The following is a 144,179-nucleotide window of genomic DNA, read 5'->3' on the forward strand; positions in this document are numbered from 1 at the left end:
TCGGTGCCAACAAAAAATTTTTATTACCCTACAACATATATCACGCTGCCCCGAAGAAAGTCGTGACATTTACGCCAACAGCTCCGCAAGAACTGCTTGACCTGCTATAGCTGCGTGGACTCCATCATCAGGTGTAACTATTTCGGTGAAGCTGAGCCACATGACAAGCCACGGAGCTGACTGTACTTCGTGCACATTTCACTTGCATATTAAGTCACCCAGTCAGCTAGCTCCTGGGTCATCTCTACATATTCACGTTATGCCCTGTTATCTGTAAAATAAGCACGGTCAAATAAACAGCTTAGTAATGACGACTGTTTTTAGACCGAAGCTCTTGGTAAGCATCATAGCGTATACGTATAGGTCTGCAGTGGTTGCCCTCTCCCTGCGGAGTACGAGGCACTGTACATGCAGACTGCGCTGGTGGTTCAGCATACACAGTACTCTACAGAGGAACTTCCGATACAACCGTCAAGGAGTGACTGATTAACTCTTCTGCCTTTGTTTTGCATGACATGCTCAGCATGCTATCTTGACCGGCTCAGAGCAGCTACACGCATCTATACGCACTGACGATTCAATGTGCGAGTTTCGCGCACCGTGTGGCCTTGACAGGCGCTATCGATTATGATCACACCGCATTTGGCTAATCGTCGCAAATAGAAACTCCTTTCTATTTAAAACTAAGTGATGAGACTGTCACCACGCCTTGCGTTTAGCGCACGGCAAGACTGCTCTTTTAATCTGCGCATCCAAAGAAAAGCCCTAATGTTTGCACTGAATATTCATCGAGGATTGCCATGTCTTGAGTTACGACTTGTACTTGGTCCATGCACTAACGCTGCGCATGCGTCTGGCGCAAGGGATCCCTTTTGACGTCCCTTCGATGCTCCGTATGTTGCTTGCGGTAGTGTGTTCTGTGTGCGTTGTGTATATGTGATGTGCGCTGAGTGTGCCACTTTATAGTTCCCATCACTTCCATCTCGCGTAGCACGCTAGGCAAGTCGACAGGCATTTTTTTCCAGAATTTATCGGAGAGGTCTCTCTCTCTCTCTCTCTCTCTCTCTCCTCTTTCTCTGGTCGCAGCGCAACAGGTGGAACAAGAGTCACACAGCAAGAAGCCGCGTACGAGCACCCACCACGAAAAGGCGATTTCTGAAGCACTGCTCGACACGTAGATAGTGAGCCGCCAGACCAGAAGACTGAAGTGTACTTGCGTGACAAGCTAGAGACATGTAAGGCCACCTGTAGAATATAGGACAAGCCCCACCGCAGGTGGACGCAAAGTAAAGGTTATGTTAGGCGGCCCCACTGTGCTTAGCAATGCGACTGCAGTACAAGATTGGCCTTATGGACTGTCACTGTTTTGGGGCCACGCCACACGGTGCTTGCTGTAAGGAATCCCTCTCAGTAACATGCACTTTCCTCAAGCCGCATCTGAATACTCTGCCAAGAAATACAATTACAAGCGCAAAAAGAAACGAGAAGAATAGGGGTTAACCGAGGGGCTCGATTTTTATTAGTCATATCATGAGAAGCCAACAAACACTGACACCAAGGACAACATAGGGGAAATTACTTGTGCCTCAGAAATGAAATAAAGAAAGGGTAAATTAATGGAAATTAAAGTGGATGAAAAGACAATTTGGCGCAGGTGGGAACCGAACCCACAACAAAAAGAGTATTTTCACCTCGCGGTATGCCTATTTAGTGCCATTGCAGTAAATGAATAACAAAACGTTGTTTCTTTTTAATACAGATCGACGTCGCGGAATTCCATGAAAACGTATGTTGAAAGCGCCTACCAAATAGAGTTACTAAAAACAAGCAACAATAAAACCGGATTGCATACATCGGTTCTTATCAGAATTGTTGACAGGGGTTCGGGCTACGTCAACAATTCTGATAAGAACCGATGGATGCAATCCGGTTTTATTGTTGCTGGTTTTTAGTAACCCTATTTGGTGCGCGCTTTCCACGTACTTTTTCATGGGACACCGCGATGTCGATCTGTATTAAAAGAAACAACGTTTTGTTATTATTTATGCCTGTCGACCACCACGACGGGAAGATACATTATGAACATGCTCGGCATAACGTACCACAACCAGCACAGCCAGAAAATGCAAATCCCCAACAAAATCAGAGACACCATTACGGTGGCAAACATCCCAAGAAACGTGCATTCTGATTACAACCGAGGTAGCAAAAGGCATGAGCCGATGCTTTGCTCCGTTCATTCGGCAGGGAGAGAAACGCGCGCTTTGTCGACGCAGCCGAATATCCGAACGGCCAAAAATACACCGCCGTAGTCATAGACGCAGAGTCATCAGAACCACATGCAGTGTATACACCAAACACTCGGAAATAGCGGAGGAAGTAGGGATTGCGCTGGCCCTCAGAGAACAGGAATGCGAAGTCGTACTAAGTGACTCGCAAACGGCAGTAAAGAATTACGACAAAGGTCGAATGTCCAAGGAAGCCCTGTCCATTCTGGCCAAAGCGGGCAGATCCAAAACCGTGAGCTCGAGGTCCATATGATTCCCCGCACACGTCACCACGGAAGGCGACGCGCTCCCAAACCTAAACGAGACGGCGCACCGGACGGTGCGAGACATGACCTGCCGCGCCGAACAGGGCAACGCCTCTCGCACGATAGCGAACGCTTCTCGAGCAGAACGGGACAGGCTCAACAGATACAACAATATAACCAGTGCATATTTGAACGCCAGAAGGATATACCCACCGCCGAGTTCCAAATTGAACAGGAGGCAGGCCGTCGCCTGGAGACAACTCCGTCTGAAACGCATCTTCCCAAATAAGCGTCAGGACGACACGTGTAAATTGTGCCAGGAAGTACCAGCAACACTCAAACACATGCTGTGGGACTGCAATGTAGTTATTGGTGGAAGGCAGTTACTCCGGACACCCTGTCGTCGAGGTGGGCCGCCACTGGGTGCAGCTTAGACCTCTGAATCGAGACGTGGGCAGCCCAGCAAGTCCGTGAGGCGGCGTTGAGGCAGGGTCTTGACGTTCCCCCGTGGGAGACCTGAGCCCGGGTCCCGTTAAACCTTGCCGGACGTACAAGAAGGTTGCATCCATCCATCCATCCATCCATCCATCCATCCATCCATCCATCCATCCATCCATCCATCCATCCATCCATCCATCCATCCATCCATCCATCCATCCATCCATCCATCCATCCATCCATCCATCCATCCATCCATCCATCCATCCATCCATCCATCCATCCATCCATCCATCCATCCATCCATCCATCCATCCATCCATCCATCCATCCATCAGAATTGTTTCGTTCATTATAAACCCTTATCGCCCTGTAGCACCTTATTCATCCGCGTCGAAATATTATAAAATAAACTAAAAAGTGAATACCCAGAGATGCATCATCATCATCATCGTCGTCGCCGTCGTCGTCGTCGTCGTCGTCGTCGTCGTCGTCGTCGTCGTCGTCGTCGTCGTCGTCGTCGTCGTCAGCCTGTTCTATGTCCACTGCAGGACGAAGGCCTCTCCCTGCAGTCTCAAATTACCCCTGTCCTGCGCCAACCGATTCCAACTAGCGCCCGCGAATTTCCTAATTACATCGCTCCACCTAGTCTTCTGTCGCCCTCGATTGCATTGCCCTTCTCTTGGTACCCATTCTGTAACCCTAATGGTCCTACGGTTATCTAACCTGCGCATTACATCGCCTGCCAAACTCCATGCAGGGATAAATAAGGCTCCTTAGAAGATGCATAGGTAGCGGTGGGCCACTTGAAATTTCTAGGTGGGCCAACTTAAGTTAGGGGGCGGGTCACCTTGAAATTGGGGGTGGGCAAACTTGAGATTTGGACATGGGCCAACTTAAATTTGGGTGTTGGCCAACGTGAAATTTGGACGTGGGCCAACTGAAATTTGTCGGTGCGTGAACTAGAAATAAGTAGGAGGATCAACTTAAATTTGGGCGGGCGTCAACTAGATATATGGAGGTGGGCCAAGTTAAGATTTAGGGCTGCGCCAACTTAAAATTCGCAGGTCGGCCAACTTGAGATTTTGGGGTGTAGTGGTGTGTGATTGAACGCTGCCGAGCGTCCTTCGAGTTGTCGTGGGCAAGCGAGCGTATCGAGACGTTTGGCGCGTTTTCATTGGGCCTAACCGAGGTGCAGTCAGAACGCAGGCGCCAGCTTGCGTGGACAAGGAACGCATGCATAATTAACACAGGCTTGCGAAAGCGACAGTGAGGGTGACATGTCATCGCGGCGACGCACTCTCCCCTCACGTAACGCTTCACGTGCTACTGCTGCAACCGGCGTTCCCTTCCCACCGAACTGCTCCGTCGAAGCGCTTTCGTGCCCGGTGGCGTTCTGGCTCAATTGATACGATTGTATTGAAAGGGCCGGATGAGGCGAGAAACTCGGACGATTGGCATTCTTTCTCATCGGAATGACCATGGGTAGAGGCGCATAAGCTAGGAAAAGCAAGTAGTCAAAACTAAGAACGAAGTCACAGTCGAGCCAAACAATGCTTACGCATTAGTAGACAATTCCGCAAATTCGCGGAATTGTCTACTAATGCGTAAGTATTGTTTGGCTCGACTGTGACTTCGTTCTTAGTTAGTTTTGACTACTTGCTGTCCGGAAACTCGACAGTGAGCTACGAGGGGTGCCGTAGTTGAGGCCTCCGGAGAAATATTGCCGCTAGGTGTCACGAGCCATGCGCTGTGAAAGATGTGACTGGAACGCGCGCTCAGCAAGAGGCGCGCGCTGAAGAAGTAAAGGCTGAAGACACCGGCTTGAGTTTTTTCACGCCATCTTGTACAACTGTCTGTCTCGCCGACGCCGGGTACATGTTCAATTGTCTATTCATGACAAAACTGGTGGAGGTGCGGGGTACGCCCCACGTCAAATTTCCTTTCGAGCGAGCGTCTATCCTCCATACGTTGGATCGGTTGCACTGATGGGAGCGGCGGGACGTATGACGAGGTGTAAGACGTGGCGAGGACGAAATAGGTCGAAGCGGGGACAGGGACTCGCCCCAAAACTTCGGCATACGACTGCTGCTGCAACTGTGCTGTCACAGGCAGCGCATTGGTGTAGGTGCTAATATGGTTCATCCGATGCTATAAACCCCTCTTGGTAGCAGGAGTACCAATCCTATACTAGTGAACACACCTGTCCACTGGGCCAGCAGGAGAATCTGAGGATTGACTCCGGAGCTTGATCATCTCTCCGCAACATCGATGCCCCCATGGACCGGTATCGAAGGAACGTTGACGTCTCTACCGACCATTATGCAAGGTATGGCCACAACGGCAACTCAGTACCTGCTGCAGAATCTCCGAGTGCCGAAAGTGTTCCATGGGGATATCTTCGAGGATGTAGAAGACTGGTTAGCTCAGTTTGAGTGCATTGCCGAGATAAACGAATGGAGCGACGAGGCGAATTTGAGAAACGTTTACTTCAGCTTGAAGGACGGTGCTCACACGTGGTACGAGAACCGAGAAGGGCTGATCAAATCGTGGCTCGAGTTCAGCCGTGCCTTGCTCAAGACCTACACCAATGATGACCGCCGCTAAAGAGCCGAATGGGCGCTCGAATCCCGCATTCATCTGCCGAATGAGAGTGTGACGTCGTACGTCGAGGATATGACGCGCCTCTTCCGTCGGGTGGACCCAACCATGTCAGAGGAAAAGAATCTGCGCCATCTAATGCGGGGAGGTAAAGAACAGCTATTTGCTGGCCTTGTTCGAAGCCCGCCGAAGACCGCGGCTGAATTCTTCACGGAAGCCACCACGATGGAAAAGATGTTACACCAGCGCTCAGCTTTCTATGAAAGGCAGTTGAACGCTACTTCACCTTCGGACCAGCGCTCAGCTCTGTATGACAGGGACGTGAACGCTGCTTCCCTGACGGACGCGATTGTTTGTAAACGTTGACGTTCTCCGAGACCTTGTCCACTCTGTGGTGCGTGATGAGCTTCAACGGCCCAGCTTCCCGCCTCAGCCCACGCTGGGTTCCATTTCTGCCCTCGAGAGAAATGAAGTACAGCAAGCGATCCAAGGTCCCGTTCCAAGCAGCTATGCGCCGCCTGTGACAATATAAAGCATGGTAACCTAGCGCTTCTGGGCATGTGCCGCCCCTACCGTAATGAAAACAATGCTGCCGGGAATCGAACCTGAGACCTTGCGCAACGCAGTAGCCCCTGAGCCACCGATGCTCGCGCTACTACAGTTGGAGTGGACTTATCGCGGCATATTTAGGCGAGCCACGCGGGAATTTTTCACCAAGGACGTCAGAACACGTGCCAGCCAATCTTATAGCGCGGTCACAGACAGTGAGCGAAGTTCTGTTGCAGCCACAAAGGAAATATCTGGCATGTCCAGATCTCTGCGTTTCTGCTTTGCTTGGCTTGTCGCAATTTCCCCTTACCCTTCTACACAGTGCAGGGTAGCAAACCGAGAATCATTTGGGGTTCAATCAATTCGCAGTACGCACCTGCACTTTCCTCCTCTCCACTCCGCGGCACTGTCTTCGTGTTCAGACACAGAACAAATGACTATGAAATCTCGCGAAGAGCGCGAGAGAAAGAAACCAATTAGATGAAAGGCAGGGAGGCCGACGAGATGAACGTCCCGCCTGCTACCTTTCACTGTGGGAAAGTGAAAGGGGGATATGAGAAATAGAGCGAAAATATAAAGAAAGAGACTGCTTTTAATCTTCGCATGTGTATGCCAATTCAAGAACTGATACATGAAAAACTACCCTCTCTCTCTTTTAATCCCGTCTCCGCGACCCTGCTGGCGCTGAGCCGTGCTCCCGCATGGGTTGCAGAAAATAGCGCTAGGCTTTTCTCCTTTTCCTCAAGAACCACTTCTCTCTCTCTGAAATGCAACAAAGCGTCATACCACTGTGCACTGCTCGAATTCATACACAACACGGGTCTTACATACACGTGCGATACACAACATACATTTCGCCCTAAAGCGAGTCTTGATCGCAAAAAGAAGATGAAAAAAAAAGAGAAAAATGAGAGAAGGTTTTATACCCTTTGGTCTGGTTGCAACTGCGTGAAATCTACCCGAAGCTTCGCGTAGTTTTCACAGCATACTTTGCAATCCACTCGATATACCGGAGTGTTCTTAACCTCTTCACTGGGTCGGAGCTAAGTAATTCTGTACTTTCCTCTATATAGGCCGCATGTGCCGTTATCATAACGCCGGCTCTACTCACGCCGGCTCCCTGCTGTGCGTTCTCATCGACGCTGTTGGCTCTGACGCAGGCTGCGGGCTGACATTTGATGCCGACTACGCCACCGGGATTTGTGCCCGATCGCTGCACGAAAATCTTCGTGCAAATCTACGGAGCAACTTCGTTATAAATGATGAAAATACCGAAAGAGTAAGAAATGTCAGTTGAGGCCTACGTTCCCAAATCACGCTGTAGAGTCAACGCACGTGTGCAGAAAAGGAGAAAAAAAAAAGAGCAGCTTGGGCACCGCATGCGAAATGAATCCCCGCAGACTGCCACACGATATTTATTACGTGCCATCGTTGGCCCACAGACAAGATTTTTGCTGTCGCATATCCCCTATACCGTAGTTGAATTAAATACAAATTCAAAGGCGAACAGATTGAGACAAACAAGAGCGCATGTCCAGGTTCACCTGTTCGCCAATTAGTTTGTGGGCTACAGCATGTGTAGACATCAGATACGCACGTGAACCACACCTCCTATTATTCGTCTATAAATAGCCGGCGCATTGATATTCTCCGGCAGGTCCTGTTCGCAGGGCAAGCAAAGCTAAAAAGCACCGAAGAAAACTGGAAATCGCTGTAAAGAGTGGAATAGCGTATTTTGTTGTTATCATGGCAAGTATGTGAAGTTTTGCTGCGATAGCAGTTATGCGGACACTCGAGCCAAGTTTTCGCTTTAGCAGTCGGCGCCACCATGTTGTCACGGTGTCGACGACACGCGGCGCGTGTTTTTCGGGGAGCGCTAGCGACGCGCCGTGGGTTTGGCCGCCGACAGGACGCACCGCGCCGCCTCGATCAATCCGTGACGCACTTTGGGACAGTGTGTCGTTCGGCCTATCGCCGTTGCCGGGAGCGTTGTGTGCGCACCCGCCTGAGCAGCTGGCTTTGGCCTTGCGCTGGTGATGAGCTCGAGGACGAGGGTGCAATCATGGCATCGGTATCTGCTTTTCTATAGCACTGGAATGCAAGAATGCTTGTGTACTTTGCCTTAGGCGCATGCTAAAGAAGCCTCAACTGGTCAGAAATGAACCGGAAGTGCCTCACGACAGCGGGCATCAAATGAGACCGCGCTTCTGGCACGCGAAACACAAGAATAAAAAGTTTGCCTGTGTGTGCACACTCGCTTTACTATCGCTTTTTGTGCTTCGCTCTTGGGGTAATACTAATTTTTTTTAGCTGTACTCGCTAAACTGGAAGGTAATGGCACGTGTTATAACCCTCTTCCCTACAACAAGAACATAAGCAGCGATGGCATTCTCGCAATCGCGGTGAGCTTTCTGCGGCAACGAAGCGATTGAAAGCTACAGGGGCTGAGAATCTGCAGATGTGTTACTGCGCCAAGTAGCCCGGTAGATTTTAGCAGCCATGCAGGAAGAAAAGAAAATAGGCGGAACAATAAGCCACGTAGCCAGTCTTCGTAACGCATCTCTGCATGAAGCCATGCCCTGCGCTTTTTCTCTCTTGCAATATCGACCCAGTAAGTGATCCTGCGCTAGAGGGAGTCGGATCAGTGGGCCTGGTTCCCGGTAGGTCTGAATCAACGCGTTTAGGTGCTTTGCCAACGACTGTGCACATTTTCTCCAGATGTGCGTGTGCAACTTCGGTCGTTCATTGGAAGCGTGTACCTTTACTGTCTCCGTTGCAAGGTACAAATGCGGCAGCCGAACGTTGCTGGCGCACGTATTGTCCTTTCGGAAGACTGTGTGCTTAGCACTGTTGCGGAATACACTAGAACTTAACGTGGTATAATGTCTTGGGCCGACTTATTCTGGCTTCAAGATATCCCGTGATGCTTTCCCTTAGTCCTTTCTTTCCTGCATATTGACAGCACTTTCGGTTTCTTGAAGCAGGCACTGAAAATAGGTCTAATTTAACACGGAGTGGTGCATACTTTACTTCTGCAAAACGGAAAATTGGACGAGTCGGTATAGATTGGTAAGATTAAACTGTAGCGCAAAAAGATGGAGCATAAGAGAACAACGAGACACACAAGAACGCGGGAGACACAAGCTTCATCCAAGCGCTCTGTATTAAAACGTAAGCATCTAACTGCGATAATCATCTTCACTTTCATCCTACGCTGTGTTGAACCATAAGGGATGTTTATGTTCATCTACCATGATTATCACAACTTCATTCCCATGCAAGATACGTTCATCCAACGCCGAAATACAAGGCTTTTCTTTCGAGGAGCCCGTATGGGTTTCCTTTGTAGCAATTGCTACAAACGGTGGATGTCCGATTTTCCCTTTATTAATTACTTCTCTCCACCTTGCGGGTTTCCGCAGAACTACTACGTCAAATACAAGGCATGCGAGGTATGCCGAAATGCCAACATGAAATTAGGCGGGCGCCGTGTGAGACGCGTACATCTACTCAGCGAAGTTACGAGGACCAATATGCTTTCGAAGGAAGAATTGCGATGGCAAGAGTTTGTTTGCACAGAGGGCCAGAGCGAGAAAACTTAATTAAATATTGCGGTTTCAATTGAAATCGAGCCCCTCAGTCCAGAAGCGAGCTGGTCGCCCGCATCATTGCCGATGTTATGTGAGCGCCAGGCGGCCAGGTTGGTCCCGGATAAACGTGGCCCGCGTAAGCCACGTGGTGGAGGGAGGTAGCCTAAATTGGATGCTGAACGGAAATGATGAAGGTCGGAGTCCAAGGTGCAGTATTTGCACTTTGGTGGGGTACCTGTTACCAGCCGCACATTACAATGGCTCTTAACTGATCTTAATAAGCTACTTGTTCGAGCTTGCATAATAAACGTGCCTTGCCATCTGGTTAGTTTCGTGTCCATAGGCGGGTACAGTCTTCTATCGTTCTGCTATGATCTGACGGTAGGTAGTTGTGGCTCTAGGTTTGGCTGGTCAAAGTTGGGGAAGGAGGGAGCCCCGTGTGAAGCTTCTCGGGCTAGCTGATTTAACCTTTTATTACCGTTAAGTCCGTCGTGTCCTGGTAACATAGCTACTTGGGGATCTTACTTCTCTGAAGTTTTCTGCATGCTTGCCTGTATTCTGTAAAAGTTATGCATTTCTGGGCATTCGAAGTATCCGCTTCTGCAGCTTTGGCGATGTACGAAATAGACTGCAAAGTGTACACTAAAGAACGGCCCAAATATAACACGCTATCAAGAAGGCCCTTTGACACTTATGCGCATATTATATCGCTGGCCCTCGACATCAATGCAACGTGAATCAACTGATTTATTGCGTGATTACCTTTCATCAATCGCCTGCCATTCGAAAGCTATCACAATGACTCTTGCGTACATCGTATAAAATATCAGTAGCGAAATAAAGATGACAAGTCAGATCGAAAAATTCATCGCTGAAGATAAGAAAAATTAAATAAACATCTCAAGTGCAGTTCTTATATTGAATTTGTGTCGTTTTTCTTTTCTGTTTTTTTTTTAATTTTCTTTCCCGTCGTTGTGCCCTCCTGCGATCTGGCCGCCTCTTGTAGATTAGAATGTAAACGAATACTTCCACGCCGGCAAATCTATCCGTTTTTCAATAATAAGTTGCCTCTCTCTCAGTCTTTCTTTTTTCTGTTCGGCGCTGGTTCACACATTAAGTAGGGAGCGCGGCGCTAACAAATCTTAAATCGCCATCCAACCGTAGCTATGAAGGCAGGCTATTCTTTTCTGCTGCAGCATGAGCAGAAGCGCAGTGTTATGCCCATGAAGTCTTGCACTAATTGGTACGGAACCGCTTGGAGTAAACATTCGCTGACAAGCCCCGAGCCCCGAGCCCCTGCCAAGAAAAGAAGAAAATTCAATAATTGTGGAGGTGGCGCTCCCAGGCAGTGAAGCGGTGATACACGGCTTACTATTGTGGACGCTGTCATATTCTGCTATGGCGGCCTTTTTGAGGCAATCAGAGATCCCGTAGCCGGCCTCTGGACCAATCGTAGCTGACAAAATGGTGAACTCGACAATATGGAGGAATTTGACAACGTCTAGAGCAGCACCCCTGGCTCACTCTTTCTCCTCTTCCTTATCACTGCTGTCACGTTTTCCTATTGCCTTCGTTGAAGTCATTTCACATTGGTGTTGGCTTATAGGTAAACTGCAGAGTGTTGCGTCAGCCAGTCATAGTAGTTATAGAGCCGCGACCGTGCTCTGCAGGCACATTATTCATCGCGGTGGAAAAATCGCAGAGGATGCGTTTCAGAAGTAAGATCTCTCTAACTGCCACTCTGTATGACGAGTGTTCGAATTCACGAGGGCAACTGCGTATATTTTTCAAACAAAGCACTTTGGGACTTCTGCAATGGTCCCCGGTTGACATCGGGGTCAGCAATCGGACATCAAAACAGCCACTGAAGCAAACCCATAGCTCAGGCACGTACCCACGATTTTTTTTCGGGGGCGGCCCACCACCTCCACCACCACCATCATCATCATCATCATCATCATCATCATCATCATCATCATCATCATCATCATCATCATCATCCTGTTTTATGTCCACTGCAGGACGAAGGCCTCTCCCTGCGATCTCCAATTACCCCTGTCCTGCGCCAACTAATTCCAACTAGCGCCCCCGAATTTCCTAATTGCATTGCTCCACCTAGTGTTTTGTCGTTCTCGAATGCGTTTCCCTTCTCTTGGTACCTATTCTGTAACCCTAATGGTCCAACGGTTATCTAACCAGCGCACTACATGACCTGCCCAGCTACATTTCTTCCTCTTGATGTCAATTAGAATATCGTCTATACCCGTTCGCTCTCTGATCCAAACCACTCTCTTTCTCTCAACGTTATGCCTAGCAATCTTCGTTCGATAGCTCTTTGCGCGGTCCTTAACTTGCTCTCAAGTCTCTGCCCCATATGTCAGCACTGGCAAAATGCACTGATTGCACACCTTACTTTTCAATAATAATGGTAAGCTTCCAGTCAGGAGCTGGCAATGTCTGCCGTATGCGATCCAACCTATTTTTATTCTTCTGTGAATTTCCTTCTCATGATCAGGGTTCCCAGTTATTAATTGACCTAGGTAAACGTACTCCTTCACAGTCTCTAGTGACCGGCTGGCCATCCTGATCTCTTGTTCCTTTGCCCGGCTATTTATCATTATCTTCATCTTCTGCATAACAATATTCAACCCCACTCTTACACTCTCTATGTTAACGTCTACAATCATTTGTTGTAACTCGTCTGCATTGTTGTTGAATAGAACAATGTCATCGGCAAACCGAAGGTTGCTGAGATATTTGCCATCGATCTTTACTCCTAAGCCTTCCCAGTTTAATAGTTTGAATTCTTCTAAGCACGCAGAAAATAGCTTTGGAGAAATTGTGTCTCCCTGTCTGACCCCTTTCTCTATAGGTGTCTCCCTGCTTTTCTTGTGTAGAATTAAGGTAGCTGTAGAACTTCGTAGATATTCTAACGCGAAAGACGAGTCAGTAAGACGAGAAACTATTTACAGATTATATTTACAACGACGGTTGCAGCGCTGACCGGTTAGATTTACAGCGCGAGCCCAGTTCGTTCTTCCTCCTCTTTTCTGGAGTGATGGCGCCTAAGCGCCTCGTTCAAACAAACAAATACCTCACGCATGTAGCATTATTTTCCTAGCTTTTTACGTAAGCGTTCTGTACTCCTTGATTACGTAGTGCCTCTACGATTGCTGGTATCTCTACTGAATCAAATGCCTTTTCGTAATCTATATAAGCCACATAGAGAGGCTTATTGTACTTTGCAGATTTCGCGATAACCTGGTTGATGACATGGATGTGATCAATTGTAAAGTATCTCTTCCTGAAGCCAGCCTGTTCCCTTGGTTGACAAAATCCAGTGTTAACCTTATTCTATTGAAGATTATTTTGGTAAATATTTTATATAATACTGGGAGCAAGCTAATGGTCCCATATTTTTTCAATTCTTTAACGTCTCCTCTTTTGTGGATTAGTATAATGTCTGCATTCTTCCAGTTTTCTGGGACCCTTGCAGTCGATAGACACTTCGTATAAAGATTCTCCAGTTTTCCAAGGATTATGTTTTCTCCATCTTTGATTAAATCAACTGTTATTCCACCTTCTCCTCCCGCTCTTCATCGTTTCATGTCTTGCAGGGCCCTTCTGACCTCATCGCTAGTTATAGGAGAGTTTCTGTATCCTGTTCAGTACTGTTTCTAAGTGAGGTATCGCGACTCCTCTGGGTACTGTATACAGGTCAGCTTAGAATTTTTCCGCTGCTTTTACTATATCTTCGAGATTGCTGATGATATTATCCTTCTTATCTTTTAGTGCATACATCATGGTTTGTCCATATGCCAGGTTTCTTTTTTACTGATTTCAGGCTGCGTTCATTTCTTACGGCTTCTTCAGTTTTTCTGATGTTATAGTTTCGAATATCAGTTATTTTCGCCTTGTTGATCAGTTTTGACAGTTCCGCGAATTGCGTAACGCTGTGCGGCCGCCAGTCCCATACAACCGCATAGAGCGTAGGACTCTGCGATTCTAGACGTACTGCGCTCACCGCGAAAGGTTAGAAAAACACCCACATAAGCACAGCAGAGAAGTGGCTACGTGAGGCGGTTCGATCGATAACTGTAGAAGCGTCATTCAAAACAATTGTTCTCCACTTCCGGCGGCATTCTTTCCCTACTTCCTTTTTAAATAAAAAGATGTTGATCCATAAATATTCTCATAAACAGCGGTTAACTTTTTTATTATTCGCTTTTGCTTGCAGTTTGGTTGCTGCCTTGGCTCTCTCCCTTAGTAGATCGCTTAATTTCTCAACTCCTTGCGATTTTTGTTTCCAGTTGCCAATTTTACACGAAAAGTGATATACAATTAGGGAAAAACAGACGAGGTAACGGGCGACAGTCATCTTGCTTATAGGTTTAAGGGTTATTGCAGGGTTTCATGATGGACGCTCTTTCACATTATTTTATTTCTCACCTTATCTAACCCATATCACGTGTATATGGTTCCGGGCATCTGCCAGCGTCGCGGCGAGCCGTAACTCAAGGAAATAATGAAGCAAATGGATAAGTTAAACGCAATTGGCGTTTTCTCCGGCCGCAACTCGTTCCATGAGAGTACAGACCAGCTGAGTAACAGCCGCATCCCTCTCCTGGTCCCAGGATCAGTCTAAACAAAGAAGGCTGAACTAACAAAAGCAACACCTATGCGCGTAATGGTTGAATTGATGGTGACAACTGAACTCATCTCGAGTTAATCGCGCGGGTGCGGAATCTATGAGAAAACTGTCCTTCACATTACAAGAGATGCCGATAACTACCGCCATCTAAAAGGAGTGAAAAAGGCAGCATACTGCTGACCGAAGAACAGCTTCTAAGTCGCAACATTGATTTGGCGGCGCTTTAGGAATGTGTGAGGAGTGGTGGAGTGGGCGGGGATGGCGGGGGGGGGGGGGGGGGTATGCCACTTGATTTCGGGGGGGGGGGGGGCCCGGGCCCCCCCGGGCCCCCCCGGGTTCCCCCCCCTGGGTACGTGCCTGCCATAGCTGCTATCGTTGTATAAATAAAGAAGCAAACCACTATAGGAGGCTGGAGACCCACCCCCTCCTCCTTACTCTCCCAAGCTATAGGCGTTCGGCGCAAGTTGCGAACGCTACTCGAAACGAATATCTGGCTACTGATTGGGAAGCAGTGGTACAGGCGTGCCTGTTGCATTCCGTAACACGCGGTACTCACGCAAGGAGGGGGCTTCCAGCGTCACAACCGGGACGCAGCAAAGGCCCTGCACGGAGCGAGGGCGGTCGTGCGGGGTTCGAGCGCCCCCCGGGACGTCCCCGCGTAGTGTGGCAGTCAGGAGACATGCCATCGGGCGCCAAGCCGAGCGTCTGATTGGATTATTCAATTCCGAGCGTCCCGCTCTTCCTGGCCAAAGCGGCCCGACTGGCGCGGCTGTGTGCGTCTAACATTCAGCTGGGATGCTGGCCTCAGCCTTAGCGTTTCTCGCGGACCTGTGGGTAACGAGTTAAAGGAATGTGGTTGGCCTAACCTGGTTCTCAAAGAACCACGCAGCGACTCGCTTCGCTTAGCAACACGGTTTTTTTTTCCTTTTTTTTGCGTGCTTATGCTTGTTTTGTTCTCGGGACAAACTGGCTTCCTGGTATTCCTTTAAGTATTGAAGTCTGGATGAGGTCTCTTTGGCAATTCCGTTGTAAAGTTTAGACATGGATAAAACGTAAGTGCTTTGCTACTCTCCTACTATACCTCTACCATATCAGGGATATCAAGGAGCGTGGTTGAAGCGCCGGTGTTCTGTCCGGCCTGCAAGTTTGCCTATGCGGTAAGCATGCGGCAGGCGCCCAGTATGAGCGCGATCTGAGTGGCATCGCACTCTACTGGCTTCAGTAGTCGTGTTTGCGTAATTTGTTGTAGTGTCTTCATATCGCATAATGTTTTGGTGTAGAGCGATACTCTACCCCGAGGTGTATAGCACAGGCCACTAAATTAATGGCCGGTGGTGCTGGCGTGTGGTATAGGCGAAACGTGTAAAATATGAGCCACAGTACTGGAGGTTATATCTCAAGGGCACATAACATTGCACCACGTGGTTGTCCTACGCGTGCTTTAACATCTGAATGGCTGCAATATGCATTTTGCTATACTTCCTGCTGTCCGGTCTATTGGCAAAGGAAAAGTTTGAGTTTATCATAGAGCAGGCTAAACCAAGACACAGTTAGGAAGAGCAATGAGGGCAGCTATAGCGGCTTGTCGGCACGGCATCTCCTATTTTGTTGTTGCGCAAGTTGTACGACAAGCACGAAAGGCACATTTCACACACACACAGTGCTGTGTGTGGAACAAAGGCGCCTTTTTGTTGTCCTTGTCGTTCAACTTGTGCTACAACAAAATAGTAAATGCAACTTTTCCATTACAGAAAAAAAAAACCACTGTATACCGAAAACTAACCGCACACCAGGCACACAAACACGCTAACGCTACGCACAGAGAAAATGAACAAAAAGCGCTGAACCGAGAACTAAATCCAGTTAGATACACGCTGAACCTGCAGACACCGATGATAACAAATTTTGATAACGACATTAAATAAGTTAGCATGTATAAACAGGTAATACCGGGTGTTTTACCAAATGTGTTCGAAGTTCCTTTAAAAGAGGAAAGGTGAGATGCTTAAATGATTTACTCTGGATTGCTTTCACCAGAGCGGCGTACATATGAAGGCGAATTGATGTGCTAACTTGACAAGCAATTCGGCAAATTAGACTAATTAACTTTTTCACCAGAAGATCCAGGCAACTGGTCTCAATGGAAAACTTGAAGAGCGCCACCCGAGGAGCTAATTGCCGTTTCCAGAATTGCAACGAAGTGAAGTGAGCGAACGTTGCTTCTAGCCTTGCTCCGATAAATTTCGTGTAGGACGCGCTACTCTCGCGTCGAGCCTTTCTCTTCGTACTTTGCGGCAGTGCCAGGATCGGCACATGCTCTTGGACATGCCACGAACCTCCTGCTTCACGATCAGTGAGGCCATAGACTCCTACGGCGACTTCACTGTCATCGAAGGCAAAGTATTGAAGAGAAAACCCCGCAGGATAACTAAAGAAGTGAGCGAGCAAGTCTCCGCCAGATCTCTTTCTTCGTCTTACACGGTTGACTATGTGCTTCTCGACACCTCAAAAATTATGCATTCCGTAGACAGGCAGATTCTCAACGCTTACCTTGGAAAAGGGGCCTTGGAGGGATAAATGAAGTTCGTTTTTATTACCAGAGAGAGAGAAGGGAGGAAAGAACATGGTCACAGTTGGCGTAGCAGTACAAGTCGTCCTAGAGGAAACCTTGAACCATGCGCATACACGTCCATGTCTAAATCCACTCGTTTATTGTACAGGGCAATCGGGCTAAGGTCGCAGTCGTATCTGATGCCGTCACTGACATGAAAGACAAAGAGTTGGTAGAGACGCTGTCTGCAAACGTCAAGATCAGTGATCTCCATCGTTGGGCTACTCGACAAGCTGCGTTTTGAAGAAGACACCCTACCTGCCCACGTCGATGTGGACTATCTGAGCCCTCCGCTGCACCCTTTTGTGTCCCGTCCACTGGGGTCATGTTAGCGCCGTCTGCCCTGACCAGGGGACATGCTTCCACTGTGCAGGCAGCCATGATCACGTATAGTCAAAGCAACAAAATATTCGAATTGCAATGGCACCTATGACGCAAACTCTAAAGGTTCTCCCAAGATAAAGAGGAGACCACAATACTGCAACACATCAGCATGAATAGTTTGACGCACAAGGAGGCGACAGCGACAGCGTGCAAGCGGTGGAAGCGATCGCGTCGTCACTGAAGTTAAGAGCAGAGCCAAAATTTCCCTAGCTCTAGTCACGTCCGTCCAACAAAAGTTGTCGAAAGCGACTTCGAGTGAACCTCCAACTGCGATGCATCTAACGTCAACAGCGCAAGCCTACACAAGAACCTATGGCCATGCTTATCTCCGCAGGCCCTTGAATGTCAAGAACAGCAAGAGCACGTCGAGACGACGCCATCGAACTCGGTCATCATGGTGATGCTGTAGCGAACAATTGACGCCCTCTGGCAAGAACAGCTGTGAAAATTATGCATGCCATAAACGATCTCCTCGCTACACTACAGCAGCCTCGACCGCTCTCCGCCAAAGTGGACATGCTGCGCAGCGTCTGCATGCGTGATGCGCAGAAGGAGTAGGCTGTCCAGCCGCTCTCATCGTCACATTATTCTAATAACCTTCATCTTCGCATAAACTGTCCCTGTCGCTCCCACAAAGCCCTTCCTCAACGCGGATTAGCAGGACAGAGCCACACCACTCAGGCCGACCTCTTCACCTTCGTCTCTCACTGTCGCCCAAAAAGTTGGCGCTACTAATTTTTAGAGCGTATGATCAATTCCGGCCGATTTCACTCGGACAAGTGAAACCGAACAGCTGAAACCCTTAGTAGATTCCTATGAGGGACGTGACTGCTTGCGCCTCACCGTTGGCTTGGAAGCACGAAAGGAGCGAGATCACGGCTTCATAAGACACGCTCGCTCGACGCTCCCCTGCTGGTAAGGCCCACCGGCGATGTTTACGTAAGCTTGCAGCAAACACCCAGTGTAAGCAGCGTTTATTATACTGAACGACGAATCCGGTTAATCAGACTGCTGTAGGCAAAAAAATCCCTCCGGACAGTCGAAGCCCATCTCTATTAAGCAGACCGAGACCACAGGGCCTGTTGGGCTCCGCAAAAGAGTGAAGGTCTTCGATGTCCAATATAATGTGGGCAGTCGATGAGGAAGTGTGCCCAGAGCAGCCACGCCACCTCCATTCGAAGTACTAATGAATAGGATGGAGAGGTCCCTTCTATAACTAGCAATGAAGTTAGAAGGGACTTGCAAGTCATGAGCCGGGGAAAAGCGGCGGAAGATGGAAGAACAGTCGATTTAGTCAAAGATGGAGGTGTCGTGCATGAAAAGCTTGCGGCCCTTTATACGAAATGTCTCACGACTTCAAGGGTTCCAAAGAACTGGAAGAATGCCAACATTATACGAATCATCAAAAAGGGAGACGTTAAAGAATTGAAAAAAATTATAGGCTCATTAGCTTACTTCCAGTTTTGTATAAAATATTCACCAAGATAATTTCCAATACAATAAGGGCAACACTGGAATTCAGTCAGCCAACAAACTGGTTTCTGGAAGGTATACTCTAAATAGATTACATCCATGCCATCAATCAGGCAATCGAGGAATCTGCAGAATACAATCAACCTCTCTATATGGCTTTCATAAATTAGGAAAAGGCATTTGATTCAGTAGAAATACTAGCAGTCATAGAGGTATTACGTAATCAAGGTGTACAGGAGGCATACTTGAATATTTGGAATATGTCTACAAAGATTCCCCAGCTACCTCGATTTTCAACAAGGAAAGTAGAAAGATACCTTTCAAGAAAGTGGTCATGCAAAGAGAGACAATCTCTTCAATGCTATTCACTGCATGCTAGGAAGAAGTATTCGAGCTAGTAAACTGGGTAGGCTTAGGTGTGAGGATCAACGTCAAATATCTCAGCAACCTTCGCTTTGAAGGTGGCATTGTCCTGTTCAGCAACACTGGTAACAAATTGCAACAAATGATTGAGGACATTAACGGAGAAATTGTAAGAGTGGAGTTGAAGATTAATATGCAGAAGACAAACATAATGCTCAATAGCCTGGCAAGAGAACAAGAGTTCAAGATCGTGAGTCAGCGTTTAGAGTATTTGAAGGCGCACATTTACTTAGGTCAATTACTCACAGTGGACCCTGATCATGAGAAGGAAATTTACAGAACGCCGACATCTCCAGATTCTAGCTTACGACTATCACTGAAAAAAGGTGCAACATCAATGCATTCTTCCTGTGTAATAATAATAATAATAATAATAATAATAATAATAATAATAATAATAATAATAATAATAATAATAATAATAATAATAATAATAATAATAATAATAATAATGATGATGATGATGATGATGATGATGATGATGGTAGGAAAAAAACTAGTTGTGTAGGCGGGCCAGAAAGCAAGAAATTTACACGCTTAAGGATGCTTGTTCGTTCCATGGCTAACACCCTTACCCTAAAGATATACAGTGTTTTATATTACACGACAGCAAGCTCAAATATACCTGTTGTGAGATAAGTCGTAGTTGTGAAATGTGTATTGAGCCTGATCACCTAGTGCGGACTGAAATATCTGACAGGAGGAGGGAGAGCGACAGATATTAAAGTTTATTTTATGAAGTTTTTGTGCCGTCTGTCAGAGTTATCGTGTTTACAGTCCACACGAAGTCACCAAAAAGAAAAACAATTTCTTACCATCAACGATTCGATCTTATAGCCTAAGGGCAAAAACGCTAGCCACGTACCCCTAAACCACGCACCATTCGCACACCAACAAGCGTGCCAAAATGTACGGTGCATGTACAGTCGTAAACGGGGCCGAAGAATATTCAATGTATGGTTACTTTCCATGCTCACTGCGGGAAGGGGAAATCGGTTTACTATCGGTACAAAAGAGACGTCTTAGCTCCGTCCGTCGAACAGCACGTCTTCAGCCACATTCATCGTGAGCTGAAAGGCGGGCGTGCAAGGACGGGACATGCGTGGTACAAAAATAACAACACAAATACCTTTCCGTTCTACTTATGTCCGTGCTCGCGCACATGGTTTGTAGTAACCAGAATTCCGGCCAGCTTGATCAACTTTCAGCCCTTCAGAGAACTTGTTCCATTCTCCTCTGATAAGTTTTCTTGTGGCGCCCGATTCGCCAGACATTCGAGTCTTAGCACGTTTCACTAGGTTTGATCAGTAAGCAGCAGCAGTCCTTCTGGGCCTGAACCTCAGTTCCAATTATGTATCGATGTGCCTCGGAATCTCATAAAACCTAACGTAGATGGGTGACCGATGAAGCAATGGTAAATATATTTGCAACGTAGCAGGGTAGTTGAGTGCACTGGTCACCGTCACAATACCCAACTCTTACACATGTCGCGGAGTAGTGACAATGAACAGACAGACACGCTATCAGAAAGAGTGAATAAAAAGTTAACTAGTTACTGGGCGAACTTTGCCCAGGAAGCAAAACACAAAAGAAGGAAAGTGATGAAAGTAACAACGATAGCGGCGAGCGCAGAATCGGCGATCGTTTGAATAGAATCTAAGTGATCAAGTCAATTCGCTGTTTATACGGGCATCAGTCACAGTATACATTCGAGAGTAGTCACCAGTTCTCGCACAGATTTGCGAATGCAAAACACTTTTTCACGTTGCACGTGAAATCTGATTAGACAGTCATGTCGCGCAACCGAATGGCCACGACGTTCACGAAATTTAGAACGCAAGAGTTTCTTGATGGAAAGCGATAACATGGTAACAGTGATGACACTGCCAAAGACATCATTGCCAGAAAGTAAAAGAACGCGCATGTATTGAGAAAGGGGGCATGTGGTAATATTCAGAATTTCTAATACGAATCGAATCTTCAGCTTTAGAGTTCAAGTAATCAATTTGACATATTGACGTTCAGTTCAATAAGTGTCCAGTAATATACAATTTTGTGGTTATTACTATTCTAGGATAGCTTTTTTAGTCAGAAGAGGCTGCACGGTTGCTAACGAATGCTTCGACAGCAAAGTACTTTATAGCCTTGGGAATTTCAAGCAGTTTTCGTGGTGTAGATGATGTCTTGTTATACAAATGGCAAGTTCTACTTTGATCTACGCCGGGACGTGAAAATCGGGGTTTTAATTCACAAAGGCCTATAATGCTGGAAGTATCGGTAAGAGAAGGTGCCAGCCAATAGTACTATCAGACGTACTGTCACCAACGGCAAACAGCACTTGCCAATGGAAGTCTTTATGTATTCAGTCTCAGACGCGCAAGTGTTTCCTATACGAGACCAATCGGTAAACACAAACATCTACAGTTTCCGGCACGTAGGTAACACCTCCAGAAAGTCAGGATCTAACGTGTGCACTGATGACTTTTCATTAATTGGTTAAATGCTTTAAGCCATAAACTCTAAACCACCTAGGCGTAAAATTTAGGCCCGAATGGGTAGGTGTCGGTGCATATAATAGACTCCTGAATTCACATTGGGTAGCAGATTCCTCCATGACTTCGAAGGAATGCGGTTTGCAGCTAATTATGTTCATGTTGCGATGTACGCCCGATGAAATGACGGCGTCTTTTTAATACGAAGAGCTTAAGCGGGTCATTCTTTGGCCCAGTTATACCAGTGGTAGCCAATGTCGAACGAGGCCAAACAAAGACATAATCCGAGGCTGTGAGCAATCGGGTTAGTCCGCCTTCGACAAGTGGACGTCTTCTGCTCCGGGCTGGTTGTCCGTTGTTCTTTTCCTTGCGCACCGAACTTGGCAGTGTTCTGTCAACTTTCCTCTTTCTCGTGGACCCTATGCGTCAGAACCTTTATACGCGTGGATTGCGAACACATGCGTGACTGCTCCTGCATGGTTTCTAACACTAACCCTAACACGAAATAAGAAGGAGATCGGCCTATGCACTCCTGCATAAGCATTCAAAATCGGTCGTGCTGCTTCTCCATCTTCCACTGAGTGCAACGAAGTGGGCGACATCGAGAACTTCGTCTGGCTTTGCAGACACCTTTGTTCTGCAAGGAAGAGCCTTCTGGGCAGCATGCGAAGAGGGTTTCTTCGCGAAAGTGCAGAACCTTTCGTTTTCCCGGAAGCACCGCGAAAAGTGCGCAGGGAGGTGCCGCGCATCTTATTGAGATTCATTCGAGACTCTGAACTGATGGACTCGTGGCGACAAATACTTATGATGTGGGAAGGGACGCTCACGCGTAGCAACTGCCCGCCTACCTGCCAGGCTAACAAACCCACCACAACAACCACATTCTCCACTACGACCATCTCCAACTACATTGTACATGATTTTTCCTTATATATGTTGTTTGTATTTACATACGTCTATATGTTGGTCTACATATATAGGCTTTGATATGTGTAAATACATCTGTGAATATACTTGAATATGTATACTATGTATGTGTATATATATGCGTGCTTGAACTTGAGCGTTACTTGAACTAGTGTTCATTCGAATCTTGTACCCACCCCTTATGTAATACCCCTGAAATTGGGGGTCTTTATGGAAAGTAAACTGAACTGAACTGAGCCACCACCACCAACTCTACTACTACTACTACTACTATCATTATTACTCCTGCTACTGCTATTAACTAATAACAACTGCCACCACAAGCGCTAGTCGACATTTTTTTCTGAATTTTGTTCTGGTTTCACGGTTACGTTTCATTACTCGTCCGTGTCGAAACTAGCAGCAACGAGGAACAAGGTGGGGAGGAGGCAGAGTACCGCATTCAAGTGGCGACTAAAACTGAGCAGAGAGGTGCCGCCGGTTGGTCCTTAGCCATCGATGACCCGCTACGGGCGCACACTCGAGAGAGGCTATCGAAGCCTCGCCGTCTGAGGGGAACCTGTTTCGCATCGACTGGCATTCGTCGTTTGCAGCAGGTCCTGGCCGCTGCCACATGTCGGGTGCCGCACTGCAGAAAATCCCCCCGCCGACCTTCCTCCCCCGGGGGCCAAGACGAGGACCAGGGAAGGGGATGATGGGGGTTCGGCCATAGCCGGCGGCCTGAATAATCTCACCCCCCCCCCCCCCTTTCTTCTCTTTTCGGCCAGCGCACGTCCAACGAGGGACGACGGCGAAAAGAAATCGTGCCGGGACCAACGCCCCTGATCCCGAGATTAACTCGAGTGGGATTAAGACCCCGGCCTCGTGCACCCTACCGTGCTCGCTTTCTTTTCCCGTCCGTCTGAGGAGGCTTGCTCATTCGGGTTGGCGTCGCGGGATCAATGCACACAAAGAGGGCACAGAGCGGTAAGGCCCCCGACACCCGAGGAGCGTGTTTGGTTTGTGGTCTGGGCCCCAGTCTTTCGCCGGATTCAACGTAGCCATTCGGTGGGGCGGGTGTGGTTCTCTTTTCCTCCGCGCAGCGGCTTTGGCTCACGATGGTGCTTGAAAGAGACGTCCCGACATTTGCAGAGCAAAATTGGGACTTTGGTTGAGAGGGCTGCGTCACATTGAAGGTGCACTGGGAATAATACGTGGAGTGTGGCAGTCGAATGAAGTGCTTATGGAGTGAGTCCGAACAGATGGTCTCATTATTTATTTATTTATTTATTTATTTATTTATTTATAGATACTGCCATACCCTCTGTGGGAGTCACTAGAAAATACAATAGCCAACGAAATTTTCACAAGCAGTCAAACAATACAGGTTTCCCGTAAACCTGATAAGGCGAGAAAATATGCAATGCATTGATTCTAGGCTAGATACAAACGATGTTAGCGTTGCTGCCATCACAGAATGATTAGCTAGGCTATTCGACCGTGTAACAGTTCTCGGAAAAGAAGGATTATTTAAAACAATTTCTTATATTAGTGAATGGTGTTATGAACAGATCATGGCGCTGCCTAGTGACATATCCAGATGAGAAAATAATAAATTCTGTCGTGTAGACGCTATAATGCCGTTTTCGTTATTAGATAAATGAACTTCAAACGTGAACAGTGGTGCTGAAAATAAAACGAACAGCCTTTCTTATTTTCTTGCACTCTTTCCAGTTTATCAGCATTTGTTTTTGCGAAGGAGTTCCAAATAATCGCAGCATAATCTAGAGTTGGTAGCATAACTGCCTCGTATGACGGACTACAGAGGTGTAGAGAGTTGAAGTGTTCTTCGATGAAACTGCAGTTTACGGTATGCATTGCTGGCTACAAGACTCATGTGTTTACTGCAGTTAGGGTAATTGCTAAACAAAAAAACCTATTAAACTAATAGTATAATAGTAAATAGTATAACACTAATATTTATACTCTGTAACTTCAGAGAGGTACATATTATTAGGAGAATACAGGAATGTAAGAGGGATCTTGTTTTTCGTAATTTTGATAAAGACTGTTTAGTTAAAGCCAGGATTCAAACCATGCAGAAACTTTCTGCAATACCTGGTTCATCGGCAGAATTTCTGACAGTGAAGTACAGCACACAGTCATCGGCGCATAGCTTTATGTTAATGGGGCTATCGCCTAAAATGGCATTAATAAATATTAAGGAAATTAATGGCCCAAGCACCGATCCTTGTAGAAGCCCATAGTCAACTGGAAGTCGGCTTGATGGGTGATCTTGGAAAACGACGTATTGCGGCCTATTTTAAAAAGATGAAGCCCCAACAGACAGCATAGTAAGAAGGTAGACTGGACAAAGCGCCTTGTCCAGTCTTTGTTCCTACTTAGTGTGCTGTCTCTGTTGACGCTTCATCTTTTGAAATCTGTATACCAACTAGCCTCACAACTTGCTCCACTGCGGCCTATTGCTAAGATAAGCGTTCAGCGAAGCTACAAGTTGTATGATATGTAGCGTTTTTTCGAGCATAAAATATAATTTGTATGCGAAACCTTCTCGAAAGCCTTTTCCTATTTCATAAAAATTGGATCAATTTGGTGTTTGCTAATAAGTTATTAGGCGAAATCATGTATTGTTTCCACAAGCTGAGTGCAAGTTGAAAACTTTCTTCTGAATCCGTGCAGGCATTCAGTTAGTATGTTCTTCTTCAAAAAACTCGGATATGTGGTTATGAATGATGTGCTCGAATGGTTTACAGACAGTGGACGTTATTGATATTGTACACTAGTGAGGACTGCATTTGCAAGGCATTGGACGGCATTTCTTATTTCCACATTTATGAAGGGGTTTTAACATCGCGATTCCCCAATCGCTCTTTACTTGGCCCTCTAGCAATAACTTCGAAAATCAAACATGGTTGTACTTAGTGACGCATTCAGCATACCTTTTCAAAAACGAATATGACATGTCTGGTCCGCACGATTTGTTAATATCGAGATTCAGAAGCATATTGAAAATGCCCGGTACACTAATGACTACGCCTTCCATAAGTGGCACAGGGAGATCAAAACTACTAGGCACAGCATTATCATCGTGCATAAATGCCGGTTTAGAATGCTCAGTAAATGCACTAGCAATTTTATTTTCGTCATCTACTACTGGAAAGTCCATATCAAACAGTTCACAATCTTTAGATTCGGGGAAGATTGACCTCGAAAATTTATCTGGTGACGCCGAAATAAGGTTGGGTAGTGATGTTCCATAATGACGATGTTTGTGTAGGTCAATGTGTTTATTAGCTTGAGAAGAAATAGCAGAAGTCGTTTCGTTCTGTGGTAATTGGTCTGATAATGAGTATTTTCTCTTTTTGAGTCTTATTAATCTCCGTTTTTATTGCATGGTATTCCAAGAAATTCTGTCGGTATTTCCTGTCTCTCTTTAGTTCTGCTTGGGAGGAAACGGTCCGTGCATTCAGTAATGAGGCTTTTAAAACAGTCCCAAAGCTGGTGCACATCATCATCACTGCCCAATAAAGCAAAAAAAAAAAATGAGATGGCAGTATATCTATAAACTATACGTCATCGGTACGAGAAAAGTCATGGAAAGTAGCCACCTTGCGTCTTTGAGTTAGAGAAACGTCGGATAAGGTAAGTAACACTGTCTGGTGGTCAGATATGCCAGGAATATTGTCGCGATTGTAATTAGAAGAAGTATTTCCCTAAGAAAAAATAAGCAAGAACCCACTTAGATGTACGTTGTGTTCTGGTAAAATGATCGACAACTTGCCGTAAATCAAAAGAAAGTGCGATATCTAATACAGCTTTTCCGGCTTTATGGTTAGGATCTTTGAGCGAAAGCGTGGACCAGTCCACATTTGGCAGATTAAAATCGCCTGCCAGGACAACACGATCCCCACTGCAGACTTCACATATCTGCGCAGGCAGGTAGTGAGGCCTTCTATTACGCTAAGAAAAGAACCTGGGGGTCTACACATGGCTCCGATAATATACCTGACCTTGCCATGATAGGCCTTACAAAGCACATGCAATATTAGTTTATAATCAACGTGCATCGGGTACGTTGATTACATGGATAGAGCGCTTGACGATTAGGCATACTCCTCCACCTTTGCCTTCGAGAACTTTTCTCTGCACAATATATCCATTCGGGACAAATCCACGGTGATAAATTGCTGGGTTCAATCAGGTTTCTGTCAAAATAGAAATATCTGCATTGTAAGAAAGCAGCAGCCTCGAAGTCGGTCACATTAGTCACTGCACTTCTACAATTTACGTTGAGTACTTTAACTGAGGGCCAATGATTCGTGCGTCGTCAGGTCCCCTTTTTTGTTAAGCTTACACCGACACCTGTAGGTACCACTCCACCCAAAAAAGTTGGAGGACGCTTAAGCTTCGCCTTTAAGAGCTTAATGTCATAGCATTCAAAGATCCCTGACTGCTTCGCACGCTTCCCGGCAACAGCAGCTTATGTAACCGTTATGCTTACCGGAAAACGCTGGAGTGAACGCGATGCACGAAGGCGAGCTTTCTGCTATAGAAACGCGGCTTCTTGCGTGGGCCGATCCCAGACGTCGCACACAGCCGCGCCAAAGAAAAAGAAAACATCTTTTTTTAGGTTTCTGCTATTGTTTCGCACTTTTAATCTGTCTGACAAGATTTAACATAAAAGGCACTCGCTGTAGGTGCTTTGTTTCGTGACATTTGTTTGTGGGCTGTCATTCTCAAAATTCCGAGAGAAAACTTTGTTAAGAATGTAAAAGAAGGAATGAGCAGCCTTAGTGACAGAATGGTGTGGCAATGTGACCCGCATATACCGCATGTCATATAGCAAGGAGGAGTGCCATATACAATACCTAAATATATACTGGAACTTTCGCTCACGGGGACACCGGCGCCGGACCTCGGGCCGACACCGGATTTTCTGCGACGTGGGTTTTAAACGCTGTCGCGTTAGAACACTCCATCAGGGCTCAGCTTACCGAGCGTTTTACCTTAGACCCTCGTTGTATTTCATAGGTGAGTTCTCCCACACCTTTTTTCGCACTTCCTGTACACGTCTCGAAAAACCTTCGCAGAGTGACAGTTCAGTGCCTTTTAACTTACGGGATATTTTCAGCACCGAATCTTTTTCACGGTAGTCAAGTAATGTTATATTTACAGGTCTCGGTTTTGTTTTCCCTCTTGCGACCTAATCTCTGTAACCTTTCAACAAGAGTTACAATTATGCCCAACTTTACCGATTACCTAGATTACCTCTTCTTTCACTCTCTTTTTTAGCTGCGAAGTAGTTGCACTCTTACATTCTTATAATTCACAATTAATCAAAATATTTATGCGACCTCTGTTTTCTTATTTACCAACTTTACTAAACAATGAAGCTAATTTTGTGTTTTCATTTTCTCTGGTGCACTATCGATGAGTGACGCCAACTCCTTATCAATTCCAGACACAGACGCTTCAAATTTTTTTAAATGCTTTGGCAGCCCACTAAGTTCCGATATCTGCCACTCAGCTCCCTCCATTCTTCCTTGTATGTTACCTAGACTTTTCTATATATCCTAATTTCTTTAACTAATTTTTCATTCACCAGAAAATACCTGTATACAGAGTTCCTTGTCACTAGAGCCAGAGTGAGCTAGGTTCGACGTCACCGCAAACCAACAACAAGAAAATGCCGTTTCTACAAAACATTTCATGCGCAGTGGGCAGGATGGTATGAAAGTCCGTTCGTGGATAATAGTGTGCACGAACCTTTTCGTGGACACTGATTCAAGTGAAGCTCTATGTTCAGAAAGGGGAACAACCTTTTTCTTTGTTCGCGGCGCCACGCATTCAAGGATTTGGTTATTTCATCGGTGTTTACAATGAGGTCAAAGCGCCTTCATTCAATGATTTTAATTAGTCATACGCCTTCCTCTGCGAAATCGTGTGTGCCTTTCATTGAGTCCTTTCAGACTGAAACCGTTAGGCAGTTCCCATCATACGTATAGCAATCAAGGATCTCTACTGCAGCTCCATCCAGGTGTATGTCTGTCGGACTTTATTTGGAGCGAACGCTTGTGTAGAGGCTAATCGGGTTTCGAACAAATAAAAAAAAAGTAATTGCACTGCATAGCTGGGACGAGACGCAATGCAAGGAAACAATACAAACGCTTGTTTGCCATCGCTCCATCATGTTTATGCGTACCTCTGTGAGTTCTGTGCCTTTCTCTTTTCTGAGCTTAGTTCCAGCTAGCCCAGCTCAACTTGACTTTAGAGAGTCTGAGTTAAGTTTTGAGTTTGTATTATTATGATCTGCTCTTTATTGCTTTGAGCTGTTCTATGCACCGTCGCCCTTTACACCCATTGAGACGTGCGAACGAAATCAGCTTTGCGGCGTCAAATTAACGCTATAGATGACTCCTGATCAAATGTTGTTTCTTTTTACGCGCTCTTTACTTTGTCCTAAGTAAATCAAGTGAAATTTGGCCGGGTAATATATAAATATGCCTTAAAAGCACTTGACCAGTCCAGGAAAATGACGAGAACTTCCGATGACGAACTTCTGACTTCGTCTCCTTTTTTTGTGTGGTTGGCATTGCTCAATGCATTTTCCCGTAAGTTGGGATATGCAACCACTAGTGCAGCTTGTCATGACTGACAACCTGGTGATTTTGACTCGTACTTCGGTATATGCACACTCCGCGCGCCCACACCACTTAGCTTCCGTTAGTGACGCCATCTTCCTTAGATAGTTCTCACTAATATAACTTTATCCACTGCCTACAAAACTTATATAAACACCTCCTAGTTTTCTTTGATAGTCTGCGGGTTGTGTATGGCATCGCTGCGGGTTACATACACCCCACAGAAAACCGTCGACGGATAGTGTATAGAACGTGTCATTAGGCCCTTGATAGACACTCGGTGCAGACGCTGTAGCTAAGTGGCCTAGAATTCCTGTTCACTGCGCGGGTGACATTCTCTAACGACATTCAGCATGCAAAACAGAACAAGATGGCTGCTGTCCCTTTCTTTACATCCCCACGTGGGGGCAGCAGCAAGTAGGTGAGGGGGGGGCGGGGAGGGGAGAGGCAGCCGTGACACGCCACTCTCGTCCCACCACACCATGCGGGGTCGTCACAGACAACGCGCTACTACCGCGCAGGTTTCGGCCAGGTGTTTCTCGACGCATAGGGGCCCAACTTCGTGCGTGCGAAGAAAAGCGTCCCCTATCGGTCATGACCATCATTTAGAGGGGGGAGGGAGGGGATGGAGGGCGCGCTCGAAGGGCAGCCTGTTCCACATTCATCACAGCCGTGAAAGTTCGAACCGATAAGATCGTCTGGACTGCGCGACGCCGCAAGGGAGGGGAGCTTGGAAACTGCGAGACGGTCCGGACGACGGTAGTAGCATGTCCTCCCCGTTATCGGACAAGAGCGTTGATGCTCCTTCCGCCCTGTGGCTTTCTCGTTCCCTCGACCCCGACCACCACTCGTTTCTATTTCCTATTTCTTCTTTTTCTTTTCTTTCTTCGGCTTTAGGTGTGTCTGCCAGGCAACCTCCGCAGGGGCCATTACAACCTTGAAGACGTGCATAACTAGCCGGGCTCCTTTCGAATAAAGAAAAAGAAAAAGGATGGCTCCTCTGTTGGGCCGTCTGCGGTTTGGGTCTATTGATGAAAGGCGATATCCTGGTCTGCTTGAAGTTTCGTCCTCTTTCTTTTTCAAAAGCTTTTTTTTTCTTTTGCATTTGTGTATCGTGACATTTAACCACGCCCGCATCTTAGCAGTGACTGTTCAGCTTCACTATGAGCGGGAAGCAGATGAGTGTGTACTTTTCCAATGGCACTCTACCAATGACAAGCATAGGCCGGTATCAGCGGTCGCAATCTAGACTAGTAGCTCCGGGCGTGGTTGTCACGGTGGCGGCAAAAAGTGGTCGCTGAGCAAGCTTCTGGTTACTTTTCTCGAGAAAGCTCTGCCCAAATGCTCTTAACATGTATTTATGCGTCGCACAGGAGTCACGGGTGGGGTCTCTTTCTTTAGATCTGTACCTGGCCAGATTGGACGCAGAAGGTGGATGGGAGAAGGCATCAGGAAGATGTCGTAGTCCGGGACGTGCGCATTATTTGTACATTTACTTGCGCAATCTTCAGGAGGACGTGGGAAGGGTGAAGACGATCTGGCGGCGTCCTTGTGTAGTAGTTGCAAGCAGCACGCATTCAGCTATTCTGTTTGGCTTACGAGTGGAAAAAGTAGAGGTACCACAAGAGCGCATATAAAGGCCACTTACGTTTTTACCTTTTTATTCGTGGTACGTCCTAATGCTTTTACTAAGCATGCTGAAAGCACGAAGCTTGGTTTTGTGCGTCACTTCGGCATTTACGTTGCGCGTCCTCACCATCGTCCAGTAGTCGTTATCGTGCTGTCATGCGGCCGCCATCGTTTCAACATCAACTGCCTTTTCACCATAAAGCGCAGAAAAACGAAACTTTGCCCATTAGCGATACTGAGGATCGCAGTACTGTCCCTGCGGCAATGTAGATTTCGCAGCCGGACGCACTAATCAGCGCAGCATCGCTCAACGGTGAAGTTTGGCGATTTGCACGAAATTTGGGTGGGCGCCAAGCGGATCCTCGCAGCGGTGGTGTGTGCGTGAGCCTTTCGATGGCCACATCAGGCAGCATTGTAACAGACAGAGTATGCGTCACAACGACGTTTGTCCTCGAGAAGGAGGTGGCGTCTGATGCCGCGAGCCTGCTCATATTGGAATAACTGAGTTGAGGGTCAGAGGAATCACTGAACTTTACTGATCATGTTTGTTTGTTGGCAGGGAATAAAAATGAATGTAGTTGGCTTTAGCGAACTACTAAGATACCGTCTTGGCGCTCTTTGCCCATACGTGGCCCTTGCGCCACTAAACAACACATATTCATTCATTCATTACTGAGATACTTGTCAAAAAACTTTCTGTGACATTGAAGGGAAAGCTAAAAGAGCTCAGCTTTGAAGATGTGTTTATTGCCGCAAGGAATTCGGCAGCGTTTTACAGTGCTGTCGGCTTCTTAAAAAAAAAAAAAAGATGCTGAACCAGTGTAGCTTGCACGTACGATGGATTCGCATTCACCCGAACACGGGAGAGAATAGCAGGAAAATAAGCCAGTTTTAACACTCGGTGGCATTTTTGTCCCTTATTCTTTTATTTATTTTTTTGCTACTGCAAATAAGTTGTTCGTTTTCTGATCACCAGCGTAAATGGATGTGCATGTGAGATGTTTCTTTCTTTTTTCCGAAGCGTTGTTAATTGTTGGCGATCGGCCTCTATAACATTTCCGTTCATGACTACAAAAGGTTGTCGGCGAGTCTGCTTATTTTCTTCCGGCCTGTAGGTACTACGTCTCGAGTACAGTAGGATTTTGCATAACTGTCAAGTGCATGTTATATTTCTTTAGACGATCCGATAAGTATCGTAATGAAACATCTAATAAACACATAACGTCGCTCTTGAATTGACTCGGCGCTGACATTGCTAACACTATAATTTAGGGTTATCAAACCTTACTGTTAGATCACCACAAGGCTCAGACCATTTTGTTGCCGAAACCTCTTGAATGTACGTAAAGGAGCTATGTCGCACGTGATCGTATTTCCTGTTCGCGAAATTTGTAGAATTCGTTGACGACTCAAAGCAGTGCTAGTGTTAGCAAATAATGCGATTTCACGCGTTTACGCTTGCCCTAACTGTAGGCCAGTGTATTGCGTCTGTTTATGATAATTGGAAACATGTAACAGACCACACTGATGATGCAAGTGAAGGAAAATTGCCGCTACTTCGCAGAATCCCAACGCTGCTTTTGATACTGCCTCCTATATACGACGCAAATCACATATTCTTTATTCGTTGTGTGGAATTGCGAAGTGACAGAATGCAACAAAGGAACAACAAAACGAAATGCATCGCATCAGAGTCTTAAGGGAGCAGCAGCCGCAGCTTCAGCCCAGTGAACCGTCAACCGCGCAGCAAGCCTGGTCGAGTGGTCCGTATGGTGGGCAGGGGCCTTTCCTGGGGAACGCAGCCTACTGACACCTGTTTCTGTTGTCAAGAACCGTGATGTGAGCACGCGTGACTGGTGTGCCTCGACCGACGAAGCAATGACGACGCGAAGCTTGGCTTCCTTCGGTAAAGACTTACGTGCACATGTGGCGAATGTATCACCACAGATGAATGCAAGTTGATGTTGTCTCGTGGAATATGACGAAACTTTGTGACAGTCTGAAGATCCCGTTGCTATTCGGCAAGTAATCTATTCATTGCGTGTATAGGTATAACATTTGATGCACGCATTCGTGAATGCCTTTTTGCATTGCGATATGTGTACTTATTAGGGCTTGCGAGTCCTTCAGTAGAAACAGCTGGCACAGAGGGAAAGAGAGAAAGATGGTAACTGGAGAGGTCAGCCTAAAGACGCGCTTGACATGCTGCGCCAGGTGAAATACATGATGAAAGATGGAAAAGTTCACCGTAGATTACGATACTCCCTAATGTGAAATTTGAGCGCGGCTCTATACGTTCTTTCATTTCGCGATATGTTGGCTGGCGCGGACAAGCTGTCTCGTGCGGCACGTTGTTAACGGTGCGAAGTGTGGGGCGACTGTCTCGTTAATGTAGAGATCGCGAGAGGCAGGTGACGAGTGGGCGCGATTCAGAGCAGCCGCCGCAGACGAACCTCCTTGACGACGCGCGCAACTCTGGCGCCATCTCGTAGGCATCGTCGCCGCACTACGCTTTTCTTCTCACGCTTTCGCCATGCCCTCCTCCTATTCTTTCCTCCTCGCGTCTTTCATCCTTTGCTCGTTCGCATGGTTACGCCGACACCGACGCTCGTCGCAGGAACCGGCGCCTAATAGCTACGCTCTAAAACCAGAGAATTCTTAGTATATATCGCTGGTATAATTCAAGATTTTGGCCGCAACTGTATTGTATGCGACTCCACGATATGCAAACATATGGAAACGCGCTCTGTGTTTCAATGTTTTAGTGATATTTGGAAGGGCAGTGTTGGCAGATATGGGATTGTGGGAGTACCGGGACAGTTGGCACTGGCGTTTCTAATGGAGATCGACAAAGTAAACTTACCTCTCAACAGACGGTATGACTCTGGATCGTGTCTTCAGTGTAACGACAGCCGCTCTTGACGAGCGAAGCTGGCTACGTTGCTAAAGTAATGCAGTTTTTAACCGCCTAAAGTAAGTGAACATCCCACTTACTTTGCTCTCGTCCTGAACTGGTACTGCTTCGTGCAGCCCAAAAGCCTCGTAAATAAGAGTCTATCATCTCGACACTTTAAGGACGCATATCAGGCACTTCGCCCGACTTCCATCGCATCATCTCGCCTCCCTTCCTGCCGCTCGACCTCGTTCAGCGTTTAGCAAAATTATTGCCGCCAACCATGGAACTTTACCGTCAAACTTCACGCCTGCAGCACGACCATCTCAACCGCTGTGGTGCCTCCACCCACTCCAGGCTCTTCTTGTTATTCCCGGTATCAAAAGGAAAACAGAGATGTCAACTTTCGCCATCAAACAAACCGTGCTTTCAGTGCTACATGAACAGCACAGAGGACGCATCCACGTTTACACAGACGGTTCTGTATCCTATAATAGTTCAGCTGGAGCAGTGGTGATTCCCACAGAGTGCGTCACCCTCAAGTTCAAGACATCTCACATTACATCATCGACAGCTGCAGAACTCGCAGCTATCCGTGCTGCTCTGGAGTTTATTTTTCAGAAATCATCACATTCATGGTCCATCTTATGTGACTCAAAGGCAGCTCTTCAGTGTCTGATGTCCCCTTTCAACCATGGACCAAATGAGCAACTAGTAGCAGACATCCGACTACTCCACCATCACGCAATCAACAAGGGACACAACATCATCTACCAGTGGATACCGGGTCACTGTGGAATTTCAGGAAATGACAGTGCGGATGACGCTGCCCTGTCGGCTCATGCTGGCGCCCAGATTATACCCATACCGCTGTCAAGGACAGATGCAGCCACAAGTCTTCGCTCCCTCGCCCGCGAGCTTACACAGAATCTGTGGAACACCAGTGAATTCACGAACGCACGTCTCCACAAATTGGATCCACGTCTGCAACTCCGCCTACCACCAGGGTTGCCACGAGCGGAAGCAACACTTCTGTGCCGCCTGTGGCTCGGCGTGGCATTCACGAACTCATATTCATTCCGCATTGGAATGGCCGACAGCCCTACTTGTGACACCTGCGGCTGCGAGGAGACGATTGAACACCTCCTTTGTGACTGTCCCTGTTACGCAGTGCGAAGAACAGTGCTCGTGACCGCCCTCGCAAAACTGGACAATCGCCCCTTTACAGTGGGAAAAAGCTCTAGGACATTGGTCCAGACGGGCTTCGGCACTCAAGGCCTTAAGGGCTTTGTTGAAGTTTTTAAGGACGTGCGAATTGTGCGACCGCCTTTGAACGTTGTACAGCGTAGTTTCGCGTTACTGTGCGAATTTTCTTTTTTTCCCTCTTCTTCTCCTTTCTCCTTTCATTCCCTTTACCCCTTTCCCCAGCACAGGGTACCCAGCCGGTACTTACACTGGCTAACCTGCCTGTCTTTCCTCTCCTTTGTCTCCTCCTCCTTGCTTTACTACACCGAAGGCGTAGGCCTATTGAAGCCTGCGTGCAAAAACAAATCGCGTTACGCCTTTAGATAGTTTGGGTGGAGTGGGACAGCTATAGGTGGCGGGAGGGAAGGAACGCTGTCCAGTTCCTCCCGTATTCCATGCGCGATATTGTTGCATAAGCTCGGCAATATTAAGGCAACGTAAGAAATCGTTCATTTAAGGGTGAACCTCTCACAACTTAAGACTAAATGTTTTCTTCTGTAACCGATCCATCGGAGCAAACCAACGCCAAAGATGCACAATAGGACACATCCGCAATGAACAGTGAAGCAAGCAGCTCATGTGTCTAGGGAAGGACCTCTCCACTGGGGAAGCCTTCAAGGCAGCAACAGAATAAGGACACCCTTCTCGAAGCCACATTGTGTGAACGCAGTGAAATAGCGCGTTCTCCCCGGGACTTCACATTGGCGATTCTCCCATGTGATGTCTGTCCACATCCATAAGCAACACCACGCGAATGACTTGGTTAAGTGCGAAAGAAAGGGAGCTCCAAAGTCCTAACAGGCTTGCCGGTGAAATCATGCAATGGGCAAGGGCATGCTGAGAAGTCTAAGACGCAAAATGGCGAACTGAACGAGTTTGTGCGGATTCATAGTTAGGAAAAGTGTGGAGGAACAAATATCACACTCGAAAACTGGGCAGGAACTCTCTACTAATTGAAAAAGATTTTATTAGAGACTGACTTATATAAGTGAACCCCGATGGGTGCGCATCCGAGAAGACTAGCTTGTGAGCGGTGCCGACGAAGGTAAGGTTAAACACCTAATTTAACAGCAACTGCTTAGAAAACGCCTCAGAAAATGCATCTCACTATGCTGAAAAGTGACAGAAGCTTCGCTCAAGCACGTGATCTTGGTGTCTTCAAGAAAGAAACGTCTTCAAGAATTGAAGACGCGAGCCAAAGCGAGACAGGGCCAAGAAGCCTAAAGCGGCAAGAAGAAATATACATCAAGAATTAAAGAGCACTTCGAGTGAAGATGAGTGAAAAGCCAGTCAGCGCGAGGGGGTTGGGGGGGACGCGACAGCGAGCGTCATTTGGCGAATGAGGAGGAGCTACAGGAAATAGACTGGAAAAGTCATGGTGTGGAACAGAGAGAAACTTCGTTATCTTGAGACAGGGCTGGGCAAAGATACTTTGCAATTGCATCATGATACGATACAAGATACTCGGGCAACAAGTATTTGAGATACAGATGCAAGATAATACCGCAATTATTGTATCCGACATGATACTTTCCATTTGTATCTTAAGATACTTCGACACATCCGCAAATTTCTTATTGTAGGTCTATTTAATGCAGCAGCAAATGCGTATGCACAAAATTTTTTGCTTGGAAATTTCTGAACTCTGACCAACCTTCTTTCATTTGAATGAAATGTTTGTTAGTATCTCAAAGTGTTTGTCGTCCTTGCTCAAAGTACAACAATTTCATTCCGAAAGAATTCATTGGGGTTGCTTCAGCTGCTTGACATGAAAGCTCTTTATACGCTGCGCTGTCAGTGATCTTTGCTTGTCACTCTTGTAATTGTTGGTAGTCGTTGCTCTGCTTGCCGACCAGCTAACGGGTCGCCATCTAAGTACAAGAACGGCAATAAGAAATTTCTGCATGATGGTGCAAATACCGTTGTGGAGTTTCACCTTGTTCGTAAACGTATTACTGTTTCCGCAATACCGGATCACCGTACAGCAGAAATAACGCTGGTAGGGACATTTTTTGTCACGCGTCGTGTATACTGACACATGTACTTGTCTTCATGGGGCAACACGTTTCACCTCCTAACAAATGTTATCGCACTGCGCAGACGCGCTTGCATGTGAGTGAAGTTTCTGGAATTTTATCGATGGTTCCATCCAGTGTCTGTGACCGAACCTTGTGTAATCTGATTGCATGTGTGCGCAACGCGAATAATGTAGAACTTTGTGGAAGGCACGTGGGTCCCAGTGATTAGTCTGGAACATTCGACGATTGATGTATAAAAGCCGACGCGCCTGACCCGTTGATCAGATTTTCGACGATCGCCGACTGTGTTCGCCGCTGTCGCCGTTCTTTGAGTGTAGCCTGTTTTTAAGGGCACAAGTTCGCCCAATAAAACGCTAGTTTCGTCTTTCTCAGTTTGGCTGATTTCTTCACAGTCGCTACTACGTGACAATACTGAGAGCACATAAAGCGACAATGACCTTTCATATTCTACTTATCTGCTGGCGTAAAGCATTCGTTACCGGCACATTCCTTAACGTGCAATCCTTTTACGACTTTTATTCTACGAGACAACGTGTGCAGCCCAAAAACGTTTCGTGTGACGTAGTCCAATATTTTCTTTTGGCGCTTCCGAGCAACAGTTACGTAGACAAAATAGCCGCCTTATGCATAAGTCTCCCGGAAGCAGAGCCATTGACGCTTTGGTTCACAACAGCTAAACTTACGTCCACGAGATCCTTCAAATGTGTAATGTGTAATGTGTGATGATGCCGATGCATGAAAGCCACTATGGACGCAAGGCAACCTCATCCTTACATTCTTCAGACTTCGTAACAGAGCACCACGCAAAAGAATACCATGAGCCATTCCACCTTGTGATGGTGTATGACCATGGAGTGAAGCTGTGTAGCGCACGACAAAGAGGTGACACAGAATTTCGCACCGAGTTACGAACACATTTATTGTCTTGATCGGTGGTCATCGTGACGAAAGGCACCAAACACATTTATTTTTACGCATCCGCGTTCACTCGTGTTATACATTCGTTATATACATTAGTGTTTTCATTTCGCAATATGCTGAGGCAAAGAATGAGACCGAAATCACCACACCGACTGGCAGGATGGAGATGTAACATGGGCGGCATGGGAGCCAACTGTGGAAGAAGGCGACGACGACGAACGCGCGAGCAGTGGCACGAGCGCGTTCGCGTGGTTACGCCGAGGGACGCCGACAAGCCAGCTGTGGTCATAGACGACGACGAATGCACGAGCAGTGGTACGAGCTATTGCTGATGATGATCGTTTTTGCTCACACAGATTTGTTGACGGACGTGAAGAATCCTCAGAACCCTAGCCATAAACACCTTCGTTGTAAACTTCCATCAGCCACTACCACAGCGTAAGAATGTCTGCGAAAGACGCCGCACGCATTGGCGTACGCTGCACAGTACTGTGGCTACGATCGAGTGTCATGGCACCAACGCAACTAATAACCAAAAAAATCAAGGAAAAAGGTGGGCTGCATGCAAACGCTCGCGCGCTCGTTTTTGTCGAGACGGTGCGAGAGCTACCACGTGACTCTGCTCCACCAATAGGGACGCGCAGACCTTATCGCCTGCCCTCGCTCGAGAGCTCTGGCGGAAAGACAAAAGAATGTCTCTGCCTTTAGTTTTATACAGGTGGCTTAGTGGTAGCAGTATCAGCTTGAGAAGCGGAGTTCAGCCAACGTTTATAGTTCCGCACTGTGAAGTTGCGATAGCCGCCAGTATCGTGTATTTTAATATAAATGATACATTCTTTCATATATCGGAAGTACAGATACTGATACACGTCTTGCCGGACGTATCATGATACAGATAACTAAAGAGTGTCTAAGATAGTATCTAAGGTACATGCATCTTCGAGACTGCGAATCATTGTCTTGAGACTTTCAAAAAAGAGATTCGTGCTCTTCTCTGCCTGGACAGTTAAGAACATCGAAACTTTATATGTCACTGGGCAGTTTCATAGCACAAGAAGAAAGAGTGGGCAAGTTTACTCTCCATCCAGGTGGACACAATAATTATTCCCCGCACTTATACCATTTGCAAGTTGCGAATGCCGAGGCAAATAGGAGAAACAGAGTTTCATGGGAACAGAGCAGAACAACAGGAACAGAGTTTCATGTTTGACATTGACGTTACAGCCTAGGTACAGTGTTCATTAGAACAACGTCTTGTTTATTTTTTCGAACTGCCACTATCACCCATTCCTACCATGGATTGTTCATTTCTTCCCTGCAGGTAAGATGGTGTGGCCCAAGCTTTGCATATTCTAAATAAATTTTTTCAGGAAGTTCTTACATAGGTTGGGCTCTGTACTGCTCAAGTGTGACATTCTGAAGCTGTTTCCTTAAATTCTAAGAATGCTTATTTTGTTTTTGTATTGCTTAAAGAAATAAAAACAACACAATACTAAAGAGTCCCGTAGTTTACCGCTTTCCTCTCTCGAAAAAAACTCGATGGAGTTGGAGAGAATTATTTTGTTGCGTTAGACTTCTGAGGCAGCATTCCTACGTACTTCATGGCACCTACAATTTGCAATTTTAATTTCCCACAATATCAAATTAGTCAATTTCGTACAAATTATGGTTCCACAGAGCAACGTCTATAATACGTGATATAAAATGAACTCACCTTCTGAAATGTTCAACTTACTTCGTGAGCCCACCAAAGTATGTAAAACTCCGCATGCCACAGTATTCATGACCGTCTCTAACATAGAACGCGTCAAGTTACGACGCACGTATGTCAGTATATATTACAATAAGCCCTGTATAATTTTCCAGTTTTTTGTTTCAGTACTAGGCAGCTATCTCTCGCGTACTCACTATACCGCAGTTACTTTCATTTGTTTTTCACTCACCGTCGTGGCGTAGTGGCTTTGACGTTGTGCTGCCAAGCACGAGCGAGGTCGCGGGTTCAAATCCCGGACGCGGCAACCGCATTTCGATGGGGGCGAAATGCAAAACCACCCGTGAACCGTGCATTTGGTGCACATTAAGGAACCAAATGTGGTCAAAATTAATGCCAGAATCTCCCCCACTACGTACTTATTCATATCGTGGTTTTGGTACGTAAAAGGTAAGAATGTAGTAAATTTTCATTTCTGTGATCTTTGTTTTCAATGCACAAGTTGCCAAATTCGTTGCACTGTTGGTTTACTTTTCTTTAATGGAAGGCAGGTAGTGTATTAGCAAGCGACGCCTCTTGAATCCGCTTCCTCGATTTACACGGCAGAATTGTGGTGACAAGTCAAAATTAATTAATCAGCCAATTAATATCGACGCCACTTCCTTCTCGAATGGGTGCTGCTTTAAAAAATGGTCTTCAACGGATGAATATTTTGCAGCGAAATTAGAAAAACAGTGTCCGAGCAATACACTTTAAAATTTTCCCGCCAAATCTACGGCAAGATGTGCAGACGTCACATTAACACCTGTTTTGTTTCCGTATTCAATACCTGCTAAGGCTGTGTTCTGTGACTATTTTTTCCCTTCGTGACTGGCTTGCATGAAGCCTACGTGCAGCTATTGCCGGGATCGTCTGCTGGGCGAAACGGATTGTTGAAAGCGAGGGGATTGTAAGAAAATTAATTATTACAAAAAGAAACAAAAATGGCACTGATCGAACGTTTTACGCATGCGCGCGAAATGTTGGCGTCGCTTACTGCCGGGCACTCATAACAACCGCATAAATAGAGTTGTTGAACGTCGTCCCGGTGGGTGTGTGTCGCGTATCGTTTCCTGAAGCCATTTCTTTAACTTATTATCGATGGGGAGTGTAGACGGTTGAACGTGTGATGCGGAACATGGTGCCCCACTGTTCTTCGGATTGTCCAACGTAAAAGATGCTGGTATTTTCCACTCCGAAAAATGGGAGCACTTGGAACAAATGAAGCGCTGCCATAGGAAGCACATTGGGCTTACGTCGAACGTGACGGTAAGATGATCTCTGCAATTGAGTGATTTTGGCAACTGTTTTTTAGCTGCTCGATGTACAAGCGTTTAATGTAATGAACGTGCTAGCTTAAACACGGCTCTTGAAACCACAGGCGTTGCTTTAACAACGTGGCGACAATTATGACGCTATGTATTACAAGCAAATAATAGGTTAACGTCATAGGTGTGATTAAACACCATTAACCCTCCCTGCAGCGATCACTTTATTGCTACTGACTTGTAACGCAGACCCGTTAGTGTCTGCGCAAGTGTGTGTCGTTCACTTCACATCTTTCTGTTCGGAACAAAAGACGCCATACCCTGATACTGAGATATGGCTCCTGGAGAACTTGGCCTTGATACATTGAAGTCACATAATCCTCTAATCCCATACGTTCATGACTATTGCGTCCACGCCACTCTGCTCATTCCTAAGTACGGCGGTTGAAGAAGTACCTTCGTTGTTGAGAGTTGAAGCCGCAGTACACTGTGATGCTCGCTAATTCAACTACGCCGTTAGATCGCTGTGAGCTTAAATTTCCAAAGTCATTTAATGTGACTGTTGAGATCTAAGCGAATAAGGTTGTGAGTCAGATTGTCGCAAACAAGAATTACGTACATTTCTTTCAAATTTTGTGTGCTAGAAAACTCGTTACTTAGCCAGTGCAAAATCGTCTGCCATGCTGCGAAGAACTGCCCATGTGCGAAGAAGGCCGCACATGTGAGCTGCTGGCAAGTTTCATGGCCTATTCTTCCAAAAATTTTATATTCAATAAATTCTGCAAGTGAAGGAACGGCGTTACGTCTGTTGTCGAGGAAGGTGAGCGCTCTTGCTGAAGAAATGACTCTTATTCGTTCCAATTTCGAACATTGTGCGAGTTCAATTAAATTATGCGATATCTTTGACGCGGGCCGACTGCATCTGTAAGCCGGAACTTGCTAGCGTTTCTTTTGATAGTGGCACAAAAATCTGAGTAATAGGACGGGACCAGACCTCTGGGCTGTAGTTACCTCATCGTGTTACTTATGTATTGTGCTTGAATTGTGCGTATGGCACAGCAGGCTATGCTTGATTGGCGGGATGTTCTTATTCTTCCGAAGTTTTAAATTTCTAATTTTTTTCTTCCCTGACATTACTTAGTAGTTGTGGTTTATTTTTGATGTTTGGGACAGCTGGCCTAATTCCCCAGAGTTTTGTCACTTAATGGTTTGACAACTCTCGACTGTTTTCAAATGACGTGGAAAAGGCAAAGGAACTGAGTGAAAGTGAAGATGAAGCTGCGGGGTCTGTTCCCGCATGAAACTCTAGGATTAAGCTAGTTATCAGTTGCTTGTGGTGTTGACATTCTCAGCTCGTATGCGCCCATTCGTGGCAATTGGTCGAGTGGATTTCACGTGGAAGAGTTGCGACGTCATGCGTCGCAACATATGTGGCTCAGACAACTTGTATACGAATGCAAAGCTTATATATATATATATATATATATATATATATATATATATATATATATATGTATGTATGTATGTATGTATGTATGTATGTATGTATGTATGTATGTATGTATGTATGTATGTATGTATGTATATATATATATGTGTGTGCGTGTGCGTGCGCGTGCGTGTGTGTGTGTGTGTGCGTGTGTGTGCGTGTGTGTGTGTGTGTGTGCGCGCGCGCGCGCTGCTATACCTATAACGCGCCGTGGTTGCTTAGTGGCTATGGTGTTGGGCTGCTAAGCACGAGGTCGCGGGATCGAATCCCGGCCATGGCGACCGCATTTCGATTGGGGCGGAATGTGAAAACAACCGTTTACTTGAATTTAGGTTCACGTTAAAGAACTCCAAATGGTCTAAATTTCCGGAGTCCCCCACTATGGCGTGCCTGATAATCAGAAAGTGGTTTTGGCGCGTAGAACCCCATTATTAAATTTTTTTAAATATTGTGTACTTTCACAATCCATTTTGCTTTTTGAAGAAGTCCATCTAAGTTATACAGCTAAAAATCTTAGTGCCCTTCCACTCTGTGAAGAATGACCAGCGAAGCTGTGTATGTGGACCCCTTAATGGCGAATTGCACCTCCACCGAGGGTCGGCCCGGCATTGCACTATCTCCAGAATTGGCCCATGTATGGGGAGTATTTTGCTTACATCAACGACACGAAAATTTCCTTGGACGCTAGAAGTATACAGCTTCACTGAAAAACCCGATTTTATGAAGTTCGCTATCTAAGGAACAAACTTCCATTCCCTGGCAGGTGCCCATAAAGTACAATGTTGTCATCAACCCGCATTAACGAAACTAACTTGACCGAACTCGAATTGACAAAGGTTTTCCTGAAATAAGTGAGTGATAAATGGTTATTTCTATCTGATTTTGACACAGGCGGGCTTTTCTTCGAGCGTGCGCTCTAAAGCTATCACGTTAAACCATCTAGGTGGCCCAGCCATGGCCCTACCGTTATTTTGAAGAGGCTGCATGCCGCGCCATGCACAGAACAGCGGAGTCAACACTGACACTGTAGGGGCGGTGGTGGTTGCATCCATTATATCATGGTGTGTGAGTGATTGAGTGAATAAACTTTATTTGGTCCAGCAAAGCGCGATAAAACGCGCACCCGGCTAATCCCACGACGAGACTGACAGATCTAGTCTGGCGGCCCGATCGCGGGCGCGCTGGACGGCCAGGATTTGAGCCTCAAAGACGGAACTTCGCAGAAGCGCGTCCCACTCTTGCTTGGTGAACTTCGGGCCCAGTGACCCGCACTCCCAGAGCATATGAGGCAACGTAGCTACCTCACCACAGGCCAAACAAGAACAATTCGGATAAATCTCGGGATATATGCTATTAAGGGACGCCGGATTTGGGTATGAGTTCGTTTGCCGAAGTCTTAGTGTGACCACCTGCGGCCTGCTTAACTTGGAGTGCGGCGGGGGGAAAACCCTTCTCTCTAAGTAGAAGAATTTAGTAATTTCGTTGAGTGTGAGAGGAGCGTCTCGGTGTCCGGGGAGATATATTATATTATATCATGGATTGTGCTTCCATTATTTCATGGTTTGTGCAACCGATGGCTGGATTAGCGGTAAATACAATGCAGCGGTAGCTTTCGCGTATGGCTACGTTACAATCTTAGATTTCCGAAGGAGCAGAAAATTTATGTCTCAGTTTTACGAACTTCCCAATTTAAGAAACGAATTCGAGCGAGGTCATCATTTTGGTTAATCGAGTTTCAACTGTACTGTAAATGAGGTTATGTGCGTAAAAGAACCCTGAGTTGCGGCTGAAGCAAGCTTGTCCATTGTTATTTAGCATTCTAGCTTTCTGTCCGTCTCACTTCACTTCAGCAAAGATCAACATCTAACAAATTTGCTCCTGCAAAAAAATTACGAACTGTTTCCGCTCCGCTTGTCCTCCAGAAACACAGGCGCCTAACGAAGGAAGCAGTAACATAAGTTCACGCTGCATCGCTAATTTTTGAATTGAGGTTCACGTGAAAACTTTAGCACTGATATCTAGCCAAAAAGAAAACCGTGAACGAGAACTCGTGGTTTTATTCTTTTCGTATTTAGATATGTCCTCTTTCTGCAAGGATTCTGCAATGGTGCTAGATACTTTTATTTGTAGATGAATAACAACTTACTCCGAGCACCTCAAAAGTTTTGTAGACAACTTCCTCAAACTGGCCACGGCATTGGCTGTTAACGTCAAAGCGAGCTCTTGTCAGTCTCGGCATCGAGGAACAGGAAAGCAAGACGAGTCAGAATTTCGCGGAAGAAATCTGCGCACGATCACTTTACTGCTCCTCGCGCCGTCTCGTAAACTCGTCAAACTCGCGTAACCCGCCAACCCTTTTCTCCGCATTACATCCCAGGCCCCGCACGCGAACGGACTGGCCGGTCGAGTTAGGAGATCATTCAAGATAAATCTGGACGGTAATCTGTTCGGACCGCCGATCCCGCTCGGCCGAAACGCTCGGTGCCGTCAAACCGAGTCGATAGCACGGCCTCTCGCACGTGTACGGCTTCAAGTCGAGAAACGATTGTTTTCTCCTTTGCTTCGTCGTTCAGTCAACGGCAAGAAAGCCTGCCAAGCCGCTGACCGCCGCTTTATAAGGGGAGTCTCGGCCCCCGCGTTCGCCATCCATGCTTCTTGGAGCAATTCGGGATGTTTAGGGAATCTTCCCGCACCCTTCTTTCGTTCGCCTAATCAATTTAACAAGACCGGGCCGCGCAGACTCTTTTGGGGCACTGCTTTTTTATATATGTGGGATATGTTCCAGGATAGATATATAGCCGTATACACATCCATAGATGGAAGAGAGAAAGAGACGGCGCTGACCACTTCATTTTGCTCTCCTTGTTTCCTATTTACCCGAAGCGTCCTTCGCGGCGGTGCCCTCGGATAGTGCGCGGTTATTTTTGCTTCTTCCACTTCTCCTCGGCCCTGTTTGCTTCCCCTGGGTATCGCGCTTCACGTATCCTTCTCCCGTAGATTGTGCGAGCGGCCGGCGCCCTATTTGTGGCCAGTTTTTCTTCCGCGGACGTTGGCAGAAATCAGAAGGGCCGCGCCAAAGTACTGTCCTGGGAAAATAACGCCGGTACGTGAGCGCCGGTCCGGGCCGAACTTGCACGGGTGCAACCCGCGGACTCCTCGCCCCTTCACCTCGCCCCCCCCCCTCTCCCCTCCTCGCTAGACGGCGCAGAATCATCGTCCCGTTCCGTCCACTCTCGCTCTGCCTCTCGCCGGCCCCCCGACACCGCGGCGCTCTTATACCAATGGCCTCTTCGCGCAGACCCTGGCACGCGCACGCAACTCTTATTTGATATATAAACGGGCAACGCAGACAAACGCAAAAGGGATAGGAGGACCAGAAGTTAACAAGAAAGCGACGAGGAGAATAGCAAAATCAGAAGTGAAGAAGAAGATAAAAAAGCGAGAGAGATAAGAAGCGAATGATATAGAGAAGAGGGGGCCCCTTCGGCGTCTTGTGTGCGTGGAGCTCGGATGGAAATTGAATGCGGCCCTGGCCGGAACCCCTTGCGTTTGCCCTCGCCCTGCGTAAAATCACGTATATGACCAGACGAGAATCATTCCGCGGGACGCAAACGGCCGCTGATTATATTTCTTCTGCGGGACCCATTCGTTACAGAAGCCCCGCGCCACAGTGTTTGCGCCCCGGCCTGGAGAACCCGCCCGGGGGGGTGCTTTTGCGGACGGCACTTAATTGCATCCCCTTTCCTTGCCGGCTCCCCTCTATAGAAGTCGACGGCTAATTGCGTCTCATCGTTTCGTCTCCAGAAGTTTTGTTCCGTTAATGGCAGTATTCATCGAGCGCGACCCTGGCATGACTTATTTTTGCCCCGGTTTTCGCGTAAGGGCTCGAAGCCACGGCTTCTGCTGTGCGGCAGATATTTGCGGGTTGCGCATTGTTGGCATCGACTTCGGTGCAGTATGACATTGGGTTTCTTTCGTCGCGAGTCGATTCCACGTTAGCAAAGCGCCCGCGGAGCTTCCTTTGGCGCTATAGTTCCATATATTCTAAGTAAATAAGTTCCCTCAGCAAAGTTCCGTACCACTCAACACGAGTGGTACAGACAAACTGCACACACGAACGGCAACTAATCGAGTAAGGCTAGTTGCGCTTTCTTTTTTTTTTTTTTTGTTCGCGCTCCGTCTCGGCCCTCACGCGGCCTTTGTTCAGCAGCCATTAGCAACGAACATTAGCAATGTCGTTGTATGCAGTGCGCGCAATGCAATGCTTCCTTTTCGCCTTTCTTGAAAGCAATGCACGAGGCAGCTGAGCACGATGTTGGATTGGCTAGTGCATAACTTCTAGAACGGGCGCCACACCGAAAGATGCCCATAAAGAAAAGAGACCAGTCGGAACAGGCACTATAGCAAGCGAATAACTTTATGCAGTGGGAAAAGAAATACCGGAAAGGAATTGCCTCTGCACTCGTACGAACCAGCGCAAGTACAGCGCCAAGCAGAAGTAATAGCTATGCGTTAGCAGTGCCGCACAGAAAGCTGAAGGGGCCCCAACTCGCTGCCGTACATTAAAACTGCTGAGACGCTGGTGGAAAGTGCTGGGTATTTTCTTGTGCGGAACATTTTTGTCAGGCTAGTACGGCCCGTGCTCACAAAAACGTTTAGACTACAGAACTGTCCATTAGATCAGACGCCAGCCACTCGTAATGTTTGGCACATCATTATCGTAGGTGGCCGGCCAGTCGCGAACACCACCTACTAAAAAAAAAGAAAAGCTTTTGAATTCGGCTTTAGATTTTCGTTGGGGATTTTAGCGTTCGTTTGTTGGCGTTTCTTTCGTTAGTTCTTTACCAAAAGTCAGGGCCTTTATTTACAAAGCTGTTGCGCTAGAATTGTCTAGAATTATACCGAGGGTATATTTGGTTGGCTACACTGTAGGGAAGAAGTGAATATAGAGAGAAAGCGTGACAAGACAGTAGTAAAAGAGAGGAAGGCTCACGAGAACTCAAAATCTGAACATGAATCTCTTGCAGCCCACCCAGGGCTCTATTCTTGCTTAAGACACCACTTGCGTGACCACAAATCATATGCAGATGAGAGGCTTGTTCTTCTGATAGCTATATCGCAGTTAAATGACAGGTCCGTTTCAGCAGGGAGGCGCCTTGTCCTCGTGCGTCTGTGAAGTGCAAAGACACAAACGACCGTACTGCGTTTCTCGATGCACAGCAGCGCATATGATTGCGAGTAGAGTGGACGGAAGACAACGTGGCAGGACAAATACTATCCTTTAATCATCGTCATCCTCTATTTCCAATTGTAAATAATGGAACTGTGAATGCTTCGTTGCACGTGTGCCCGTGCCTACTATTGCGATAGCAATTGTATGGACATTCCAGTGGAATTTTCGCCGTTGGCGTCGCCGTGACGCCACGCATATATTCGTGTATATGTGTGCTATACGTTTATGTGAGCCTTAAATGCAAGGTAGATGCTATACCATTCAACCGCCGAATTTCACTCGAACCAGGTTTGTGTTCTGCACTAAGTTATTTCTTCAAATTTTTCGATAATTGCAGCGCAGCAAGCAGAAGGCGGGACACATTTCATTCACAGCGCATGTCGTCCTAAATCTTTAGTTTCCTGACATTTAGCGAACGCAAAGAATAATAGTGCTCACAGTCTTAAAATGGTGAGATTTTACTGGCGCTGCTCATTAGGGGCAACACAGTGGGGCCTGTGCAATACCATTACAGGCCCCACATGGCGTGTTTAAGCTTTTAAGGATGCCAGAAATTGTGGCGCGCCCCCCTATGGTTGAAACATACATCTGAAGAGCTCAAACACAACGTGAAACATTGTTATCGCTGTCAATGCTCCACCACTCGGGCGAAATCGCCAATTTTGGAAATCTTATTAACATCTTTCATTCCCGTTTCTCCCACCACCAGTGAAGGCTGGCCAACCAGGCTTTGCGTGGTCAACCTCATTCATTGCTTTCCTTCTATCATTTTTTTTCTCCGTCTCTCTCTCTCTCTGTTCTCTTTTTTTCTTTCTTTACTGACTTGTGTGTGATACCATATTGTTCGAAAAGTGCCTGATTGCTCGTTTTAAAAAAAACCGCTCACACCCATTTTCGAAGAGCACCTAATTCCAAAAATGCTTTTCTTCCCTCTCGCTCTTTGACATCTTTACAATCCCTGTATCCCCAACCCTAGTGCAGGGTAGGAAACTGGAAACTCTCCTCTGGTTCAACTCCCTGACTTTCCTCTCTCTCTCTCTCTCGCTCTCTCTCTCATATCACCACACAAACCATAATCCTACAATCACTGACAATTTAAATGTTTGCGGAAAAGCCGGCGACACAAACATTGCTTTATTTTGTTGATTCCCGTCAAAATTAGTCGAATGGTTTCAAATTTGACATTTTCATTCTTGTTACCTTTCTTTTGTTGTGTCGGCTTTCTAAATGCGCGCGTGCGTGTGCGTGCGTGTGCGTGCGTGTGTGTGTGTGTGCGTGTGTGTTTGTGTGTGCGTGCATGTGCGCGCGTGTGCATGTGTTTAGTTCACGTTTGAAGTTTACGATGTATGTGCTTTTTACTTTACTAGTTGGTGATTTCATGTTTCTTGTATGTTGGAACACAGGACTGCAACTCGACACGTTGCATACATCCCTTCCCTGGGTCCTGCGTGTACTTTATGAAGTTCTTTCCCAAAAGCCATACCCTCGAAAAACGTAGCCCGAAATTGCAACTGATCTTTTTTTCACGTCTCCTGTGCACCGACATGTTCACTAGTTCAAAAAGGAGCGAGCATTCAGAGACCCTGAATCTTCTCGAGCTCATGCCTAATATAAGCGTCAGAAAAACTTTAGTTTGGCGTAGTTCGTGTTTACTGCATATCATATTGACCGCAAATAAAGACGGGAACGGCGGAAGAGAACACAAAAACGACACGGGCGGTAACTTTCAACTGGTTTCTAGTTGAAAGTTACCGCCCATGTCGTTTTTGTGTTCTCTTCCGCTGTCCCCGTCTTTATTTGCGGTCAATATGTGTAATGTAAGCGGTCGCTAATAATAAGTCACCAAAACGACTTTTGCAATCAGGCACATGAAGCAGGGAGAAGCCCACGTGACTGGGCGCCAGTGAAACCCTAAGTGAAATTAGAAAAAGACAGAAAGAAATCCTGCCCTTTTCTACGAAATAACACGCAGATGTCAAATGAATCTGCGAACACCCGCTATATTAATGTTCAATCCAGCTTTGTCAGAACAATTCGTGCTGAATTCAGCACTTCTCTTCTCTTGCATATATTTCGCTTAGGTTGACGACACAAGGGCGAATTTCAATCTAGAAAACAAGCGAAGCACGTACTTAATATTCCTTCGAGGCAAACGCAGACAGGCTGTTTCCGAACTATCGTGTGCCCCCATGAATCGTCATCATTCTCGTCTACTTTCCGTCAGTATACGGGAAATATACGTCACTAATAACGTCGAACTCGAAACGTGAACTAAAATACAAGCAAATCGGAATGATCTATAGCATCGCTGAAAGAATGCAAAAAAATCGACGTCCAAAATCCTTGTCTTGCATGAGGGAGTATATAGAGAACGGAGTTTAATTTTACGCTCCAGAATCCAATTTTGAGCTCAGCGCACTATGTCGGATTACTTTTTTTCCTTTTTGTTTTGTTTTGTTTGCTCTCTATTTGTAATGTTCAAATTCTGATGTTTCCTGCCAGGCGCGCACTATTGAATAAAGCTTCTCGTTCGCCAATACCGAAAACTGTCTCCGGCGCGCTATTAGCAAGCCTTCCCCGCGCCTTTAATCCCATCAATAAGTTCGTCTTTAATTAGATTATGAAATTCAGGTCACATACCAATCAGGTCATCAAAACGTTTTTTTTTTTGCACAAACTTTCAATGTATTGCATGCAGAAGAGTCTTCCTTTGTATTAATTTCCCATCAACATTATTACGTTAATATCATGATTACATACGCCTCGCCAGACAGCCTTCCCTGATAATCTCGGGAACTTTCGAGACCAACATGTGCACAGTGGCAGACTCACATCCGCGGGTATGGGTGAAAAAGTAGAGGGCGAATGACTTCACCACGTTTATTCTTACAATGGTCGGTGAAGAAACTACCGATGCATCAAAATAATCCGAAGCTGTCTATTATGTGGCTTCAACCACAGTTACAGCTGTTGCTATAACGGTACACGGAATTGAATAAATCAGTCAGTCATGCGGTAGGTCTGCCGGTGATGCGTTAGCTAGCTAAACCGTCGCATTAGCTCAGTGGCTATCACATTGCGTTGTTGAGCCCGAGGTCGCGAAATGGATTCCGACCATGGGGGCTGCATTCATGCCTATCGGGGCGGAGAAGACGAAATGCCCGTCTTGCCGGATGCCGTTCGAATACTTCGATAGTTGCCATTGAGAAGCAACGAAGATACCACAGTTGATGCAATGAGTGATACGCGCTGCTCCCATGCACTGACAGCTAAAATCACCAAAAGAGAGAGAGAGAGAGAATGAAGAGGAAAGGCAGGGAGGTTAACCAGATATGAGTCTCCGGTTTGCTACCCTACACTGGGGATGGGGGATAGGGGTTAGAAAATCACCAAATTTGACGTGGAACTAGTAGACGTAGAATTATGCCCCATTTCGATGACGAGCGGGAAAGCAGATAGAGGCGCCGCACAAAAGCAGTTTGTGTGACCCGAGAAGTTAACGGCGCACAAAGGCGAACAAAGTACAGCGCCGTTTCTCCTATGCCACTCTAGCCCATATGGGACAAGGGGCCAGGAGAAAGCTGTTGAATTACGACAACCACTCACGGTGGTTGTCGTAAGCCAAAGAAAATAAGTCTGCTGGTACCGCTACTCAAACCATGCAGAAAAGTCGTCATTTGATCTATCATCGTGGCATGCTATTTGCCTTGCAAGTCCCATGCGAAAAATCAATTATCATACGCCTTTAGCAGTATCTTGAGCGTCATGATGCATGCCTTGACCGTGTGGCGGGTTTTCAGTGAAGCAATTCATGAAATGACATTTAGATCACACAAGATTTGTCCAACAACAAAAATGTCTGGAGTGTATATCAGTGACGCTGTTTCCTGTGAAAGACGCATACGATAATGTCACACATGACGCGTCGCCGGAGGCTCTCGGTGTCAGCGGGTAGATGTTTCAACGGATTCGCAACTATTTGGTAAAACGATCTTACTCTCTGCATACTGAAGACCGCCCCATTGCCGACTATTGCACATACAGTGGTGTCCCTGATTACTGCGGGATATTGAGAAGGACTGTCGTGCGTGAGCTCTCATGTAATCGAGTTGCGGGGATAGGTGGGAGCAGGGGAGGCACTATCGCCTGTGGGCCTTTTGGGACATTCGACGAAGAAGTTCGTTCGTTCGTTCGTTCGTTCGTTCGTTCGTTCGTTCGTTCGTTCGTTCGTTCGTTCGTTCGTTCGTTCGTTCGTTCGTTCGTTCGTTCGTTCGTTCGTTCGTTCGTTCGTTCGTTCGTTCGTTCGTTCGTTTGTTCTTTCCTTCTTTCTTTCTTTCTTTCTTTCTTTCTTTCTTTCTTTCTTTCTTTCTTTCTTTCTTTCTTTCTTTCTTGCAGACAGCCTTTCGTCGCAGGACCTTATGACCAATTAGTATCTGAAGTAACGAAAGTTCTTCATGAAGCCCTCCTTAAGGGACCTGACATCATCTTACAATGTCTGCCGGTGCGTTGTGGCATCGTTGGTGACGATATCTCTGATCATACCACGCGGTTAGCCCATAATGTATCCGGCATGGTTCTCATACCCTTGCCAAGAGATCTTCGTTTGCTTGCTCATACCAAGGTGCAAACTTCGCGGTACACCCAGGGTATCTAGAGCTGTCGTGTTCCCAGGTTTGACCCTTCGCTGAAACTTCGAATTCCATTGCACTTCATACTGCGTGATGCAAGTCACCGCGTGATGCAATTGTGATACACGAGCGTTTTTGCCTTCCGATCCCATTGGAATGCGGACGTTGCAACTGAGAGTCGAACACTCTACCTCGTGCCCTCCAGCACAACGCCACTGGCAATGAAACACCGGGGCAATTTAATCGCAGAAAGTGATTTATTGTTTGTTTCAGTGTTACCAGTGCACTCTGTTAATCAAGGTTTCCTAAAATGCCTACAAATACGACAATTGTTAAAGTAGAGGTGCTTCTCAACATATATCGAGGAGGAACACCTCGGATGCTTCACTTTGCTTGGGCATACGCTCAGGTACGTTAGTGCAGATTTAAATAGCAAAATCTGTAATTGGTGAAACTTCTGATTAGTAACGCGTACCATACCTTAAAGTGGTAAATATATGTATGTAAATGCTGACGTGGTTATAAGGCACCCATACCTCTTCACACGGCTGTTGCACCAATGTTATTTTTCATTTTATCAAAAAATTTAAGGCCCCCACCCCCCACCCCCCCCCCCCTCTAGACAAAATAAAAACGCGGGCTGCTGTCCATCTCCGGCCATTGCCCTTGGCCAGAGAAAGGGCTCTTGCTGCACGCATAGCACGAACCGCACAAATGGAATGCGTCGAAAGAATCGCAAACCACGAAAGTACGTTCTTGGCTTTCAAGAATCGTGCAAGGAAAGGCCGCAATGAAAGGAATGCTTTCGGAGCAAAACATCGGCCGCGTAACAAAGAACACGACAGCGTATATCACCGTGGTGGTTGATTACACCCCGTCCCCTTCCTCAGGCCACACCGCGTGCGAGATATTCAAGCTTTCTTTTTTTTTCAATACCACGGCAAGGAATGAAAGAAAGCAATCGTGACGAGGACGCCCGCATCAAAGGGATGTGGATCTATTCTGGCAAGCTTGCGCTTCGGACGGCGCTTTGAATAAGACCGGAAAAGAGTCCTGGACATCCGGAACTGAAGTATAGAAAGATTTTAAGGTTTTATTTTTGTTTGCGCATTTGTTATTATTGTTCGGCAGCCATGATTTAGGCGGAGCGAATGGAAACACGGCGGTAAATAAATAAAAAAACACTTTCTTGACGCACGCATGGCACTTGCGCACGTCTCGAAGAGACATGTGGGTGCGCGTGCGTGAGTTCGTGGGCGTGCCTGTGTTTATGCGGGTTAACCGTTGTTGTGAGTTTTATGACCACGAAGATATCACTAATGCTTGGCTGTTAGCGCGTGCAAGTTCAGGATTGGCGGAGTTCAACTTCACCAAAAAACTGCGTGGCCTTTGAGACACGCCGTAACAGAGGGCGCCGTGCTAATTTTCACCACCTATCATTAGTTAATTAGGGTGCACTCAAAGCGATACGTGAAGATACTCACACTGGGCCCCACTCATAACGCGTCACAGGTGCCGCCAGGAATTTAAACCGAGTGTTATGCACCCCCCCCGCCCCCCCCTCCCCCCCCCGGGTAGCTGCAATTAACTAGAAGCCGCTAAGTCAGAAGCCTTTGTCGAAGCCTCAATGAAAAATAGCGTAGTAAGAGCGGCGAGGGGTCCGATGGAGCCAAGCTATAGGTGCAAAGTCTGACGGGACAAGATGGATAGATAGCGCACCATTATACATGCTTATAGTTTTATTTCTTCTTTTTTATTTAATGTCTAACTTATCCTTTCTCCGCAAAAGTGTAATGGAGAAGCCTGAAGCGTGTCCCGTCCACCTCCTACATCCAACGCCTCGGGTGAAACACATTACGTTTTCCTATCATTTCCGAAAGTACGACCGGTATAACCTACAGTAAACGACCGCAGTATATAAAGCTCGTGACCCGTATTGAAAGGCACAGTGTTGTGCTGCTGTGTTAGACGACACGTACGTGCAATGTTGCGCGGGTTAAGGCGCACGACGAAGCTTGCACTACAGCTTTTCGGACGGCATTAGCAGTATGCAGGAGGCACCTTCCGTATTACTATGCAAATCACACTTCCCAAAAGCACCCCTGCAAAGTAGATTACCTGCAAGGCGTTTCCTATAATCCGCTGGGCTGTCACATGATGCGCATGTAGTACGTGCATTCTACGTCAACCTGGGATCGACAGACATAGAGAACCATGGCAACATAAAGCTAGTTTGAGGCAATCCGCTCTCTGTATGCGACCTGGTACAACCACGAGCGCTCCTCAAGTTTCAGGGAAATTTCTATGAGGCAAAGAACACTACCACTTAATCTATGCAGTGGTGCATCAGACAGCCTTAACTCTCACTTCACGTGCACATTGGCTCTTCCTTAGTAGCGTAGGTGTCAGGTTTCAATGAGCGCTTTTTTTTATTCTGCTCAGAACAATAAAAATAAGCCAACAAGTCTAATAAAAAAATGCAGCTGATTGACAGAACTGCAAGTAAAAAATAATTTCATAATGGAGTTCTCAACGGCAGTCAAACCCACGGCAAATGGCCGCGGGTGTGGCGAAACAACTGTGGTGGCCAGCAACGTTTTGCTCTCGGTCATGTCACCTGTAGGTGCACAACCTATGTAAACCTATGTCTTTGTATGTCATGTGACCAAAAATAGCAGCGTCGCCACGTTTACTTTAGCACTTCCAAGTTTTAACGTCCTTGAGCAGTGATATTATTGGCAGATTGAATGAAGAGTAAAAAAGATGAGCAGTTGCGACAGCGTTAAAAGGGCACTGAAAACAAACGGTGGTCAAACTTCTCCCAAGCAGCAAGCTTGAGGTCGATAGTATTTCGGCGAAGTTGTCTGTAGTTTATCTTCAACATTGATGCATGATCCGTCACTGCAGCTGGGGTTATCATCAGCCCTCCCATGATGCGATGTTATACATTCATGTGCGGCCTGCGACTGAGGGTATAGCCTTAACAAATTCACACTGCTTCCTCATTGTAGTGGCTGACTCCCCCATATGTGATCACGGCGTCTTTCGAGACCACCGGGTATCTCCTCTGCCCCTGCACCCGCTTCGAAATCCTACGACATTTTCGTCGGAGAGCGCTCACCCAGATGTATGGTCGACCCATGCAGAGACAAATATATCATGTGCCATCACCAACCCAGAACGCTACGCGTGCTCTCATGGCTTTCCTAACACCGAAGGACCTGAGAAGACGCTTAGAAATACCTTGTATCCCCTACTGCGCGCGTGGACGCTTTCCTTATGTCTTTGCCTTCTCCTTTCAATCCCTCATCCGAATTCCCGCTGCAGGGCAGCCAAATTGGCATTGTCCGGTTAACGTCCCCATCTGTCCTTGTTTTCTCTCTCTATCTCTCTCTTTCTCTCTGATACCATGGCACAACACGCTTTCGAAACTCTGTTTGCCTTTCATTCGCGGCAAACAGCAGAGAAAGCGAAGTCCGCCTTCGGCATTCTTGAATGTCGCACATGTAGCCCGGCATGGGTGACGTCTATCTGACGTGGATGCAATGAAGATGTTTCCGCCTGTGTAACTGCGTTTCTAGGGCGTAAAGAAGACGAAAAAACCAAAACCGAAATCGCGATAAATTCTCAAGCAATGTCCGCGCTCTCACGTTACATGACCGTTCCTTATTTGTTCTCCCTTAAGTGGCCCCAAGCAGACCTGATAACCAATGACGACACACACAGCGAGAGCGGTAGCTGTATTTTAGTGGTTCCGCTATCGTTCTTTTTCTTTTGTGTGTGTGTGTGTGTGTTAGTGACCTTTCTCGTTTACGAAGCATCCCCTCAACCTGAGACTCGGCTTCCAAGCGTGCAATGTGCCCCTTCCTGTTTAGTGTGTCTCAGCACTAAAACGAATAACAAAATTAAACTGAACTGAATTGGCGAATTGAACTTGCGTGACACCGTAAAGGTGCCAGTCGGCTCATAAGAGTCTAAAAAAAAGCGAGTAGGTTTTCTTGATCTTTGAAGAGTGACATCCACTGTGATAGGTTGTGGCCGTTTGCAAACACCGAAACGAGCGTCAGGCTATAAAGAGACGACGACCCCACGGAGTAGTTTTGTCTGTGCCAGTTGGCGTTCAATGGACAGTGCTAGGTGATACTGTACTCTGACCACATCGCGGCTGGTGCTTGTTGCGCCACCGCTGGGTGCTTGGGTTAAGCGCTACAGGGAGCCAAATGCAGTCACCGTGCACCACAAACGCTCTCCATCTTGCCGCATACCACAACGCATCAGCTCCATTTCCCAGAGCCCAGCGGTGCCACCACGACAGCAGGCAGTCGTGCGTTCCGAGTATTGGGTTTGGGTCGCTGAAGCACTGCAGAGGAACCACTGGGCTACCTTCGCATCTGCGAGCGTCGTTTTTCTTTTTTTCTTTTTTTTTTGCAACCGGGCAGACTGTCACGGCGTCGTCACAAAATGCGTGTATCCTCACAACGACTATACTTGCCGGCGTCGAGGACACGCTTAAAAACCACTCTGCATAGTAAAAGGCGCCATTGCCGTAGCGGTAGAGTGCTTCGTTGATGTGAGTTTCTTTAGCTCAGTATAAATGGATGACCACGGGTGGCGTGCGTGTGTTGTAATCAAAACGCTGCAACCAATATACCACGAAATGATTGATAGTCACGCATAGGTGATAATCATCATTATATTTTTAAAGTCTAAGGCACCTACCCAATCAGGGTCAAGAGACGAGCGGATTTCGTAACTGTATTAAAGGGATTAATTTAAGATATGCACTGATGCTAAATAAATGAGATTTCTATCTGAACACTTATCCTGAATCATCAACAATAAGAATGAAAAGAAAAGATCAACGAGAAAGCAGATCACCAATCAGATTAATAATTAAATTTATGGGATTCACAAATGAGCACGGATATTTTTAATCTATATTAATCCAAAGCTTCCTTTTCTTTGGCTTTTGTTTCTAACTTCCATCATTTTTATCCTCCATTGCCGCCTTTTGCCCCTGCGGCACGTGAAAGTATACCGCCTAGCCGTAGTCAGCGCGAAGACAAACACATAGAGCTTTTAAATAAAGCATTCATTTGGCATACGTTGTGAAACCATTTTAGAGCACTTGGTTGCCTTATTAGTGTCTTCATTATTTGGATTTGCACCAACTTTCGAGAGGAATGTCGAATGAAACGCGTGGTAAAAGCACTTTTTCTCCCCCTTGTCCACGTCGACTACGTCTGCCCACGATATAGTGCCCACAGACAATTGACGTGCAGAGTACTGAACCAGTTGAAAAATCGTCCACTATCCTAACTCAAAGCTTTGGGTCATTATTCCCAAAGGACATCCGCGCTGAAGGCCTTACTTGCGTTATTAGTGTACCTGCAGTCTTCGGGGCTAAACGATAGACTTTAAGAAAGCTGCCCTCTACCGCTCTATAGTGTATGCGGTTTGTTCATGCTCGTTCTTTCTATCTTCCCCTTCCATTCTCTCTTTTTGTCCCCCTTACCCTTTCCTGCCGTTCAGGGTAGCCAACCCGAACTACCTGTGGTTAACCTCCCTGCCTTTGTATGCAGCCTTCTCTCTCTCTCTCTTTTGCGATGACAACAGATGCGGAGTTTAAGAACTGTGGTGTTAACTCAGAGCTCCCGTATATTGTGATCGAGGTGCGAATGAACTGGGCCCCAGGACACGCGGGTGGCCACGCCAAAGAGGTCGCGGATGGGTGTGCGAATGAGCAAGTTGCCATTCGCTCCGACCCGATCATCTCTGCACCCCTTGTGAGGACCTTCAGCGAACACTTATTCAAATGAAGTGCACTCGCGTACTTCGATTATGTGTATCAGTCGCGGAGATCTGTCAATACCGAGAAGGACTCACTGCGACTAATGACGCCGACGAATTGACCACAAACCTTACATGCATGTAAGCACGAAGCTGGCACTGGCGCCGAGGACAATTTTTTCTCACCCTTACACATTCCTTCTACGATTGCTCTCCTTGAACATCACGGATCAGGCAGACTCCATTCACCAAACCCAAAGTCATCGGTGAAGCGAGTGCGAGACCCATACATCAACATACTTGCAGGGTGTCCCAGCAAGACGGCACTCATCGCGAAGTCAAACGAATGCTCGACGATGACGTTATTGAACCTTCCACGAGTCTATGGGCATCACTCAGTCGTATTGGTGAAGGAAAGGAATGGTATTTTATGCCTTCGCTTCCTTCATCGCGAATGGCAGTAAATTATCAAAAAAAAAGGCACTTATCATTAGTCCACACAGAAGACCCCTTGGCTCGTCTTTGACACGCTAGCTCCTTCTTTTGCATGGTCTAGCGCTGTTAAGGTAGCTTTGGATTATACGTAGCAGTGAGAATGCACGTTTGTACTATATTGCCTGACAAGGCATTAAGCGTTTTGAGCTGCAGCTCAAAGCTCGAGAGTGCAGCGAAATAATCGTCGCTTTTTATCGATTCGGCAAGTGCAAACAATATAATTGAATAATAAAGCCTATTTATCAGTGATGCAGGTGCATTTGGCTTAAAAAAGCTAACATGCACACTCTTTCGAAATGCCTGTCTACAGAATGCCATGAATAGAAAATGCATGTTCTGGTATCTCTGCGCGAAGGAACGCAGGCTTTTCTTTTCTTTTTATGTTTTGTATCCTACGGCTATATGATTTGTTCCACTGCAATTTTGCCGAAAGTTCAATTCAATAAACAAGTTGACTCTTCCCGATAGAATGAAAGGCGATATCAGAAGCAACCAATGTTTTCGCTGCCCCGCGTGCAGACGGAGAACAGAAGCGCGAAATGTAAAGCGGTTCAACCACGGTAATATAGAGCATCGCAGAAACACGGATTCCCTGACGCTCTGTCGACGGTTCTCCGAACAAAGAGCCCAGCATCCGGAACATAAGTATACGCCGTGTCGCGCGACTCACTTGTGCGATTCAATAGCGGCGCACGAGGGAAGCCAGAAGAAGAGGTTGGGCAGCGCCGCCTCTCGCAGGAGGAAACACGTGTTGCTCCCCGCGGGACGCCGCAGAAGTCTACACTCGCATACGAGCATCTGCTGCGCGGAATAAAAGATCTCGAGAGAAAAGACGCGAAGATGGTAGAGTAGCCGTCGGTGTCGTCGTTATTATTACAGTCATTAGGAAAGGGCTTCCCGCTTCTCTTTTTTTTTTGCCCCCCACCCCCCTTCTTCCGCCCTCGTTCCACCCCCACCGGAACATGTGGGCGCGGGGGCTCGATGCAGCTCCCGTTTTGCCGCCGCTTGTCACACTCCCCTTTGCGAGACAGACGGGGGCCAAAACTGCGGTTGCCGCAAAGCGAAAAAAAAAGTTTGAAAAAAAGAAAGGAAAGAAAGAAAGCATGTAACCAGGAAAACAGAAAAAGAAAACAAAAAGCAGGCGACCAGCCGGGGGAACAGCCAGAAGTGGAAAGAAGTTGGAAAACGGAAAGTGCCTCGGTCGACACAAAAGCTGGAGCGAAAGTGGAATCTTATCGTCTTTGCGTGACGGAGAGGGGGGGGGGGGTCCGTCCTAATGGCGGCTGCTCTCGGCTCGCTCGCTTGTGCGCGCACTCGAGAAAGCGTCCGAGTAGTCTCGCCGTGCGTGCTGTTCCGATTCGCTGCCGCCGGAGCGCGCACGAAACCACCGGTGGACGCCCGGAATGCGGTGTGCGACGACCACTTTAGCCCGGGCGCCGGCAGACTCTGCCGCCGTCTGCCCGGAGTGTGCCCACCGCTTCTGTTGCATCAGCGCCTCCCCCTTTTTCGCGGGCGGCGACCTGAGAGAAGGAAATAAAGAACACAAAAGTTTGGAGAAGACTAAAGCGCTCTTTGTTCGCTCCGGTCCGTTCCATTGTGGTGCGTGTACAGAATGTGTTTTTACGGACGCTGTAGTGAGATCTCGATCTCCGGGGCAGTTTCAGTGTTGCTCTTGGCCATGGCGCCCGAGTGCCGCCTTCTAATCTTCGCGTCAAAGCTGCCGGTGGCTCGTAGAGGAGAGACGAATGGGTGCTAGGGATCTGGAGTTCGACGCTGCACTGTTCATGGTCGATGTGTTTTCCACGGTTAGTGGGGACATGAATGTTTGAGGGCATCGAAATGCGCACGCGTTGCCTGCATTGCTGCGTATGTTCAGATGATGCGGCGCTGACGAGTCGCTGCTTATCTTCCGTCACACGGTGAAGTCGCGTAGTCAAAACTGAACAACGATCGCGAACTTTGCAAGTGCGTTTGTTTCATTGTCATGGGGCACTTGTTTCACGAGAACGGAGTAAAGTATCGTTCGTTCTTTTGTCCTCGCTTCTCCGTTAGGACGTGAAGTTTCTCGGACGATGATCGGCAGTTGTTGATCGAATGCAGACGGGAAGCGATGGAGATCAGATCTACAGGAAATATTAATAGGTAAACTTTTCTATATGCACAGCAAACAAAACAAATGTATTACAACTTGAACAATTCAGAAACAAAGACCCACTCTTCTACTGTCTCAATGACTGTTAGAGCGCAGAGTCCTTTTAACAAACATGGTACGGAGCCTCACTGATCTATCAGCAATCCTGATTACAGCCCAGTCTGAGGGACAGCATATCGTCCCGATTATTATAGCTCAAGTAGAAAAAGAAAAGGGCGGTAGGGCCGTTGGCCCGTCCCACAGATTCAGTTGCCAATGAGAGTCAAAAGCTTGTTAAGCCACAGCCCAACGGGATGGGCTTACCCTTAAAAGTAATTGTATTGGAAAACAAAACTATTTTCCTTCTTCCTTAAACTCCGTTCCCCTCTCATTTCTGCGTAGTCAGTGGCGGTGTCAACAACATACGCCAGGCCCGCACAATTTATTGCTAAGCCATCTCAAACCCTGATGGCGTCTCTAGGCCGTCTCAAACCTCGGTGGCGTCTCTTCACCGCAAATATCTCTGAAGTCGGTGCTACAACACTGCGTACCGCAGCTGCACTCAAGGTCCGTTCGCGTGGGAGATTTACGACCGTCCATAACATCCGAACTCATTGTCTACAAGACGAAGTTCTCCGTATGCGTTTTCACAAGACGACGCCGTTCCAATGTGTTCCTCACATGCACACTGCATCGGTACAGCGCACACTGTAAGTTGTCATTCGACACCATGCGGGCTTTTCGCCGCACCCAGCAACAAAGGCGGACGATTGCCTCCCGGACGCGTAGAAGAAGAAACCCCGCTCCGTAATTGCAGCACGTGGGCGACTAACGACAGTTGGGAAGTACAAAAAACAATCAATGCGGCCTTACAAACAGTATGTTAGCGTACCAACGGGGCTAAACAATGACCTTCCGGATTCTCTCGTTGTGTCGCACCAACCCAACAATATCTCAGTAGCAGTGATTACATTTTTAGTTGTTTTGTAAAGAAATTTACTAACGTTGCGTTAACGCTTTGGAAGTGGCAATGCCCAGGATGTTCTCTTTTTTTTGTTTGCTACCGCTTACGCCGCTTACTGCGCACAAATTTGCCCGCGCGATGACATTTGCTCATCACCGAATTATTTCAAGCAGTACGTTCATTGATTGATCTTTCATTGATGAAGTTTCTTGGATTCGAGTGGCCCATGAGAGAGTATACACTGCAAACATAAATAAGCCTGAATAGGGGTTTTTATGGTTTAATTCCTAACAAAATTCCATGGCTCTATATATTTACTGCATCATCATGGAGTAAAAAAGCGTAAAACCATGATTTTACCTCCTTAACTAAATTACGGAGTAAAAGAACGGAATGACTTGATATAACTCCGTTTACAAAAGGGAGTTTATTGTGTGCAAATGTTACGACGTGGAATGGAGTTAAAATGTCTTTTCTACGTGCACTGTATCACTCTAAGAAGTAAAGGAGGAAATGGGGTATTAAGGTTACTCCTTCAGGGGAGGAACTGATCTGCCACAACCATTCCTACCTTTGGGGGGGTAAGTGCGAGGGGATGAACTGTTACTCCCCTTGCTGTTACTCCTCCCAGGACTAACAGGTGCTCTTTTCCAATGCTCCTCAAGAGAGTAACGGTCATTATTTCCGATGCCCCGCAAAGGTGAAATTAATAAAATTAGTCATTGATACCCTGACAAAAAAAATTACTGACTTCAAAAAAAAAAGTTGCGCGAAAGTAGGATTCGAACTCACGTCCTCGCACTCTCAAGTCAGGTACTCTAACCACTGCCCCTCGGCAGATTGGATCCAGGCTCCACGAAGGCAGAAGGAAAGCTAGGGCCGAATACATAGAAAATACAGTCGCTAGAGAAGAGAACACTCTCTTCACGGACGCGAGCATAAGTGTAATAGGAAGCACGAGGCAAAGGCCATCGCGGTAGTAATGAACAAGGAGGAAAAGCTTGTCTCGTGCGTCTCGGCCGAAATATGGAGCGTAGCTGAAGCCGAGGAAATCGCCGTGGCGCTGGCGGCGATGCAAGGATATAGGGAGAATAAATCGCTAAATATTCTCACAGACTCGAAAGAGACCTGTCGCAACTACATGAGGGGCAGAATATGCAAAACTGCCCTTAGGATCCTCAGAGGGGATAACCCCTCGGAGGAGGCGAAAATCAAACACAATCTGATCTGGATACCTGGACACGAGGGCATAAGGGGCAACGAGGCGGCGACGGTCTAGCTCGAGCTAATAGATTCCGGGCTGGGCAGCAGCAGGAGTACCGCGCTAGTTACGCCGGGATCCTCGGTGACAGTTATTCGGAATTACTGCAACACTACAGGGGGATTAGATTCAAGTACCCACCGCCCCATAAAGCGCTGACGAAGGAGGAAGCAACGGGCTGGCGTAGGCTCCAGACAAACAACTTCCCCAACCTTTTCATATTCAGCAAGATGTTCCCAACACAGTATAGGGACACCTGCCCCTGGTGCGGGGCTACACCCACACTCTATCACATAACTTGGGAGTGCGAACGAAACGACGCATTCCGCGATCATAAACCCCCGAGTGCGGAGCATTGGGAGAGCCGGCTCGTCAGCTGCGAGCTCGCCGTCCAAAGAAGGATGGTGGAGCACGCTAGGGACGCAGCCAAGCTCAGTGGAGCCCTGGACTGAGGGACCACCCGTGCTGAAGAGGCTTCCCTTCGACGAGAAGACAGCGTGAAGAAGAGAAGACCTCGATCCGCGCGAATTCCATTTTATGATTCAATAAATGTTTTTCTCTCTCTCTCTTTCCTTTCTTTCTGTCATGGTATTTACTACAGTAGTAATCAACCCGACATTCACCAGTTGTGCATAGTCAGAGAATGGAGAGCGCAATGAAAGTCACACAGAGAGAAGGCATCGTTTATACTGTGGGTAGAAATGTTGGTTTCACTTTAGAAGGGTGGCAAGGATAGGCACCTCACCAAAATAAGGTACCAGTAGGATTGTGTATCGTGTCCATCATGAACCTGTTTTAGGTATCATTCGGATAAAATGTAACTTTGCAGGTACCACTGTTTCGGCGTTTCGGTCCATCATTCGCGTTTTCCACAAACTGTGCATTCCCATGAGAATGAGCATATCGAAAGGTGCACTGTTATCAGAGGTCGGCAGCAGGTGTCGCACAGTATAAGCGTTAATCTCAGTCTTTTTTTAAAGTCCGTTGGATGACATACCAAAATAGGATGGCGTCGGTGCAGCTAATAAAGCAATGTTTGTTCTTTTATAGACTTCATAGTGAAACCATACCGGTAAGAACATGGCTACAGAAAAAGGGTATTTGTGTTTCTTCTGTCAACTGTCGCCTTTGTGATGTGCCAGAGACAACTGTACCTCGGCAGATCGGTTCACCGGACAGGAAAGGGGAAAACAATGATGACAGGGAGAGAGAGGAGGGAAAGAAAGAAGGAAATTAGCGGTGAGTATGCTGACGCGTGTGGTGTGAGAAAGTGTATGGGAGCTTTTCTTACGCTGTTGGAACCACTTACGTGAACTGCTTTCCTTGACTTGCTAGCAATTAGATTAAATTATGTGGTTTTACGAGCCAGCACCACATTAATATTATGAGTCGCGCCCGCATAGGGGGACCTTCATATTAATTCTTCGACATGCTAAGCAAATGGCTGTTGTTGCGGTGTACGTCACATAATATTAGAAACATTTGTGCGCAATCGTCTGGGTTGATCCATCTGCAGTATTCTCACCGGGCTTCGGACATTTCCAAGCTGTCTTTAGTAGCTTTGCCTTTTGAGAACTCTTTCCCTGCAGTTTTCACGGGAAACAAATCATTGAAACGTTTCATGACGACAGTTATTCTACGGATCACGAACGGGTGTCCTTTTTATGTATCTCTTCAGCCGCTCATCGCAACCCGCCGCCCGAGGAGATGAAATCCTTATCTCCTGTCGGGGTTTCTAGTCACGACTTTTCGCTTTCCAGCCAGCTGCTTCAATTATACTGTATTCTGTTGAAAGTACGGAACAGTAGGAGCGCGATATACATCAATAGTACTGATCCTGAGCTGTTTCGCACATATATATTTAAAATAGATGTAATGTCATGAAAAAAATAAGACGAGGCCATGGAGACGCACAAAATGTACACCGCAAGCGCTTTATCGCCTCAAGTGTTGTGTACCTCGACATATCAAGCAGCGAGAGCAATTAGACGTGCTGTGTCGTGCGTTCGTCGCGGATGACCAGAGTTTGGCGATGAAAAAAAAATTGAAGCGTTGCGCGAGGTAGTCGAAGGGCAGGTTCTTCTTTAGTGCCGTCAATTCCTCGTATGGTAATAAAGTTATCGCACCGCAAAGCTGTCGGGCGGCATATTAACGAACTGTAGTAAGTTGAATAATCACACGTATAGTATGCTCTCAACGCATTGGGAAGCGCTCGAACATGTTCGCCTATCCACATCACATCGCATCTCAGTTTTCGCTCGAAATCAAAGTCTCGTAGAGATTTCTTTTTTCTTTTTTTTGAGCCGAATTGAAGCGCACTTGAATTGCTGCTCTCATCGAACCTTTCTGTTAGCATACAGGCCGCTTCTGCGACCGGGATATGAACCGGCGCGTATGGCCAGAGATGATTTACTGTTCGAATATTTATTTCACGAGGAACAAAACTGCAGAATAATTGCAGGTCACGAATAAAAACTTGAATAGTTCCCCTTATCTCTCAAGATCCTATGTCTAATTTTCTGACTGAAAGCGGGTTCTGCGTACATGTGTCGCCCGATCTTTACGCTTAGCCAGCTCTAATTCGAAACTATACCGGATTTGCACTTGGACCTGCTGCGATACACACTAATATTCAATATTGTTGTTAGTACTTTTAATTGTTCTTATGTTATTATAAATCCGCGGCGTTGGCTTATCTGCTATGGTGTCGCGCTGCTAAGTCCAAGGTCACGGGATCGAATTGTGGCTGCATGCGGAAAAAAAAAACACCCGTGTTCCATGCATTGGAGGCACGTTAACCCCTTTCTTGGTTCCCGCGGTGGTCAAAATTAATGTGGAGTCCCCCATGGCGTGCCTCATGATCAAATCATGGTTCTTGCACCTGAAACCCCACAATTTCATTATTTTAGCATGCCAGCCTAACGTTATAAGTAAAAAAAAAAAGCAGCTTGGATCGACCGAAAAGGCAAGGTTTCCTAAGTACACATTTATTCTAGATAGGGTAAAAAACAAACTAAAATTGGCGCTCTCGCTATTAGAGTTCAACACTTTCTGTCTCTTTTCGAAGAGAGGACAATGTTGGGAAGGGCAAATCACTACCGCAAATACCACAATCGACCAGTACATCGCTTTGCACTGCTCTGTGCGTTGCTTTCATTACATTGCTTAGAGATATATACACCGTTTCGTAGCAGACAACGCTACGAATCAACAGGGTCTTCTCTCGTTGCCTGCAGTTGCGACGATAATTTAGTTCGTGAAAGTAATGTGTATTTATGCGTCGTGTAACTCGACGTAACATATATTCTCGCACTATCATGGCGCAGAAGATGGCGCGATTAATACATGGGCGGCGTTGTACTTCTGAATCTCTCTGCCACTGAAAGAACGGAGTGACACCTTTATACGACCACCGACCGCTGCACACCACATGCGCTCGCTCGCATAGCATACAGGAAGCACAAAGGGGCACAAATAATACGTAATTCAACGTAACCTTGCGGCCGAAAGTTGTAGATGCGGTGTATAAAGTAGCCTACAGTAGAAAGGTCAGCAGATCAGAAACAACTGCACTGCGATGCGGATGGAGTAAGATGTTATGACCGCGCTACTTGCGTAAGGGTTCTTAAGGGTGCAAATCGGTCTACCACCCCTCCCCCCCCCCCTTACGCCGGCAAGCGTGTAAGGACGTGAGTTAGACAGAAAGCACTTTAAGTGGTGTAAATCTGTTTGCGGTGTTCTCTGATACTATTAAAGTTTACAGCCTTTGGTTGGGCTGTATCTTGTCCAACAACAATAATCATCTGTCTTGCCCGCATTTACATTGTCTAAAGCTGCGAGCCCGGTACTTCCGAGTCACAAACGCCTTGCACGTTATCAGCGTTACACAGCATTCTCGGCAGGATAATAGAGAGCGCAGCGTTTTCAAGAGACAGAGAGAGACAGAAAATAATGCAGAGAAAGGGAGGGAGGTTAACCAGAGGTAGTTCCGGTTGGCTACCCTGCGCAGGGGGAAGGGTTAAGAGGGATAAAAAGAGAAACAGAGTAGAAGGGGGAGATAGAAAGAAACGGAGACAAGCACGAACAAAGCGCGTACACTACAGAGCGGTAGGGGGCGGCATTCTTAGAGTCTGTCGTGAAGCCCCGTAGAACGCAAGAACCTCAATAGCGCGAGTAAAGCCTTCAACGCGGATGTTCTTTCGGAGCATTGGCCTAAAGATTTTAGTTCTGAAAGTGGACGATTGTCCAACTGGTCCACTACTCTGCACATCACTTGTCTCTCAGCACTGTATCGCGGGCAGACACAGATAATGTGTGCGAGCGTCTCGTCGATGTTACATGTGTCGCACGTGGGGCTGTTGGCCATTCCTATGAGGAAAGCATAGGCGTTTGTAAAGGCAACGCCTAGCCACAGACGGTAGAGCATGGTCTGTTCACGTCGTCGTAATCCATGCGGGAGGTGCATCCGTATGTCCGGAGACAACGAACGCAACCGACACATTGTGAAAACATTTGAGCCCCACAGGGCCAAAGTACACTCACGGGACATCAATCCCAGCTCAGCCGTAGCGTCTGTTCGCGAAAGCGGAATGAAGACTCGTTGACTACTTTCATGTGCAGATCGGGCGGCTTCATCGGCGTGGTCATTCCCGCTGATGTTACAATGTCCTGGAAGCCATTGAAAGATTATGTTGCGTCCCTTGTCATAGATTTGATTATATTTGCGCCGAATTTCTGAGGCCAGTTGTTCATTCGGTCCGTCGCGCATTGTGCTTTGTATGCACTGAAGGGCTGCCTTGGAGTCACTAAAGACTGTCCATTGTTGCGGTGGCTTCTGCTCAATGAAATCAAGTGCAGCATGGAGCGCCGCGAGTTCTGCACCCGTCGATGTGGTCACACATGAAGTTCTTAATTTAATTTCCTCAGATTGTGCCGGGATGATGACTGCAGCAGCAGGGCTGTTGAGTTTTACTGAGCCATCTGTGTATACATGTTGCCGGAATCTGTGGACGTTGTGAATGAGCTCCAAAGTTGCTTGTTTCACAGCTTGCAATGGCGCTCCAGCTTTCTTTCTGATTCCTGGAATTGTCAGTTGAACTTGCGGCCGGTGCAGACACCACAATGGATCTGACAATCGTGTAGCGGGCGTAAATTCTGATGGCAAGTGCGACTGATGTCTTACAATAGTTTTAGCAAAAGTTGAAAGTGGCCTTTTTCCTGGCAAGCAAGCAAGATGGTGTGAGGGAATCCGAGTCAGGTGTCAGATGTGCGCTCTCAGGACATCTGTATCAATGTAGGCTGTCAAAGGAGCGTCTCTGGCTATGGCCACTGTCGCAATCGATGACGTTGTTTTGGGAAGACCGAGACAAGTCCTGAGTGCTTGGGCTTGCACGCTCTGGAGTTTGCGAATATTCGTAGTGCAAGTAGTACCTATTACAGGTAAGCTGTACCGCAGGAAGGCCAAAAACAGTGCTTTATATAGTTGCAACATTGACGGTACAGTTGCGCCCCAGGACTTCCCGCCGAGAAACGCAAGAAGGTCAACAATGGCGGCCAAACGCTTCAAGAACGGAAACGCAAGCAAGGCAGATCACGATTACTGTGGGAAAAATCACCGCCCAAGCACTCCGTACAGATGCTCAACCAGGGACGCCATCAGCCATAGCGAAAATGAAACGCGTGGCCCCGGTGTTTATCACTGGGTTAATGCCGACGGTTCATTAAACGACGGCTTGGTAGGCTGCAGGATCCTCGGTGCGCAGTTGCGGCTTCCACTTGGCTGGACGAGCCTGTTCTTGTGCCTGGGCTGCAGCGTCGGCACGGCATAGGTGAGCTCGTTCCCGTTTCTGCTCGTGGCGCTGCTGATCGAAAGCTGCCTGCTCCTCAGAAGCACGTATGTCGCGTGGCCTACCCATTTCGGAGCCGGAGAGAAACTGCTGCGCGCGCGCTCGGCTTCGACCGAGAGCAACGACGTCACTACTGTCCAGCACGGCGCCTAGAGAGCACGAGGCCTTCCCGCTCCGATCCATGACGTCGCGTTACCTGGCCCGACTGCCTCAGAGTCAAGTGGAGATCAATCAATTAATCAATTTTATGATTATTAGACATTATTACAACTACGAAGGAAATATAATACAAGAAGGAGCTCCCAAAGTAGAAACCGTCAGGGGGACCTCCTGTTATAACATCTCTAAAGAATGTAGAGTATGCGATTAGCTACGGAGGTAAGAACAGCAGGAAAATACAAAGTGTTCCCGAGCAGGCAATAGGTGACTTTGACATCACCGCATTGTCCTCAATTTCAAGCACAAAGACAATCTTTGTCCAACACAGTGAGGAAATTAGATGATCGTCCTCTGAGTGAACAGACAATACTAGAGCACCGTCCCGACCCATCATCGGCTCAGAAGGCAGTGAAGGCACTTTTGTGTTTTCTCAGAGCTTCTGGTTTGAGCGAGCGGCTTTAACTCAAGTGCTTTCCGTACACGTATCTACACCTTCTCGCTCTTCCCCTTCTCCCATCTCCCAGCGTAGGGTAGCCAACCAGACTATTGACTGGTTAACATCCTTGCCTTCCTGTAATCCTCTCTCTCTCTCTCTCACCGCTTTAATCAGTCGAGCCGTCTCAATGGAAATTTCGGGTCACGCAGCGTGACTTCGTGGATCGGAGTAAACAGGTCTTGTGCTATCTAGGTGGTGTTGGATAACCGCGCGCCTCTCTTTCTCTCTTTTATTTTTCGCGCATACACATGGTGTTGCGCCGGAGAAATTTTCGGCGAACAGGCGACCGACAGTCGCACGGACGGACGGACAAATCGGTTACCCATATACAGCTTCGCTGTAAAATATACACCCCAAAATGTGCAGCTGTTTTAAGAGTGTATGTACGTGAAACGGAGTATTGCTAACTTGAAAAGCGGCGTCTGACGTAACGAACACATGCGTGCACATAGCACGCCGCACAAGTTACGACGCATTTGCACGTGCTGAAGGCGAGGCCACACTCACGAACGGTACCATACCGGGACTACATTTCCGGTTGCCTATAACTCCCTCTTCATATCGTATAAAAACAAATAGGTGCACTCTGGATAACAGTAAGTCCCCTGAACACGATATCTTCACTTCATCGACTCGATATGTCTCAATAAATAAGCACACATGGCGCGAGTGCGTGGAAATATCCACCACAGAGCCATAAGCGATCGCGACGACATTTATCGTTAGAAAAAAACAACTTCTACGGGCGACGATAAGGTGAGGTATATACTGCGGCACCAAAAAAAAGAAAAAAGAAACAGTGGCCGCTTACGGTATTTCGCGCTTGACGTATAGCACCATTTCAACGGCCGACCCCTGGAACTCGAAACGTATGAGCTACGGAGAAGGCGCTTTCGCAGTCGCCGAACAGGTTGCCCTATTCGTCAAAGCTGGCTGGAAACTGTCGCGAACCGTGCAGGGCCTGGCCCGAACAGCGATAGAACTGCTCGGACTCGGAAAGCAGCGGGTCGTTTCTCAGCGATCGCTATAAAGTGCCCCCTACCGGCGGCCCATGGCAGCGTTCTCACAGTGGGTTCGACAGTAGCCAGCTTTTCCTGGGCGAGGGCGAGAAAAAGGAGCTTCCGTGCAGCCGTTTTAGATTACCGTCCCACCGCGCGGGCAGTGTGTACATTTCTTCCTCCCCAGCGGCTGCTGACGTCGTTAAACGTGCCGGGCCCGAAACAAAAGTGGAGAGAATGTCGCGCCACCGCTGTGCACGCCACTGTTCGGGTCGCGGGGGGTCGCGCACGCCTGACGACTCCCGTTCTTCCTCACGTACCCCAGCGCGCGTATTCCTTCGCATCTTGGTGCGACGTTTCGCAAGTTGCGTGCATAGCAAGAGGCGCTGACGGTGCGCGGCACACATGTCCGAGCGTAGCACGCCGCTTCAAGTGACGCTCTGTTCGATGTCGCGGTCTCCTAATTTCGGTAATGTGTGGCCTACTTACTGTTGCTTCAAATGATGTAGAGGAAAGCGGTGTTTTTTGCATGAAACTTGGGAGAACCCATTTGGGGCACTAATTCGAGCCTCTTTTTAAAACTGTAGCTTGTAACTACTACTGTTGTTAGTTATTTTTGTTAGAGGCGGCGCTTTCTCAACATCCACCGTGCGCCCTGAAACAACACGACGAATTTTGAACTGTTTTGCAATTGCAATGCTGGTCTTTGGCGAGCTACTTACCGCAGAGACAACGAGAGACGCCCGAGAGTGACTGCACTGAACGGTTGACTGCTCTTTCTGAACTCTATAGCATCTTCCTTGAACCTATGTTTTGCAAGACGACGTAAAGGCGAATAACAAATTGATCAGCAGATGACTGTGAAGAATTTGAACGAAGAACTTAGGGAACTGAGTTGAGAATAAATATGGTCATCAGAGAACAATTTCGCGGTGACTCTGTTACTTCAACTGAGACAAACATTCCTTTTAGTCGCCTGGAAATGTGTGGCGTTAGCACGACCATTCGGTCTACATGCCTTGCCTGGTTTTAGCTTTTGAACCAGTTCTGAGAGTTAATAAGAACGTATCGCTTTCCTTGTTTTTTTCTTTTCACAAGAGTCTGTTGGCCCGTAGAACACACGGACGCACTGTTTGACAGGTTAGCTTCCACCAATGCTGCACGCAATTACTCTTACCGCGTAGCGCACCGTCTGGCACACCAGCGCTCTGTAGACGGGTCTGTTTCCCTCCGCGACGCAGTCAGTGCGTCCTCCGCACAGCTGGTCGCCATGTGTTATCGCGCGCAATAAACATAAACCACGGCGTCGCTATGACCTTGGCTTTTTATGCCCGCTTCCCCGCCCCCCCCCTCCTCCCCATGTGCGTGCCACGATCCTCAGTGCGGCCGAGGCCATTAGCACCGAACTGCGCGTCGTTTATTTCGCACGGGGCATCACGTGGAATAGACCACGCGACGTTTTGCCGAAGAGACAACGGCCACCGCGTCCAAGACGCGGAGACAGTGCGACGTGGCAGAGCTCGCGTTCTGCTTCCTACTTCTTCTTTAGGCACGACGTTGAGGACTGGACAAGAAGATTACTTATAACGCTCATAATGTTTCCGAGTTCTTTCTCGTCTGCTTCCTTGGTTTCTGATTCGTCGTTCTTTTTTCTTTTTTTTGCGCACTTACAACGAACGGATGCTCCATAGGATGCGAGCTAGAAGCGAGAGCACGTTCGTTTTATCACAGTCTCGGAACGCGAAACATCCGTGAAGAACTTAGGTGCGGAGCCCAGTTATGCGGGTGACAGACACGCTCTGCATTTGTAGATGAGGAAGCGCTCTCATTGTATATGGTCATGCAGCCCGCATATTTCTTAGCGGTCACAGCGTAAGTTATCGCTGAACGATATTTCACTCCTATTGAGACACTGCAGCAATGCCGAAATAAATGAATCGCTGTTTTTCGTAAAAAATGCAAGCTCTAGGCTTGCGACGCGCGATAGTACTTCCTGCCCTTCTTTTTTTTTTCCTGTGCTTTTACTCTCCGCGTTACTTCTGCCAAATTACTTTTTTTTTTTTTCGCAATACAAAGTGCTGACATCTGACACGTACGCTGACTTACTGCAGAAGTGTCGAGTTGTAGGTGACGTATTTTCCTTCATACTGTTGGCAAAAGAAAATTCGGGAAAAGTGTTGCATTAGATTGGAGGATTTGGTGAAATGGCAGCAATCGAACACCATACCCTTATATTATTATTGCAAGGAAAGAGTGATAAGGGATTGCTGTTCATATTGTATCCGGGGATATTCAAATAAGGCTAATAGTTTTGTCAGTCTGATATCGATTGGATATCTTTATTTGCTGGACGGGAAAGTAAGCAAAAGTCGTTGCTCAGGTACTAGTCGTGTTGAAGTGGTCTACGGACCATTGGCTTAAGTCGAGAGCAAAGAACAAGCTACTCCACCTATGCGATGAGTCTACCTTATTTTGCCTCATTGACTAAGAGGGTTTTCCGCGCCCATCTTACACGGACTTTCCCAGACGTCAGAAGAGCGACTTCAAATACATTTAACTAGAGGACTACGAATAGGTCTAGGAGTTCCACGAGCGACTTCTAGCTCTCTTGTAATATATGAGGCTCCCGAATCCCCATTTCCCGTTATGAGAACTAGAGAAACATGCCGACATTATTCCTGTCTTCAAACACAGCATAAAACCAAACCATTGGCTCTGTACATAATGAAACTGGATAGAAGTTATGTTCATAAGGAAATTCGACAAAATATTCATATATTGCCAAGAAATGAATTTTGGAATTCAGATATGGAATGTCCTCCATGGCTGCTTACACACCCAAAAATCAAATTCTCAGTAGACGGGATATTCAGAAAAAGAGACATGTCGATTCAACTGCTCAACAACTAGCACTTTACCAGATATATATGTGGTATTGAGGATAGAGAGACGTTTATACAGATGGTTCCAGTACAGCAATCTCTTCAACTTCAGCGTTCATTATACCGCACTTCAATAAACAAGAATCCTTAAGTTATCTCGTAAAATAAGATCTCGTAAAGTAGGTAATGTTTAGCGATTCACTAGTGGCTTTAACATCACTCTGCAGGACAAAAAGAAAAACAATCAGTGATAGTATCATGTAAGAAGCACTTAAAGTCCTCACAAACGCAAGCCAAGCGAAGCATGACATAGCGTTCCAGTGGATACCAGGGAATTGTCACATTTCTGGCAACACAGCAGCCGATGAAGCAGCACGACAAGCACACCTCAAAGATGATATGGTTCTGCTGCCAATATCAAAGAATGAATATCAAGAATGATTATAAGGACAACGTCTTTCAAAATGAGTGGAAATACGTGGTTTGACCAGAATTCTAAGAGCTCGGATTTGTATATTATTGATCCATTTATTGAATTCAAATTTTTATTGTCATTAGACAGTAATATGGAAACCATTATTCATCTAATAACGCTAGACACTACATACACAAAACATTCCTTACATAGAATTGGCCGTGCGGAAAGCCCCGAATGTGATTGTGGATTTGTAGGTGAAGATATACATCACCTCCCTCTAGATTGCCCACATCACGACACAGCAAGACGGCTACTTAAATCAACCCTAATTACATTAGACCGCAGTCCTTTCAATTTAAATAAATTTTTGGGTGCTTGGCCAGCAACGGCCTTGCAGAAGAGCGCTTTAAAAGCGTTAAATACTTTTCTCGAAGACAGCGTCATTGTTGGCTGTTATTAACGCTTTTAATGTTCCTTTTATTTCAATGTCGCTGTGTATATGTATGTGTTTCTGGATTATGTTATGTTGACTGTTCTGTTGTGACTATATGTGATAATGCATTTACACGATATAGGTACCACCCGCTGACTAGAGTCTGTATAATTAGGTGACAGTATCATTTGCATTTTTGAGAATTTCTTCTACAGAACTTTAAATTCATTTAACTTGCATATTATATGTACCATATATTTCTTACGTCATATACGTTACTGTGAAAACGTTGGCTGACAGTTTCTGGTGCTTGTATAGAAACGTTGTTTGATACGTATCTTGAACCCTGTGTGTTGTAGACTATAGACCCATTCAAGAGCTAAGGAGTAGCCGGTGTCTTAAATTGTGCGTCAACATCTCCTTATACCATGTCAATAGGTGCAAAGGGAAAGTAAAGGGCCTCAACAGCTCGGCAATATTACATGGAGTTATGACAGCAGATACTTATGTGCATATCGCGGGTTCGGCAGACGCAGCACAATAGTATGGAAAAGGTCTCTGAATTTGGCATACAATGTACTTCGGTGAGTTGATGACGACTGGGATGAACAAGGCAGCTTCTGAGATTCGCTAAGTCGCCAATTTTGCGTCACAATTTTTCAGAGAAGCCTGAACCTCATGGTTGCAGTTTTTCATCGCAATACGTAAAGTACTGAATTTCTAGATTCTGAATAAGATTTCATTTTTAAAAAATGAAACGGAAATTGTCTGTGTGAGTTCATAGCACGATGGCAATCTACTTTCCAAACTAATGGCGAAAGTTAAAAAAGAACTACGCAAAAGAAAACAAGAAAAGCCGCAACCACTGACTTGCGTACACCTCTACACACTGCCCTAACTTCAAAGATTCAGGCAGGCGTGAACAAACACGAACGTTTAGGCCGTGTTTTTTTTTCCCTTTTCTTTTCTTTTTTACGCATCCGCGCTCCCATTCCTGCGACGTTTTTTACGGCTCCCAATTCATTCTCTCGCGCCCCTCGTAGCATCCCTTTCTGGGCCGTCTCGTTCTGGTGGGCGCTCCGCGCGGTGACAATGTCTGAATTGACACCGTGATGTGAACCCCCTCCCCCTTTGCTTCTTTTCCTCCTCTCTCGCGATGTCCGTGCCGCCAAAGATGTTATTCTTTTCGGGGGTCCTTCGACGGTGCTGATTTCGCGCTACGTTGACTTGGCACAAAGCAGCTGAGAAGGCAGCCTTCGCCCCTTTTGGGGTAGGTGGGTGTGGTTGATGCTACCGCGCTCACACCGTCGTCATTCCTTTTTTTTTCCCCTTTCCGGGACCACACAGCCAAAGAAAACCACCGGCGCCACAGAAGGGCTGCAGTCGAGCCCAGCGGCAGCCGCGGGTCAAAGGTTGTCGCCGCGGGGGGTTTGAGCCCCCCTGAGGTTTCTGAATGCGCTCACCGTTGCAAGAGCGGCTGGCATAGCTCCGCCATATGTGCAATTTGTCCGGGCTTTCTTACTCGCTTTGAGAAAGTCGTTTCAAATTTTTGTTGGTCTGCTTGTTTCCTTCTGTTGTCTTCTTCTTCTCCGTGCCAAATAAGGCCCTGCCACATTGCTTATCGCTAACCAGAGCTACGACTTCCCTGTTTTAAGGAGAAAATACCAAGGAACGCCAAGAATTTTTTTTTTAAGAGAACACAATAAGAGTCACATTAAAAGTTAGAACTAGCTCCTCTTGAGCGCTTTTGGCCCCCGAGGAAATCATCGTTTCTCCGGTTTTGCTTGTTGTCCGGAGTTCGTTTTAACCGGGATGTCACAATCACCACGTTCTGGCTCGGCACAGGACGCGCCTATCTAAACAGTATCCGGACTTCGTTGAACGTTGTCGTGAATATTATATAGTAAATTAAGCGTGTCCCATCTCATTGTGCTCGCGTCGTGAATGTCATGCGTGTGAGCCACCGCAGGCGATTACTCTGTGGTGTACGGTGAACCATTATAAACGGCGGGCTGATTCGACTCGCCAGACGAGAGTATAGACGAATGTGCTGGCCGCGCTCGCCATGCTTGGAGTGTTGCTCTATTTTTTGGGCGCAATTGCTCCCAACTATGAGTTAGATCCTGAACTCACCATTGTGGCAGTACTTGTTTCTTCGCCGTGACTACTCAACTTCAGAATATCAATTGGTGTGACGAATTGCACATCATCACGGCCTCCGTTCATGCCGGAACGAAAAAGCAACGAACGACTCTGCTGTTTATACTTATGTACGCTCATTAATTATATTTTATTGAAATGCGAAAGGGTACGTAGATATTGCGAAAGCTGAAAAAAAAATATCCAAGTATCTTGCTTTAATCGCCGAGAGCTTTTCCCGGCCGCTCTCCCCTTTTTCCTTTCTTGTGTCAAATTATAGCAAATCTCGGCACGAACTTTATTCTTATGGGGCTGGCATGGGGACCTCGTATACTTAGTTACAAAAGTAGGGTAATTATCAAGCAGGGAGGAAGCAGTGATAAAGGTGTGGACACGCGAACGAGCCCATAAGCAATAGCAAGAAAAGTAGATTACATATCAAAATGTAGTATAAATGTGTGCATAGAGGTCTGTTGATCACACTGAGCCATAGTGAAAATATAGACATTTCAATGCTTTTGCCGCTAGCTGTCTGCTCCAATAAGGAGCAGTAATAAAGGTGTGGACACGCGAACGAGCCCATAAGCAATAGCAAGAAAAGTAGATTACATATAAAAATATAGTATAAAGGTGCACATAGAGGTCTGTTGATCACACTGAGCCATAGTGAAAATATAGACATTTCAATGCTTCTGCCGCTAGCTGTCTGCTCCGCTAAGGACCAGTAGCTATGAGTACGGCAGATGCGCACCCTCCCAGTGACACAGAAAGCAAGGCCATTGTGTACCGAACGTGGGGCCAGATTGAATATACACTGGGCCAAGGGAGCCCTAAATTGGGCATTGGGCCAGCAATGGCCTCCCTGCTATTGCTGCCTTTCATTTGTAAAGGTACCCTGTGGAGTCTCAAATGTATCGTAAAGGCTAGTGGTACAGATTAGAAATATGGTATTAAGGGAAATTTCTCGTTTATATAATGTTAGCTAGTAATACGCGAAAGCGAACATCGTCCTGGTTGGATGTGGTTCATCCGAAAAGGCTGTTGAAATCCTTCGAAAACCCTGGAAGAAATGTCTGTAGGTCGGCTTTTCCCCGACACATATCAATGCAGACCTTATTACTAAATTGATGCTCGAAGAAAAACATAAGGAGATGGAGAAACTACTTTGAGATAGCTGCGTAGTGTGATAATATATAGAACAAGGACAATGCACGAAGTCTGCGACGGGAAGCATGTGAAGACAGTTCAATGGTGCTTTTCATAGGTGGGATTAATAAATTAGGCGACTTCAAACTGAACAAGTTCAATTTTATTAACGCGCGTATTCGAATATAAATATCATGCGCAGACCTGAAGCTATAACCTAAAGAGCAGCGCATACGTATAATGCTTAAGGCTTACTTCCGGCTTAGAGAGAATTAGCTGAGCATCGCTGGCTGTTCGCGTTTTATAAAAAGAATTGTATTCTGTTTGTGCTCTTTGCCAGGGATATGTCGGACACACACCGAAGGAAGCCAGTATAAAGAAAGAAACCTTACATAAGGCGATATTTCTTAAAGAAAATGAACGATAATCTTTTCCCGACAGAATAGATGTTAATCCACTAAATATCAAGTAAAACTGTCTCATTTTTCCAGCTTTTCTATAGGAGTGTATATCATGCACATACTTTAGACCCAATTTATCACTGAGACGCCGTCGCAAAAAAAAAAGGGGGGGGGGTAGAAAAATCAGCGAGATCGTATAATTACACTCAACTGCCCTCGTGTCTCCTGATCCGATCAGGACCTCGTCGAAGGATTTGCATCGGCCGGTCCTAAAACCATGCGCATCACTTGAAAATGGTGCAATTCCACAGTCTTGCATGAACAATACAATGATGCTCGCACACAGAAAGTCTCGTTCTTTGTTTCACTCTGCTCGAATACTTGTTCAAACGGGTGGCCCCAATGTTTCAGATTTGTGGATCAAATTCATAAATGACCAAAAGGATCACCAAATTCATGAATAGAATTTAATACCTTTATGCATCTTTTATCAGTTGTAATATATGTTGCCCCATCTGGTCGATTATGAATCGATCTTTTTTTTTTCCGAATCTTTTTACACATTAGGCGTAGGTTTTCCTCACTTCGAATCGTACCATTTCGAAAAACGACCTAAATGCATTAATAGAAATATTAAAGCAATATCAAATGTTGCCATTATTGCACCCCGGGTCGCGTCACTATTGCGATAAAGTTTCGGATAAGTACCCTATTGGCACGCTCTGACAATCAATGTGCCCGGAATAGCGAGAAATGGAAGCAAAAGTATAGTGGAATACGTTTCTGTGGGACAGTTCATCAGAGTATTTAGAAGAAAAAAGTAGAGAATGCCCGTTATTACCAACTACTTTCAACAGACAAAGCCATCGAACAATGATATCCACAAAGGGCCAGTATGAGTTGCCGCAAGGCTGGCTCGTGTCATAATACGGAAACTACGAGGTATAGCCAAAGAAGTCCCTTGAAAAGCGGGTAGCCATGGCTTCCCGACCATATAATTTGCAAACCATGCCAAACCGAGGGTGCCCACCGGAAAACTAGGACCCATTCATGGCCGGAGGCATTGTCGCCCACGTATACAAGGCTGCCGGCTCGCTCTCCCTTTCCGGAGCCCTTTCCGGCAGGAGGTTCGTATTATTGGCCGTATCCGAGTCTACCTGCGCGTATTATTGGCCCTCTCGCGCGTTCCCTCCATCTGTTCCTTTCCTCCCGCCCGAGGCGAGTGAAAGGAAATATGCAGACGCGTTCAAAGGCGCCGCCTTTCGACTGCCGTTTCCTTTTGTGAGAATCTCGGGAAGGCGCCGTTTCGATAGATGACCGAACGCCGAAAGAGACTCCGCCACTGAAAAGAAAGAAAAAAAAAAAGAAGGATGCCTCCTTAGATCGCCTTATCCTTCCCTCTTCTCGAGTCTTCCCATTTCTCTCGGCTCCAGTCAGCAAGACCCCTGAATGCCTCCTGTTATATTCTTCATCTTCCTCCTCCGGCGACCCCCGACTGCAAGGCCTTGTCGCCACGCGAACTTCGCGACGTCAGGCGTTCCCTTTTTGGGGGGGTCTTTCGTCGTGCACAGCTACAACCGTGACGACAAAAAGTTGGAGAAAGGAGCAGAACAAGAAGAAGCGGGCCCGGGGCCGCAATTCAGACTCGCGTCGGGCCACTCGCTGCCGACGGGCCAGCCAGCCAGACAGCGAGAACCAGCCAGCTTCACTACTTTGAGGGCGGCCGGCGGGGTCCGAGCTGAATAACGTGCACGGTACACGCACAAGAAGAAAGCGTCGAAAAAGAGGGCGGCGAGTAGGGGGGGGGGGGGGGTAGTGGCTGCTCCCCAAAGAGCCCGCGCGACTCATATATATTGAACGGGCTTCAGCCGCCTTGTCAGCCCGGCTGCGCGCGTGGATGGCTGCCCCGCTACAGCGTTGGGTGACAGCGAATGCACTCTGCGGTGGCGGGTATGCGACGGAGGAGCAGCAGCTCTCTCGGCGTGTTTTGAGACCCTTCCTGCCGACGACGCTGCTGCCGCGGCTGTCGTCATAGCCGGCCGAGCTTCTTGCCACGTGTCTTTCTTACCTCTTTTTTTTATTTTCGCGCCTTTCCTCCGCGGCTGATATATTCACAAGGGCCATCACGCACGCGTGCGCGCGACTTTGCTTGTTTCGATGCCAGGGCCGCGCCGCCGACGCCTTCGCCGATGGCCCCCTCACGCTGCCTCTGGCAGTGGCCGCGCCGCCACTGTTGGGTAGCGTCGTCGCATCCCCCTCCCCTCCCTTTCTCCCGTCTCTTTGGGGACTTTGATGCATGAGGACGTGGATGGGAATCTCGGCGCTAGCGTCTCTCTGCAAAGGGCTTCGTCTGCTTCTGACTTGGTTCGCTTTTCTGTTCCGTGGGCTTTCGTCTAGGTCTCCCTACCTTTTCTTTTATATGCATTACTATTTCCCGGCATATTTTTTTTTTCTCCCCGTGCCCCCTTCAACTTGATTTTCTTTTATTTTCTTCGGCTTGTTTTATGCGCGCGATATGCTGAGAAGATGCCTTCCAGGAGAGTGACCGGCGGTCGCCCTTGTTAGCATTCCCTTGCCGAGCCGCCGTCTGGTTATGCGAGCGTAACGCCTTGTTTGCGCCCACGCACTTTTTTCCTCTTGCCGCCAGGCGCCGATAAGTGAGGACAGGTGTCACTGGAATGCATAACTTCTTTTCTTTCTTTCAGGAAGTCGGTGCTGTTTGGTATCAGGGTGTAACACCGGCTTCCATTGACCTGTGGCAGCATGTACATAGGACAAACCGGTCGGTGCATAAACACCCGTCTAAAAGAACATGAGCGTTCCCTTGGTAAAGAAAATCATTCGCACTTGTCGAACCACTGCATTCTATGTCATTGTGATCCGATATTTTTTAACACTGACATTTTGTTTTCAGATAATAATAAACTAACACGTGAAATCGCAGAAGCATTTCATATCAAAAAGTGCGCTGAAAGATGCATAAGCCAACCATCGGTTGTAATCACTGAAAATGAATTCGCTTTCTTAAATACTGGTTGAACCTTCTTAATCTGTGTTTAATCTGTTTATGTTTTACTGACTACTCTTCTTGCACATGCTCAGCGCTGATAGCTAAGGTATATATGTTCTGTATCTTTCCGAAAATAAAATAGTTGTGAGTAAGCGCTCGTGTGTCCCCTTCACTGTGTCCTTGTCAATTGTGCGCGCAAGAATATTTCACTATGATTTTACTATGTAACATCGATACTTCGGCCGCCTTGGCGTATTTCTGACGCGCCTGGATTATGTGGGAACACTACACACTTATGACCATGAATTCGAGAACAGATCGAACGACCGGGGCGTCCCTTACGCGCAAACCTCCCCGTGCACGTTTCGCCGTTCACATTGCGTGAATGTTCGAAGCTCATGTATCGTCGAATACACGGCCGTGTTCGAAACATCGATGACATTGAGCCCGTTTAATTGAAAAGAAGTTGCGACACTCGTTCAGGCAAACACGCAACAAACTGCTGGCATCAGTCACTTCCACAGCCTAGCTGTGGCATTGCAGCTATATATAATGGGCAGGCTTGTGTAGATTCTGTATATTTCGACATTGCCGGTATAGTTCTCGCACTTGCGACTGAAGTCCACCGAACTCAACACGTATTGTCATTTAGAACAAATTGTGGCAATAAGCACAGAAAAAGTAACGTAGGAGTCTTAATAGACACGGATTAGCGCAATACGACAGGGACGGAGAATAAGAAAGACACATACACGGCGTTCACTTTAAACTAAATATTTTATTTTATCGCATGTATTATTTATACAACGACAGCGGATCGATAACGGATCGATAATAAAACCAAGAAGAGAAACAAAAAAAGATGCAGTAGAGAACCCACACGTGTCATCACTGTAATCACGTCGCACCCGGTCATTTCAAGGCGATGATTTCACACACGTCTTTTCTCTCTCCGATAAGGCCAAGGATGAAAAGCTCAAGCACCTTTCTTTCCTTTTGTCGATTTAATCCGGAACTTCACTCTGGTGAATTTAATCCGGAAATTCACTCTGGCGCCATCTCGAGATTTGGTCCATTACCTTAGGTACAATATGTACAAGGATAAGGGTTGGAGTCTTTGGGCGTTTCGCTATCAGGCGCGCGGTAATACGGTAATCCTTCTGTTCAAACCCGCGACGCTTTGCCGGATGAAAAGATTTACCGCATACCCTCAGGCGCCGTTTCATAAGGTAAAGCAACATATCTAAAGTTATCCAATGACCTGAGCTATACTTAATATGCAGGTGATTGTAGTCATCACGGTATAAAAATAAGGATTAAGTCAGAAGCGCCAGAACCGTCACCAAATAACTGCTGAGCGAAATCACGGCACCACTACATCCGATGCCATGGTATGAATAGCGCGAACGAATGTAAGTGTGTATACGAAAGAATGTATTCCGGGGGGAACGGTGATTTCTGCATACATCCCACTTATCTTTAGAATCACCACGTCCCTCTCGAGTCAACATACATGGGTCAATGCGTTGAAAATCTTGACATTGCGAAACCTTTATCCAGTGTAGTGGATTGTGCGGAACTCCCCTTGGCGTCCTATTAAAACGTTAAAGACTTCCAGGTCCTCTAAGCGCGGCTTGAAACCTATGTATATACACACACGCAGTCTGTGGCAACTCTCTATCGGTCTGACTCGCACAAAAAAAGGAACTGAATCTTTGAGCGGCTAATCCTGCCCTATTGTCCACTCCCCTTGCGAAACCGACGCGCAGACGCCCTTGACAAGCACTCGTGTTTCGAGGAGCACCGGGACCACTGGCATAACTGCAGCCTGTAATCCGATTAAGGAAAGCCGCCCGGCTCCTTGACTCGGGAACTAGGAAAGCCACCAGCACGCGGCCGCGAAATAACTCCCGCGTCTTGGCTGCTTCGTGAATCCCGGTGCCCCGGCGTTCGATTCCAGGCAGTGACCTAAGGTGGAAGGAACCTCCGGGCTATAGGTGTGGCGTTGTTGCCGTCTCGCTGCCTCCTTTCTCGCTACACCCCCCTCCCCTCCTCTCAGCCGCACAGGCGGGGTCGCGCAAACAAGGCCGCGGGGTGCATGGCTTTACGTGAAATGGCTTCCGGGCATGGGGTTTCCGCATCGATCCTTTTGTTGGAGTCGTCTCGTCTTTGATTATATTTGTGATGCGCTGGGAGAGAAAAAAAAAAAGAAAGGAAAGAAATATTAAGAGAAGAGAGAGAGAGCCGGAAGAAGAAGAACAGGAAGAAATCGTACTCTTTCTTTTCTCCCGCATCTGAGAAAAGAAAATGACAAGGCACCACGAGCCCACGCGTCCGCAAGAACCAAGTTTCTTGTTTGTTCAACTCCCTCATCTCTTTGTCGCTTCGGTCTTCCCCCAATTTTTTTTCTTTTCATTTATTTTCTCTCTGCTCACTCCAGTCTGGTTTCTTGTTTATCCCTCCTCTCTCTCCGACTCGGAGAGCGATGCACGAGCGCTCAGACCCCGCTGCGCACACACACGCACCTCGGTGCTATAGCAGCAGGACCGAACGCGAGCCCTGGAAACGGTACGAAGCGGAGACGGCGGGTGCTGTTAGCGCCTCAGACTCCCGCTGAGCCCCCGCTGACAAGCGGACAATGAGGTCTCCGGCTAGTATTTGTGCGAGCTCTGGTGTGCACTGGGGGAGGGGAGGGGGCGAGTCTTCAATCCCTCCCCCTACACCGTTCCCTAGCCCCCAACCTCCGGATCTCCCGCTGGTCATTGTGCGCCTCCGCACACACCGCCACACGCGCGTGCGCTAGCGCACACCCCCACCGATGGCGTCGAGGGGCAGCGGCATGCTGCATTCGCCGCCCGAGCCGCTTTCTTTTTCCCAGGCCCCGGGTTTCCTCCTCCGAGGAAGAGCGAGGGACCGTTCTGAGAATGCATGCGGGCAGCGTTGGGAGTCCCTTCCTTGGCTGCTTGCTACTCCTGCTTCTTGCGTTGCCCCTGCAGACGCGCTGGCCGCCGTGCTGCTTTGTGGGGCCCCCGCGGAACGGGGTTTCCGCTCGAGGTTCTTTGGGGAAGGCTCGCGACCACGTGCGCCAGCGGAGCGTGTAAGGGCGACCGCGGGAATAAAACGGAAATAAGCGAGGGTCGGTCCGTTTCGGGCAACTGCCCGCCGACGCCGAAGCAGCTTGCCCGTATAGCTCCAGCGAGCGTGGTTCCATGGTTGCCCTGTCGAACCAGCGGCGTGAGTTCCGAGCGGCCGTGGGGTGTGCGCACCCACAGTATAGCGTTGCGGCACTGCGGCCTCTCTCCTCCTCCCCCCCGCCTTGTTTTTGCTTTCTTGCCACAATCCTTCCCGCCGTCTAGTCTTAGGCGTTCCTCTTTGCTACGCTGCTCATCTTCGTCGTCCTCTTCCGTATGCCGCATCCCATGCGCCCGGCGTTTCCAGTATTGAGTCGCGGTGAGGCGTTGATTGGACGCCCAGTGTGTGTGTGCGCTATACCTACGGTAATGGATAGCGCGGTTCAGTTTGCTCGTGCCACTGCTTGTTCAGTTAAGCCTAGAGAGTTCTTGTTTGTACTTCCCCCCCCTCTCTCTCTCTCCTCTCTTTTTTTTTTTGTCTGCTCACCGCGCAAGCGGTGTCGACAGAACGGCCGGCCGCGACGTTTACCTTAGGCGGCCGCGAGAGTAAACTGCGGAAGCGGTGCGTAAGAGAAGGTGGCTTGGTTCAGGTAAACGTTGCGGACGCGCCTCCTTTATTTTTTTTTCTTTATTCTTCTTTTTTTTTGCGGTAACTCTCCTCTATCAGAGGATGTGGGGACGATCGATTCTGTTTGCTGTTCGTGCAGCGTGTTGACGAGTGTGGATGTAGCGTATTGCGCTGCGTATTCCGGGGAGCACGCATATGGACTGTTTGTTCTCTACAGCCGCACCGGTATGCGAGATACACGCTCCTTCTGTGGCCGTGCTGTATTGCTTGTTTGTTTCTTTGCCGCCACGCGTGTCCTTACTTTCCAACTGCCGGTTGCGTTGCCAAGCCTACCGTGCACTTTTCTCATTTCCCGTTGTGCCGAAAGGTAGCGCTGTGCACGAAACGCAGAGGCCCAACACAGCAAACACGGGACCCTGTTGGTTTGTCTTGTTGCTGCCTCAGTTCATTTGATTTGGTAGCTTGCTGCAAAACATGCATCAGCAGGAAGAATGTGGTTAGCTGTTTTCAACGTTTAGCATTTAGCAGATGCAGTAGTACACATTACACTCTTACGTCCGCGCTACCTTCGTGCAAAAGAAGAAAAAAAGTATGTTCCCAATTTTAGACTATGCAAAAAATGAGATGCCAGAGTACTGTATTGTAGATGCATTGCAAGTTATGTTGGATTGTGAAAGCGCTGCCTCATGCTGTGTTATCAAGCAAAAGAAATAATATTGAAAGATAAGGAATACGACTGCTACTGCTCCACGTGCTGCATTAACCATGAACCGGGCAATTAACCTTGGGGCCTGGCTAAGGAACACCTAACCAAAGCGGTAGTCAGACCTGTCGCTTAGCAAAGGCTACTAATAATATTCGGATCTGGATAGGCCACCACTCCAAGCTGCGCCTTTCAACGTTCAACACGTGAACCTTGTTGAATGAATGTAGCTAAGCAACGCTCAGTCACAAATTACCAGATATTAGTTGCGATGCCACATGTCTTAACATGGCTGGAACTTGAGGCATATACATCGCTACGTAATGAATCCTGATGTTATCTGGTACAGATGACTTTCTGATCAAAGGGAATACGGGCTTGGATTTCTAACATATAAAGATATTGCTGAGTTGCGCGTTAAATTTGGCTGGCCGGTACATTTTTGGAACTTCAATGTAGCAACACTAAAAACAGGACCAAGACAGGAGAAGCAAAACACGGCGCTGTGTTTGTCTCTTCTTGCCTTGGACCTGTATTAGCCCTGTTACCTTCATGTTCCGACTTAAGTACCTCGATGAGTTCTACAGAAGTAATGAAAGGGAACCAGTCATCGTAATAAAGCTTCATAAAAAGTCTGAATAAATAATAATAAAAAAGGAAGTGTCGATCCATGCACAAATGGGGATGGTGAAAATGTGGACGTCGAATTAGCAATGTGAAAGCTGAAAGTTCAGCATACTGCGATCAGGGGCGACTTCAATGCGACGTTGGTGAAACGGCACACCAGAGAACAGGCATTTTGGAACTATGAAATCTACTCTAGAAATACTAGAGGAGATCGATGTGTGGAGAGAATTCGTGGCAAGCCTATGGATCGCGAATAATAAATGTTTCTTTTTCTAAAAGCAATGCACAGAAATCCTCAAGATAACCATGATGTTATTTCGCATAGAAACAGGTAAGCACATAACCCAGAGAACAGGCTTGCTTAAAAAGGGGTGGATTCAGGAATGCCTCGCGTCGTTCACGTCGTTAATCAGTATGGCTTTATAAATTTTATAGATTTATAGACTGCATAGCCGAAAGTTGCGCAGGTAATAACGGGACTATCTAAGGAATAGCTACAAATGAACTAGGGTGGTTGCTTGGGCAAACACCCTATTTCCCTAGTATAGTTGGTAATTCATGATGAAAAAAAAAATGACGTACAGCGCGAAGGACAAGGATTGCGAGAGACGACATACACTGCACTGATTTCCAGCAATATTTTCTTGCGTTGCCACATCGTGTGTGTATATACAAGAGGGGGCATGTGCAGTAAATGAAAGGCAGTCACAAGGGGTGTTCTAACAGCGAGTCATTGTACTAAGAACATGGTCACGCCTAAACAAAATTCTTGAAGACGTGCTTTGTATATACGGGGATGTAGGACACGAAAATTCGGACGAGATCCTGCCTTATACAACGTTTGCTTACAACACTGCTAAGCGAAAGACAACACGGACGACACCGCTCAGCCTCGTTCACGGACGAGAAGTAAGGAGGATGTTTGTTGCAATGCTCTTACATGAATGCGATGGCATTGTCACGGATGCAGATGCGTTTACGTAACGCGCCATAAAAGCTAGACAATTCGCACCTGTGGGGATCTGCCAACAGCAAAACTACGACGCAGACTGCTACAATGCTCGTCATGTAGACCAGTAACCTACAAAACCGGTGACAGAGTGTGGGATTGGACGCCCATCCGAAGATGGCGACTATCCGAAGAGCTGTTAAGGCGATGCTTCGGGCCGTATTAAGTACTTTGACGCCTAAATGACGTCACCTACGAGGTCGTTCCACCTAGCCCCTATTGCACGAGGCGCCACGAGCACCCGCCTGAAGTTGACGCTGCACGCATGAAACCGTACGTCAGGGAGTGACTGTGCGATGTTCTTCAACACCTCGTGACCTCCTCTAGCATCGGGGCGATGCTCCTTTTTAGAGGGCGGCAAATGCCGCGTCTCTTCTATGTCGACGACAAAGACAACGCTGGGAGCTTTAGTAGGCTTCACCTCGTGCGTCGGCCTAGCACAGATTAGAAGACGAAGAAGTGCTCTTTTGGCTCGACTGCAATAGCAAGCTGTTTTTGTTACACGTGTATACCATCTCTTAGCTTCATTGCGCCGCGACAATATCTAATCGAACCATCGGCACAAATCTGGCGCCTACCTATCTATACAGTGGAAGATATACTTAAGCGGAAGATGTTTTGGAGCTGGCAAAGTGGCTTTGGCGCACGATGGAGTTGGCTGGCGCAGGACAGCGATAACTGGAGATCCATGGGAGAGGCCTTCATTCTGCAGTAAAGATGTATTAGGATAATGATTATCATTACAACGAAGTCGAAGATACGTCGGGACTTGCTACACGAAGGCGCCTGTTAACTGAGGAATCGTAGCGATTGCTTTTCGTGAATTGAGTTCGCTACTCCTTGTAACCATGTTTTTTTGCTGTCTTCTATTAAAATGTTTTGCCGAAAGCTTGACGTTGATTATTTATGCCGCTGGTACAGAAGTGCCGCGATAGCATAACTCAAGTAAACGTGATGATCTTAAACGCGGGCCACATCAGCCATTTGCAAGTGACCTCGCCTTAAAAACTATGTAACAATAGACATTTCGGTCCCCTTGTTTCTTCATTACTATCCTTTCTTGTATTTTATTCTCATTTCTTTGATTTAGTACCTTTTCTTGTATGTTATTGTTTGTTTTTGTTTTTCTGGATTTTAAGCTATGGTTGTAAGGCAGCACCAAATTACCTCTTTTTCTGTAGTTAGCCTTTCATACGCATTTTAACTCATGTGCATTCGGCGTGCATTTCTACTGTTGCGCCTGCTCATTCTCTTGGTCAGACTTGAAGTTCCAGCTAAAACAATACAAAGCGCTGCGAGTATGTGCGCGCGACACAGTGAAAAGTGCCGCGTTGACACAAAATAAATGGCTTCTTCACTCACTGTCTCGAGACCGAAAAAAAAAAGCGCTCTTTCATTTTTCTTAAACCTTGGTTCCCGTCTTCTTCGATCGTACGAGAAAACAAGGGCCACTCCGAGAAAAGGCTCTCTGCGAACGAAGCGCGCCCGAACGTCTCGGTAACAGACACAAGGGGGAAGGGGCCACCCAGAATAATGACTTAAAAAGTCGGGAACGCGGGGAAAAAGGAAAACACAAAGGGCCGACAGTGTAGCGCAAGATGAAATATACCTCGTTTGTCTTAGTTGTAAAGTAAGCCCATCTATTTCGGGGCTCAGACTCTTGTGTGCTGGACCGTCCCGGATCCCGCGAGGCGAGTGAACGAGCCAGGGCCGGACCCTCGAAGGAGCCATGACGCCGGGGTGACCGTCGACCGGCCGGCCTGCAGGACCAGTTCCAGTCGGCCACGTCCAGCAATCTGGTGACCCGCTCTCGTGGGAGCGCGAGACGAGTCAAGACAAGAACGATGCCACGAGAGGAGCTAAGCCAAAACAAATGAAAGGAGGCAAGTGGACAATGAAAAGAATGAGGCAGTAAAGGACCGCTACGAAGAAGTCGAGTAGGGGGGGGGGGGGGGGGGGGTCTATTGACATAGCCCATACATCAACAATGGCTGTTTGTTTCGATTTAATCCCGCGCTGCTGTTAATGTCGTTTGTTCCCGAAGCGGCGGTCGATTGTTTCGCCGGCGCGCTCTGGGAACTGAAAGATTGCAGCTGTTGAAACGTGATTCTCTTTGAGAGTATGCCTATATATCACAGTCAGGTGCGTCTCTTTCTCGTTCAAAGCCTTCCCCCCCCCCCCTCCCCCTGCCTCTGTCTCCTCTTCGGTCGCTGTCTCTCTCTCTCTCTCTCCACCCCCACCGCTACAGCCACAATCTCCGGCGTGTCTCGATACTACAGCGTGCGGCTAGTTGGCCAACGAATTCGCCGACTCCGCGGTACGCCCACCTTCGACCCACAGCGATCTCTGGTCGCCTCCGCGAACGCGCCCGCGTCGCAGTCGAGCCGTTCGCGCGGATCGCTTGTCACACTCCGCGCGGGGCGTCGAGAAACCGGAGCCGTCAGTCCCGCTGACGAAACAGAGCTGCGAAGACAACGCCTCCCCCTTCGCGAGACGGGCCGACGTCTATATTCAGCTCCCGGTGCTTGTCGCAGCGTGTTACCAGTTACGCGCTCGAGGCCGCATAGTCTTGCAGCGGAAAGCGTCCGTGGAAAGCTCGAGTTGTCTCTGATATTTTTTTTTCTTTTCCCGCAGCAATCAGCGACGCCTCCCTGCCTCCTTTGAAGCTCGTTTTCCGGGGATGCTCTCGCAGGCTGGCACGTCTAGCAATATCTTTATGGACGCGGGGACAACAGCCGGGGCCTGAATCCCTGATGCTCTGCTTAGAGTGTGTCGCGAAGTGACGGAGTATAGGCAAAACTCCTACGACGGCAAAAAGTGGAGCAAGATGAGTTAGACTGACACACGTCGCGTCACGTCATTTTTTCTGGCTTGAGCAAACATAGTATCTCGCCCGGAAAAGCCAGAGAGAGAGAAAAAAAACGAAAAAGAAAAATAATCCTCCTTATTCTTTGACGTGCGCACAGCTTCTTCCGACCTTGGAAGTGAAGGCTATCACTAGAGATTGTCATCTCTGATCTGCGCGAAATAGTTTGAATACTTTAGAGCGACTCTCGGCCCAGATGTGAAGCCTGAGCAGCCTCGATTTCCCGCTGGATATCATTACACCCTTGTTTAACTGAGGAGAGAGGTCTAAAGTACCTCCCCAACACAGCAGACGACACTCCTGCCCTCTAAAGAGATCCGAGAAGTATCATTATATTCAATCTGCTCAATGTAACTTTGTCACGAACGGAAGTCAGTGGGCGATCTCGTTCTGCTTTTCTTTTTGATGCCCATTTTCGAAGCGTAAAAGGCCAACAAGTTTCGCACGTTCTGATATTGTCACGTGGTAGTGTCGGTGAAGGAAGCAGAAAAACTGAACGGCGAAACTAGTGTTTTATTGGGCGAACATGTACCCTCAAAAACAGGCTACACTCGAGCGAGTCAGCTGTTATGCATGAGCCATCGAACGTTCCAGAGTAATCGCTGTTGCCCGCACCTCTTTTAGAAAGTTCTACACCATTCGCGTCGGGCATACAATCAGATTACACAAGGTTCGGCGACAACAGAGAGCGGGTAGAACCATCGGTAAGATTCCGGAAACTCCCGATACATGCAATACATGCAGGTGCGTCCTGCACTGAGCGATAACATTTGTTAGACGATGAAATGCGGTCATTCGATAAACAAATACACGTGTCAATATACTTGTATCGAACATAAATCATGGCAAATTACAAGGATTTGTGCGCTCTGCACATTGTTGCGCTTTCTTTCAGTCTAATGTTTGTTTCTACCATCCGCCAAATGTTTCTGCCATATGAAGACGTTTCTGCCATAAATCATGAATATAGAAATCATAACCTCTTAATTTGTGCAGTCAACATACTTGCCGAGTTTCTGTATATGGTGGTTTAAGAACAGCATCTTGCGGCAGTGATCTCTGCCAAATGTCGATTCGATCTCCACAGTTGCTATCGATTTTTAAGCTGTCCAAATTCGGACAGCAGGACACGCATATTGTGGACTGTTGCAAGCAGGTGCAGGAGCCCACTTATGCAGGGTGTACCAACTATCATGCGCCGAGATTTAAAAATATGCAAATGCCACGTAGCTTGACAGAACCAATAGTAATGTTGTTTGCCGTCGCTGGGAGACACTCAGATTATTTTTTTTTGCATTCCGCGTAATTAAATAATTAGTCTTAATCAAATAATCAACTTCTCAAGTATTATAATTAGATGAAAAGTGCCAATGGGAAAACTGCAGAGCAACATGGCAAACTCCCGATATCACGTACATTAATATAGCACATATTGAGCAACCTAAATCTGTATAGGGAGTTTTTCATGTTGCTCTACAATTTTCTCATTGATACTTTTCATGTAATATAATGTTTCAGAAGTTAATATATAATGGACTAATTGTGTAATTATTCGGAATGCAAAAAATCTGAGTATCTGATAACCTCCAAGCCCGACGACAAATAACATTACGTTGGTTCTGACAAGCTACGTGGCAGATGCGTATCTATAAATCTAGATGCATGATAGTCGGAACACCTCTATAACGCAGTGGTTGTGCTTGCGTTATAGAGGTCTATAGACATATCAAACAGACAAAGCTATAACGATAGTCTTCATGTCAAGCACAGTGTACGAGCTACAAACGAAGGTGGATGTCCATGTGAGGGAAACTGGTAGATCAATGTCAATATGTTGGACTGAGGCGATGATGAAGTGATATTGTTTATTTAGGATTGGTGATCTAAACGGCGCTGCTGAGGACGGCCGTGACACGGAAGGAAGCTTTACAAAAAATTAGCGGACGAAAACATATGGCGTACCTCATCAATGGCTACAATGTGCGAATCCGAGCTACTCAAGTACGCAGGCAATTGCTGAGCGTAGCCAGGATTTATTATTCGGCAATGGCGAAAAAATAAAGACAACGATTCGTATCGGTACAGCTGTTCAGTAACGAAGAGGAAGCAGAACAAAACGATGCCTTTCCGAAACAGCCAACGCATATGTCACTGCAGGGAGTCAAGACGTATGTCGATTGAACTCTGTGCCATATAGTTGTTCAGACGTACCCCAGGTGTCCCAGTGGACACCTAAGCACTTGTTGATAATCATCTTGTTAGCACGAATAAAGATTAGCTCTCCCAGCAATAACTGGCCGAATGAAAACACCGCACTTTACGGTAAACGTAAATGCAGTTCCCATGGAGGAGTCGACACACACCATGCTGGCTGTGAATTTTAGAGCGCAGCTTTTGGGCGCCCATTCCTGCGGCGGCGTCGGCGTCGGCGTAACCGAGCGAACGAGCACAGCGAAAGATGAAAGCGAACGCGGAGCGCCGCGGGCGGATAAAAGACGCGAGGAGGAAAGCGAGGGGAGGGTGCAGCATACCAGGAGGCGGGAAGCGGAGGAGGCTATGGCGAAAAGGGTAAGGAGGGAAGCGGAGTGCCGGTACGACCCGGCACGCTGCCAGCGCGGAAACAAAGTGCTGGCGCGGGCTTCGGAACCACTGCGCATGCGCTACATCGCCGGCGGCGGCACCGCAGCCGCTAGAGAGCGCGCTCCGCGCGAGCCACGTTTCCGTTGCGAATAATGAGCGACGCAACCGGTAGTCATGCTTCGTCTGGCGCTGTTGCTAAACGAGCTGCCCGAGCAGAGGCTCAGCGCCACCGTCGAGAGCACCTTGTCCTTCAGAATCAAATTCTCTGCCATATAATAACGCGAATTCAAAACACCTAAGCAGCTACGCTGGAAATTCGCATTAGGGAGTATCGTAATCGTCGGTGATGTTTTTTTTTAAATTTTTCTTTTCAACCGCAGGTTACTTCCGACAATTTCATCATGAACCGTTCGACTTCGTGGGCGTCATGTTTCTGACAGCGAGGTTGTAGATCCGATTTGTGGCCACAGCAGCGGCGTTCTTATGGAGGCCCAACGCAAAGACCGATCGTGTGCTGTGCTTTAGGCGCACCTTAATAAACCACGAATGGTCAAAATTAATTCGGAACCTTCCACTACAGCATGCAATAAAGCTCGGTTTTGCTTTCGGACGTTGCATCTGATAAATGAACATCAGCATCTTTAATTAAGCTTATTTGAAATACGAAATTGTAGTCCGGTAGACCGGACTACAATTTGTTCTTCAGCAAGATGTGTTCTTTGCCAAGCACAGTGAATGACAAACCTGTATGAGTGAACGAGAAGAAGACATGAGCCAACAGAAATTATTTCATGAAAGGTTGAAAACGATAAAGAGAGCCAGCTTCTTGAACACTATTGCTTCACGTAAACATGTACAAACACCAGACAAAGAGAAGAAGAAGCGCGCTAGCAATTGTTTCCTTAAAAAGACACCATGCTCACCCTCTTGAAGAGGAGAAAGAAAGGGCAAGAGAAGAGGAAAGAGAAGAAAGAAGAATAGGAAGCCCCACTACAGCATATCACATTGTGCGCATACTACGAGGTGCATAGTACTACTACATTACTGCAATGTAGTAGTTACTACAATACTACATTATGCGCATAATGTAGTATTGTGTATGTATGTAGTATGTAGTATAATGCGCCCTCCCCCATACTACAATTACTACAATACTACATTATGCGCATAATGTAGTATTGTGTATGTATGTAGTATGTAGTATAATGCGCCCTCCCCCATACTACAATTACTACGATACTACATTATGCGCATAGTCGAGTTGTAGAGAGTAATTACTTCCAGTAAAAGGTTTTGTGCCTCGTATCGATTTGAAGCACAGCCTTGAACGCGCGATGCCGCCGTTTATTAAAGTCATGCTCGTTGTCAAACCTAAGTCTTCAAGATGTTCTTCGTTATCAAGGGCCAAAGTCATCACGCTCACCCAACATCGTTTTTTTTTTTTCCTCAGACAATTTTCTCCGCGCTTTTACATTCGGTTCTCTGCCAGTTTCTTATACGCGAAGTTCTCAAACACCGCAGCAAAGAGCGGCCAGCCACAGCCGGCTATGGAAAAAGTGACTTCTCTTCCAGTTTAGCATTTATCTCAGTTGTCGAGGTACTGTGCCGGCATATATCGTAATATACCGGACTAGTGCCTCGTAAGTATCCTTAATTTTAGACCAAGTTATGGGAGTGCAGGCACCTTCTGCTCTCACTATCACTGTTAAGATAGAAATGGAACGGCATCTACACACCGGTAATGCATAAAAAATGGCTGTGGCTTAGGTAAGGTTAAGCCCAGGATGCGAAGCATACTAGCCTTTATTTTAGTTGTTGAACCACTGTTTAGCCTGGTGAACTGCTGTTGCTTGGCTATATTTGGTTCGGCTAGACGAAGAAACAACTCATGCATTACTTCTTCGCCTTCAAGAGTGGAACGCGACAGCGTTCCCGTCGACCCGCCAAGGGGTGTAAGACAATGGGCTACAGGGCAGCGACTACGCGCCCCGCATTGGACGCGGTGAGCGTCGAGCAAAGCAGCGTTCGGCGCGGCAACGAAATGTGCGCCTGAGCAAGAGACGCACGCCTTAGAAACAGCGCGTTTCTAAGGCAACACCGCATTCACTAGAGGCGCTTTTGTACCGCTTTGAAGCGTTGTACTCGTGGCTCAGTGGTAGCGTCTCCGTCCCACACTCCGGAGACCCTGGTTCGATTCCCACCCAGCCCGTCTTGCAAGAGTTGAGCCAAAGCCACTTCTCCTCTGTCGTGACGTCACGGTGTCACGTGATTTCATGGTCACCGCCGCGCCTGAGGAGCTGGGTTGAGCCCTCGTAATATGCTTCGCATAACAAAGCCACTTCTCCTCTGTCGTGACGTCACGGTGTCACGTGATTTCATGGTCACCGCCGCGCCTGAGGAGCTGGGTTGAGCCCTCGTAATATGCTTCGCATAAAACAGTGACGTTTCTCATCGTGTGAAGCTCTAAATGCAACTTTACTCTATTGTCAGCAGTTTCGGAGATGAAATAAACAATCCAAGGAATGTCGCAGCCAGCTCTCTGCTCACAGCTGTAGCGTCCCCGAAGCTACTTCTTTCTGCGGCCAGAACAGTAATTAGGCTTATAGCAGTTAGTTAGCTGCGCAGAAACAAACGCCAATGCAGCAACCTGTTTTCGCCAAAAACCATTCAACCTATCTCGCTGCGCAATCTTTATTGCGACTGCGGTATAGGAACGCAGCGCATGCCAGGTGCTCGGTGCTGTTTCTCGTCTTTCCCTCGCCTCCTCATCAACGTTGCCGTGTCGTGGTTTTCCTGGTGTCGTAAGCTTCTGCTGTCCCTTTCGCAGCTGCAGACACCAGGCGGTGGCTGAAAGGGTGACCGTAGAAAGGAGAGAAGGGGGGAGGGGGCGCACACTGTGATGCGCGTACAGTGTTGGCTGTTCCAGCGAAGCATTGGCATTGGAGGCAAAAAAACACGGCGCGCCCCGCCGTAGGGGTCACGCCCTCTTCTCCCGGTCTTCACTTCGTTACGTGAATACCCCTCACCTGCCGCCGCGCCAGCGCATAGTGTACCTGGCGGCGAAGCTACTGTCAGGTGGACGGGGAGGCCGCTGTCGAACAGGTTACTTACTAGCAGCGCTACACGTGCTTCCAGTGTGCGGGAACAAAGCCTGAATTATGCGCTCGTGTCCGACGCATCGGCAACACGTCGTGCGCACGAGAGTGTCTCCTGCGGGAGGAAAACAAAACCGGTTTCGGTTTCCGAGATACTCCGGCAGATGGCCTGCGCCTGGGCGCCGATGGGCGCCAGCGCCGGAGTCCGCTCCGCGAGTAGTATTCCGTGGCATAAAGTGGAGAGGCTGTACGTCGGTTCCGACAACCGCAATGTCGCCGCTGTGTACGGCATTTCCTTCTTCCGGCGCACGTGTGTTCCCTATGTAATGTGAGGTAAACTACACAGATAACTTTGTGTTCCTGTTTTGTGTTTCCGAGTGCCGCACACTCGGGAGGTAAATATTGAGAGTTGATGCTACCGAGCCTACGCATCGTGAATGCTACATACATTTGGGATTTGCGCAGTCGATTGTGTTTATTGGATTGAATGCTTTGCCAAGGAACGTGACTGTCTGGAGGAAGTTTTCGGTCACATTTCAGAGAACGTTCTGATATCCGTGCCTGTAGTGGAAGAGGAGTACATCCAGCTGTTACGGAACCTTAAAGTTGACAAATGCTTTTCAACGTCCTTTCTGAAACGTAGCTACAAAGGCACGTAGATTATCTTCCAGTCGAAGAAAATTTGCGCGTCTCTTAAATGGCTGCTCCGTGTACAACTGGTCAGTGAGCTTCCAAGTTTTTTGCAGAATTGCGACTCTTTTTACCGGTTGTGACATGCCTGAATTCCGTGCAATTTATTGTGTACTGCGCATTGTCAAAGTCTGTGCCAGAGCCTAGAATTTTACGAAATCAGCGATAGTTCCAGGCTCGGCTACACGAGCAGACCAAACTGCTCTTGAGTGCCTTTCAAAACTTCTCTAGCCCACTAGTGTGGCGCAGAGGACAAGCATAATTTACCGACAGCGTTCTTTCACTACATGAGAGTATGTTCCGCATCAAAGGGTCATCACGGGAACCTGCTTCTCCTTTAAATTAGTTGTCAGAGCAGCCAAGCCAATATCAAGCACCGTTAGAGTACGCAGTAAACGAAAGACGCAGTCTGTCATTCACCTAATGTTTCGTCTAATTTCTTCACATGCATATAGTAACGGTGTCAAGCGTTAAAAAGCCGCCACCATTGCAAAGGGCGGCGCGCAACCTCATGGGTCACAAGAATGCACACTCGACGTGGTTCAGCGCCCGCAAATGTTTGTGTGACGAGACTCTAAGAACTCCCTCTACATGAGCCAAAATCTTTTTTTTTTTTTTTTGCCATCTGACACACGCTCTCAGACTTGATTCTTCTGAGCTGAGAGGGATCCTAAGGTTCTCCCGGCCCGATTTCAGGACCTCGCCACGAAATTCGGTAGAAGCTGCAGTGTCGGAGACATCCACGCAAACAGCTTCACGGTCGCTCCATCAACGCGCCGCCCCACCCCACCCAAGCGGCGACGCGAGTATACAGGGTGGCAGGTGTTCGGGTCGGACGAGCCGGGGGGAGTAGTCCGACACACACACAAACACACACATACACAGCGCATGCGACGGGGAGACTAGACGAGCTTCGCTGTCCTCCGCAGCGGAGGGGCGGTGCTCCCAAAGCGTCCTTCTCCGTGCCATTCTGCTGCGCGGCCCTTGCCAACGAAGCCCTGCAGTTTTTATTTGCCCGCTCTCTGTTTCTCCGGCTTGTTCTTCGCCTCCCCGCCATCCCTCCGTCCCTCCCTCCCTCCCTCTCTTCCTCAGATCTCTGCTTCTAACTGCAGGCCTGTTCCCCTCACCTGTCTGTCCATGCATTTGTTTATCTGCATGTGCCGCCGCCACCCTGTCGCTAGCGAGGAGGGCCGGGGTCTTGCAGCGAGGGGAGACCTGGGGCACCCAGCGGGAAAATGGGCGGCTCTCGGCTTGGCTGTCTTACGTGGCGCACCGTCGAGACGCACGCAGGCTACGCGGAAAAAAAAAAAAAAAGACCGCCGTTGGCTGCGGTGGGCTTCTTCGCCTGAGCGAGAAGTGTGCAATTTCCACACCGAGGTGTGGTTGTTGCCTGTATGCAGAGGCACGAAGTTTTCCTTGCTTCCGCGCCCGAAAGCAACATGTGTTCTACCGCGGGGATTTTCTAATTAAGGAGCGGCGGCGTGTTCTTGCTGCACTCCACGAAAAAGAAAACAGAGGTGGGGGGGTAGATACTCTTTGCTCACAGCTTCCTTTCGAAGAAAGTCGGTCCTGCTGTGCAGTGCGCCGAAATGTTCTTAGCTTTCTTTCTTTTTTTTTTCCTCGCCTCCAGGTGCCGTGTTTGTAGAACAGATTGCGCAAGATCTCTGACACGCCTCGTAGTCTGTTGTCGAGAGAAGCGACGGCGGCGTCCTTAGACGAGAACAAGAAACGAGCGAGGTATACGGAACACGCTCGTGTGGCTGTACGAGCGAGTTGGCCATGGTCGTGCTGACGCGAACACAAGCTGGAAGAACGCATCTAAAGCGAGCAGCTAGGCCTCGTATGCAGCGCGCTGACAAGAAAGTAAAAAATGAATTTAAAGAACAAGGAAAACTCGCATTCTGGTTCCCTGAGCATCCGGCGAGGACCGTGAAACATACCGTGCATGTTGCTTGCGGCCACAGCTATGAACGAAATAGCCTAAGGTAATCTTATCTCATCCCGTTTAGAGCATGCAGCGATTTGACTTGGTCATTCGCTGGTAGTAGTATTTTTATAGTTGTTTCAATCTCCTGAAGCATGAAGCCTCTTTTGCAACAAGTGTAAACCTGTTTGGGTACCACGTACGTAAATGCTCCTGCCTAGGCTTCTTAAAAATTTGTTTTCTATCGAAAGAATAGGGGGCAAAACAATGAAAAGAAGAAACGTTCGTACGTTTTCTTCGAGGTTCCGGAACGTATTGCTCCAATTTGGCCGCTGTTCATGCGCTATGTCGCTGCGTATGGGTAAAAAAAAGGGGGAAGCAAGAGAGTGTGGAAAAAAAGAAAAAGAAAAGCAAGAATCTTGCACGCTAACTCAAAATAGAGGAAGAAAGTGGGAGGGCCTCGAGCAATTCTTTGGGCGCCTCGCCGTCTCATCCCAAGAATTTTTCAATTTAGCGCCATATTTACTTCACTTCACCGAAGCTTCACGCTCATGTACGTCTTTGTGTAAGCCACCGCAGGCCATATACGTTGCGTAACATTCCTTTGGGCGCACGCATTTCGACTCGGCGAGGCAGAGCCGAGCTTTCGAAGCTTTCGACACAAACTGCGGCCGAGACGCGAGGATATAAACGATGCGTGAACTGAAAAGAGCAGTCGAAGCTGAAAGCGAGTCGCCGAGCTTTCGCCTGGCAGCGTTTGCGACAGCGTTGTAAAAGGGTTTCCCGGTTCTCGGCAATGGCAAAAGATGGAGCGGGTTGTTTGTGAATATGGAAATACGAGCTTCGGTTCACAGCTGATTGGCTCCCGTAGATTAAATGAAACTTCGCGAGGACGAACAGAAGAAGTGCCTGGCGGGCCTTCGCTCTTGCTCTTATGCAAATAAGGCGACCGCGAGTTTGGAAAGTTTTAAACTCGGCCAAGTTTTGGAGTCCCCCCTGTGTTGTGCTCGACTCGCGGGTCATCCTCCTTTCGACGTTGTAAGCGTGATGTATGTGCACACAGCTGCTGATTTATATGGAACTTAGCATTGCGGTTTGTTTTAGGTAGCAAATGTTTCAAAACATCGCTAAATTCATTACACTCGGAAAATAAAGCCTAGTAATAAAAAACAAGTGCAGAGAAAGACTATTCAGTCTGATGTGAGTAGCACGTAGTTGCATTTCAAGACGTTTGCATTTTATTTCGGCGTTTTCTTTTTTTTCCTTCGTATAATCTGTAGAAGGAGAGCGAGTATTTTTTAGGTGTCGACATTGCTTACTTTTCTTAAAATGAATATATTCCTGCGCAGTTAAGTGTAACTTAACTTCAGATGCATGCATAAAGAAGCGACATGAAATAGATCTAATTCGCTTAATTCGAGCCGTACCACGTGATTGTTTGAATGGCGATAGAAAGCTGTTAAGGGGGAATCGTCCGCTTTCGTGGACACCGCATGTACGGCATCATTGTGATGCAGTCATGGCCGAATTCTTTGTCAGCCATCGCAAACACGTTCATCGCAGCAGCGATCGCTGTCACTGCTATCGCTGACACTCAAGTCTTTCCGTTTATTGGCCCTTCTTGGCTCGCCAAACGCAAAAAGAAAAAGAAAAGGTGGGTAACAGAATACGTTCTCAAGTCAGTTTCTTGTTACTAAGTGCTCCGTTAAGAATCTGAAAAGCTCATTGGTTTCTCGTAACGGGTACATCAAGAAATTGCTCGGTTCCTTACGTTTTCCAGCTGAAAATGCTTTTGAATGCATATCATCATGTAGTTGTTTGTTGCGTTCATGCTGCGTCCTGGACTGCGTCGTCATTCCGCGTCATTTGAGATGTACCTCACAAACATTTTTTTTTTTTCCTTGTTGATTGCGACACAGCGCTCTTACACAAATTGGTGTCAGTTTCCGGGGAAACAAGAACACGCTTTAAGTAGAGAGAATAAAACTTCGACTCGTGCAAGGGACAGCTACCCAACACTCTTGCAACATGTGTCGCCAACCATCAACAACAAAAGCCCCACAGCCGGGTAAGCCGAGCAATGGTATGTGCCACACTCCAGAATAAAAAAAAAATCTGGAAACAAAGCTTATCCTACATTCTTTACGATGCTGATCAACAAAGTACTGGCTATAAATAAAGGGCAAGAAAATTGCACAGTTCAGAACTTTGCTTTAACTTTCGGTAATTACTATTCTTTTGACCTATTCATTGGTCTTTCCAACGTGCTTGTATCTTTTTATTAGCTTTTGACCTGCAGTGGTTTTTTGGTGTCTACGGTGTTGGGCTGCTAAGCACGAGACCGTGGGATCGAATCCCGGCCATGACGCAGGTGGTACAAATTATTCCGGAGCCCCTCACTAATGCGTGTCTCATAATGATATCGTGGTTTTGGCACGTAAAACCCCATCCTTTAATTTAATTTCAATGTTTAATAGCTTTGCCCACCACGTTAGGGCTTTATTAGTATCGTTGTATACGGGCTTAGCCTTTCTGCTTTTCCTCTATTTTCTCTCTGATGTTCTATGCGTTAAATGATATATAATATACATGATATGTTATGTGCGTTATATGTTCATCATACGTACGCTTTTCGCAATCCACTCTCTTCTGCTTTGTAATGTGGCAAGTTAAAAGCCACTGAAGGAATAATTTAGATTTTTTAAAATTTGGGTCGTTCATTTTCTGTACTCGGATGCATATATACATTTGTTCTTGAATACAATTTGAACGTTGAAGATCTCGTCCCGCATGCGTAATATTTCAACTCAAATCATTTTTTAGATATCCAGTTTAATTTCTCGTTTAATTTTGAAAAGCATCAAAGCCAATGCTCACGAGGTTGGTCGAGTGTGTTAGATTAAGTTGTCACTGGGACGAGGTTGTTAGAATAGTGTTTAACTGAGCTAGTTGGTCCATAACTAGGACGAGTGTTGAACAGCTGAACTGGCAAAAAAAGGACTAAGGAAAAGAGACAAGGACGTCGCTGTACTAACAACTTAGGAAATGGCGTCGCTGTTAGTACAGTGACGTCCTTGTTTGTCTTCCTGAGTCCTTGGTTTTTCAGTTCAGGTGTTCGAAACTCGTCTGATGTTGTTAGGTTAAGGAAGGTTGTAAGGTTAGGTTACGTTAAGTTACAGCCGTTATATACCACAGTAACGCTGTAACGCGACACGCCCGAAGTTGAAATGCCATTTCGCGAGCTACCACTGTGGTTTAAGGTGCATTCGTTTTTGCATGACAATGGAGGCATCTTGTATACATCCCAGCGAAAAAGGCCGGTTTTCGGTCCCGAGGTCTTTAATGCATCATGAGCGCCAAGAGCGCTAAAGATGGGCCCACAGACATAAACTCCTGTACTAACACGCCGAGGGGCATTTCAGTTTTCCCTGATGTAACCTCATGTAACATGATGTAACATGTAACAGCCCTAATGTACAATCTGCCTGATTTGATACGACAGTATATGTATGTTTATGCGGCAGACATGGTCCCGTAAAAGCTAGAGAGGCGTAGCCTACTTGGAGACCGCCAGACAGAAAGTACACGCACCGAAGTGTCATGGGAGGTCCAAATTTAGATCGGAGTGCCCCGACATTTCGAAGCAGAGCGACAGGTCGATACTGGTCGTGATTTATGGTCTTGTGGTTTGCAACAGTGGCGGCAGTTTGTGCAATAAGCCATTATTCCGCACATCATTTCCCAATGCCTTGAAGAAGCGAATCCGGCATTTATTAGGTTGTCAGAAAAAATTCAAGTGTATCTGGCTTATGCCAGACGTGTCGAACATATGGAAGGTTGTCGAACATGAAGAAGCACGAAAAATGAGTGACGAATCGGGCCATTGTGGTAGGCTTGTCTTGCATAATGTTCATTTTCCATCAACGTAATCTAGTGAGAGGCTTGGAGGATAGGGTAAGGTTCTGCATTTCTCGGAATTTACTTTTTGGCATATTTGGAGGGTGTGCTCGCTTGAGCGGAAAAATTGCTCAACGAATTAATAAAAATTGACTTGAGGTGAAACATAACGGGCCGACCAATGCCGAACCGTGCCTCTTCGACAGGAAACACGCAAAATCGCTTTCAAGCGGCCGTAGTGCTTTAAGACATGCATCGCACGAAAGCGCTCGTTCAGGCTCCATTTAACGGGGCATAGTGGAATCCGGGTATCCCAAGTAACTCTCGTTTCGAATCGAATTTGGTTTTCCTTCTCCTATTACTCGTGCCTGCACCTCTTCTGTGCACTTTCTTGACGCGTATTACAGGAGCTACAGCACAGAAGTACGTTTGGCCGGGCCGCTGGCGATTCGGAATACCCGCCAGGCGCGCAGCCTCCAGCGTGGCGCCTTGCAGCGCGGTTCGATCGTCGTCTTCGCGGCGAATGCGGCGGGCCGCCGGCGCACCGTCTGGTGGCGCCCTCCATCGGAGAAAGTCGCACAATGAGTGGGCGCGCGGAACGCGACTTGGATCGCCCAGTGGTCGCCCCGCCGAAGCGACCCGAGGCAACCGGCCTGATGGATGCACTTAAGATTACGGCCCTCGGCGGCAGGTAGTCACCGGCCGCACCCACCGACACTCTACCGGGGTGTGCTGCACCGACTTTCGCCACGTCTGCACTTAATCTGTTTACGTTGCAGGCTGCGCCGTTTTCACGTGTTCGGCGGCGTACAGGCGCCGACGATGGTTCGAGAGGCGCATGATGCAGCTAGCTGTTAGCGAGTCCCCGAACAGCGACAAAAAAAGCTGCGATAAATGTGTTCCCGTACATGCACGGCGTACCACGGAAGGTTTCCGAGCACGAGATCCTAGGGAAAAAATCGAAATGTCGCAGTAAACCTATTCATTGTTCTTCCAGACGTTTATTAGAGAAAAAGGAAAGTAGCGGTCTCTTGCCAATGCATCAGGGCTCTCGCGAAGAGGCAAGGGAAAGGGTTGCGGTGGGCTATGGGAACAAAATAACTGTGAAAGAAACAGAAGGGTGGGAGATAAACAGTATAAAAGGGCGTGCCACACTGATTTTGCTAATTGGGATGGATGTGACGGAATTAGGAGGCCCTTAACGACTGTGGTCATGAGTTAGTCGGAAAGGTGTCCATGAGACTCTATGTTTCCCTTTGAAACTGAAGACAGACTCGAATGATCTGTTCATCTGCATTCAATAATTGGAAATTGGAACATTTGCCCGGATCTGGTAGATTATGAACGAATGTTGCGTCTCAACGGGCGTGGGAAAGGTATGTACGAGTCATGCTTTGCCTCATGCGCACTCGCTGAGCGCGGGAGTAAGATAAGCACATCTGTCCTGGAATCGAAATGCGTAGCAGATACTGCCCCGCAGGGTCGCTGCACTGCACGCACATACGAGTTCTAACCTGAGCTGCAAACTCCAGAAGTCTTCCTTTTAATGATATTGTTATTCTTTGGGGACTTTCCTCCACTTTGCGGCATGTGTGTCTGTCCGCGCCTAATGTCCTACCCTAGTTTCTAGGTTGTTTATGGTGAAATGGGTAGAGCTTCAGACTGCTGTGCCAAAGGGAGCCAGATTCAGAACCATATGTTGGACTAACTTGGGTCAACAGGTGTGTAACACTGGGCACATGTCTGGTGCACATCAATGAATTTCTTCGACACCAACTTGGGTCACTGGGTATCTCACACTGGACATGTGCTGCTCTTTAATGAACTTCTTTCAGTTCAACTCCGGTCAAGGGATATTTGCCAGATGGTATGTGCCAGTCCTCCACAAAACTATTTAGATGCCAACTTCGGTCAATGGCTGCGTATAATTGGGTATGTGCCGCTTTTCCCAATAATCATTATATAAAACAGATCAAGAACAGTTACGCGCTAGCCATCAGATCGATTGCTATAGTCGCATTAAAGTCGTCAATTATCTCTGAACGATGCATGCACCACAAATTTTTCTCAGACTTCTTGCTTTGAAAACTTTTATGGTGCCTCTGTATTGTCGCCCTCAACTCGAACATGAAGAGCCACCTCTATTCTTGACATGAACATGTTCGCTGCGTACCTGATCTGGTGACGCTGACGTAAAGGATGAGCAATTTTGTTGCGATAAGTATCGTTTGGCCACGACAACACTGAAACACCAAGACGCTTTGATGATTCGGCGTTGCCTCTGAATGTAAGCGAGTGTAAGATTAGAACGGGGAAAATTTCGCCATTGATCGCGCTGCCCTCATGTGTGGACTTTAAGTAAGCAACATTGTGATGACCCTATCTTGCTTCGTAAATGATTGTAACTGGAGAAGACTAAGTCTATTATGATGCACTTAGATTTTTTAGTGCGATCGTATGTCGGCTTCTCTCAGAAGAAAAAAACGATAAGAGCAAAGGCAGAAAACTTAAGATGTGAGTACGCAATCGTCCATCAGAGAGCTGGAGGAATGCGAACATTATAATATTCTTAGGGAATATTATATTAAGGCTAAATAATTGGAATATTAAGGCTAAATAATTGGAGAATTTTACTCCCGTTAGCTTACTTTCAGTAAGCTGTAGAAAATATTCACCAAGGTAACTTCCAGTGGAATCAGGGCAACACTTGACTTCAATCAACTAAGAGAATAGATTGGCTTCAGGAAAGGATATTTGACAATGGGTCGCGTCCATGTCATCCGTCAGATAATTGAGAAATATGCGGAGTGCAATTAACCTCTATAATGGCTTTCGTGGAATTTGAAAAGACATTTGATTCAGTAGAGCCACCAACAGTCATGGAAGCATTGCGTAATGAAAGAGTTCATGAGGCACACGTAAATATATTGGGAAATATCTACAAATATTCCACAGCTACCTTGTTCCTCCGCAAGAAAAGTAGAAGCATGGCTATCGAGGAAGGACTCAGGTAAGGAGACAATCTCTCCAGTGTTATTTATTGCCTGCATGCTTAGAAGTATACTCAAAGTGTTAGACTGAGAAGAGTTAGAAGTGAGAATCAACGGTTAATATACCAAGAACCTTCGGTTTGCAGATGACATTGTCCTGTTCAGCAACACTCCTTATGAATTGCAACAAATTATTAAAGATTTTAAACGAGAAAGTATAAGACTAGGGTTGAATGTTAATATGCAGAAGACAAAGGTAATATTCAATAGCCTGGCAAGAGAACACGAGAGAGAGAGAGGGAGAAAGTAATAGGAGATATGAAAGTTAACCAGAGGATTTATCTGGTTCGGTGCCCTGTATCCAACCCCAACACAGAAAAATGGATGTGATAGCTGAGAAAAAAAAAAGGAAATATAAAAAGGAACACACGCAATAGAGAACTGTTTCTGCGGGCTCTGTCACAAAGCCTGCAAAAGCCTTACATATAGTCTTATAGTGTCGACGTCCCACTAAGGCATTCTACGTCCCATAAAGTACAGTCACAATTTGTTACACAGTCCGGTGTCTTAAATAACGCAGCAGTGCCTTCATAGAGGCTCGCACTGGTGTTCGTGTAGGCCAGTTTCCAAGAATGTTGCTTTCCGTGAGTGGACTCTTGTCGATCTGGTCTAGCATGACTTAGAGGGCTGCCCTTTGCGGGTTGAAACGAGGGCACTCGCTAAGAAGGTGCGCAATTGTTTCGTTGCACCCGCAGAAGCCACAAAGTTGGCCATTCCGACCAGAAACGAGTACGCATTTGAAGATGGTACACCAAGCGATAGACGGACTAGAAGGGAGCAGACACATCGTGGAAGGTCGGACGGAATACGGAGCTGTAAATTATGATCCAGGGTATGGAGGCGTGCACTTGTGAACTCAGATGAATTCCACTGAGCTAACGTCAGGTCACGCGCAAGTGCGGAAAGTTTCTTTCGCTGCCTCGGCTCTCGAAAAGGGAATGGGACCGCGATTGACGCCGTCGCGGGCAGATGGGCTAGCTGCGTCCGTTTGATCGTTGTCATGTATGTCACAGTAACTACGCAATCGTTGATTTATTATATACTGTCATTTTGGACCGCCAGGCTGCAGCCAGGAAGAAGCGGAAGCCTCATTTATTAGGAATGTGGGACATATTGAAAATATAAATATTCCCCGGTGGAAATAAAAAATTAAGTGAATTCATGTGGTGGCTTCCTTATGAGGAGGGTATGCGAGGTTCTCTTCTATGTACTGACAAAGCGAATATTTCTCGGTTTGCATAATTAAACAATGCAAGATCGCGACACGGTGAGGCAGAAGGTGTTTGAATTTTACTTTTCAAGGCAGCCTAAGCTGCGTGGTAGTGCCTAGAGTTTACTTTAGCCATTGCAGTTGGAGGTGTAAAGAACTGATTCATGTTTTCAATTCGAAGTTGCAATGAACTGATGGGTTTCGCGAACAATGCGTGCCTCGTCATAACGGCAGTCGGTGGCTTCCGTTGCGGGAGGAATGTGCCATACTGTCACTGAAGGCTACTGAGGGCCACTATGAAACATTTCATCGCTTGCAATTGATGGCTCTCGATCTTAGCCACGAAACTTTTTTTTTTCAGGTGATTGCTGATATGGTGTTTGGGGAGTACATACAACTATACATGACGAGCTGTCGTGTAACAAGCCATGAGCTTTGCCTTTTCTGGGTGCCTGTTTTGGAGAACGGTGGAAATAGTAATACCTACTAAAGCTTTTTATACAAAATGCACGCCTAACTTTTTTTTTTACGCAGTAATAAAGTGGCCATATTTGTCTAGAACAACTCACCAGAGTCTCAAACTCAGTGTCTCAAAGGAAGCACTAAGGGAATGTTAAGTGTTTAGCGGAGCATAATACATGATTCTGCTTGTCAAATTCCCAGACATTACATTTAAGCAAAATTTACGGACGGCGCATGTACGCATTGCAAAACCAGTAGAACGCTTCAACGCTCCATAGCTCGCGTTATGCAAGTCGCAAGTATTTTTCGAGTCATGTGGTTTCCAAGAAAAAAGAAAATGTGGTTCAGGCATGACAGCAGAAAGAAGCCGACGTATCATTCAACAAGTATACGACTCGAGCCACCAATACACCAAGCATGCACGAAGGGAACAAGCGCGCGCGGCAGCCGAGCGAGCTGGAGCGACCAGCGTCTTGTTCGTAATGTCACTCGCGAGATAGCGCCACCCCAACTTCTCGCCGCTAATGGTCTTGCACAGAGCCACCTTACAAATCAGCAAAAATAAGGAACCAAAAAAGCAGTAGTGACTGAAAAAGACATGTCAGCGCCCTTCGGGCACGGGCAAACAATAACACATGCCAGTGCGTATTTAAACAAAAAATAGGCAGTACAAAAGAAACAAGTACCTTACACATGGAACATCCCTAAATGTTTCAGCTTCATATGTAGACTTATTCTAGAAACCTTTTATTGCTGTAAAGGCTGCCCTTTCAATGCCTGTAACGAGCCCTCTGAACCAATCATGAGCAGCTACCTAGCGCACACAGTTACTAACGAAGCTGCTGCCTTCGATGGGCAAACAGTGGGCAGCACAAGAACACGTGGTCTACGTCGTCATCCTTTCTGGAAGAGGGTAACGTGCAATAAATCATCAGCATGCGCAAAAGCAAGGCAGCTTCCTGGGGCGCTATAACGTAAAGCCATTCCAAACTTCTTTTTCCCAATCCTGCAATCAGCCCTTCGCGATTGGTCAAAAGCATTTTGGACCACCCCCACTTCTCTTGTCTGCCACGCGACGTCACGAAAACCGCGATAGCTGCCCATGCTCACATCTGATATGACGTGTACACACTGATTATGCATGATTTGACCGAACAAGAGAAGAATAGTTATTTCTCATTCGACGCCTTTTCCCAATTAGGGTCAAGCTGTTGGTCAAGAGTAGGCTATTGGTCAAGAGTTTTCGGGCTGCACCTACTTCACCTGCCCGTCACGTGACGTGACAAAACCGCAAAAACTTACCGCGTCAAAGTGACGTGTACGCCTTAAGGATGCATTAATATGCCGAACAAAACTGAATTCATGTATGAATAGTCGCAGGCTGCCCCGTTCCGAAAGGAATAAAAGATGGCTGCCGCCGATCACTCAGGCACTGGCTACTCGCACCTGCCGGAGAGCATGGGTTCATTTGCGTATAATAAAGCTTTCTGCGTGGCCGTGTAACGTTTCCGAGCACTTTCGGCACGTTTACGACCTTGTTCTACCAATGCTTCTTTGCTGAGGGTCCGTTTTGGTGTCATTCTTAAGCTTCAGTTGTATGCCGCCACCATTTTCGACTAGCCACGGCAAGCTAAGTGAGGGAAAGCGGACCAATCGCAGACGCCGGCACCACCCTCTTCATCCGGTTATCGATTTTCAGTGCACTGGCTCGGCCCCATCGAATCTCTCTCTACTTGAGTGTGCTTCTCGCCTCTTGTCAGCCAATTAGGTAAGACGAGCCGCTCATGTAGGCAATGCCATTCGTTTTTCAAGCAAACGAAAGTGACCTCCTATGACCGAGAAGAGTGTTTGATTGGTTTGTTCAAACGACCCTGCGGGTCACCGCCCGATGCTTGCCTCAGCGGTTACGCAAGTTTGACGTCAGGAGGTTGGAATAAAAATATATTGGAATAGTTTTACGGTGTACGGCCCCTGCACATTTTTGGCTTCTGTGGCCAATAGTTTAACGGACGATAGCGTCGAAAACGTATTTTTCAGGCGTACCAAAAATGCATTAGTAGACTTCGAAGTCAGAGCTACGACGGCGCTTTTATTTATGGCAAATACTTTATGTGCTAGGGAAAATAAAACATGTCCAGGCTCCAAGACACCAATAACAGTTTGATTTCGTCGCCTCAGTTACTGCTGAAAGCATTTGCCGGACCCTGGCTCCTGGACTACACGTGTTAGGAAGCAAACGCGCCGTAGGGTGATTCAGCATTTTGATTTTTCTTTGTTCGATCTGTTTGCAACGTAGCTTCACGAGTCTGCTCGCCCACATAAACTGCAGCGTAACGCAAACATTGAGGGAGCGAAAGAATAGCGCGCCGATGGCCGCGAAGTAACAGCGTTGCGCGGAGCTGCGGCTCGGCTCGATCAACACTGCGACGGGTGAGATAGGCGAGAGAAAACTTTCACGTATGGAATTTATCGAGGTCGCTCAGTCCATGCGCCTCGCTAGTGCAGCTCTGCTGAACTTCGCCAGGTACTCCCGCGTTCCCCGGGGGCTGTACGGGGTAAAACTACTCTACTCTGACTTTATTTCGATCTCCCGACGTCAAATTTACGTAGCCACCGGCGCAAGCTTCGAGCGGTAACCCGCAGCTTTGTTTGAACAGCCCAATCAAACGCACTCCTAGGATGTAGGACGTCAATTTTGTTTGCTTTGAATGGAAATAGCATTACCTATTCTGGCGGGTCTTTCTTATCTAGTTGCCTGACGGGAGACGTGGAGACCGCAAAAGTGGAGAGGGTCTCGGTAAGTCAGAGTTTGGGCAGGGAAAGTAGATGACGGGATTAAAAGGGTAGTCCCGCGGTCTGCGATTGGTCCGCTTCTCCTTCTTTAGCTGCGGAGGCAGGGGGAAAATCGCGGCGGCGTGCGAGTGACTGTTAAAAGTGCCCCTAAGACAAATCCTCAGCGAAGAAGAATTGGCAGAGCAATGTATAGTCTACGTGCCAAAAGGGCTCAACAAGGTTATGTTACCGCCCCTAAATTTTTCTCATACTGACACGTATGCTTGTTTATCTTTCTCGGCTGACCGCTTTTCACCGGCTGACAAATGTTAGACGTTATCGCTCAGCGCAGGACGCTCTTGCATGCATCGGAAGTTTCCCGAATGTTATCGATGGTTCTATCCGTTTTCTGTTGTCACCAAACCTTGCGTAATCTGATTGCATGCGCGACGCGAATTGTGCAGTACTTTCTGGAGGACACGCGGGCACCAGCGACTACGCTGGCACCTTCGGTAACTCATGTATAAAAGACGGCGCGCTTGACCCGCTGATCAGATTTTCGACGACTGCCGACTGTGTTCGCCGCTATCGTTGTGCATGACTGTTATTTTTCTGGGCACGTTCTTCCGGGTATGCGAGCGCGTTCTGAGCTGCGCGATAACGTTTAACATTTGTTAGCCGTTGAAAACCGGTCGCCCGAGAAAGATGAACAAGCACACGTGACAATACGCATAGAGATCTATCTTTGATGGCAGCTCCGAGTATCAAGTGCCAGACCGATCGGCGGGCATCCATTTTTATTCCTTTCGGAACGGGGCTGTCTCAGGCTACTCCGAAAAAAGAGCATCATTGTTCGGCATAATGAAGCATCGTTAGTACGTACAAGTAGCTCTGACGTGGTTAGTTTTTTGTCGTTTTGCGACGTCGCGTGACAGATAGACCGCAGTCAGACCAATAGGGTAGGGCTCATGGTGAAAGAGGCTTAGAATCGTATATATATATATATATATATATATAGATATATATATATATATATATATATATATATATATATATATATATATATATATATATATATATATATATATATATATATATATATATATATAAAAATTCTTTTGTTCGGCCTAATTATACATAATCAGTGTGAGTACGTCATGTCAGATGGAGAGCTTTCGCGGTTTGCGGGTCGTCACCTGCGAAGCGCGGGGTGAGGGGGGTGGAAGGGGGGTGGAAGGGGGGGAGGCCTGGAAGATGTTGACCAATAGCGTAGGGCTCATGGTGATTTCGGTTTGCATGAGCGCAAAAAATGAGGGCAATTCTATTAGCAGCTGAGAACCGTGAAGTTGAGTGCCAGCCGAAAAATATCCAGGATGTTACCAGGGGAGCCGGAGACTATTCAGATCATGACTTACGCTGTACGTGTGTTATTAAATATATTGAGAATGATATCCAAAAATAAATAGAGACCGATGAATGACCCGTGACTGAATTGGAAAGCAGAGGGCATCAAATAGAACTTTGAAGGATGTGCAGACGCAGAACGATGGTTGATGGAGTGGCGTCTGCTATTCGAAGGAATCAGGTGCGTGCCCGGAGAAAAGCGAGCGCATAATTGGAGATGCAGGCGCCGCTCTTCATGCAGGCCGGTTCTTAGAGCATATTGCATCATCAGCCACTTTTCGAATGCCTTTCTTTAGGTCAGTTGCAAGACTTGGGCGAAGTTGGTAGGCAGCGCTGGACAAGCACGTCATTACATAGGCTCGGAGAACAGCGTCCTACGTCATGATGTGGGTGCGGTAGCGTGTATGTCCGGTAGGTATTCAGAGGTATCTGAAGAGACAGCAAGGCGGGCGAATCTAAACGAGTAAGAGAGATGGAGCGGGATGTTGTGAGAGCATGCGGTCTTAACGATTGGCTGTAAATATGACCTCTACATGTTCCATTCCCTTGGTAAGCAGCCCGGACAGGCGTGGTTAATCAGCTCGAGGTGAAAAAAAGCGAGATACAATGGAACCTTGGAATCTAAATAGCGCGAACCTTGTTTGAAAGCAAGGTGGTATCTGTAGCAGCGAATGACACGTGCACAGCCTGGTCACCTATAGCTGATCGTTACCAGTATCACGCGGGCGAAGACGATGTATGGTGCTTGTGGAGGTAAGGACGCTGGTAAGTACACCACATATCTAAATACTTGCATTCTACACCCGTACGCAATCTGTGGGAGTGGCGAAGAGCGCGCACATACCTAGTAGCCCATACGTTCTCACACATGGCCAATGAACCACGGATGGGGAAGCGAAATATAAAAAGCATAAGAAAGTCAAAGATGTCACTGGATATCAAGTCCCATTCCACTACGAAATTTGTGTGGTTTAGCAATACTTACGAGGCAACATTACATTTACAGATTGATTCTCGTGATGCCTGATTGCACAAAGCAGGGGCACATTCGTTGCCACTATTTTCCTCGGTCAAAATTCCTTACTTATACGTATTGTTAAGTGGAGGCAGACGTAGCAGGGAAACTTATTCAGAATACACGTATCTATAAGAAGAGCAAGCACTGAACCGTACGGTAAAATGCGCGCCCCACATCAAAGACGTCTTCATCGACGCTTCACTAGAGGGATATTACCATAACGTGACCCCCGGCTGCTCATGCACCGTTCAGATGCTTGATATAGTGTAGGGAAGCGATAATGCCGTAAAGTCTGATAAAGAAAAGACTGCGTTTGGCACACCTGATGGGATTTGAGTTTAACGTGATGCTTTTTGGACTGTGCAATGCGCCAGCTACGTTTGAACGTATGATAGATACAGTGATCCATGGCTTGAAAGGGAAGACCTGCTTTTGTTACTTGGAAGACATTGTCATATTTTCTTCGAGTTTCTCCCGGCACCTACAACGTCTAGACAAAGTTCTCACGTGTCCAGCAAAGGCTGGTCTCCAACTCAATACTAAAAAGCGTTGACTTGCAAGCCGAAGCATGAAAGCACTGGGCTACATCGTCAGTAAGCATGACATTCAGCCTGATCCCAATAAGATCGCTGCAGTGTTGCGATTACCGCCACGAACCACACTTAAAGACCTCTGCAGCTTTCAGGAATAGCGTCTTACTTCCGCCGCTTTGTCCGTTGTCAGGATTGGGGGCTCAATCCCATCGTCCGTGGTCCTTTGCCAAGATTGGAGTACGGCATGAATTCGGAGGTAGCTGGCCCATGCCGTCGTCCAACTTATTTACGCTGAGATCGTTGATGAAGTGAAGAACTGCTTCTCATCGAGAACGAGGAAAAAGGGTTTATTTACAGAAATTAAATCAGTCTAACATGACTGCTTGAGAAAAAGAGTAACAGTCCAGCATGACTGCAGGAGAGAAGTGACTCAGTCTAACATGACTGCTCAAGAGAAGTGTCCTCAGCATTCGCACCACCACAGTTTTTATACACTCGATGCGCCGGTCCTACGACGCGGCGACTGTTCGTTTACTCATCACCAACTCGCCGCTGCTCTGCAGACCAGTTTACGTACACAAAGGCAACCGCGCTCTGTACACAGAGGCAACCGCGCGGGGTGCCGTTCCGGGAAACTATCGGCGCCGATCGAGGGTCGCTCGTTGTTCCGTGCTAGGCCGAAGCGTGAGACGCTCCAAAATACGTCGTCCCCACGGCAGCTTGTCCATGCGTGTCAAATCAGCTCCGCGTTGGGGAACTCCGGAATCATTGTTCACACACCGAACTAGTTCCGTCACAATGTCGAAGGGGCTGGAGTAAGGCGGCGGATTCCAGCGCAAAGGCCGCTTCTTTGAACGGCTCCCAGCTGCAGCGACGGAGAGGGAGAGGTGCGCGTCGTGTAGCCCTGTCGTAACTGTGTGGCAATCTTCTTTCACAGCTCGCCATTCTGGACAGCGCCTCCATGGCCCGGAAAGTCTCGACTGTCTAGCGCTGACAACCGCTAGGCAGGAAGAGAACGGCTGCTGGTCAGGGGGGGATTGATGTCTTGGCTCGCAGCGACCACTTGTGCATTGATGTCACCGCCCCAAAACATCCAACAAGGACAGGCAACTGCAAAATGAATCCCACAACACGGCTCTGCGCCGAGATGACGCGCATTGGCTCTCACTTTAGACTCGCTAGGCTTCAAAAAAAACAACAACAACATAAGTGCAGAAACAAAAAAAAATGCTACATTTCACTATGCCAATTTCTGAAGCAAATTCCTGCTGACAAATTCAGCAATTAATGGAGGGAATTCTGCTGAATGAGAGGGGATTTTCTTCGCCTAAAGAAAAGCTAACACTAGTAACCCCAAAATTTAGGCGGGACCCTCAAACGCAGAATTCAAATTAGCCTGCTCAAACCATCCGCATTGCTATGCAACTTTCCCTTCTTATATCTAACGGAGAAGTTGTACTCTTGGAGAGTGAGGCTCCATCGGAGCAAGCGGCCGTTTTTGTGTGACATTTGATTGAGCCACGTCAGAGGACAGTGGTCGGTCTCGAAGATGAACTTCGCTCCGTACAAGTAACACGACAACTTCTGGGCGGCCCAAACCAAACAAGCGCATTCCTTCTCTGAAGCGCTGTAGGCTTCCTCTCTTACATTTAGTTTACGGCTGGCGTAGAGGATAGGATGCTCCTCGTTATCGTCGCCGACCTGACTAAGTACCACGCCCATACCTCTGTCGCTTGCGTCGCATTGAACTATGAATTCCTTTGTGTAGTCTGGCGCGCGAAGCACAGGGCGAGAAACCAATAGCGTTTTCAAACTTTGGAACGCGTTCTCTTTGTCCTTATCCCAGTGTACGTTACTCGGTGCTCCCTTTCGGAGGGCGTCTGTTAATGGACTTGCCAATTGCGAGTAATTCGGAATGTACCGTTGATAGTACCCCACAAGTCCCAAAAATGAACGAAGGTCCGTTTTCGTGCGCGGCTGAGAAAAATCTCCAATCGTCGCTATTTTCAGCTCAGCCGGCCGTCTCATGCCCTGACCGACAACATGGCCCAGATAAGTAACCTGCGAACAACCAAACCTACACTTTTCCGCTTTCATCGTTAAGCCGGCTTCCCTCAACCGTGAGAACACCTGTTTGAGGTGCGATACGTGTTGTTCCCAGCTGTCGGAAAAAATGGCCACATCATCAAGATAAGGTAAGGCGAACTCCTGCAAGTCCTTTAGGACAATATCCATTAACTTAGAGAAGCTAAACGGCGCGTTCTTCAGCCCGAAGCTGAGTGCGAGAGGGCGAAAAGTGCTTACAGGCGAGATGAATGCGGCATAGCGGCTGGCACTTTCTGAAAGGGGAACTTGCCAGTACCCCCGCACGAGATCTATAGTTGAAATGTATTTAGCAGCGCGAACTCTTTCAATTCGTTCCTCAATGTTGGGTATCGGGTACAGCTGATCCCTAGTGATCGCATTTAACTTCCTGTAGTCAACACACGGACGAGGGTCCTTGTTAGGGGTTTCTACGAGTATTAGCGGTGACGTGTAGTCACTCTCAGCGGGCTCAATAACTCCCAACTCTAGCATGCGCCGTATCTCTGCCTCCATAATCTCTCTCTGTCTTGGAGACACCCTGTAAGGTTTTGATCTTACTGGTTCGGCAGAGGTCAGCTCAATTTCATGCGTTATCAGTTCGGTTCTACCCGGCCGATCGCTGAATCTGTCGAGATATTCCCCTAACACCCCTTTTAGCTCATCTAGCTGCTCGGGTTTTAGAGCGTGCGAGCTTACCGAGTATTCTACTACTTCTTCTAGGCCGATTTCAGAGTTGGAGGTCGCCCTATATTCGTCAAACTTGGTACTAGTGCCATCCGGCTCTTTGACGGTATAGTTAACGACTCCGCTCCGCTCTACATACGGCTTCATCAAATTACAGTGATATATCCTCACTTCCTTCCTGCGACCGGGCATTCTCAAAGCATAGTTAGTATCTGAAAGTTTGTGCAACACTTTAACGGGCCCGTCCCAGTGAACTTCAAGCTTGTTCTTTCTTGAAGGTTTGAGGATCATTACCTGGTCTCCGGCGTTAAACGTACGAAGCCTCGCATTCTTGTCATAATAGAATTTGGCGTTCTTTTGAGCTAGTGCCATGTTCTTTCCGACTAGTTCTTGGGTTGCGCTTAGCCGCTCCAGTAAATTTAGCACGTATTCAACCACGGTTGGACTCTCCCCTCTTTCCTCCCACATCTCTCTTAACATTCTCAGTGGAGACCGGAGTGTCCTCCCATACACTAGTTCTGCTGGTGAGAACCCTGTCGCCTCATGTGGAACCGTTCGCAAAGCAAACAAAGTTGCCGGCAGACAGTTCTCCCAGTCCTCCTTGTGCTCGTAACAGAGCGCACGCAAAACTCGCTTAAGCACCGAATGCCACCTCTCTACACTGTTTGACTGAGGGTGATAGACAGAACTGTGTATTAACTTTACCCCGCACTTTTGCAAGAATGTGGAAGTCAGTGCGCTCGTGAATACTGACCCTTGATCTGCCTGAATTTCGGCTGGAAACCCAACTCGTGCAAACACTGTCAAAAGCGCGTCTACTACTTCGGTGGAGCTGAGCTCTTTCAAAGGGATTGCTTCTGGAAACTTGGTAGCCGGACACAGCATGGTAAACAAGTACCTGTAGCCTGATTTTGTTTTTGGAAGAGGTCCTACCGTGTCTATTACCAGTCGTCTGAAAGGCTCTGTTATTAAGGGCACTACCTTCAGTGGAGCTTTCCATGTCTCTCCTGGTTTACCAGAACGCTGGCAGGCGTCGCATGATCTTACAAAGTTTTCTACATCCTTGAAACAGCCAGGCCAGTAGTATTCCATAAGCAATCTTTCCTTTGATTTGTTTATGCCTAGGTGGCCGGACCACCCATTTCCATGACAAAGTCTCAAAAGGTCCTGCCTATACTTAGTAGGTATGACTAACTGATCTAAAATCCTACCCTTTCGATCTCTGTAATGCCGATACAACAATCCTCCTCTCTCATGTATCGTTACGTTGCGCCTAGCAATGCCTTCTTTAGCTGTGTCATGTAATTTTGCTAAGCTCTCATCATTCTTTTGCTCAGCTGCCAGTGACTCTCTATCCACGCGTAAGAGTTGATCAAAGTTCTTTGAGGCCGGTGATAATAACGACCCTGTCTCGCTTGTGAGCGCGTCTGCTTGCTCTTCCTGCAGGCTAGAACTCTGACACTCTAGTGCTACGCTTTCATTGAGCTGGTCAACTGGCAGGCTCTCCTCAACTGTTCTTTTGTCCCTCGGGCCTAGCTCGGATTCGGGTATTGAAGCTATCCCCTTTTCTGCTTCAGCTGGAGGAGCTTGAGCATTTTCAGCCGAAAGCGCCGCGATCTTACGAGCTTGGCCTCGGGTCAATGCCTGTACTATGCCCTCTCCCAGTTTGAGCCCTCTGTCACGCAGCAACTGATTCGAACGATTCGAAAAGATGTAGGGATACTGCCGTGACAAAAATTTGGAAACTGCAGCCTCAGTCTCTAGCTCCCCTAATGGTCCACTGATTTTGACTTTGGCCATGGGCAGACACACGCTGTGTTCTTCTACAACCTGTTTTATCCATGCTACTTCTCCGGTGAAGTCATCTACCATCACGTAAGACGGATGGACAATGTCCAGCGTGGCGGCACTGTCTCTTAGCACTCGGCATGGTTTTCCATTAACTTGCAGGTCGTGGAGATATGGACTTAAAAGTTCCATATTCTCATCTTTTTCCTCCACGTAGGAAAAAACTACGCTAGACTTCTCGCAGTTTACAGCTATATGTCCCAGTTTGTGGCATTTGTAACAGCGAATTGGTCTAACAGATGCGAATTTTCTTTTCTGTTCCTTTTGTGCGGTTTCTCCGTTAAGTTTCTCCTCGCTCTTTTCTGCGGGCTTTTCCGCTATGTCTACAGGCTCGGATCGTCTAGTTTGCGCACCCCTTTTTGAACGGAAATGGTTTCCGCGGTCCATTTCGACCGTCCCAGTTTCCCTCCTCGGCGTTCAACTTTCTACGGGTTGCGTACTCTTCGGCTAATTCAGCCGCCCTTTCCACAGTGTTTACATTACCTCTGTCTTGCACCCACAGTTTCACAGCTTGGGGGATGGTTTTGTAAAACTGCTCTAGACACATGCATTCAATGATCATGTCTCTGCTGTCGTACGCTTCCGCGCTTTTAAGCCACTCGACTAGGTTGGCCTTTAAGCTATATGCAAACTCCGGATAGCCCTCGCTATCTTTCTTGCCTGTGCTCCTAAACCTTTGCCGAAAAGCTTCGGCTGAAAGGCGGTATTTCTTCAGGAGACTAGCCTTAACTTTTGCATAATCATATGCATCCTGCACACTCAATCTGGCGATTACTTCCGCCGCCTCACACGGCAACATAGACAGCAACCGCTGTGGCCATGTACTCGGGCCGAAGTTCATCTTCTCGCAAGTCCTTTCAAAATTGCTTAGGAACAAGCCTATGTCGGTCCCGACCTCAAATGGCTTTAATAGCCTGTCCATGCGGTACGATTCTGCCTCACTTGATCGACCCAGAGCGCCTTCACTTCCTTGAGGCAACTCCAAACGTTTGCTTTCAAGTTCAAGTTGCATTTTCCTTAACTGAAACTCGCGATCTTTATCGCGTTCCTCTCTCTCTCGGTTTTCTCTGTCCCGTTCTTCTCTTTCTTTTTCCCGTTTCTCTCTCTTTTTGAGAAGTTCCAATCCCATTTCAATATCTTGCTCACTGGCCTGATTGGAAATTAGCTCCAATAATTCCGATTTGAGCATTTCCTTGCGTACATCTAGGCCCAGTTCCTCACCAACAATCAACAACTCCTCTCTCAGCAGTGTCCTTAACTCCATGACTGCTGCTTTACTGCCTTGATTCTGCTCTCTAAATCTAGCTAGGAAAACACAACCTAGCTAACACACAACAATCTAGCTTCCCTACTGTTCTAAGCAGAACAACCACAAAATGAAGCCTAGAGAGTCAAAGCAAAAACCAAGCACTCACCGCAGATACAGCACCATGTCGCAAAGTCCATCTCACCGCTGTCAGCCAGTTGTCAGGATTGGGGGCTCAATCCCATCGTCCGTGGTCCTTTGCCAAGATTGGAGTACGGCATGAATTCGGAGGTAGCTGGCCCATGCCGTCGTCCAACTTATTTACGCTGAGATCGTTGATGAAGTGAAGAACTGCTTCTCATCGAGAACGAGGAAAAAGGGTTTATTTACAGAAATTAAATCAGTCTAACATGACTGCTTGAGAAAAAGAGTAACAGTCCAACATGACTGCAGGAGAGAAGTGACTCAGTCTAACATGACTGCTCAAGAGAAGTGTCCTCAGCATTCGCACCACCACAGTTTTTATACACTCGATGCGCCGGTCCTACGACGCGGCGACTGTTCGTTTACTCATCACCAACTCGCCGCTGCTCTGCAGACCAGTTTACGTACACAAAGGCAACCGCGCTCTGTACACAGAGGCAACCGCGCGGGGTGCCGTTCCGGGAAACTATCGGCGCCGATCGAGGGTCGCTCGTTGTTCCGTGCTAGGCCGAAGCGTGAGACGCTCCAAAATACGTCGTCCCCACGGCAGCTTGTCCATGCGTGTCAAATCAGCTCCGCGTTGGGGAACTCCGGAATCATTGTTCACACACCGAACTAGTTCCGTCACAATGTCGAAGGGGCTGGAGTAAGGCGGCGGATTCCAGCGCAAAGGCCGCTTCTTTGAACGCCTCCCAGCTGCAGCGACGGAGAGGGAGAGGTGCGCGTCGTGTCGCCCTGTCGTAACTGTGTGGCAATCTTCTTTCACAGCTCTCCATTCTTGACACCGTGACTTCACCACGATCGCCGCTTCTGTTCACAAACTTCTGACTTCACGTGCGTCTGCTGTACAGTCGGCCGACTGTGAAGCCGCCTTCTGGACTCGTAAGTGATGTCGCACGTCAGGGCCAGTGCTCCGTCATTTCGATGCAAGCGCCTCTACTATTCTACAGACTGATGCAAGTGGGCATAAAATTGGCGCTGTCCCGCTGCAGCGGAATCAGAAGTCTGAAGAGCAAGTCGTGGCTTATGTAAATCGTACTGTTTCTCCATGCCAAGCACAACTATACCATCACAGAACAGGAATGCCTCGCCCTCGTGTGGCCAATACAAAAATTTCGACATTATCTCTGCGGTCGCCATATCACAATTTCACAGTTAAACACTTGTATGGACACGTCGGCCGTTGGGTACTGCACTTGCAGGAATAGGACTTCACTGTCACGTAGTGGTCTGGCGAACAACATCGAAATTCCAACGCTTTGTCGCACTACCCGCTGTCGCCAAACGCCCATGCTTTTACCTTTGGTCTGCACGTCACCATCTAGCAAAACGTCCAAGCATACGCCTAATGCGCCAGTCTTTTGCCTCAGTTGACTTTCTTCCGTCTACTGACCTCGTCTGGCTCCAACGTACTAATCCATACTACCGTAAGCTGATCGTCCGACTCGCTGGCTTAGCACGGCCCCCCAAAAGTATCTTAAGACAACAACTTTCACGCTTTAAACTTCAAGGGGGAACGTTATTTCGATTAATTTACCGTCCTTCCGGTAACCGATGGGTACCATTCATGCTTCCGTCACTTCGACTCCAAGCTTTAGAAGCAATTTACCGACTACGCGATGGCTGGCCACTTGGGCTTTCACTAGACCTACGACAGCGTCAAAATGTGCTGTTACCGGCCGGGCCTTTCCACCTATGTTGTCAAATACGTCGGCTCAGGCCTGCGCGTCATGCCAACTCAGAAAAGGCTCGACATCCCTTCCAGCCTGTCCTCTGCAGCCTCTACCGTGCCGGTTCACACCCTTCGAATCTGTGTACATAGACTTATCGGGCCCCTCCCACTCACTCCCTCTCGTCACCGATGGATCGTTACCGCAGCGGGACATCTAACGCGCTACGCTGAGACAGCAGCTCTTTGCTCTGCTACTGACTCCGAAGTCGCCCAGTTGTTCGTGCACGGTATCGTGTTGCGCCACGGCACACCTCGTGTCCTCCTGAGTGACCGTGGCAAGGCGTTCCTTCCGCATGTGCTACCTGAACGCCTCCAGGCCTCTGACACCGCCCATAGGTATATCAGTTTCACGATTGCAGTTACAGGTACCTTGTGAAATGGCTAATTTGTGCTGCAGGTAAAGTAACTTTCGTGTCTGTAGCGGTAAACCATAGTTACGTAGTTGATGTTGCTGAAACCTATTTGCGGCTGCGCATTCTCCGCCGGCCCTCTTGACTATTGTCAGAAAGAGTTGATAAGGCTTGAGCAGGCCTGGCACCTTCAAATTTGGCCACGAGGCTCGTCTCAACCAAAGTAAGCGAGGAGTGTGTCGATCATCCGCTTGTGCTGATTGTAGTCTCCAATGATCGAGTCACGCCCCCACTTGGAATGAGGATGCCCTGAACGTAGGCGGCAGCTTTCGTATATGCGGCGATCGCAGTGTTGCGAGAGCCGGCGTGATTCACGTATACGCGGAAGCTGCCGCCCACCTTCAGGCCCTCCCATGTGCTTGACGTGAAATGGTTTTAAGATTATAGCAATGGAGTTTGGCTCGGGACTCACCGTCGAGCACGCTGTCGCGCGAGACCTCTGCGGTTTCCTGCTTAAACAGTCACAAAAGATAAGCACTGAATCAATTTAGATTGATAAAGCATTCTCGAAGTACTCGCTTCGCTGATTTCGCATTACCAGGTTGATTATTACAAGAGAAAATGACGGCGAAATTTTTATTAAGGAATTTTGCGCCCAAACACCCGGGTCGGTACGTCACTGGGACGTCAAGAACGACAAACGACTTTTTCGCATTTCCACCGTTGTGGTTCAGTAAATGTTGGTTAAGTTTCCTAAGTTCAGTCTTTTGCTCTTTTACTATCCAATATGATTAATTTTTACCGTTACTGATTTAGCTATACCCTAGGAGACAGTGTCGAAATCAGTGACGTCGTGGCTATAGCTGGTGCGGGAATTCCAAGATGTCGTCACCACCCTCCTTTCGCTTTTGCGTCTTTTTCGGCGCACCAAGCGCGTTCTCACGCTAAAAGTAGCTTTTTATTTTTTCTATTGTGGAAGGGCAATTAACAAACGCACCTCAAGTCGTTTTTCTCCTTAGTGTACCTTTAATGTTTAGATGCTGTGGTGGAGCGCTCGGGGAATGACAACCATTCTCTTCCAACGCCTCTTAGATAGCAGGCGTTGTCTCTTCTCCCGCCACATTCTCCCCCTGTGGCCGTGATTGGAGAAGAAATGACCGTGGCCTCCTACGCCGGCGTCCGCGTCGATGGAGATAACACACACATGACTAGGACTTCCGAGATTCGCCAACTCAAAGAAACTACTAGATCTATGTGTGCATAACACCCTCGATGAGTTAATAGAAGCACACAAGACCGCACAGTTAGCTCAACTGTCAAATACCGAAACGGGTACAAATATTCTACCCAGACTAAAACCTGAATCGCACTATGAACTCTGAGGAACAAATTTCGCTACCGCAAATGGTCAGACAACAAATGGTAGTCAAAGCACTCCCCAAAAACATGCTTTCGGGCAGACATGATGGAAAGCGGTATGCTGCAGGGCTAGTGCGCTTCATGAATAATACAAAAACAACAGTTTCGTCGTGCTTGTGGATGCGGCCAAGCAGAACGAAAGATGCTACGTCCTGACTTCAGTAGCTGGGGAAGGACGAATCGTAAACGCCCCCGCCATTAAAGCACTTTAGAGGCCTAGGAGATGGCGATAGCCCTGGCCATCCCTAAAAACAACTCGCACGATCCTTAGTGATTCTAAAAGAGCCACCACAAACTTCGCTAAGGGAAGTGTAAACGTAAAGGCAGCAAGAATCCTAAGAAACCATTATCAAAAGGACAGGCTTATAAACCTAGTATGGGTCCCCACACACTCGGGGAATCCCGGGTATGAGAATGCGCACCACGTAGTCCGACTTTTAACAAACTGGGAGGCATGCCTCTCGGACTTAGTTTCCCCCGGCGAGGCGGTGGCCTCATAGAATGATTTGACAAATTTATACAAAGACTCCAGGCGTGTCTATCCACCACCGGATGAGAATCTCACGAGGGCGCAGGCCACGATCCTTCGGCGTATACAGACAGACTCGATCCTTCACCAGTCCACTTAGACTGGCTATTTTTGCCAACGGAGAATTCGATCGAAGTTGCCAAAAATGTGGTTCAGGTGAATTGGCTACCCAAGCTCACGGGCTGTGTTACTGATGGGGCTTAGGTAAACGTTTGCATTAACTGACACAATAGGAAGCCATGTAGATCTAAGGCATGTTGAAATCTGTAAAGCTAAGCCTTTGTGAAGCGGGTAAAAAAGCCAATGTTCGGTGTTTGTCAGGGAGCTAATGGCGAGAAGAGCTGCGTGCAGGAAGAATGTGCGACACATATTGAAGTACATTTAAGGCTCCTTCTGTACGCATCGTGTCTCAGTGGCACATGCCCGCTTTGGGGGATAGACTTTGAAGGGACACATACACTAAATCACTTATGGAAGACGCATGCCACGAAGGCATTTCATCCACACTAGAATTTGAGATCGCCAAGGCTATGCAGGATGCCATGCGCTCATATCGGCCATTAGAGAAATACACAGATTTTGATTCGGAAATACAGAGCCTCCGTGCGATCCGCCGGCGAGCGGAGCGACGGTACAGGCGGACTAAATCATTATACGACCTTAGAGAGGCCAGACGCATTCAAAAGAAAATTCGGCGTCGCCTTGCTGCACTGCAAAATCAACGCTGGAAATCGTTTTGTGAGTCTCTCGACCCGCGTAAACCTCTGTCGGTTGTCTGGAGAACAATCCGTGGACTTCGCAGTGCTCCTCAACAGCGTCGTCCATTTAAGTCTTTAGCCCTACATCAAGGACGCCGAGAAGTCGAGGTAGCCGAAGATTACTGCGCAAGGATCGCGGGTCCGGCGCTCACGCACTCACCTTGCGCACCTATTCCCATAGTGCCCCCTTGCTCCCGAGATCCTCGTATGGACGCTGCTTTCTCCATCGAAGAACTGGAGGCCGCACTTGCTGGGTGCCGGCGATCTTCGTCACCAGGACACGACGGCATCACATACTCTGCACTTGCAAACCTTGGTCAGGAGGCCAGAGATGCCCTTCTTGGCCTATACAACTCATCATGGCGTGACGGCCTGGTCCCTACAACGTGGAAATCCAGTCGGCTTGTTCCTCTCCTCAAGGCTGGCAAATCCCCGTTGGAATTGTCATCTTACCGTCCAATAGCACTGGCCAGCTGTGTCGGCAAGGTAATGGAGAGAATGATCCTTACACGGTTAGAATGGTACCTGGAATTTTACAACGTCTATCCAGAGGTAATGGCTGGTTTTCGACGTGGCCGCTCGTCAATAGATAGCGTTATCGACCTGGTAACATACGTACAACACCAGAAACACCTGAAACGCATCACTGCGGCCTTATTCCTTGATGTTAAAGGTGCGTACGACAATGTAGATCATCATGCAATTCTGGACGCCTTAGAAGCTGTAGGGATTGGTGGACGCACCTTTTGCTGGATATGCAACTATTTGAATGGAAGATCTTTCTTTATTTTGACTGAGGATGGACCAACGCCATCTAGCTATACCAGTCGTGGTGTACCGCAAGGCGGAGTACTCAGCCCTACCCTTTTCAACCTGGTGCTCGTTGGTCTCGCTGATTCGTTACCGCGAACCGTACAACTCTCCGTATATGCAGACGACATTTGCATATGGGCTTCAGGCGTGACACGTGTACAAGTTCGCGCACGACTTCAGAAAGCCTCAACAGTTGTGTCAAGATACCTAAGAAGACAAGGCCTGGAGCTTTCCGCTGAGAAATGTGCACTGGTTGCTTTTACTCGCAAATCGATGGCCCCGTATGCTTTGCGGATTAATGACCAAATTATACAATATAGACGAACGCACCGCTTTCTTGGCGTCATCATTGATAGAGACTTGTCTTGGAGCCCTCACATCTCGTACATGGCAAAGCGTTTGGCCGCCATTGTGGACCTTCTTGCGTTTCTCGGCGGCAAGTCCTGGGGCGCAACAGTACCATCAATGTTGCAACTATATAAAGCACTGTTTTTGGGGTTCCTGCGGTACAGCTTACCTGTAATAGGAAATACTTGCACCACGAATATTCGCAAACTACAGAGCGTGCAAGCCCAAGCACTCAGGACTTGTCTCGGTCTTCCCAAAACTACGTCATCGATTGCGACAGTGGCCATAGCCAGAGACGCTCCTTTGACAGTATACATTGATACAGATGTCCTGAGAGCGCACATCCGACACCTGACTCGGATTCCCTCACACCATCTTGCTTGCTTGCCAGCAAAGAGGCCACTTTCAACCTTTGCTAAAACTATTCAAAGACATCAATCGTACTTGCCATCAGGATTTACGCCCGCTGCACGATTGTCAGATCCATTGTGGTGTCTGCACCGGCCGCAAGTTCAACTGACAATTCCAGGAATCAGAAAGAAAGCTGGAGCGCCATTGCAAGCTTTGAAACAAGCAACTTTGGAGCACATTCACAACGTGCACAGATTCCGCCAACATGTATACACGGACGGTTCAGTAAAACTCAACAGCTCTGCTGCTGCAGTCATATTCCCAGCACAATCTGAGGAAATCAAATTAAGAACTTCATGTGTGACCACATCGACGGGTGCAGAACTCGTGGCGCTCCGTGCTGCACTTGATTTCATTAAGCAGAAGCCACCGCAACAATGGACAGTCTTTAGTGACTCCAAGGCAGCCCTTCAGTGCATACGAAGCCCAATGCGCCACGGACCCAATGAACAACTGGCCTCAGAAATTCGGCACATATATCACCAAAGCTATGACAAGGGACACAACATAATCTTTCAGTGGCTTCCAGGACATTGTAACATCAGCGGGAATGACCACGCCGACGAAGCCGCCCGTTCTGCACATGAAAGTGGTCAACGAGTCTTCATTCCGCTTTCGCGAACAGACGCTGCGGCTCAGCTGCGATTGATGACCCGTGAGTGTACTTTGCCCCTGTGGGACTCGAATGTTTTCACAATGTGTCGGTTGCGTTCGTTGTCTCCGGACATACGGATGCACCTCCCGCCTGGATTACCCCGACGTGGCCAGACTATGCTCTACCGTCTGTGGCTAGGCGTTGCCTTTACAAACGCCTATGCTTTCCTCATAGGAATGGCCAACAGCCCCACGTGCGACACATGTAACATCGACGAGACGCTCGCACACATTATCTGTGTCTGCCCGCGATACAGTGCTGAGAGACAAGTGATGTGCAGAGTGCTGGACCAGTTGGACAATCGTCCAATTTCAGAACTAAAAGCTTTAGGCCAATGCTCCGAAAGAACATCCGCGTTGAAGGCCCTACTCGCGCTAGTAAGGTTCTTGCGGTCCACGGGGCTTCACGACAGACTCTAAGAATGCCGCCCCCTACCGCTCTGTAGTGTACGCGCTTTGTTCGTGCTTGTCTCCCTTTCTTTCTATCTCCCCCTTCTACTCTGTTTCTCTTTTTATCCCTCTTAACCCTTCCCCCTGCGCAGGGTAGCCAACCGGAACTACCTCTGGTTAACCCCCCTGCCTTTCTCTACATTATTTTCTCTCTCTCTCTCTACACTATATTCCAGGGTAGGCCAGGGTGTCCTTGGTAGGCCAAATGCGATAAATATAGGTAAACAAAAAAACTTTCGAATATCCTCAGCTATTTCATTTACAGGATGTGCGATTTGAGACTCCTCTGAGTCGACATTGTGCTTTTTGATTTTTTAAAAGTGATTTCGTCTCTAGTAAAGCAGAACATAGCTGCGCTCACTGGTGCTGTTTTCTAAATGAACATTCCATGCTATGATAAACCAGAAAGTACGATGGCACATCTTCAGGAATGTGCTAGCCCAAGTCTTCAGGAATGTGCTAGCCCAATTTAGAAGTTCGAATATACCGTTCAATATCCTGCGCTACTATATTGAGAGGTCTACGTGCTTCAGCGACACTTATGCGGCTGCAATATATGTGATAGATTCATGACGTATTATATTGCTTATGTAGAGCAGCGTTGCGCTCAAAACACATTGTTGGTGTTTATGTACAGTGGTTGTAGAGGCCAGTGCTAATGACTGCATATACCAACAAAACAAGTCCTACGAGATAGCAACCGATCGACTCAAGGGAAACGCTGATGATTGACATATACAAAGAACGCTTCGCTTTAAAGTAGCTGGCCTCAGCAATTCTGTAGAGCTGGTTGTTGGAAGTGTCATCTGAGCAGGAGCTAATGTTAACGCGAAGTTCGCCTTCAACTCAGCGAAGCTCTCGGAAGTGTACTTGAGGCTGACAGAGGTGAATTGGATTCCTCACGGTCTTCACGTTCTTGTTGCGCGAAAGTACGTATAGAGTGGTGCGAGGTGTAGGTCGATCAGAGATTTGCATACTCAGCGTCTACTAGTGAGTACAGTTATCAATGATTTTCCGTAGCGGGTGGACGCTAGACGTTCGAGAGTATAAAGCACTGAGAAGATCCTTCAGAAGCCACCAAGTGAATTCATCCGACACCCTAAGTGCAGGCTGTTGTTGGACTGATCAAACACTGTGCCATTGAAAGCGAGTGAGGTAGTCCGAACAACGGATGACGTCGGCATTAAGTTGGTTAACGGGGTGCCGGATGCGATGGTTGTGTTTGCCCCTCTAGAAGGTACTGACTGTTGAAGTACTGCGCTTTGCATTCAGACTACGGTCCGCCGCTTTACGCTAAGTTACCACATTCAGTGTTTCCTTTCGTCATCAACGGCGAATGAGGCTCGTGGCAAGCTTTCCAATAGGTGCGGAAACCTGTTATCCGCAATGGGCCAGCGACCGGCGCTTTGAATGCGCTTGGGATGTTTCTGTGTGGTTGCGACAACCGACTCAGTCCTCGTGCAAAGTGCAATGAAGCTCTGATCCCAATCAGTGAAAGCATGGCCAGTCAACGATTGTCGAGGTGCGGCCTCTTCGTTTAGACGCTATGGTTTGGAAGGTAGTAAACTGAAGCGCATTATCACTGGTGCGCGGTGTTGTGAGTATGCCGCGAAGCTAATAAGAGACCTTTCAGCAGCTTATGTACAAGCGAGATGACACTCACAGAAAACAGTTGGCGTTTGCTAGCGACCAACACATGTATTGCCTGTTAGCCAATGCGAAGCCTCAGCGTTATTGGGGTTAGAATGTTCTGGCTTGAGAACGCGACATATTTGGTTACCTATCTAGGTTGAATATCTACTACCGCGTCACGTTGTGCAATTCCCTGAGCCACTGCGTGACGAATGAATGAACGAAAGCTGGCGAATGGTCAAACGAATGGGCGAGCGAACGAATGAACACGATCAGCCCATTTCCTAGCTCACAACTGCTGTCCGGAGTGAAAGAAAAAAAAAAGAAAAGAGAAACGCAATGGGGCGGTAAGTTCAAGAGGCACAGGCATGGCTTGGAGGCCAAATGGCCAATCGAGAGACGCTTGCTTTTTGTTTACCTTGCATCTTTGCCGCCAGATTGGCAGCCGCCAGATTAGAAGCCGCCGAAGATGATGACGCTCGGCCATTTTCCGCGCTTTCCTCCAAGCGCTGGCCGAATGACTGAAATACGTGCCGTGACCGAATCGTGGATGTTGACTGCCAACCCCGGCGGAAGGCGAGATTTTTTCCGCTTGGCTGCCTCTATAGGTTTGCCTTGAATGGCCGCGTACGGACCGTGTAACATCGGGAGGGGGGAGGGGGGGAGGAGGCAAGGAGGTTTGGCTCGGCGGAGCCTTTGTAGTGGAGAAAGTGCGCATCGTTCTCCCGCTGTAATAACAATAAATTAAATGGTGCATGATTTATGAAGTGTGGAGAGCGCTTTCTCGATTCTTGCTTGTGCAAATAGCCCGTGTCTAGCTTGAGGGTCAGCAGGTAGCGACTATAGGAAAAAGAAAAAAAAAACACATGACTTTCTCTGTTTCTCACGCTGCATCATAGTACAATGCAAGCGCGCTGATCTTATCCTTTTGTTATGCTCACGATGTGTAATTGTCCCGTTCTTTTCAGTTTAGTTTTTTATAATTGATAACTATTGAAGATAAAGAATGATTGACTGTTGCAGTAGGTAGCGCGTGAAGAAACAGATGCAGTTTTATATCGCGCGCAGATCTTTCACTTCCGGCATTACGGCTTACTTGCACAGCACGTTTTAATTACAGAGGACACCTTCTTACCCTGATAGATAAAGTAAACATATATCCCAGCCCCACGTGTTTATTAGCAGAAGCTCTGCTTTTACAACAAACTACCCGAGATGAATAAACTGGACGCAGGGGCGCAGTTCTTGGCTGTTCTTGCTGCACCGCTCAGCCTGTGTAAAAAGGTCTCCACGGTAAACAAAGAATTAAGTTCAACAGAAGCGCGTTGCTAACCTGGCTGCGTGGACAAGACACCGTTTACCCTAAAAATAGATACTTTTCCACTCGAAGGCGTGGCAGACTTAGTGTATTTTGTCACGTTATATGTTTCCCATATTTCCTTTGTATTCATTTACAGTATATCGGCCACAAGCTTTCTCAAGGAGGCGTTCGTCTAGAAGGTTTCTTTTTTTCATTTGAGCTGTATTATTTTTCTGTCAGGTTAAGGGCAGCCTGTATAGAGGAGTAAATACACATAGCGGAGTGCTTTTCTTTATTCGAACTCAATCTAGCAAGTTTCAAGAACTTTGTCTACATCAAAAACGGCCCGAGTATCGGGCAAATACTCTGAAAGTAGTAACGTCTCACTGAGGTACGCTTACTGAGGTTTCGGCACGAAGTTTTTAAAAAAAAAGGAAGTTTGTTTAGCTTTCATGTTTTTCTAGTATTCAACATTTTAACCCCCCAATAGAATCACCAAATAGCTAAAGAAGGCCGGTTTTCGAATAAATACTTCGTCAGTACTGTAAACTGAACATTTCGACAGTAATACATAACTTGTGGGGTAATTAATTAAGATCTTCAACCAAAAGAGGGTACTTATTAAAGGCGACGTTTCGGGCCCAACTCGACTCCTTTCTATCTTCTCCAAGAGGTCGAAATGGCCCCGGAACGTCGGATTTGACGAACACCACCTTTTGGTTGGAAATGGTATTAGCTTCTTAATACTTCGCCAGTATAACGTTCGTTAGGGTATAACCTCAGTTTCACTTTGATCCAATCGTGCGCTTTAAGTTGTATAAGAGGATGTAGAGATTTCGAGGTTTCGTTGGCTTCGAGTAGTCAAATGCATCGAAGCTGCATTTCAGCAATACGCACGCAAAGAGAACTTGCCCCTGTGACCTTCAATTAGGTTCTTTATCTCTATATATCTCTTTATCTCTCTCTCTCTCTCTCTCTCTCTCTCTCTCTCTATATATATATATATATATATATATATATATATATATATATATATATATATATATTGATAGTCAAGTGACGACCGAATGCCCACTTTCAGTATGCGTCAGCGCTCCGCGCAGAACAATACGCCTGAACGCCGACCCCTCAATGCTTATGATATTCATTGTCGGCGCTAACAGGATCACAAGTTTCGCTTCTCATTTTTTTTCTTCTTTTCCTATCTCGTCATTTTCCGTGCGCGGATAAGCAGCCCGGCACAGAGCAGAGCGTTTAATCCTTGTTTGCATAAATGCTGTCCAACATATAACGACGGCAAAACGTTCGGGTCCGCGGTATGAGCAGCCGTTATGGGTGGGGAGAAAAGAAATAAACGCCAATAAAGATTTTAAATTGGATTTATTCTCTGGCGGGCTTCAAGCAGAGCGGCGGGCAAAGTGGCCGGGGCGGTTCGTCGCTGGCGATGAGCTTAAAAAGCGGCCCCGCTGAGTCACGTGAGCGCGCAATGTACTATTACGAGAGGGAGCTGTGTGCTCCTGCAGGACGCTGCGCTTTTAGCGCCGGCAGATTACGCTCACTGCGCCACCAACGCTAAAGGGATTCGAATGTATGACAAGCCGTGTCGCAAACCCGTAATCAGTGACTCAGCGCGGTCTTGAAACATTCTCACCTACTGCACTCTCAATGAAAAAATAACATTTTTGCGCTCATTTTGTCTAGGTTATATTTTTCAAAGAAACTATATCTTGCTTGGGTAGATCTTCCATAGTTGGGCTATTCGGTTTGCATGAAGTTTATCGCGAAGCAAGCGATGATCACAGAACAGGCACACATACCTGATACGCGCGGCTATAAGACACTTCTTTTCTTACGAGACATCCCTGAATCTAGCTACCAGTATACCCAGGCCAATGTAATCCAATTGCTTTTTTTTCTTTATTGCAAGTATTGGCTACAACTACGTCTATGCATATCAACGCAGCTAATCACAAGCAGTGGCTCCACGGATGAAAGCGCGTGTCAGCTATCCGTGGTGCCTCAAAACTATCGCAGGGATGATCACTTCTTCATAAGAAAGATGGGATAAATTCATTGCAGTTTTAAAAAAATCCCATCAATTGTGAGCAGCAGGAGCAAGACTATATTATCTATGGTCTATGGGCTTCCTGTGTTAGTGCTTTGTTATTTCTTTTAGAGTTGTTTCGACATTGCTTTGTAATTTTATTACCTGTGGCTTTATTCCGTCCTTTCTTTTTTGCTTTTCTTGGCTAACATTTTAGGATAATAAGACGTCTCAGTGACCTAACTTCCTAGATATCACAGCAAGCAAGTAAGCACGTAATTCAGGATCGCTTCAGGCCCTGTCCTAAAGGTGACCCGCAATCGTTAACGTCTGGTTTCTTCTGTTTCTTGCCCCAGCATGTGAGGGATGATTTTGGCATTGAGTTTCTTTTTTTTCTCCAACTCATCGCGTAAGATCTCGATACACAGGTGCCTGTTAAACTTCGAGATCTCCTGATATTACACGCCCAGTAACACGGTGATTTTGGCGCATTGACTACCTCACAAGTTTGATAATTGAAGAGGCACGTGACGTTAACGAGTGGCTGATTCTGTGGTCGTCTTGTACCGAACCTCTCACTCCCGAAATCTTTGGTGTTATTCAAAGACATGGCTTCTCGATAATGCTTCGTCACCGTGTACTATACTTGGAACACGTCTCACTAGGGGTTTACTGTAGCCCAGCGCAAAACCTAATGCTTACTCTCTGCTCGGAATGTATGTTCATCACGCCATCCGCGTAACGTCCAACCGAATGCGCCACCAAGCGCAACAGTGCGTTTCATTAAAAACAGCTCCCTCGCCTACTGAGCTCACACGGAAACCATTCCCAGTCTACTCTGAGTCTCTGAACCCGTACGAAGCGACTCAATAGCACCCATTTCTTGATCGAGCTTGCGTATCATAGAAAAAGAAACAAATTCCGAAGACACCTAAGTACTTCTTATGAGTTGTGAATGCGGAAGCATTAATGTTCATTTGAACTCCAGCGAGCACTCCTTCGAGTTTTGCGCTGCGAGTAATGTACCGTAGCGGTACGTGCTGCCCGAGCCAGCAAGCAGCAGCAGCCTGCGGTGCCGACGCCGCCATGCCTTAGAACGACTGAAAGCTGAGCTAGTTGGTAAGGACTCATAATTCAAAGAAGGGGTAAGGCGTGCAGACACGGACACAAGAGAAGTCTTCTCTTGTGTCCGTGTCTACACGCCTTACCCCTTCTTTGCATTAGGCCGCCATGCCACCGACGTCCTGCGCGGCGAGAGACTAAGGAAGCAGCAGCGGCCGCCAATGCCGGCTGGCGCGCGGAGCAGCTGAACCCAGTGGGGGCCAGAAAGAGATACGCGCCACCACGCGCCGACCTTCGAGAACGAAACGGCGGCACCCGCACGCGTCGCGTCACGCGGCTGCACTACTGACGACTATCCGTCTCACCCCGTGGCGTCGCGTCACCGTATCAAGTCCTCCGAGGCGCGCTGGTGACGTCATGGCATACCCTCTCCACTCACGCAACGCCGTTTCACCCTGCTCTGTTCCGTCGAGGCGCGCTCGTGACGTCACGTGACGTGCTCGCAACGTGGCGTCGCAGCCAATGGGAACTTAGGTGCCGTTTCGCTGCTTGCGACGCCGGCTTTCTCGCGACATGGGCCATTTGATGCTTTCGCATCAAGAATTCGCTCCTGGTACTTTTCTGAAAAGTACACTAAAAGCATGGATACTATAGGGAGACACTCACAATTACAAGAGGCTGACACGCGCACGTAAATGAAGGAAATACTGGTAAACAGCTGGCGGACATATTCATTTAACGGAATTCTTTTTTCTTGACCGTGAAGGAGTCCTCTTTACAGTGTGCCGTAGTAAAGTACAGACCATGCGTGTGTCTAAATATTAGGAGACAAACATCCAATATACGGCATGCATACAATTACGAGCTTCACGACGCTCATTCGATGTGACGGGATATCATCTACAGTAGAAGTATAGACGAGGAAGCCAGGCGAGAAAACTTAGCGGCTATAGGCAGGAAGGGAAGGCTCCCCTTTTACGAATGCGCGTTTAAACCTTGACACTAGGGATCTCTGGCTTGCATCAAGCGAGTGTGTCCCGAAAGGCGCTCAATTTCTCTCTGCAGAGGCTGCATTGCCGCGGAGCCGCAAGCGGCGCCCGGCACGCTCGAGTGCGAATCCTTCTTATCGTCCCGAAAAGCGGAGGAATATAGGTTTCCCAGCGTCTATTTCTCGGGAAGGGGGCTTAGTTTACGAAAGGCCATTACGCCCCCGCGTGCGAAACGCAACAGCGGCTCGACTCGGAAGAAGAGACAACGCTGGAAAGAACGAGCGAATGGAAAAGAAGCCGGTTAGGGCAGAGGCCGCTGTGGGCGGAAACTTGCAGGAAGAAAAGGGTCCGTGCCCGTGTGCCTCCAGCTCACACACACACACATCTCTCCATTCGTCGTGCCTCGCCAAAGCCATAGCCCAAAGCCTCGGCACGAGGCGGCGTCTCGCTCGGTTACACGTTTCCTCCTACACACGGCGCAAGGGGCTTCGCGATTCGCGCAGATAGAGGATTGTCTCGCTCGCGCGCGCGTCTTTATGCGTTGCTCACTCTTCATTCGCCTCCGGTAAGAGACAACGGAGATGTGATGAACAAGGCGCGTGCAACGCTTTCCAGCGGAACGGGTGGCAAACCGTTTTTCTTTTCCCAGGCGCCCTCTCCCGAGGGAGCAGCGAGATTCGCGCCGCTGTGTGCCACTAGAGCGCGCACACGCACGCACGCACGCACTAACGGGAGCGCCAGACAGTCTAATCTCAGCGCCGCGATTATTTTTGCCGGCTTTCTCACGCGCCGACGCGCCTACGCGCGCGCTCAGGCGTTGCCGCGTTTCGCAGCGTCTTGGGCGGGCGTCGCACGCGCTGGCGATTTCATCCAAAGTGCTTGTTTGTCCGACGCGGCTGAATCGACGACGCGTTTTCAGCGGCGAGGCAGGCGGCGGGGCGGGGCGTGTAAGCGTGCGTATATACGAATATGCGGGGCTGCAGGGGAATGCCGGCGAAAAAAAAGAAATGAAGAAATCACCCGAGCGTGTCTTTTTGTTTTGTTTTGGTGTCCCTCTGTACGCCGACATAGCGCCGCCGCCTTCCGTACACCGAAGGAGACGCTCACTCGCTAGCTGTAAGCGTCCCGTTCTATCCGTCACTGTCTCCCGGGATGATGTACGGCGCCGGGGTAGAAAGTCGGCTCATTCCGGGACGCCGCACGTTATCCGGCCTGATAGATTTTGGGCCGGTGTGCACGGAGTGGTCGGTGTGTACCCGCGTTTCGCGCTGCTCGTGGGACGCGAACAACAAGCATGTGCTGTCACCTACAAAAAAAAAAAAGCAAGATAGTGAAATCTTAAGTTGTACAGTGTATTTCGTGTTCTGAAAATGGCTACTCGATCACTGACTGCGGTGCTTTACTGGGTGTTGAGTGTGTCCGAGTGGTGTAGCTGTTCTTTTTTTATCGCAAACTGGCGTGCCGCTGTAGGGGATTTGGCGTTGCGGGCGCAATGCACAATAATCGCTGCTCATGTTAACATGTTACTATGCTGGCTCACCGCTTGACAATTCGCTTGCTTGTTGACACCTTTTATGCTTATGCTCAGTCGATATATTCGCCTTATGTTTTACATTGAGTTGAAAGAAAAACACGTGTAGTGCGAAATGGTAAAGGCGAAGCGCGCGGAGATCATAACGGCAGTGGCAGTTTATCCAAGCCGGTTTGTTGAGTGCACGATAATTACTGCTATGCCTAGTTTTTATAAATTAATTTCTTTAAACACACGAACGAGTAGGAACTTGTATTCGGCTCGTGCTAGGCACTTGCAGTGGAGCTTTCCGTCGAGGAAGAAATTTGTACAATATCTGTATTAAAAAAAAATTAAGCGATTACAAAGTGTTGTCAACTCAACTTATGAAGCTCTTCTTCCATTGATTGATTGATTGATTGATTGATTGATTGATTGATTGATTGATTGATTGATTGATTGATTGATTGATTGATTGGTGAGGTAATGGAAGCTCTACAGCGGAATCGGTTATAACCAGTATTAACAGGGCCGTCCATTAATATGCTAGGGTCGAATTCCAAGCTTTCTTTGTGTGGTTTAGATAGTCGGCCGGGTTGATCCAGGCAGGGTAATAAATGGGTTGCGCTTTCAATAACCGGGAAAGTAAAGCTTGCAGGGCCTCTGTTGCACCAGTACCTCGCAGAAATACGTGAAGATTGGCTAGCTGGCGTTCATTCCTGACTAATGTCGCCATAGAAAGTAAATGAAGACAGATATAGACACGCAGGACACGAGCATTTGTGTCTTGCATGTCTTCATCCGTTTTTCGGTTAGTTTCTGCGGCGCCACTCTTCCAGAACGAACCGTTAACTCGAAGCTCCCAGGACGATAGCTATCATAAAGCTTCAGAGAAAGTGAAGCCACGAATTCTCTGAAACTCGCAGCACGAGCTTCCTCCTCCTCGAATATATATATATATTTTTTCGCTTGGGGACCGTGCGAAGAAAGAAACGCGAGGGACATTTCGTCGTAAGGCAGCTCTGTCTCTCTCTCTACACTCAATTCCTCTTTCCCGAAACAGCGAAGGTGAAACGAGAGGCACGGTCTCGTTCGAGTGGCGGCCGGAGACGCGACCGGCGCGGGGCGTCCAGCCCGAAGCCCGCACAGCGCACTCCACAGACACCGGCCGCATCTCGCACGCCGCGCCGAGTGAGTGGGTAGGTATGCGGGTGGCTGGTGAGGCGGCCGAGGCACGTAAAGTGCCTTCTCGCGTGCCCACTCGCACGCCGGCGTCTTTCTCCTCCGACGCGCTCCAACGGCGCTCCTCCCGTCTTGTTCGTACGTCGCGCGCGCGCGCTCGAGTTGGTTGGCAAGGGCTCGCGCACATTTCCTCGTAGGGCTGTTTCTCCGCTCGGTTGACGGCCGTCCGATGCCCGCTGTTGTGGAAAAGCTGCCCCTAATGAGAGCCGCTGCTGGATTGAGCGAGGAAAGGTGTGGTCAGCCGCGAGAGCATTCTCTTTTTTTTTCTTTCTTTCACTGAACTCCTTTCGCCGTCAGCGAGACGGTGCTACTGCTTGCGGGAGGTCTCGCGCGCGGTGGGACCTCGCACGATAGCCTTTACCCGTTGCGTGCAAAGCCGCTGCGTGCTTCGAACGGTGGCTAAAGCATGCGGCTAAATGCTTCTTGGCCCGTGAGTGGATTACGAGAGGGGGAGGAGGGAAGGGGTGGGGGGAGCTTTATTTCGCAGGTTGCGGCTTGTAGCCGGGCTCTCACGCAATGTTCTCAATTCGTGAACAACAAAATGCGAAGAGGTTTCGTTGTAGCAAGGGGAACGTCTCCCTTGGGAGGTCCTAAATGCTTATTATAATAACGGGTAAACGAATGTTGTTACGGGGGAGAAGAGAGGTTTAAAATACAGTTACAGGGTATTTACAACGCGTCCACTGGCATACAGCGCATACAAGATGGAAGACAGTCCGCACGACATCAGTGAGCATCGTCCTCTTCTGTAATGTCCCCAGCTTCGTCTCTGGCAGCTCTTGGTAACATGTCCCCAGGCGGCTAAAGCGCCGTCCCGGTGCTATCGTCCGAGTGTAATTGCTTGAGGCGGGTGACGTGGACGACAACTGTGGGAAGTCCAGACATGTTGAAATCGAGAGGCATGATTTCATATGTGACGTCGGTCACATGGTGCAAGACGCGGTAAGAGCCAGAGTTAAAGGGAAATGAACTTTGCCCAAATGCCAACTCGCCGTGACAGTGTCTAAAGGATTATATCACCTGTAGGTTGAAGTGGGCATCGCGGTGGCGGGAGTCATAGAAGCGTCGTCGTCTTCTGTATACTGTCATCAGCTTCGTCTCTGGCAGCCCTTGGTAACAATATTGTTACGTAAGAAGACGCAAATGAAAAGCTATATACAAGTATATTTACAACGTAATACGCCGCACTTGGCCAAGAGGCAACAGCCCGCGCTAGCCTCCAATCGTTGTCGTCGTCTTCTTACTGCTCGCCTCTTCGTCATCGGTAATACTATTCCGTAGCACTATGCATTATAAGTTAGCGTTTCTGCTGGGTCGACGCAACGCAGCCAGCCGCCGTATCAGCACTCGTATCCAACTCTTCCTCGTCGGTGCAAGACAAGGAAATGCGACATCATAGCCTTAGTATGATTCTGAAAGAGCTCAGCCTCCTTCGAGAATACGCAGTCCAGTTCCTCCGTGGCCCGAGAAGTAAGTGGCTCAATTGATTCCTCCACGTGATGGGACCCACGCGCTAATGCTGCATTATCAAACGGAATTTGATAATTGCATGGGGAGGTAGGAATTTATTAGGTTTTAATTAATTTATTTATATATGTTGGACCCAGGACGTGTGGCATGCGCACATCTTCGTGTGGTTAGGCATTTCGGGAGACGACACCATCGTTTGACGTTCGACGAGTTTGCTCCAAGTAACTAAGTTAAGGGAGCCACGTAATCTTCGATGCCTTTTTTTTTGTTTTTCCTTTCTACAACGAGGTTTCCGTATCGGAGGACACTGAGCACGGGTCATATTTTGCAGCCATACGTAGATAAAATAACCGGTGGGCTGTGATAACGTAACATAATGGGTGCCGATAGAAGAACAACGTGCTCGAACATGGCAAAGATTAGGTGTTGTGATTAGGTTAAGAAATCTTTAGGCGTATGACGCACTCATTTGACGTAAAGCAACGGTAATTGGAGGTCTTCTAACGCCATCAGATGCGAATTAGGCTGACGATGTTATTGTTGTGGTTGATGATAAGGATATACAAATATTCTCCATTCATACTTACCAGACATCCTGATATTTAATAAATGAGTACGCTATATAAACAGGGTCGCTGCATAGTAAGGATGGTGGTTTTGTGGCTCAAATGAGTATCTAATGCAATCAGTATTCATGCTTTTCTTTGGATGGTTGCGAAATGCGCCACACGGCGGCGCTTTAAAGTTCCGCGTTTGGTACGCCTTGTTATTCACCCTACATAAGTTCGACATCTGTTCCTGAACTAACCTAATAAGGAACTTGGTTAAAATCTTTCCGCTCCTGCGTGAGTTTGTCGCCCGCTTAAGCGAAGGCATTTCTTTGTAAAGCATTTAACGTATGCAAAGCATTTAAACATGTAAAACATTTAAATTACTCCTTCACCAAAGCCTCGCTTCACGTAGATGCCAAAATGCGCGCTGGATGCGCTTGTGTGTATTTTTTTATTATTATTTTGGCATAGCTTCCGAATGCCGTAGTGCATAAACAAAACATTGCATGAAGTTGCACGGTGAGAAGAAAGAAAATAACCACTATTTTACGCATCGCATCTAGTGATAACCTTCCATTAGCTGCTTCAGTAAAGCTTTGCATCAAATAATTTTAACGTGTTGCTTGGATCTGCACATTTTGCTGAGGCAGCCGGGAAGTGCTTTTAAACCGCGTTTGCCTTGTACGTCCACTCCGTTGCGCTGACGCCGACCGCTGTCGTCACTGACTTTTTTTTTTTTTATCCCGCCGCCTTGTTATCACCTGCTTGACCTTTGCCACATGGCAAGGAAAAACGAAACTTTGTCCCCCAACCGCTACCACTGGAAGTCGAACCAACCTCACTGCAGCATTAAGCATTTAGGAATTGAGCGTGCTAAGCGCCAGCCTATCGTACTATTTGCACTTCTATAAATTCTGTCGACCAGTGGTTATTGCTGTTGTAGTACTCTGTGAGAACGGTGCTCCGATGTACCGCAGATCATCTTTCCATTGAATCCCACCGTAATGAGGTGGCATTGTACAACACTGCGCGACCTAAAACCGGAACGATTTGTAAAACACAATGCTTCCGTTGGAAACTGTACAAAACTTTCGCTTAATTGCAAGGCAGCCTCCACGCTTCTGCTATCCGTGTCAAATTAGTGTCATAGCTGATCAAGCCCGCAAATGCACGCAAAATTGCCACGCGACTGGCCATTGAGGCACTTTGAGAGCATTCGCGGGTTTCTTTCACGCTCGCAAAAACACTCTTATGTAGCACGTATTGAGCAACAGAAAGTTGTATCGGGTGTTTCTCATGTCGCTCTATAATTTTGACACTTTCAATTGACACTTTTCATCAAATTATAATATTGGATAAGTTCATTAATTAGTTAAGACTGATTATGTAATTAAGCTGAATGCAGAAAAAATAAATATAATTTTAGTATCTCCAAGTGACAGCAAACAACGTTACCTTGGTTCTGTCCAGATACATGGCATTTGCGTATTTTTAAACTGTAACTAAACTTAGCTGGGACACGCTGAATACTCAGTCTTGGGAGTGAAAATTGTCATCCACTGGAATGCAGCACGGAGCAACAAAGGAAACCCATGCGGTTTTCTCTGAAAGGAGGCTTCGCAGTTGAATAAAAATACGCCCTGGTCCGACATTCGAACCACTGCCTTCCCGGGGCGGTATCTCTATCCATCATCAGGCTAGGCGATCACAGCGTGAGGGCGAATCAATGGTCAACCCAAAAGCAGGAAGACATTGAAATTTGTCAAATCGGCTCTGCGGAATCCCGCAAGGTGGATGAAAGTTCACGAAAGAGAAAATTGTCATCCACCCGAAAGTAGCGCGGAGCTACAAAGTAAACCCACGCAGGTTTCTCTGAGAGAGGGAAAGATGTGAAAACGATCCCTGTACTCGTGGCTGGGCCCGTACGCTATCGGGGATCACCTCCTAACGAGCAAATATACTTGTGAACTCTAGTAAATGAACAAGTTCATTTCTACTGCATCTGAACATGGGGGGCTTCTACACCACTTCCCAGCAGCTTCGCTTAGAACGCAGTTCGGGCTTGTATACGTCCACTTTTGTTAGGCTAAGCACTCCACTCTGACGTGCGATAAAGTCATCGCGCTGTCAACGGTTCTTGGCGTTCGAAGCGCTGCCGTGCGGATGGGGGGCAGGAAAGCTCGCGTGTGACTCACGTAATTGCGCGGACGTCCGCCCGCAGCGCCGACACGTGCCATTCCATTGCGAGGGGACGGATCCGTTTCGAGGCTTTTCTTTTTTTTTTGCCGAAATTCTCGAACAGCAAACGCAAATCCCCAACATTCGCAATCACGGTTCGAGTCCTCCGCGACGACGCGCTGTCGATATGCGCTCCGGCAGCTAAAACACCGCCGGCGCGCCATTCATCTTTCTTTCGGCTGACGCCGAGCCGGACGCCCCCACCTATATATATACTGCGTCCGACTGCGTCACACCACTTGCATCACTATTTCTCTCTGTCTCTCTTGTTACGAGGTGCGTAGCTACGTAACCCACTGCTATCTCGCACGCGCCGTCCTTTTCTGTTGAAGTTGACGCCCCCCCTTTCACACTCGCCTTTCTCTTTCGCTTATACATCTCTCAGGCGCGACAAACACAACAGTCCTCGTGACAAGTGTTCTCCGCCTTCGTCGTCACCGTCGCACGCTATCTTATCGGCGACGGTCCCTTGACTCGGCCAGATCAATGGCGTGTCGCTTGCCACATCAAACGGCGTTAGCGGCAAAACAAACGTGTACACAGCAGAGGCAAGATGTACAGCCCTTGCTGTTGAAACGCCGCCGCGAGTAGGGGGGGTCAGCCCGAGCCCCGGCGGCGGGGTAGCAGGCTGGCCGTCGACGGCGTTGTACTCGGACACGCGTGTTCGCGCATTCGTAACTGTCAGTGCGACGGGGCCCTCGCTGAGCCCGCCGACCGGCCTGTCGGTCGCCGACGCGCTCGGTGCCAAGCCTGGACAAACAAAAGGAGCGGCGGTACCCTCTCCTGGCTTGGCTGCTGCTGTCTGCTGCCGGGCTCTCTGGTGCCTTGCTCCAGATAAACTTCTACATGGCGGGGCCCCGCCTGGCCGGATACAAATCGCGTTGCTTCTTCCCCACACGGCTCTCTTCAACTCCGGCCTTTTATTGTGTCCATCTCTTTTTATTCTTTTTCTTTTTTTTCTCTTTCGTTTCCTTTTTTTTCGGGAGTTTCTCATTTGTTTTTTTGCCGGGTGCCTTCCTTGCCCATTTTCGCGCAGGAACGATTGCGGGAGAGTTCGGTCTGTGCGCCTGTGCGTGGATACCGTAAGATCTGCTTGTGGCTAAGTATATCCCCAGTGCGTGTTAGTGAAGCGGACGTAACTGGAAGCACCCCCCCCCTCCCCCCAAAAAAAAGTCCGAGAAAAAGGAACGAGGGAAAATAAAGAAATCACCGTGTTTCCGGCTCCTTTCAGTTACCTTGTCCGTTGCTCTCGGAGATATTCCTGCCTTCTTTGTCGCTTTTTTTTTATTTTGTGTTGCTCCCGCGTTACCCCAGGGCCTCACTAGGAAACTTCGACAGTTTGCGTTAGGGGGTGGGTCCATGCGCCTCCCGTCCACTTTTGTTGCCCCGGCCGCAGGGGTCTTTTGTTCTCCGCTTTGCACCAGGCACACGAACACACGCGCGCGCGCGCCGCTACGGTCCTTTGTCTGGCTCTGGCGCTCAGTTAATTAGATTCCTCAGACTGTGTAGTTGGCAGAGCTTCGAGATTAGCAGGTGCGTGAAGGGGACTGGAAGTTTTTTTGGAAGAAACAAGAAAAAAAATAACAGGCGCCCTATGTACTCCGCAGAAAGCCCCTGATTGTGGTTAAACCTGCGGAAATTCTTTCTTACAATGCGGGCCTATTGTTGACTCTTTTTCAGGCTTCGCGCGGAATTCCTCGTGACCTTATTGCTAGATTTCCCTTTTCTTTTCTTTAGCTGCGATGATGGCGTGATTGTCTCAATAACTACTGCATGTCGAGTCGTATCCCCGCTTCATTCATGATGGTACCGGGTTCGGTTCCCGGCCCGGCTAGCCGCAGTGCGATGGAGAGCGGAATGAAAAAGAAACAGTCGTATACCTTGCTTTCAGCGTGCGGTAAAGAACCCCAGGTGGTCGAAATTAATCCGGAGCCTTCCACAACGGGCATCTTTTATACCCCGTGCATTGCTGACGTTGAATCGATTTCTGGGATTTTCCTTGCCAAAAGCGCGATTTGATTATGAGGCACGTCGCAGGGGCGAATTCGGATTAACTTCGACCACCAGGGGAGAGGATCTTTAACGTTCCCCCAATCCACCGGACACCCGCGTTTTGCAAACGAAGGCTGTTTGTTGAGCGGGTGCACTTGAACTCGATGTATGTCAGCAGCCGCTAATCACCCCACTTGCCTCAGCTACAGAGTGACAGCGCTAACTTTTTCTCGCATCTGATCTGTCCTGATCAGGATCAAACTCAAACTGAAAGGCCTCGGATAGACAATGAGAAAAAGGAAAGAAAGAGAGACGTCAGGGATGGTAACCAGTCGATCGTCCGGCAAGCTACCCTATACTGGGGGAGGGAAACGGGGGAATAGAAAGATGGGAGGGAGAGAAAGCGGGAAACGTTTTGAAAACGTGCACGCGCTCGAGCTGCCTTCTGGGCCGATGATCGGTGGGGATGGTATTCCTACACGGGCAGTAGATGACCATCTCGTCGCCGCAACGCATGGGACATTGATTGTATTTTGCTCCAGATGACCACTACCTCTGATTGTCTCTGCAAATAAAATCAAGGACAGTGGCACAATATGCGGTTGATGTCCTCTCCACCGACATCACATGCAGCACTGTCAGTCACTCCTGTTAGTGCGAAGCAAATTGTCGCCAAGGCAGCTCAGTGACTACAACTACAGCGACATTACAGCATAACGGATAGGATGGACGGATGCAGTGAACCCAGACGTTAAATGCCTATTACTGTCGTGGTGACACTATTAAATGTAAAAAAAAGACATCACATCCTCAGAAACTCAAGTTCAAGGAGACGTCTGCACAGTCGGCCTCAGGACGCAGCTTCCATTAGAGATGCAAGTTGCTGCTTTGTAAGGATATCACGCATCTAATATAATTAATCACTGCGTAAGTCGGCAAGATTATTACGCACTCTAACTTGGAATTCAAGGTTATGTGCCGAAGCTTCGCGAGAATCCAGCTTTCTCGCAAATTTTATGTCTCGTAAAATGTTGTGACCAACTGTACGTACTGGAGCATATGCTTGGCACGGGAGGCGAAAGCTGGGTGTGTACAATATACACTGCGGCATACTATGCGCCGCTTCGCAAAGAACTGTAGAGGCCTGTAAGGTACTGATTTGATTCGGGAAGTGCCAGCCCACACATGATGAACGATACACATGTGCCATAATACTCTCATATATATACAGAAAGGTGAAAGCAGCTACAACCCACACAGATTGGAATCGTATGTAGATAACACTCGCGTACAGGTTACGAAAAATCATGGTGGGCTGCGATATACACAATGATGTCCCGTGCATATGGCGCAGTGTAATGAAGCACTTTCATTAAGCGCCTAGTACTACGTGTAAAACACATTTATGCTGCACCTCACACCAGTTGAGCGTGCCGCTATCCTTAAACCAATGTACATTCACATTCAGTGTTTTCATTGTATTGATTTCTATGACAATGGGCGCAGCAGACTGCCAAGTGACAAATGTCGGCGCGGATCAACCCTGCGAAGCTCTTGCTCTAGGTACAGTCTATACGTAGCATCTTCAAGGCACCCAAGGCGCAATGACAACTGTCCTCGTCGTCTTGGGCACAGGAGTAAGCCGCGGATGACACACGTTTGATGTGGTTCAGAGACGTCGACATATTTCTGCGCACAATTACGAGACGCATTCCTTACCAGCCTGCACTGGTACGCCACGTTGGCCTTGGTGTCAAGACGCGAAAAACAATCCTGACACGACTTGTGGCACCACACAAATGAAGGAGCTACACGTCATGGGAGAAATAAGAAGAGGGAAACCAATCCTACAATAGTGAAACATGCTAGCGAGAAAGGAAGACACCTGTCCCGACACCTCGACTGACAACCACACTTAACTGCCTGGCGGGAGATGAGCTCGGCGGAGCCGAGGCGGCCATGAAATTGCCGACGTGTAGCCCAGGTGTCCGTTGACCACCAACGCGCAACCCGGTATTTTGCTCCAGATGCCCGCTACCTCCGATTGGACACAAAGAAATTGACATTCTGTCAGGAATGACGGTGACCCCCTCCAACCCCAA

At 47.6% G+C, this 144,179-nt stretch overlaps 1 long non-coding RNA gene across 2 annotated transcripts; it reads left to right on the top strand.

Annotated features, from left to right (window-relative positions):
- Nucleotides 1–40,828: 40,828 nt before the first annotated feature.
- LOC135915409 (uncharacterized) lies at nucleotides 40,829–106,881 on the top strand. Of its 2 annotated transcripts, none has more exons than XR_011513865.1 (3): nucleotides 40,829–41,059; nucleotides 88,672–88,898; nucleotides 106,689–106,881. It is a non-coding gene; the product is annotated as an uncharacterized lncRNA (long non-coding RNA). The 2 variants fall into 2 exon arrangements; XR_011513864.1 differs by lacking the exon at nucleotides 106,689–106,881 and adding an exon at nucleotides 92,842–93,071.
- The last annotated feature ends 37,298 nt before the right edge of the window (nucleotides 106,882–144,179 follow it).

The sequence above is a fragment of the Dermacentor albipictus genome, chromosome 4 (assembly GCF_038994185.2).
Source record: "Dermacentor albipictus isolate Rhodes 1998 colony chromosome 4, USDA_Dalb.pri_finalv2, whole genome shotgun sequence".
NCBI classification, from domain to species: Eukaryota; Metazoa; Arthropoda; class Arachnida; order Ixodida; family Ixodidae; genus Dermacentor; species Dermacentor albipictus.